At 38.7% G+C, this 141,407-nt stretch overlaps 1 protein-coding gene across 2 annotated transcripts; it reads left to right on the top strand.

The window, feature by feature from the left end:
* Positions 1–19,795: 19,795 nt before the first annotated feature.
* KLHL4 (kelch like family member 4) lies at positions 19,796–96,754 on the top strand. Of its 2 annotated transcripts, XM_038416295.2 has the most exons (11): positions 19,796–20,542; positions 65,467–65,640; positions 66,075–66,211; positions 70,662–70,858; positions 74,995–75,207; positions 79,102–79,288; positions 85,407–85,631; positions 88,041–88,203; positions 91,198–91,410; positions 93,018–93,189; positions 94,808–96,754. In XM_038416295.2, exons 1-11 carry the CDS (start codon positions 20,124–20,126, stop codon positions 94,865–94,867), a joined length of 2,160 nt encoding a protein of 719 aa, XP_038272223.1. In that variant the 5' UTR covers positions 19,796–20,123; the 3' UTR covers positions 94,868–96,754. The 2 variants fall into 2 exon arrangements, with proteins under 2 accessions (XP_038272223.1, XP_043348466.1); XM_043492531.1 differs by lacking the exons at positions 93,018–93,189; positions 94,808–96,754 and adding an exon at positions 90,016–90,128 and having other exon boundaries at positions 19,851–20,542; positions 91,198–91,375.
* Positions 96,755–141,407: the final 44,653 nt, after the last annotated feature.

The following is a 141,407-nucleotide window of genomic DNA, read 5'->3' as shown; positions in this document are numbered from 1 at the left end:
CATCTATCCTCTCCTTTATACACAGTAGCAAAGCATCAAGCTTAGTGGATCACTTATTTATCAGGATAGTTCAAATCTCCTTAACCACAAGGAGTAGGATACTTGCATATTGGGCCGGATTCACCTACTTGCAGCTGGTCTGTGCAAGTCTTCTTTGCTTAAATCTCATGTGTGTATGAGGCTAAAGAAATGTGTGCAAGGGGGTCTCATTTGGCTTAGATTAGGCCAGTATGAGGAAAGGGAGATCATTACATGAATCCCATGTACACTCCCCCCTACACGCATAATGGTCACTATTCCTGCAGATAGGAACAGCCTCCCTAGATGAGATGTACTGCAGCCCCCTGCCTTACCTGTGAATTAAGTCAGTGGATTCTGAATCTGGCTGCATGTCTACACTAACACTTCCATGATCACTACCACTGTTGGAGTTTGCAATGTTGTAGCAAAAGTGTGAAATTTTAAGGGGAAAAAAAGCATGGAGAAGAAGGAGTACTTGTGGCACCTTAGAGACTAACAAATTTATTTGAGCATAAGCTTTCGTGAGCTGTAGCTCACGAAAGCTTATGCTCAAATAAGTTCGTTAGTCTCTAAGGTGCCGTAAGTACTCCTTTTCTTTTTGCGAATACAGACTAACATGGCTGCTACTCTGAAACCTATGAAGAAGAAGGATTTTCAAGCATGACCAATAATTTTAGGTACCCAATTCAAAACAACTTAATGATTATTAGAAAGTGCTGAACTTCTCTCAGTTGCAAACCAGTCTCCAAGATGTGTCAGATTAGATACCCAAAATCATAGGTCATTTTGGAAAATCTTGGTTCTGGAGACCAAAATCTGTGTCACTATTAACAGCTACTGGAATTTAACCACCCATTAACAGCTACTGGAATTTAACCACCCTTTCTGAAGTGGCAATAGGCCCATGAGTGTGAAATCCAAACAAGACTGTTTTGTGGACTTAAAGTACTTGTCAGTTTAAGGAACTGATTTAACATTGTTAAACATTGTTAGGGGGAGGGATAGCTCAGAGATTTGAGCATTGGCCTGCTAAACCCAGGGTTGTAAGCTCAATCCTTGAGGGGGCCATTTAGGGATCTGGGACAAAAATGGGTGATTGGTTCTGCTCTGAGCAGGGCGTTGGACGAAATGACCTTCCAACCCTGATAATCTATGAATGTGGACCAGAAAGATGGATGCTACAAGGGACTTAATGCAGTAGTTCCTTGCATGCAACTATTGTGTTGCTTAGCGACTTCCATGCTACTGCATCAGCCCTGGGCATATTAGGATATTGCAGCTCCATCTATGTAATTGGAACCAGCATATATTTAGTGCCAGTAAGTTATTTTCCCAGGGATCTTTTGAAACATTACAATATGCAGTTATATTGGTAATTTGTGGGTGGTAGTTTTGGTGGTAAAGGTTGGGGAGACTTAACAAGGTTACATCTGCTGTATAATTTAGGTGAGTAATGGCATGTCTCCTTCCTATATGTGAATTTAATTGCAGTGACTGTTTAATGGCATATCTAACATTTGTTGTTGTTTTTTAGCAAATCCTCTGGAAGGCAACTTAGTAAAGTCTTTTTTTCCCTTCCACTTTTTGAATTCTGTATTATGACACTTGATCTTTTATATCAATAAACAATGAAACATCATTCATAACAAAAGGCTTTGTATATATTTTTCTGGAATGGAGCACTTTGAAATATCAAGAAAATCACATTAGGTTTTAAGAAGATGAAAGTGAACAGGTTTAATCAAGTGATGTCTGGCATTACCCAGAATAAATCTAGATAATCTTATTATTATAGCTGTGACATTTGTACACCTGAAATCAGGAAAGATTACTTGGATTAGCCTATTATCATGGTTTAAAGAAATGTGGGCAGAAAAATGTAAAGCTGAAAAATGAAGTTTAAAATAGGATACTGAATCAGAACTACAATTGGTATCATAAGCAATCATTACTTAATTATAACTTTCCACCATTTAACTATACCTTTAACCACTGTCATTCAGGCAAAGTCATGAAACCTAAGAAGACATATTTACTTCGCCTCCACTATACCATATTAACATGTGATGTGGTTATCTTTTTTCCTTACGTTTCTTCCCAATATTTGTCTCTTAACAAGATATTTGTTTATAAATCAAACTATCCCCTCCATTCCCAGCCTCTTCCTTCTGCCTAGCTGACTCACTGAGACCATGACCATTGTTTCGGATATCAAAATTCAGCACCACAGGGTCAATAATGATAATATAGACCTGGAGTTTTGGCATCACTTGATGAATAAGACGTGAAAAGAAAGACAGGTTCCTTAAAAAGGGGAAAGCTCCTGTTTATTCTAAAATATTTTGATAATCAGCAACATTGAGAAAGGTAATATAAAACGTAAATATATGACAGAAGCTTTAAATTGATTAAGCTGCAGCTTTCTGGAAACAATTCGTATTTTTCCAGACTGGCTGTCAGATTCTCATTTTACATCCCTAAATATCAGAAGAAATGTGTCACTGTGCTTACATATGCATGGAAAACAGCAGATTTTTTAATTAAGTTGGCCAAATAAACTGTACATCATGATTTAGACCTTCTAGTCCTGTCATATGTTTTAAATTCATGTGGGGTTGCAATTTGAATCTTTTCATAAGTATTTCAACTGCTTATAGCAAACCCTACCCCTATATGGAGGTGCTCATTGTTGTTCTTGAAAATATCAATCAATAACTGATGGAGAAAATTCATGTTCCAAAATGAATTAAACAATGCTTCTTGAAAATATTTTTGTTACAAATGGACAGGAAAAATTTTTATTTAAAAAATGCTAATTACCTATTTCCAGAAACTGTACAAACATTTCTTTTGGAAAAGTGCTTAAAACATGGGTGGGAACAGGAAGAGTCACTCACTTTCCTTTTGTTGTGAGGAAGTTTATATTAAAAACCCTGCTCTACATCTTCTAATTCAAGAGCAATACTAAACAATTCCAGCTATAATCTTCTTAAACTCTTTTCTGCTTTTATAATATGAATAATAGATTTCTCTCAAAGATTCAATTTGCTTATTCAACTCATTTGAAGCCTCCCTATTTTTCCTATCTTCCACCATGTCCAAACCCAACATAATCTCCTAAATAGATGAAGAATCTTCAGGGACAACATCTATATGCTTGCTTTCTCAACAATATGGTTAATAGATACTTTTTAGATCAAGCTGAAGTGTCTTTTCCAGCATCTGTCAGGACCCTTTGGGATGGGGGAAGGTTCTGAAGACACCCATAACCAGACCCACATGCATGCCTCCCAAGTAGTAGGTAGTGGTGCTTAGCCATGCTGACCCCAAATGTGAAATTTGGTCTCACCAGAATTTCCTCTTTATTAAGTCCCCAGAGTACCAAGAAAATTCAGTTAGCACAAAATTTAATGCTGCTCAAGTGCACTCTGAGGCTTAGTGTCACAGAGTGCTCCACTCACCACTTGTCTGGCACCTTCTCCTGGTCACTCTGGGGATTAGCTACACAAGGTTGATGCCCCTTTCCATGGTTGTACACAATCATCCAATCTCTCTCTCTGATCATCTTCTTGCTCATCCCAGGAATTGTAGCATCCTCTTCATGACTCAGCCCTCCAGCTAGGTCACTGAGGGCTTGTCTTCACTACCAGGGTAAGTCAACCTAAGTTACGCTACTCCAGCTACATGAAAAACGTATCTGAAATCAACATAGCTTAGGTCAACTTAGTGCTTTACTGCACTGTCTCACTAGGAGACACTCTCCGGTTGACTTCCCTAACTTTTCTCAGGGATCTGGACCCGCTAAATCAACACCTGCTGCATCGATTGCAGAAGAATTGATCTCTCTGGTAGTGAAGACCAGCCCTCGGTGTTCCCCGCTTCTGGGGTACAGTCCTTCAATTCTCTGCCACTCCCCCAGTGACCCAGGCAGTCTTTCTATTCACTGCCTCAGATGCCAGTTCTTCAGTGGCTGGTAGGGGAACCCAGGCCTGCCCAATACTGCAGGTTCCAATCCAAGACCCTGCACCCAGCAGTTCTGGGTTTTCCTCTCCAAGCCCTCACTGCTTCTTCCCTGGACTGCTTCCTTCAACTTCTGGTTCCCCTCCTTGCTCTGGGTATACCAGATCCAAACCCTCCTCCCCTTCCCAGGGAGTGGCTGCCCTATCCCAGTAGCAACCCCTATCTATTGCTAGCTTCTTGGCTTTAAAGGCCCAGCCTGTTCCTGCCCAGCTGAACCTGCTTGCAATTAATTCCCTGCTCTCTGGTTCTCTTTCCAGGTGCATCCTGTGGAGTTAATGGGCCTACCTGGCCACCTTAACCCCTTCCAGCCTGGGTGGGGTGGATGCCCCCATCAGAATTAGTCTGCCCTTAAAATGTATACTGGCATAACTATGTCAGTCCGGGGTATTATAAAAAAAAAAAAACGAACATCCCTGACCAACATAGCTATGCCAATGTAGATGCAGCTATGCTGAAAGGAGAGTGCTTCTGGGGAGGTGATATTCCTAGATCAGCTGGAAAACTGCTTCTGCTGGTCTATGCAGTGCCCATACTATGGCTGTGCCAGCATAGGCTCTGTAGTGTACCCATAGCCTGAGATATCACAACAAAGAAAGCCACAAAGCAGTATTAGCGGTAACGGATCTGCTTGATCCAACCATTAAAATAGCAGGAGGAGGAAGTGGTAGTAAAATTTAACCAAACTACTCCCAAACCTAAAAATCATTTTGTGGAGGGGGGAGAAGGCTCAGGCGAGTACTTAGTCATTCAAAATGGATTCACTACTCCATTGTTTATAATGCTATAGTATACATACATATTTTAGAGCTTTGCCAAACTTAGAATGAAATAGATATGCCATACAGCTATAGGGCAGGAAGAAAAAAATATCTTTTCACAAGTTATTGCAAACCTATAATCATATTTTAGTTCCAGGGCCTTTTGCATTCTCAGAATGTTACCAATTTATTTTATGTATAGTCATTTCTATAGGGCTTATTATATTAGTTTTTTTCCCCCCCACTCAGAAAAGGACATAATTCTAATGTGAGCTGCTGGGTGTTACATGTCCAATGACTTTTGAAAATTTGGCCCTAGGTTCCTAGCTAAAATGGTAGTAAGAAAAAAAGATACTTAGATTTTAACAAGGACAAAGAATAGAACAGCATCTCTGGTACAGTTATAGCTAAACATACAACATGTCAGAACATGCAGAATACAATTCCTGTTTCAATTGCCTCTTTTTCTTTTGGCCCTAATTACCTACCACTAAACTCAAGCACTGTTAATAAAATAGTCATCATATTTTTCACTTATATGTAGATTCACACATTTTTAAAGCAATGTAAAAAAAAGATAAATCAATCAACACAGCAATTGTTACAGAAAGCACAGAAAATTTAAAGTAACTTGTTCAGTGATAAACAGCAAGTCATATGCAGAGCTTGGATTAGAAAGCTCAAATAATTATTATATACTTGAACACTACTACACTGTTCATCTTGGAATAAATAAATACATTCATTTCCAAGAGTAAAGAGAAGAGAAATATATGTACCTCCATATTTTGGAGAGGGGACTTGAAATTTGGCAAGAGGTGGCACCATGGTGTCAGGGACATACCTGTTGCCTTCATTCTGAAAATTCAACAAATTTTGGCCAAGTTAGAAGCCTCAGAAAAAACTGCAGTTTGCACGTGTTCAGTAAAGACCTGTTAGAATTTGTGGCTAAGTTCTCTGAAGAGACTGTCTGTACTAGGCATGCTCCAGCCCAGGGCTGCAGGAGCTGAGAAGAACTTTCCCTGAAATTGTTTCATTATGCTGCAAGAGGCTGCTATGGCACTGCACATGTGAACAGAGAGCAGAGATACTGTCTCTCCAATGCTTTTAATATTCCTGCCGTTGGAGCTCAGGCAACTAAGCAGCAGAAGGTGGCCTGAGTAGAATGCAAAGAGATGATGAGTGGAGATGGGGGATAGCAGTAAGAAGACATAGGGCAGGGAGAAGCCTGTGAGAGCCAGGGAATGTGGGGATGGAGGGGACCAGAAGGGGAGAACTGGAATGGGGATGTACAGAAGATAAGAGGAATGGGAACAGGAGCCAAGTGTTTGTGAATGGGAAAAATGAAGAGAGAGGGACAAGGCAAGAGCTAGGATGGGGTGGATAGGAGCAAAAGGAGACAGAGACAGATTGGAGACACAGAGGCAGAAGAGTCTTTAACCACTAAAGAACACTACCCCACAGGACACGGAATTGAAGCTAGGAACCCTGAATCTCTACATTCCTCTGCTGTCAGCAGATAGCTGGGAAACCCAAGAGCAAAGTGTGTGTCTTGTCCCCCCCAATGATTGGTTCACATAGGGAATAACAGCTTACTGTTACCAGTTACTCAGTTCAAACAGTAAAAGTCTACACTATGGATTTAAAGGTCCAAACTTTGCAATGACCCAAGCATCAAATCTTCATGGAGCTATATGATGGAATTTCTGTTTTATCAGCGTGTTTTTAAATTTAATTTAGTAATTTTAAAAGAAAAGACAACTATGTAAAACAAACATTACGTTTATGAAAAAAAGAACTATAGAGTTAGAAAATTCCAAAAATAAGGTCTCAACCCCCTTTTGCATATGTTTTATGATACAGTCTATGGTTACATAAGATTCCCCCCACAGACTGGGCAGCTGTAGTAGCTTTGTGGCTCCACTGGGGATTGGAGGGGGTGGGCTGGAGGGGAAGAACTAACCCTTTGAGAATCAGTATAGTCATCTAGATTGCAGAGCTCTGCTCAAGTTTAATGTGAGGATTAAGACATGAGGCTTGAATTGGAAACTTTTTATGAGCAGCAAACATATCTTCATACCTTACTCTAAAGCACCAAGCACAGGTTTTTGCTATATGCATAAATGATTTTTTTGCTACATGAATAAATATATTTATTATAAGAAAAGGAGTACTTGTGGCACCTTAGAGACTAACAAATTTATTAGAGCATAAGCTTTCGTGAGCTACAGCTCACTTCATCGGATGCATTTGGTGGAAAAAACAGAGGAGAGATTTATATACACACACACAGAGAACATGAAACAATGGGTTTATCATACACACTGTAAGGAGAGTGATCACTTAAGATAAGCCATCACCAACAGCGGGGGGGGAAGGAGGAAAACCTTTCATGGTGACAAGCAGGTAGGCTAATTCCAGCAGTTAACAAGAATATCAGAGGAACAGTGGGGGGTGGGGTGGGAGGGAGAAATACCATGGGGAAATAGTTTTACTTTGTGTAATGACTCATCCATTCCCAGTCTCTATTCAAGCCTAAGTTAATTGTATCCAGTTTGCAAATTAATTCCAATTCAGCAGTCTCTCGTTGGAGTCTGTTTTTGAAGCTTTTTTGTTGAAGTATAGCCACTCTTAGGTCTGTGATCGAGTGACCAGAGAGATTGAAGTGTTCTCCAACTGGTTTTTGAATGTTATAATTCTTGACGTCTGATTGTGTCCATTCATTCTTTTACGTAGAGACTGTCCAGTTTGGCCAATGTACATGGCAGAGGGGCATTGCTGGCACATGATGGCATATATCACATTGGTAGATGCGCAGGTGAACGAGCCTCTGATAGTGTGGCTGATGTGATTAGGCCCTATGATGGTATCCCCTGAATAGATATGTGGACAGAGTTGGCAACGGGCTTTGTTGCAAGGATAGGTTCCTGGGTTAGTGGTTCTGTTGTGTGGTGTGTGGTTGCTGGTGAGTATTTGCTTCAGATTGGGGGGCTGTCTGTAAGCAAGGACTGGTCTGTCTCAAGCGATGGTCACATAAACACCACCCTATATCGGAAACCTACTGACCGCTATTCCTACCTACATGCCTCTAGCTTTCATCCAGATCATACCACTCGATCCATTGTCTACAGCCAAGCGCTACGATATAACCGCATTTGCTCCAACCCCTCAGACAGAGACAAACACCTACAAGATCTCTATCATGCATTCCTACAACTACAGTACCCACCTGCTGAAGTGAAGAAACAGATTGACAGAGCCAGAAGAGTACCCAGAAGTCACCTACTACAGGACAGGCCCAACAAAGAAAACAACAGAACGCCACTAGCCATCACCTTCAGCCCCCAACTAAAACCCCTCCAACGCATCATCAAGGATCTACAACCTATCCTGAAGGACGAGCCATCGCTCTCTCAGATCTTGGGAGACAGACCAGTCCTTGCTTACAGACAGCCCCCCAATCTGAAGCAAATACTCACCAGCAACCACACACCACACAACAGAACCACTAACCCAGGAACCTATCCTTGCAACAAAGCCCGTTGCCAACTCTGTCCACATATCTATTCAGGGGATACCATCATAGGGCCTAATCACATCAGCCACACTATCAGAGGCTCGTTCACCTGCGCATCTACCAATGTGATATATGCCATCATGTGCCAGCAATGCCCCTCTGCCATGTACATTGGCCAAACTGGACAGTCTCTACGTAAAGAATGAATGGACACAAATCAGACGTCAAGAATTATAACATTCAAAAACCAGTTGGAGAACACTTCAATCTCTCTGGTCACTCGATCACAGACCTAAGAGTGGCTATACTTCAACAAAAAGCTTCAAAAACAGACTCCAACGAGAGACTGCTGAATTGGAATTAATTTGCAAACTGGATACAATTAACTTAGGCTTGAATAGAGACTGGGAATGGATGAGTCATTACACAAAGTAAAACTATTTCCCCATGGTATTTCTCCCTCCCACCCCACCCCCCACTGTTCCTCTGATATTCTTGTTAACTGCTGGAATTAGCCTACCTGCTTGTCACCATGAAAGGTTTTCTTCCTTCCCCCCCCTGCTGTTGGTGATGGCTTATCTTAAGTGATCACTCTCCTTACAGTGTGTATGATAAACCCATTGTTTCATGTTCTCTGTGTGTGTGTATATAAATCTCTCCTCTGTTTTTTCCACCAAATGCATCCGATGAAGTGAGCTGTAGCTCACGAAAGCTTATGCTCTAATAAATTTGTTAGTCTCTAAGGTGCCACAAGTACTCCTTTTCTTTTTGCGAATACAGACTAACACGGCTGCTACTCTGAAACCTATATTTATTATGGAGACTTTTTTTAAGTACTTATTGTTTGGCTTTCATTGCACAGTCATCTTGATTTGCATGCATATTTTACAAACAGTAGACATAGGTGCACTCCTTGATCTATGATGTCCTTGATTCTCCCTGCAATTAAGTTGTTTAAGCTGCTGGATTCAAATGTTATGACCATCTTTGGTTTCTGAATTCAAATTTTCAAATGCTGAACATATGAAGTGTACAAAACTAAAATAGATCAACTAGAGCCAAATGAGTAAAAATAGATCAAGAGGGTAACAAATCTTACAAATTTGTGAGAGCAACTAAGTAATTACATTTTATAGAAAATATTCAAACAAGAATTTCTTCACTACTTTTGACAGAGCCAATTTTTTTCATCTTCACTTTCATATCCATCATATTTAAATTGCGGAAGTAGTGATTTATCTGCTGCAGACTTCTTAGGTTAGAAGATTGTCATTGTATACAAGGGGAAAGAACATGAACAGATTTTACCCTTGGAAAATAAATTACAGTATCTGTTTCTTAAAAATTCTAACATTTTTGGTGGCTCAATCACTGGTACTATAACAAGCTGCACAGTTCCAGCTAGTTTACTGGAAAGTTGCATAGGGAAGGAAGAAGAAATAATTACCCCTATTTAAAACCAAATTTAATTAACGGGTTCAATTTTCAAAAACATATCCAATTTATCATTATTTATGCCTGGTTGCAAATTACGTAGTTCCCTTATTAGTTTGCTCCTGCAGTTAATGGGAACGTGTACTTTTCTTGTGAGTTGTATCTGCCTGATCCTTTCTTTTAATCCTGCAAAATTGCAGTTTCTGGAAACAGAAGACAATTATATTTTTAAAATAATGTACCTTTTAGTCTTCAAAACAATTTTATTAGAAGTTGTCAACATTTTATCTAGTGACAGTTAATTAGCAAAAGCTTAGAGGAGTGATTCAGTTAACCTAAGTATCCAAAGAGCTCATATAAAAACTCTTTCGTTTAGTAACTGGGGTGGAAATCTCATGAGAAAAGTCCTTCTCTGAGATTTCCAGTGCTTCTTGTTTTTAGACTGTTAGAAATATTGTGAAAAATAGCCATAATGCAAGAAGAGAGAGTATTTTATATTCCTGCTTCCTGTCCTAATGAATCAGGAAGTAAAGACAGATGCAAAACTATAAACAAGTTTAAAAAAATTAACAGACCTTTACAAATTTCTAAAACTGTTTCAGTTCAGTCATATTTTATTCACTACCATTCATTCACACAGCCTTGCTAACTCCACTCTCCAATTACTTGTCAACAGATTCAGGTAACAAAGTATCCCGCAAAGTCAAATATCAACTTAAAAGTGCAGACAGGTAGTAATGGGATTTCTTGAAAGCTGAAATTGTATCACTTACAGATACAACCCTAATATTGATGGATAAACAGGAATTTGAGGGATAATAAATAACTAAGTGGCTCTTCACATCTGCTTTGCTCTTACTTTTCTACAACAGTTTTGTCTTAAAGAGCTATCAACATTTTATTTTTAAAATACTAATTAATGGCTTGGGTTTTTTGAATTTGATCTTACAGATGGGTCAAATTTTGAATAAGAAAGCCTTTCAAAGCAACTGAAAGTATTATCCATATTCCTTTGTTCTAGAACTTGTCTCAAGTTCTCTTGAGTCGTTAACCTGGAAGTTTAATGTGAGAAAGCATAAGAGTTCATAGGGAAAGTAGAATGGTTGCAGGCTTGGGCAAAGGACACCAAACAATACAGGGAACTGGCTGCAAGAAAGAGTGACTAAAACACTGCAATATCTAATGAGAGTGTGTTAAAACTATAGGCACAAGTACTGAGATAAAGGGGATCAATATACAGCCTGATTGCAGTAACCAATAAATGTGAGAAGGAGTTTGCTGTGTTGGAGCCATCTGGCAGCAGGCCTGCAAAAAAGGGATCAGTTATGCAGTGATGTCAAGAGGCTGGAAAGTGAATTAAATGTGGTACAAGTGGGGCTGGCTATCTTCCCTTTAATGGCAAGGCACCCTGTAACAGCACTGTACAAACTCAGAAGAAAAAAAACAGTCCACAGCCTAAAGAGCTTACAATTTATTAACATGAAGGCATTTATATTTGCAGTTTCCTGGAGCAGTGATAGAAAACTTACATGGTGTTACAATTCCTGCATAGTCCTGCTAAAAATCTTAACATAACTCTTATTATTACAGTACACTTAAAGCTGGGGTTGTATAGACTGATGTTGGAGAAACAAAAAAGACTATCTCTGTCCCTTTTCATGTATAGAATTAAGTCCAATTAAACTATAAAGTTCTGAAAAATTCTGATACATTTTCCCCCAGTCTTCCAATTTCTATTTCTGGCTTGAACCAGATGTGCTGAAAGGCTTGTATCATGGTATTCTGGCTGTAACCAATAGTCAATTTTCCCCAGAATGTAGATTTGAGGAATGGGCTTGCGGGCCAGCCCTCTAAAAACTTTCATGAGACGTAGATCACTTGGTTGTCCCCAGAAGTTAGAAAAGAGGAGTAGGTTGGCCTATCAGCCAGTTACCTTAAGAAATGGATTTTGGAAAAAGAGAGAAACAGACACAGTTACCTCATTAGGAGATGACATTGGAAAAGGATCCCTCTACAAGAAGATATGCCAACACGTTAGGGGAAGGAGGGCATTTTGGGACTAAAGGTATTTGTGTGACTTGGATGGTTGGAGTTAAAAACAGATATGGATTAGCACCTCAATTTTTCAATATTTGTTTCAATTCAAACTATCAGTGAATTTGAGGTTCATGCTTACTATGGTTATGTCTAAACTACAATTAAAAACCTGTGGCTGGCCATTGCCAGCGGGTTTGGGTTCAGGCTGTTTAAATGTGGTGTAGACATTCCCTTCCATGAGGGGGAGTGCCACAGAACTCGTGATCCAGACCAATCTTGAACATCTATATCACAATTAAATAGCCCCTTAGCCCGAACCGCTTGAGCCCAAGTCAGTTGGTATGGTCAGCCACAGGTGTTTAATTGCAGTGTAGATATAACCAGTATAAGTTCTCATCTTTCTACCACTTTATGCCTTTGATACAAAGTTATGACTAGAGCTAGGCGAGCACAGAAATTCTCTATCATGGAGGATTTCGAGGTCTCAAAATTTGCTTTTGTTCTGATTCAGAACAAAATTCTCCACGAAAGGAAATTCTGATTTTTTTTGTTTCTGATCAACTGAAATGTTTTGTTTCCACAAAACTGAATAATTTCTTTTCAACATTTACTTAACATTTATATGATATTATGATATACTATAAAATAAAATTAAAAACAAATCATTTCAAAAGCTAAAAAGCCAAAATGTTTGATTAAAAAAATATCAAGCTACTTATCTACACTATTGGAACTCCTCCCTCCCTTTTTTCTGTGAAATTAAATTTAGGCAAACATCAATAAGCGTTCCCAAAGTATTGATATTTTGACAAAACTGCATTTTCTGATGAAAAACTGTTTCAAAGTTTTTTCCAACCAGCACTAGTTATCACGATTGAATTGGAAAAAATCAATTGTTTTAAACCTATGGTAAACAACTGGTAAACAAAGTGGTGTTGCAAGAGTGGAACAATGGCATATTTAGAGAATTTTGGATAGACAGAAGTTTCTAAAATGTGATTATCTATTTGATGTTTATTATTATATGCATACAAAACTGAGCAATTAGAATTCCAGAATGCTACATTTGTATTTTGTACAACTGTGAATATTACTTCTGAGAACTAGAATTATTTCTAATATGCAAAAGGAATGAATGAGCCAATTCAACTAAAATAGGAAACTACTTAAAACCATTCAAAACTTTAACCTAATGCTTGAACCAAATGGAACTAGAAACTTTTATGAGGGTGGAAATCCTCAATAAACCTGTTAGAAAATGTTCTAACACTCTTACACAGACCATATGGTTTTGCCTGAAATAAATAGTGGGCATATCACAGGAAATCCTATTCTTTTGAGATTTCCAGCCTAAAGAGGTGAAAACAAACATTTTAAATTTTTATGCTTATTTAAATTCAAACAAAAGTTGATATATTTTGTGGTTAGGGCACTCATCTGAGATGTGGGAGACCTAGTTTCAAGTGCCTGCTCAGAGCAACTTTTAGCTGTGGGACAGTGACCATGCTTAGGCAGATTTGAACATAGCTATTGGCAGAAATCTAGGTGCCTACAAGATTAGGCAGCAGGCAAATGGTGAGTTTGAGATAGTCAGTGGTGCCTAAACAGTGGATGTAAAGAGGCAACTAGGTGCCTAAATATCTTTTTGGATCTTGCCCTCAGTGCTTAACTTCCATTGGCTCCTTTGAAAATCCCAAACTAAATTTTTGTAACCCATTTAAGGTCAGAATTCCTAGTCCCTTCATCTTAGAACACAAATATCAAAATTTAGGTCTAATTAATTAGAAGCAAGTGTGTGGCATACTGCTTTAAAATGGAGATGATGTTCCATGCTAAAAGGCCTGGAACATCAGGTCACTTTTACCATACTAGTAAAATGCTTTGAGATTTGACTTGAGATTTTGAATGTTGATATGAAGCTATAAACACAAATAAAATATCATATACAATATTTGTGTGATTAATAATCCATTTATGCCCTGAGGTGTGTTCCACACCTCCAGATAGCATTCTAGGTAAGAAAGACTGTTCAGAAAGTGTCCACTATTAACTTTTTAATATCAGCATGGCACTCTTTACCTCTGTCTGGAAATGTGCTTGAGTTAGCAGAAAATAATGGTAGTTTGTAATTCACGAACTAGAATACATACAGTGCATGCTTAAGCAACATTCAACTACTGTACTTTTTAATCTGCCACGATCACTTCAAATATATTGAATTACTATTGCGGATGGCTTATGATCAGGCATAGAGGAAATACTAACAAAAATGCTGAAGCTTTGTGAAAAGATTTGAAGAAATATGGGTTAATATAGCAGAATTGCTACTAAGCAGAAATGACAGAGCTGCTGCTGTAGCTCAGTGACCTGATTAAGAGGATACAGTGAGATATCATGGTTCTTGTCCATCTTAACAACAGTTGACCATAAATTAGTCTATTAACCTCTTAATATGTAGAGAATATCTCTACTAAACTGGTAGTTAGATTGTTGAAAGGCATATATTCATGTGTTCTCTGTTGCTTCTTTGAAAATAATCGGAAAATGTCACAGTATAGATATTAAGGTTGAAATTCAGAGTTTAGGGTAGTTTTTTTTCTGGTACAAGGGTTAGTAAACATTAAATAAAACCTATTAAAACAGTAACAATGCAAAATAAACACATAAAAGTAAAATAAAATTAGGGTTGCCAGTAACTTTCATATTGTTACTCATGATATTCCCAAAACCAGGAATGATTGAGTATATGCTAAGTGTACACTAAGTTTACACCCATACACCAGGCCTGGAACAAAGGTGGTCACAAACAGCATGCACTCCCTTCTTTCAAGAGTCTCAGAATGCTAGGTTGTCATGGAGTTCTGTGAATCGGATCAGAAACTAACTCAAGAGAGTAAACTCTCCCATGGCTCACACAGATCCCCCTTCCCTTACATAACAAAACTGACACCATTGCACATCATGTCTTCCCAAGACTGAACATCTACTACCATGCAAAGAAAAATAGCTTGGAAGACTACGCCTAACAGCACTACCAGGTAAAATTTGCTGTAAGTAAACACTATGGCTGATAAAAGAAAAGAAAAGTCTATAGTTACAATGTGGATAAACAAAATACATGGCAAAGATCACAGCTCAGATTAGACAGTCCAGAATGGGATGGATGAGTGCTCAGCTTACCCAAGGACTGCCAGTACTTTTAATGTGACCTTGACTAAACACCCAGGGATTCTGGAGCCTGAACAGAGCCCAGGCATTGTCCCCTTATTTTGGGGACTCTAAGCACGCTCTTGGGGTACAGATCATTTATTTAGTACCCCCATTCTCATATTTGGAATCACCTGGTCTACTGCACACTGCTGGGAACAAGCGACAACCTCTCAGGTTCCCTCCATAGTTTAATCACACTTTCTGAGAACTCCAGATGTTCTGGGCCCATGGTTTAGCTCCTCAAAGGATATGAGAAGAGCATAACAGAGACAGACTTTTCACAGGATTCTGAAACCATTACTGTTTACTTAATTGCATTAGAAACAGATACACACAAAAATAAGAAACCCTACAGGAATATCCACACGACTCCAGAGCATTCTTTAGGCTGGGGTCAGCGTCCTTCTGTTGCAGTGTATGACTTGTATTCTGAAAAGAATGGTTACTCAATTTTCATAACTGTTGTTCTTCAAGATGTGATGCATATGCAAATTATACTAGGTGTGAGTGTGTCTCATCCTGACGCCAGCTAAATCAAGGACTGCTTTGATAAATTCTGTTCTCTGGAGGGGTACTAGCATTGATTTATCATTGTTCACTTCTAGGCCTATGCATCGAAACAGGAGGAGTATTTGATGGATACTTTCCTTCTCTCACTGACAAGAGCAATCCCACAGCAGTCAGTTGTCTAGGTTAGGGGTATACCTGGACATCACATCCACAGAGGTATGCTTCCATCACTGCCATGCATTTGTTGAAACCCTTCAGTATAGATGATAGGCTAAAACATGGAACTGTTAACCATAAGTCATCTTCTCCTACTATGAACCTTAAACATTTTCTGTGGGAGGGTGAATAGCACTTGGAAATATACATCCTTCAAGTCAAGGCAGCACACCTGTCTCCAGGATCTAATGAAGGGATAATAGTTGTAGTAAAGATCATGGAGACCTATAACTTCTTGATGTATTTGCTAGGTTCTGAAGATCCAGAATGGGCCTAAGACTCCTTTTGCTTTGTGTATTAGGAAGTATAGGGAGTAGAACCCCTTGTCCAGACACTGAGAAGGCCCTCATTCTATGGCTCCTAAAGAACATGCCTGCCCTCAGAACTGATTTGTGACATGGGTCCCTGAAAAGGGAGTGGGAAGGTGGGGAGTAAGGAGGGGAGCACAAGAATAGGAGGATATATCCTGATTCCACTCTGCTTAGCACCCACTTGTTGGCGGTGATGGACTGCCACACACTTAGGAAATGTGACAACCTGCTCCCACAGGAGGCAGGTTAGAACCCTCTTGGGGCTGGTTGAAAACTGCAGCATAGAAGGCCTATCTGAAACCAACAATAGGCAGACTCAATCCTGGGTGCTGCACAAGAAGGGTCAAGCAGCCTATCACTATTACATCGGGACACTTCGCCCCAAGGGGATATATTTCAGTAGGTTCCTGGTACCAACTTCCAACCGTCTATTGGTACCAGGTGACAAGACTTCCCTTCCTGGGGTTGGTTTCTGCAGTGCAATGGAGGGCCAATGATGGAGCTGGTATAGTACTTGAGGCCAACTATGTCTAGACCAGATCCTCCAATCTCTCTATCTGCTCTTGTCTTGATGGCTCCTACAAGAGCAGTCACCATCTCTAGAGGATGCCCTGGATTCCCTGTAGCTGGAGACTGAGAAACCCATTTCAGACTCTGAGGTGGAGTACAAGTACGCCGCAGGCCAGGGAGATGTGATGCTGGGTGGCATCATCAGAGATCAGGACCAAGATCTATGACTGGACTGCAGTACCAGTGGCAACATAAGGGACTTCCTGGCTATACTGTACTATACTATACTTCCTGGCAGTACTGCACGCTGAGGCAGAGCAGTTTCTGTTGGTATCAGAGTTGACATCATGATAGATGAATGTGGTACTGGACCTGAAGTGACTGGTATCATAATGGACACCTACACGGAAGGCAACATATGCATCATCTGCAACAGCCCTGAGAAGACACTATTGGTCTGATTAATCAACAGTGGGGGTACTGAGAGGCTCAGGAGATCTTTTGCTGCTGCGTAGGCCTCTGGAATGGTCACCCTGTTGTGATCAAGGGGAACAGCTCCAGTGCTGGCTCCAAGGAAAAAGCCAACCTTGATGGTACCAACTTAGGAACTAGAAAGTCAATGGCTCTGCCTTGATTGAGCCAGTAGGGAGTAGTACTGGAGAGTGCCAAGCTAAAGGGAGTGCTCTGCCTTTGATACTGAAATAGCTAGCCTCTGAAGCTGAGGATTCCCACACCAAAGATTTTGACAACATGGAAGCTGTCCCTTTCTTTGGCTTTAGAGGCTCAGAGGGCTTTAAGCAATTATGTCTCTTTGAAGAATGCCTCGGTGAAGGGGATCTCCTCCTAGCTCTTTCTTCTGGTTAGGCTAGGGGAACACTTCTGGACAGAGAGGAACTCCCTGTAATTGGCTGAGGTGGTAACAAGACAATGCCAAGGTGAAGGGAGGCCTCTATAACAATGTACCTGAGTGGTTCTTCTCTCACCTTCTTGTTTCTTGTCTTGAAGCCTTGGCAAATCAGACACCTGTCCCTGACATGATCCTCACTCAAGAACTTCAGGGAGTGAGACCATTCCTCATGAGCCTCTCTGGAGCAAGGTTTGAAGCCAGGGGATGTAGGTACAGGCTCCCTGCATACCAGGCAGAGCCTGGAGTTGCCTAATTTATAAACAGTGGGAGGAAATAGGTAAAGAAAGAAAAAAAGAAGGAAAAGAAAGAAAAGAGGGGTCCTCAAACCTTAACGAGTACCACTAACTAAGCAAAACATTAATTGCACATTCACAGAGGAACAATTGACAGTATATGACAACCACTGACCAGGGGTGGTAAGCAGGAACTGAAGAGTAGGCAGAATGGACCTGCCCTTTTATACCTTCAGTTTGGACCAGGGGGGCAACAAGGCACAGATGTCATCACTCTTAGAGGTATTGCTAAAGAAAATTCTTCAGCACTGAAGTACAAGAGGCACACATACCTAGTCTAATAGAAATATGTAATCACTTGAACAACAAGGAACTTTCTTTCCTCAGCTTACCTTCTCTGACCTGGCCAGTCCACCCCTTCTCCTTTCCTGTCCAAAATTTCCTGTATGGCTCTCAGTCCCAACTCTGAGTCCTTTTAAAACTCCGACTTTGTCCTCTCTGTCTCAGTCTGGTTTGGGAATTTTGCACTTTTGTGCTCCCTGCAAACAAGTTTGGGGAAGTCCCCAGGTCTAGCCAGCCCATTGTAATTCAGGTGTTTCCATTTGAGTAGGTGGTCTTTGAGTCTTAACAACATACATTGTCCCTGATCTGGAAAGGATGTAATACACCCTTGCCAGCAATGGTAGACATACAGACAGAAAGGTATTCCATGATAAAGCAATTTCTTAACAACTCTGCAATACCAACCAGAATTCACAGGTTGACAGATAGATTCCCTGAAGCATCACACCTGCAAATAACTACTTTCCCCTCCCTCATATACGTAAATCATTCTTGTGCTTCTCCTTCATTATTTGACTTCTCCCCCTTCCCTCAAACTTTTTCTTCCCTCTGTCCCCCAATTAATTTCACACTGCTTCAACCCATGATACTATCTAGATTTGGCATGGGTATTGGGAGTACGAATGAAACCTCATCACCAAACACAAATAAAGTCTGATGGTTCTTGAGTCCTATCCTTCATTCATTTTGCTTTGTCCTCCCTCCATAATCCTTGGATTTGAACTATCCCTGACTCTAAGGGCCAGGATGGGAAAGGGAAAGTGGATTTCAGAATTTGAGTGTTGTTGAACAGTGGAATTTTGGAGATTGAGAAAAGAGAAATGTTAGGAAAATGGAGAACAATATAGGTAAGTTGGAGGAGAAAGAGAGCAAAAAAAAATTGGGGATGGGGGAAGTGCTGCATTAAGTTTGGATCAGTACCCACACCTCTCAGGGCTTATTCAAACTGAACCACAGTCTTTTGAGGTTTGACTATCACTAGCAGTTATTTAAAATGGTACTTAAAGAATGGTACACAGACAACTACACATGATATATCTCCAAGTAAGACAAACTGAGTGTCTTTTTCTAATACTATCAGTTTCTGTGTGTCACAAAGTTAAGTATATTACTATCTAATATTTACAGTACACTTCACATAGCTCTGAACATTTAATGCTTATCTAATAAAGAATCTCTAAAATATAATTAATTTTGTTCAAAACATGTTTTGATGCACACTATCAAAAGAATGGTTTAAAAAAATCCCACCCTTTTACAGAGTTTGTACGAGGGCAAGAGGGCGTTTACACAGGCATTTAGCCAGGAAGCACTGTGTTTTTCACAGATATGATCATTTAGGGAGGGTTTCTCCTCCAATTTTTATAAGCTCTTCCTTTTCTCATCCCCACACTTAGTCATAATGATAAGACAATATTTCATACACTACTGCACAATGTATTTTAAATAAGAATGTTCACTTTCTTTTAGGTAAGCACTTCAACGCTTAAGACTATTTATAGATATTTCACATAGTAAAGTGAGGTCTACTGCAATAAATGTTGTAGACCTGTTAAGGAAAATGTGAGCTGCAGGATACTTTCAGAGTGAACCATTAGCAAAATCCACATCATCAGTTCACCATTCATAATTTTGTAGTGAAATACAGTATTGTTTATTAGCAGACTTCATGCAATTCCTCATGGGAAACTAGGTCTTACCACTTTATTTGTATGTGCTTCTCTGCATCTTAAGTTGCTGCCTAAGATCCCTCAGGATCATGTGAGGCTAGGTTATATCTGAGAACGCTGTGCTGTAGTGCTGTTTGTAAGCTTAGCAGCTGGGTAGTGTTATGGTAGCTGCTTTCCTGTGCTAAGCTGATTTACTTGTTTAAGGTCTGACCTCACCATCCTGTCAGTATGGATTCCCACCTATACAGTTAACAGCAGCTTAGCATCGGCTTGAAGTGCTAGCAGTATATTAGTCAGAAAAAAAGAGGGCTACTGGTATTTGTTCCTTTGTCGTCTTTTCTTAAGAAGAGGCACTGAAACACAAGAGATAACAAAGAATCCATTTCCTTTCTCAAAGAATAGGCTTTTGTTCTTTTTTCCTGCAAAAATGTCAGTTTCTGGAAAGAAAGAGTTTGATGTGAAACAGATCCTAAGGCTACGCTGGAGGTGGTTCAGTCACCCCTCTCAAGGTTCCACAGGCACTGGAGGCTGCCTTCAGGAAGGATATGAGCATAGAGGGACACCGGTTCAGAATAGGTTGAAGAGCCACTCTCGGGACAGAAATGGGCTAAAGAAAAACAACAGTCCTGTACACCACAATATACTGGCACCAGTGCCAGGTCCAACCCCTGTGCACCACCGAGCTATTCAAACCTGGCATCAACAAAACCTCATAGAACAGCTGCGAACAAATGAGGATATCCCCAAAGCAAGCACAGAGGAAAATTGTGTCAAAGAAGATTCAAGTAAAAATATACAGGAGTTGCAGATGATCACAGACGACAATACAGATGAATCCACTGAAAGGTAGGAGTTTTAGATGTCTGCACTATATTCCTATCCAAATTATTCCTAAATAATGTCTTTGTTTTTAACTAGAGTTGCCTACTACATTCCTTGAACTTGCACTGTAAAATACAGATGTGACTGATAAAGAATATTTATAAACAAAAAAGTGTTCAAAATGAACGTGAGCCTTGCTATGCATTTTTTATATCTTTTATGCTTCACATTTTTCATTTTTGAGATCTAGTTCCTAATGAATAAGATCTGTCACTGCTTCCTTTGTTACTGCTTATAGCAGCTTCAAAAACATGTTAATTTGTTGCCCTAATTTCTTATGCATAAAAACAATGAAAAACAATCCATCATAAAACACAGCCCTCATTCTGATTTTATCAATAACTGCAACTTTGAGAAATGTAAAATGTTGGAGACGCACCCATTATGTTGTTGCCACCAGTCTGTTAGCATCTTCACTGCCCCTTTTTACTTCCCCCTTGATAAATATAATTAACCTTGAACCATGTGGAAAGGGACCTACTTGGCCTGGCTTTGAAAAGGTTCATTTCAAATCATATTACCTTCACAGCTAATTTGCTACAGTGAGAGACCAAATACTCTCTGCAAGCTCAGGTAATAAAACATTACTTACAGCTATGAGATCTTAATGCAGGAAGCACAGGGTATGAGTTATTTTAAAATGTTAATATTGAGGGCTAAGATATTTATACAAGTCATTTGATTGAGGGTGACATGTAATATGCTTATTCTATTTTTGCTGATTTTTTCTAAGCAGATACCAACATTATGTACAATTCCACACAAAATTAGATCCAATCAAGTGTATATTTTAACATGGCAATTTATTTGTTGTATTTTGTGGATTTGCTATCACTCTACCAGGAAAATTGAGGATCTTTACACAGTAACAAAAATGCAAGACTAATTTACTTAGAGACAGTTTCTGGCAGTAAGACACAGTTGACAGTTTGTATATTTTTAGCACTTATCTGTTCAAATCATGATATCTGCCATATAGGACATCTGTGATTCCTTAAATATGTCTGTACAAAAGAAGATGCATTCTGAAATTTCTTAGCCTGAAATTTCATTTCAAGTAGCATCCTACCAGGCAGTGTTTATTATATAAATTCATCACAAAACAAAATCAAATAAGGAGCAGTGTATATAAACAAATCACTGAAGTTCTCAAATGCAATCAGATCAGATAAAATTAGGTGTATGCAGGTTAAATTGGTCAATCAATTGTAAGAGGAATTAAAGATCTAAAATATAAGGTCAGAACATGCCTTGTTGAGATAATACTAGATATTTGGAACTGTTATGAAAAAACAGTCAACGTTTCCTAAAAATTAAGTCAAAGTATAAATTTGCTGAGAAAGTATGTGAATGAAAACACTGCCAACAAGAAATGTATTGCACCAGAGAAGCGTCCACTGACTATTGTGAAATTACCCGAGCTTCAAATTTTAAAAAACTATATATTTTGACTATGAAGTGAAAAAGAAAAAGAAATGATCAAATTCAATTAGAGAAGTTATTAAGGACCTGTCTCTCAAAACAGTATATTCACAATATTTACCCTTTTGTATATGAACAGTCTATCATAATCTGACAAAATTCTGTGTCCTAACCTTTCAGCCAATGAGGCATTTCAAGAATCTGTAAAAGTACTAAAGTCTACTTCTTGCTTTAAAAAACCTATATAGAAATATACAGCATATATTAGTATGTGCACACAGAGAAAACAAATCTCTCTCTGGACTCTTCTCCTTTTAGTGTCTCTTGAAAAAGTTTTATACTGAGACTATCAATTTTTTACAAATATAAGCCTCTTATGAAATAATGCAGCTATTCAAGCCAGTGCTTTTTCCACATAAATATTAAGAAAAGATTCTGCTTTGTTTTATATTTTTAAAAAGCCTGTTAAACTTGAAAATATAAAACCTAATTGCAAGGGGGTGGGGAAATACTTTGAAAGAAGTTTTAATATATCCAAGCAATCTTACTTTAGCTCCTATATCTCAATTTCCACGATCAACACCCCCCACCAAAAATAAAAAGTTATTTCTATGCCATACAGCACCATAGATAAACCACATACACTAATTTTTATTGTCATTGCAAGAGTAGATGTTAAATAATAGGTGCACTACAGTTCATAACAAATATAAATACAAAGCCTTTACTACGTTACCAATAGCAGTTGTTGCTGCGATAAATTGACAAATACTTTTTCTGCTCTTTAATGCTCTCATTGTTCAGGTACCGACAAAAGCAATCATCTTAAACCACACAGGGCCTGACTTTTCCCCAGAGATGTTAGGAAGCCACGATTTCAACCAGAGTCACTGGGAACTGCCAGTGCTCAGGCCTTCTGAAATATCAGTCCCACTCAGTCTTCTGGATCTGCTTACTACATCTTACTGCACTGTTAAAGCTATGGCAGATTACCACAGCCATACACTCCAAGTTTCTTGTCCATGCCTGAATCCATACAAAAGGTGTTATCAACAGTAGCTCTTGTTCTAGGAGTGCAATGCCTCCACAGAAGTGTCTTGCTGCCATACTCTTTAAGTATGCAATCACATAGCCATGGAATCACTATACTGTAGTAGGTAGCAATCAGAAGGTATACACAATTACTTCAATCCCAGTATTCAAAACACAGAAAGTGTAAGTACCATGCTGCTTCTAACCATCCCTCCACTCCTCTCTAGATTCAGAAGCTCTATTTGTAGCTGGACTCTAAAGAAGAGGGGAGAAGTTCTAAGGGTCACTTTGACCAAACCAGAGACAGTAAGAACTCTATGATAAATGGGAAAGGATAGAAAACCAGGTCAAGACCTTTACCATAAACAGGTTTTTGAAACCGCTTCCATTTGGCAATGTAACTCTTCCTAATGGAAAGGTTTTGAGACTTTAATATGATTGTCTTGATCTCAGAAAAACAAAGACATCTTGTTTTAGAAACACAGCAGCTATGTCATCAGAGGAAAGGACCCGAAATCCAGATGCACCTTTTTGTTGTTCTCTTGGAACAAGAGTTCTTGACTCAGGAGAAAACTCAATGGATCATTTCTGGAGGAGCAAAAAAGCTCCAAGGAACTATTCTGCCATGCCCATATTTGAGAACCAGCTGAGTGGCTCAATTCCAACAAATTTATTTAAAGCCTGGACTCCTTAGCTCTCCCAAGACCATGATTAGTAAAAGGCCCAAAATGTGCTCTCCAACCTGGACTGGAAACATTTGTGTCTGTTGTTATCAGAGGAACAAGCTCAGAGAACCATTCCCGGGTAGTGATCAATGGCTCCATGTCTAGTTGGCAGCCGGTGTCAAGTGGAGTGCCCCAGGGGTCGGTCCTGGGGCCCGTTTTGTTCAATATCTTCATAAATGATCTGGAGGATGGTGTGGATTGCACTCTCAGCAAATTTGCGGATGATACTAAACTGGGAGGAGTGGTAGATACGCTGGAGGGGAGGGATAGGATACAGAAGGACCTAGACAAATTGGAGGATTGGGCCAAAAGAAATCTAATGAGGTTCAATAAGGATAAGTGCAGGGTCCTGCACTTAGGATGGAAGAATCCAATGCACCGCTACAGACTAGGGACCGAATGGCTCGGCAGCAGTTCTGCGGAAAAGGACCTAGGGGTGACAGTGGACGAGAAGCTGGATATGAGTCAGCAGTGTGCCCTTGTTGCCAAGAAGGCCAATGGCATTTTGGGATGTATAAGTAGGGGCATAGCGAGCAGATCGAGGGACGTGATCGTTCCCCTCTATTCGACACTGGTGAGGCCTCATCTGGAGTACTGTGTCCAGTTTTGGGCCCCACACTACAAGAAGGATGTGGATAAATTGGAAAGAGTACAGCGAAGGGCAACAAAAATGATTAGGGGTCTAGAGCACATGACTTATGAGGAGAGGCTGAGGGAGCTGGGATTGTTTAGTCTGCAGAAGAGAAGAATGAGGGGGGATTTGATAGCTGCTTTCAACTACCTGAAAGGGGGTTTCAAAGAGGATGGCTCTAGACTGTTCTCAATGGTAGCAGATGACAGAACGAGGAGTAATGGTCTCAAGTTGCAATGGGGGAGGTTTAGATTGGATATTAGGAAAAACTTTTTCACTAAGAGGGTGGTGAAACACTGGAATGCGTTACCTAGGGAGGTGGTAGAATCTCCTTCCTTAGAGGTTTTTAAGGTCAGGCTTGACAAAGCCCTGGCTAGGATGATTTAACTGGGACTTGGTCCTGCTTTGAGCAGGGGGTTGGACTAGATGACCTTCTGGGGTCCCTTCCAACCCTGATATTCTATGATTCTATGATTCTATGATTCCCTTCAAGATATCTTCCGGCAGACCCGAGTAGAGGTTCTTTGGTCTACTGACAGAGAAACACTATAATGTCCAAGCTATCAGCACTTGGTCTGCATACTGATTTCAGTTATACTTGTAAGAGTTGCATCTGAAAATTTGTAGAAGGGATGATAAAGGTGCAGTCAGTCATCAAGTCTAGCAACGACAGATAAAAATTTCACTGGCCTTCTAGCCTAGATTGGATTATGTCCACTGTATGGATGAGATCTTGGAACCTGTCCTTGGGTGGAATTTAGGGTGGCCCTTATATTAATTAAAACCAGAGTTGATGTCAAGCTAAATCTTATATTTACTCACAGAGATCTTTGAAGAGGGATCAAGTATGTGACAGGCATGAACTACTCCAGTGCAATATTGGGGATTGTGGCCAATCATATAGATATACCTGGAAGATGGGATGATGCAGATAATCTGTAAATGCCACCAAGCACCAGCAGCTTGATTGAAAGTCAGTGAAAGCCTTTTTGGGGACTTCATTAGGCTTTAAATTAATGCCCTGGTGAATATTACTGCTATCTCAGAGGTGCTGGCAGACTGTCATGAACCTGAGGTATTCTTCTGGTAACTATTGCCTGGACTGCTGAAACCACCTCTTATGGAATCTAGATGAAAATTCCCTGCAAAAAAAATTTGATTCAAACCTGAAGATCTGGCCAGGGTGTCTGAATTTTTCATCTTTTCCTAAGGATTCATCTGTCTTCTAGCTGTAAAGGTCTGTGTCTACAAAAGACAGTACAAGGCAGGCAAGCCCCAAAGAGAGATGGCATTGATGATATCAGAGATATCAAAGGAAGTCCCAAGGGAACATTTGGACACACATACAGAATTTCTTTTCCATTCCCTTTTTCTGGAATGGGCTCAAGAGACAGCTTTGTGTCATATAGATAAATATACTTCCAGACCTATATAGATATATTTACTACAGCTGATAATTGGCATTTCTCAACCTCAGGAACCCTAGTTTATTAAATAAGCAAACTCTTTCAAAGTACATGGAGGCACCTGTCTTCAAGCAGACAAATACAATAAAAGGCTATTTTTAGGCCAAGCTGTTTTTGAGACACTATAAACCAAAAACACTTGGGAACTTTCCAAAAAGCTGAGAAAATAATACCTGATTTTTTAAAAGGTTAGCATCTCTAAAATACATGGTAAAAGTTTCCTTATACTTTAAGAATAAAGATCTATTCTGGCATCAGATCCTATATGGAACACTTTAGACAATCTTATTTCAATTTGACAAAATTAGCAGGGAAGGGCATGAACAGATTTTAACAGAAATTTAGTTCTAATGTCAACTATGGACAGAGATAAAATGCAGAAGTGAAAGTCTGATAAATGGAGGCTACTTACATTATAGAAGTCATGTTTTTAAGGGGAAAAATATACATACATACTATACACTAGAGGAGTGACTAGAGAAGGGAAAATGCAAAGGCTGCTTAGATTACACACCAATTGTAAAATAGATTAAAATTAACAAAATAGACTATAGAAGAGTGATCCCTGTAGAAAACAAAAAAATTGAAGCAACAAATAAATTCCAGGTAACATTTTGTAGGCAAATTCCCACATCAAACCAATATATAACCTGAATATTAAATATCTGTTTGCTATATTTTTATGAAAACATTGATATGGAATTCATGCCTGATAGATGTGACTATGTATCCGGATCTGTGGTAGCATACAGTATCTACAAAAGCAGAGATGTATTACTCCAGGAAACACACTACCACATGCGTATTGTTTAACACTATGTTCATCCAGGTTATTGTACAGTATGTGAGAATTAGAATTCACTGTGGTATGTAAGATACCACAGCTATTTCCATTTTTCAGCAGAGATTGAACTGTGGTGTCTTTGATATCACGATGTGTTACCTATGGGTAAATGTGAGCAATGTCCAAGTAAGGAGCTTTTGAAAAATCAGGAGATTTAGATGTACAGTTCCCATTAATATCAGTGGAATTTTTCCCTCTAAATTGTAAGGTGGTTTTGAAAGTCTTAGTAATGGTGTATAGTATGGTGAAGTATATATTCAGTAGGACTCCTTTCTCCATGGAGGCAATGTATTTTCTGTAGTTTCCACTTACAATTTTCAGTTATATCTGGTCATTCATTCTGAAAGATTTTGAGGTTTCTGAGATTCCACTTGAGGAAATGTTGAGAGGATAGTCTCAAGTATCTTATAAGAAAGTAGATTTATTGTTTAAGACTGAAAGCTCATTTAAATGTCAGCTATGTATGCCATCCACACAGAGAAACTTTATTACAAATCCTATCCCTCACTCTCTCTGGTAGACATCTATCTATACAGTAAGCCAGTAGATCCTTCATATACTATCTATTACAGTGGGGATATCTCTCTTGTAGCTACTCATGATGGGGTGAAACCCATCATAGGATGAAAGGGAAAGTTAATTATAGCACAGGTGTAACAGATGTAGCTAATGATATGCATTTCAGCCACAGAGTGTGGGATGGGATGCATTCAGTGATAACTTCATGGACACCTTGGTCCCATTAAAGGGAGGAGAGTTCAGTCTGAAGGCAGAAGCCACAGACAGACTATGTTATGTGTGAAGAAGGCTATCTTAGACCACTTGAGAGCAGAGCCTTTCCCAAAGGACAATGCCAATTAACTTGATGACATGGTGGTTGTGTCCTGGTAGAAACTCATTGGATAAAGTATCTGAGTGAATAATTTTAGAACAGTTTTAATGAGTCTTGCTTGCTGGATCCCAAAGGACAGAGGAGGCTGTATTAGCCACAGAACTGGATTCTCAACTTGGGGAGATACCAGAAAAGGATGAGCAGAAAGCTCAGGGTACACAGATTGGTGACTGCTGATCAGGCCATACGAAAGGTCACACAAGACAAAGAACAGCTGGAGGAATACTATCCAGAGAGTCTGCAGGAAAAAGACCTATGGGTTATGTGGGTGCATGAACTAAAAGAAGAACTAGAACAGGAATTTGGACCAGCACAGTAAGGAGGAGGAGGTGGTGATGGTAACGTGTGATGGGATAAAAACAATCACAGGCTAGAAAGAGATCAATAATTATTAAAGGGAAGCAATAGATTACTTAATTAGTTACATCTCAATCACAGGGTGTGGTCTGGAAGGTATCAGGTGATAACTTAGTGGACACAGAGGCCCCAAAAATGCAGGAAAGTTCCTTCTGATCAGAGAAGCCACAGGGAGCAGACAGGATCCTATGAAAGGCTGAAGTGCCAGAGGCTGTTGGAGGCTGGAAGTTCTAGGAAGCTTCATTCTAGAGCTGGAGAGAGGCAATGGAACCCCAGGAAGGGGTTAAGCACCAGACCCAGAAGAGAGGTTGATTCTCTTCGGGACTTTTGACTGTACTGGGACATCTGTTGCCCCAAAAGGGGGTTAGTTTAGCAACTTCTCAGATAGGGGGCTGAGTGGTGCACAAAGAAAGATGACCTGCACGGGCACCAGAGACAAAAATCCCTGCAACATCACACCCTGACACAAGGGGGCACACTAGAGGTGAGCATGCTAGACAAACACTACATTCTGTTACTTTTTTAAATAAATGTCTGATATTATCAGAAAAATGCGTCAGCTGACATTTTTCAGGTAGGAACACCGTGAAAGAATTATCCATTTGATTGTTGCAATATCCCAACAGGTTGGGAGAATGTAGACTATTAAACAATGGAAAATGAATCAATGAGAGTTCTCTGGTCCTAATTGCCAGTTCAGAGTAATATCATTTTGTCTTAGTTAATGTGGCATTTGCCAGTGGCACAGTCTGTCACATTTCTTATTAATAAAGGACCCTTTTGGGGAAGCTTTCACACTACACACTCATCATGCCCATCTAAGTTTTGCAACAGACATTCAGTGACACATAATGGCATTTTAATTTCTCAGGAGCAAAAGATCAATTCCTATCAAAAAGGATGAGAGTTGATAATTTCTTTGAAAAGAGAACATACAATTTTTTTTTTAAATTGAGCATATTCAGGCTAAAAAAATTCAGGCTCTCTTTACTGAGAATACAACTCTGAGTATTCAACTTAAACTTCTAGAATAGTTAATAATGTTTGAGAATAAATAAAAATAAAAATTAATGAGTTGATTGTATATAGCACCCAGGAATTAAGACAGTATTGTGGCTGTAAAATGTCATTACTTTAGTTATTTGAGCAGGCTACTTAGTAACTGTCTCAATGCAGAATGTGAAAAGAATAAAAATGACAAGGCACTCGCTTTCCAATCTTAACTAGAACATGGACAGACCATGATATATTTAGTAGAACAGGTGAGCAACTACTGTATTCAATATGCCCCATCGGGAGACTAGTTCCCTGCCAAGAGTAAAGAGTCAGACTTGTAAGACAATTTCTTGATGCTTCAGGCAAAATTTAGAACTACTATTGCTAAACTCATCCAGCAGCAATCTTTATTTTTAAATGAAGCCATTAGCTGTTTTATTTTATCCCAGGGTTTCACTGAACTTCTAGTGTTGTAAAGGAAACCTTTCAACACTATTTGACATACTCACTAATGTAATAAAGAACACTAAAAATTTCTGGACAAGAAATAGTTTGCCTCTGATCTTCATCAAGAGCTGAAAACTGATTTTAAAAGTGGTTACTGGATGTTAGGCAAGCTATATGTTATAGTCATGCAAGACAGAGGAAGAGGTTTGGAAAATAGCATAAATAAAACTGAGGGCTTAAGATTCTGAACACAATGCTTTCATTATTTCTAAGAGAAAAAGGAAACTCTAAACTATACCAAAGGTCTAACTATTATATTGGAGAAAAAAATATAGAGCTCTGCAGAAGATGGAAGTTCCTTTTTACAAAGGATTTTAAGATTTCAAAATGTGACTTAATTCGAAACAAACTCTCTCCCCAAATTTAGAAATTCTCTGCAAAGGCGTATTCAGGGGAAAAATCATTTTGGGTTAAACATTTCATATTCACAAAATTGAAGTCATTTCAGAACAAGAAAACAAAATGTTTCATTCTGAAAGTGTGGAAGGGAGCTGCACTGGGAGGTGGGAAATAGGGTCTGTGCGGAGCTAGTTTCCATTCTTGATTTCAGAGCAATGGTAGGGATCGTTGGCATAAAGGGTACCTTAGATGTAGGGCCCTACCAAAATCATGGTCCATTTTGGTCAATTTCATGGTCATAGGATTTTAAAAACCGTAAATTTAGTTATTTCAGATATTTAAATCTGAAATTTCACAGTGTTGTAGCTGCAGGGGTCCTGACCCGAAAAGGAGTTGTGGGCGGCGGGGGAAGTCACAAGGTAATTGTAGGAGGTTGCAGCATTGCCACCTTTACTTCTGTGCTGCTGCTGGCAGCGGTGCTGCCTGCAAAGTTGGATGGCCAGAGAGCAGCAGCTGCTGGCCGGGAGTCCAGCTCTGAAGGCAGCACTGGTGCCAACAACAGTAAGGATGGCATGATATGGTTTTGCCATCCTTACTTCTGCACTGCTGCCTTCAGAGCTGGGCCCTCAACCAGCAGCCCCCATTCTCCGGCTACCCAGCTCCAAAATAAGGGTGACAATACCATGATTCTCTCCCCCCTCCTTTCCCCCCCACAGCCCCCTTTTGGGTCGGGACCCCAGTTTGAGAAATGCTGGTCAGGGTAAAAGTACACAAAAGACCATATTCCATTGGGGGAGACCAGATTTCACTGTCCCCGATGCGTTTTTCACAGCCATGAATTTGGTAGGGCCCTACTTATACACTCTAGTTCCCCTTGCTCTGGCACACATGAAAGGCCATGATCTGGCCCTTCCGCCCCGAGAGCTGTGAAAAAGTTCTTAATATTAAGTTCCCTTACCGAGATATGACATTTTTGCTTAAAATTATGTGCCAATATAAATAAGTAAAGAAAAATGCATGGCTGAAATGTTATAAACTGAGAATAAAAACAAAATTAAAGTAAGTATTAGAAGAAGTGTGTGGTCAGAATTATTGTGGAGGTTTCTGGAAAACTATAGCACCGAATGACAAACCTACTCATTTGGTAGATTTGACACCACGATTTTCAAGCTTCCTTTTTTATGAATTAGTATTTAACTTTTCTAATAGGTTTTCAAAGCTTGCTTCCGAAAATAGACTGTTCCCCTGGGTCTCCAGTGTTGCTGTGCTTGTGTCATACATAACAGGGTATGCTTTCAGAGCGATGCAGTGTGTTTTAGCCACATAACTGCCTTCAGTGTATCTCCATGTACCATATACAAAAGGATGTTCAACCAAAGACGGGCATACTCCTCCAATTGGCTAAGCCTCTCAAAAGAATTTTTACATTGAACAATTTCCTGACCCCATGAGCATGGCTCACTAATTAACAGATTAGTTTTAATAAGATGATATTAAAAATCCTTAATTGGAATTTTGTATATTCCTTTAAGTGAATGTTTTCAATTGCTCAAGAGGAAAAAGGAAATAAAGGAGGAGACTCCACCGGTCTTTATTTCTGATTGATAATTCCATTGACATTAGGAGCATGATACTCATATCATGAGATGGGTAAACTTCAAAGAGAGAGATGTGTACTACTTATGTATTGACTGCCAGTGGGTGTATAAATGCAACAATTAGTATACATGTACAAAAAAAGTGTAAGACTCAAATCTGTTCTTGAATTCAGATCTTCTACACCTCAAGGTAATGTGCTGCCACTTCATTAAAATAGACATGCTAACTTGCATCACTATAAAAAAAATTGTCAAAATGTGTCTGCAATTACTTTAAAATATCCTCCTCAAATCAATAACTCTGGGACCAAACTCTCTAATTCTAAAAAAAGTTATGAGAGGGTAACCTGTGTAATTCTGTACAATACCATTGACCTACAAATATTAACATATCTAACCATTCTTTGCAATCACTGCAGAAAACCAGCTCATCTGAAATATGCTCCTTTTTTTGCTAAAACCACTAAGTGCTATCAAACAAGGTCTGGAAAACCCAAGAAACTTTTATGAAACAAGTGCATCATGTGAGTCTGAGATAAAAGTACATTTTTAACATATGACCGGTTATTTGCAGGCAGCGGTTTTCCACTTTGCATGAATACACACGCAGACAGAACTCAAGGAAATGTTAGTTTCTTGTGAATTTTTCCTCTCTATACAAAAATAACAGGAGTACTTGTGGAACCTTGGAGACTAACAAATTTATTTGAGCATAAGCTTTCATGGGCTACAGCCCACTTCATCGGATGCAATAACCCCATGAGGTGCCACAAGTACTCCTGTTCTTTTTGTGGATACAGACCAACACGGCTGCTACTCTGAATCCTCTCTATACAGTATCTCAGATTATATACACAGAAGCAAATAGTTATCTGTCTCTAATTTAGCTCATATCTCATGCAAATGCTGTCAGCAGATTGGCAGTCATATGTAAGAAAGGATTACATATCATAAATTCTCTTTTGTTGCAAGAATACCTTTGTCTTATGTACAAAAACAGTCTTGGCCTTATTTACTTGCAAATAATTTTCCAATTAGACGTATTTATCATATTTGAAGTGGGAAGTACAGATATGAAGATAAACTTGGTCCTATAAATGTGAAGAAAGTGTATCCCTGATCAATGGAACTACATTGGGAGCATTTAACTCATATTGTCTGAATCACTACCAGGTGTTTGAAGATCCCTTGATAGACCTCTGTCAGATACAGTAGTGAAGGAGTGTGATCTGGAATATAGATGGGAAGGTCTAACTAAATGTCATTTCCTTTTTAGTGTTAAATCAGCTTTAGCTCTAGAGATTAGAATTGCTTGTTAATATTTGTATAACGCTATGCCTTAGTTCATTTAATTGGAAGGTATTTCACATTTGAAATAGGCAGTCATTCACACATGCATGTAAGGTTTCAGAGTACCAGCCGTGTTAGTCTGTATTCGCAAAAAGAAAAGGAGTACTTGTGGCACCTTAGAGACTAACAAATTTATTTGAGCATAAGCTTTCGTGAGCTACAGCTCACTTCATCGGATGCATTTGGTGGAAAATACAGAGGGGAGATTTATATACACACACAGAGAACATGAAACAATGGGTTTTATCATACACACTGTAAGGACAGTGATCACTTAAGATGAGCCATCAGCAGCAGCGGGGGGGGGAGGGGCAAAGGAGGAAAACCTTTCATGGTGACAAGCAAGGTAGGCTATTTCCAGCAGTTAACAAGAACATCTGAGGAACAGTGGGGGGGAGGGATGGGGGGGAGAAATAACGTGGGGAAATAGTTTTACTTTGTGTAATGACTTATCCATTCCCAGTCTCTATTCAAGCCTAAGTTAATTGTATCCAGTTTGCAAATTAATTCCAATTCAGCAGTCTCTCGTTGGAGTCTGTTTTTGAAGTTTTTTTGTTGAAGGATAGCCACCCTCAGGTCTGTAATCGAGTGATCAGAGAGATTGAAGTGTTCTCCAACTGGTTTTTGAATGTTATAATTCTTGACGTCTGATTTGTGTCCATTTATTCTTTTACGTAGAGACTGTCCAGATTGACCAATGTACATGGCAGAGGGGCATTGCTGGCACATGATGGCATATACCACATTGGTAGATGCGCAGGTGAACAAGCCTCTGATAGTGTGGCTGATGTGATTAGGCCCTATGATGGTGTCCCCTGAATAGATATGTGGACAGAGTTGGCAAGGGGCTTTGTTGCAAGGATAGGTTCCTGGGTTAGTGGTTCTGTTGTGTGGTGTGTGGTTGCTGGTGAGTATTTGCTTCAGATTGGGGGGGCTTTCTGTAAGCAAGGACTGGCCTGTCTCCCAAGATCTGTGAGAGTGATGGTTGTAGGATAGGTTGTAGATCCTTGATGATGCGTTGGAGAGGTTTTAGTTGGGGGCTGAAGGTGATGGCTAGTGGCGTTCTGTTATTTTCTTTGTTAGGCCTGTCCTGTAGTAGGTGACTTCTGGGTATTCTTCTGGCTCTGTCAATCTGTTTCTTCACTTCAGCAGGTGGGTATTGTAGTTGTAGGAATGCATGATAGAGATCTTGTAGGTGTTTGTCTCTGTCTGAGGGGTTGGAGCAAATGCAGTTATATCGTAGAGCTTGGCTGTAGACAATGAATCATGTGATATGATCTGGATGAAAGCTAGAGGCATGTAGGTAGGAATAGCGGTCAGTAGGTTTCCGATATAGGGTGGTGTTTATGTGACCATCGCTTATTAGCACTGTAGTGTCCAGGAAGTGGATCTCTTGTGTGGACTGGTCCAGGCTGAGGTTGATGGTGGGATGGACATTGTTGAAATCCTGGTGGAATTCCTCAAGGGCTTCCTTTCCATGGGTCCAGATGATGAAGATGTCATCAATGTAGCACAAGTAGAGTAGGGGCATTAGGGGACGAGAGCTGAGGAAGCGTTGTTCTAAGTCAGCCATAAAAATGTTGGCATACTGTGGGGCCATGCGGATACCCATCGCAGTGCCGCTGATTTGAAGGTATACATTGTCCCCAAATGTGAAATAGTTATGGGTGAGGACAAAGTCACAAAGTTCAGCCACCAGGTTAGCCATGACATTATCGGAGATACTGTTCCTGACGGCTTGTAGTCCATCTTTGTGTGAAATGTTGTTATAGAGGGCTTCTACATCCCTAGTGGCTAGGATGGTGTTTTTAGGAAGATCACCAATGGATTGTAGTTTCCTCAGGAAGTCAGTGGTGTCTCGAAGATAGCTGGGAGTGCTGGTAATGAAGGGCCTGAGGAGGGAGTCGACATAGCCAGACAATCCTGCTGTCAGGGTGCCAATGCCTGAGATGATGGGGCGTCCAGGATTTCCAGGTTTATGGATCTTGGGTAGCAGATAGAATACCCCAGGTCGGGGTTCTGGGGGTTTGTCTGTGCGGATTTGTTCTTGTGCTTTTTCAGGGAGTTTCTTGAGCAAATGCTGTAGTTTCTTTTGGTAACTCTCAGTGGAATCAAAAGGTAATGGCTTGTAGAAAGTGGTGTTGGAGAGCTTCCTAGTAGCCTCTTGTTCATACTCCGACCTATTCATGATGATGACAGTACCTCCTTTGTCAGCCTTTTTGATTATGATGTCAGAGTTGTTTCTGAGGCTGTGGATGGCATTGTATTCTGCACGGCTGAGGTTATGGGGCAAGTGATGCTGCTTTTCCACAATTACAGCTCATGCACGTCGGCGGAAGCACTCTATGTAGAAGTCCAGTCTGCTGCTTCGACCTTCAGGAGGAGTCCACCCAGAATCCTTCTTTTTGTAGTGTTGATAGGAAGGTCTCTGTGGGTCAATATGTTGGTCGGAGGTGTGTTGGAAATATTCCTTGAGTCGGAGATGTCGAAAATAGGATTCTAGGTCACCACAGAACTGTATCATGTTTGTGGGGGTGGAGGGGCAAAAGGAGAGGCCCCGAGATAAGACAGATTCTTCTGCTGGGTTAAGAGTATAGTTGGATAGATTAACAATATTGCTGGGTGGGTTACGGGAACCACTGTTGTGGCCCCTTGTGGCATGTAGTAGTTTAGATAGCTTAGTGTCCTTTTTCTTTTGTAGAGAAGCAAAGTGTGTGTTGTAAATGGCTTGTCTAGTTTTTGTAAAGTCCAGCCACGAGGAAGTTTGTGTGGAAGTTACATGCATGTAACTTCACACATATAGTACCATTTAGTTCAATGGTATTACTTATGTGTATAAAATTATGTGCTTTCATAGTTTTTGCAGCATTGGGTTTTAATATTACCTTCCTATCTGATCTTAGTCTCCAGAGAAAATGAAAAAAACACAAATAGAGAAAATATATTTTTTTAAAAACAGATTGCATAATTGACAATCAGCCTTGATAAAAAAAGAGACAGGAAAAAAACACTAGTTAAAGTAGTACTAGACACATGCACCAAGGCGTAAGTATACCTATTAGATCCCTATGCAGGCTGCCCAGTTTAATAATTCTACTAATTGTATAAAACAATATAGCACGTATGGGCTCTTACACAGCACACACACACACACACAAAACCTTTTAATTGCTGAAGCTTTAAATAGGAGTGAGGAAAATCCCATTTACTACTAATATATGAAAATATGACTATTCCATCCATTCAAAACAATTTCTTTATGATTCAAGTATATTTTCATGTCCCCTTTTAGTTTACCCTCAGCAACAACAGTTGAGTTGTTTTGAAGAGTTGATTATTACAGTTTTTAACATTATTTTTTAAATGTTTTCAAAGTTACACAGATTAAATCTGTGACTGATGAAGAGCAGCACGATATTTTCATTTTTTTAAACAAACTAAATATATGGGATTGTGAAATAAATAGAAAATAGCATGATTGCTAATGCATGTTTTATAATGATAAAAGAGTAATTTCTTAATTTGAAAGTGCAATAAAAAGAGCACTTTAAAATGAATGGACAAGTAAAGTTATTTTATGTTGGAATCAAATGATTCCAAACTATTTAAGGCTTCATGATCAACTTAGACCATTGGTAGATGGTGCTTCATGTTTTAAGAACCACATCATTCCAAGTTATACATGCCTTACCTACATGACTACTTGCACAAATAAGGATATGCTTGATCAAATTACTAGAAATGAGCCCAATCACAGTACTGGTTTAGTCTGACAACTAGTTCCTTTCAAAGAGAAAATTAAAATGACTAATGTATTTAGATTGCTACTGTTTCAGTTGATTTGGGATAACCAAGCCTTTTCCTTGGGTTCAAATTGTATGGGTTCACCCCACAAATTTCATATCAACTTGGATTTCAAATAAATCTTAAGGCTCAAACTGAAAGAGTTGACCTAACTAAGATGTTAAACTATGCATCAGCTCAGGTGCCTTCATAAACAAAAGCTTAATATTAGTGAATCTTTTGATGAATGTCAGCTGTGTTTAGAGCTTGTAACAAAACCTGGTAAGTTTCACATTGCTTCAGGTTTTGATGAGAACATTTCTTACAGCTCATTTAATTTCTGCACATATTTTAGTGGCTCTTGAAAAATCCTCTTTGAAAGTGGAGTATAGTCCTTGACTTCTGTACTACCAGAGTTCTGCAGAAGCCTTGTGAATTAAAATGGCTTCAAAAGCAGTGAAAGAATTTTCAACAATATTTTGATAATTTTCTCAAGTAAAGCATGCTACACAGAGATAATTTTATTGTATTACATAAAAACAGCACTTGTGCATCACCAACAACAACCTTTAAGTCAAAGGGTAAATGTTGCATTCCATGAGGATAACCCAAGACATTTTAAGGGTCCATTGTCCATGAGAAAGCAATAGGCTTGACTGACTAGAAATTATGGATACCACTGGCAATCTCTCCCCTTTCCTTTATCAAAACATTTTAGAAGAGAGGTTTTAGGGAACCCTGAAACTATTAGAAAAGAACTGTCTCTTCCCAATCTCAACTGCTCATTTGTCCCTAAATCTCAGAATTCATTAATATGCCCCATTCTGAAGTTTTCCTTTGATTTTTCTCTTCTCTTTTTGCTGTTCTTGTGCCATAGGTAGAGAACAGAGGATCATAAATTACAAAAATTGTAAGAACAGGTGCTACATCAACATTAGAGGAAAAGTACATGGGATTATAGGCAGTCTAAGCATACATACAAAGGGGCAGAGAGAAGAAATGGTTAGGGTATATTGGACTCCTGAGAAAAAGCAGACTGAAAAAGAAAGAAATGGTTTTAAAGATTTAAAATAGGAAAATTGCAATTGCTGTCTTGTGTTTTTCCTTGTTCATTTTGACATGAAAACATGGCCAATTTTTTTTCTACTTTCAGTTTTCAAGTATGGTTGCATTGTCAATGTAACCATCCCTCTGTGGTTCACAACTGAGAACACTAAATTCAGGAGAAACTGCTGAGAAATAGGGCAGACACCAAAACTGGAGGTTATTGTCCCATGAGATATGCCAAACCAGCAACAAAAGTAAACTTCTGTTTCACCACACTGGCTAACAAGAAGTCATAAAAGCAGTTTCCTTAGGCACTCCAGTCCTTATATTACCACCCAAAACACTAGACTTAGAAATGAATGGTTCTCAAATCTCCTCAAATAAAAGGTGGTTCTGATCCCAAAGGACCAGCCACACACCCAGGTCAATATATAACTCAGATCTTACCCAAAAATCACACTGTTGCCAGTCCTTTAGTACCTAAAATCTAAAGGTTTATTTAAAAAAAAAGAAAAAGAAAGGTAAGAGTTAAAATTGGTTAAAGGAATTAAATACATACAATAATTGCAAAGTTCGTGGTTCATACTTGTAGCAGTGATGGAATAAACTGCTGGCTTGATAAGTCTCTGATTGCTTCCAAATCACTGGAAGGTCCTCAGTCCATTGGTTAAAATACCCCCATTAGTATAAGTTCATAGTCCGGAGGCTTGAACAGAATAGAGGCTGGAGCAGGAAAGAGGCAAAATGGAGGTGTTTCCAGGACCTTTTATAGTTTCTGCCATGTGGAGGGAAACCCATTGTTTCAAACAAAGCCTTCCCGCATGACAACCAATGGAAAGGGATTTCTATGATAATATTCTCCTGTAACATACTGCCAAGGTGATGGGGTTCATTCCTGTGTAAAAGTCACTTCAAACTTATTGGATCCCAGGAACTCTCAGAATGCCCTATGCCCCTGCAGGGGGTTTGCCCTCCACAGCCTTCTGCCAACATAGCTCCAATGGAACCGTGAATCTCTGGCCATGATTTTTCTCTAAAGGGGTAGCCCTAAGAAAAATTAATGTAGTCCCATGCTACAATAACTTTTCTTTGTAACATTGTCAACAGACCTGAATGGCTGACTCAGCTTGTAAGTATTTACTCAGGTGCTCTGGTGAATGACATAAAAATAAAGCTAATTTATTTATCTGTCATTTCTTACATTAGGGAACATGGGCCAGCACCAAAAACAGACGGCCAACCAAAACACATATCTCAGCTTGTTAATGCAGTCTGCATCACCAGAAAATACTAAGACTCAGATCCACAAGGGTACTTAGGTGCCTAAATCTGAGACTTAGGCCTCCGAGTCCCAGCTTTGCTCCACCTATCTCCTACCTAAGCCCCAGAGCAATTCACGAACTGGGGGAAGCTAAACATTCAGCTGCCTCTTGTGCAGGGCCTGATTGAGTAGGCACCCTCAGAGACTGCCTACCAGATCAGATCCTATTCAAAATCTGGCTGGAAGAAGTGGTGGTCACCTTATAAAGTTTAGCCCAGTGGTTAGCACATCCTCCTGGGATGTGGGAGACACAGGCTTAATTCCCCCTCTCTGCCAAAGGGGAAGAAATTATTTGAACAGCCGTCTCCCCACCTCTCAGGAGAGAGCTCTAACTACGGTGCTAAAAGTTACAAGGTGAGCCCCACCAGCACTTCCTCCTCCTCTGGCTTGTTTGTGTGGAGTGAGACAGGCACCCAACTCATTCTCACAAGATGGGCCTTAGGCACCTAAGCCACCTGACTCTGGGAGATGGGGTCCTGTTTGTGGATTGCTTGCAGAGGTGGGCACTTTCCTGCAGCCTGGATTTAGGAGCTTAGTTCCACAGGAGGGGCAGGGTTTAGGACATACCCATCATCAACATCTCCCATTGGCTAGCTTAGGCAGCTCCCTGCCTAGCATACTGGCTTTTGTGGATTGCATTTAAGGTGCCTATCCCTCCTATTCATTGTATAGAGAGCCTAGGAATCTAACTCAGCTTTTGTGAATCGTACTGTTGTTCTTGTGATTTTTCTAGGCACTGCAATGCCTAAGTTCCTTCATGGATCCGTCCATAACTATGTGGGATCTAGATAATTATTAAACATTCTTTTCTCCTTGTTATAGTTTCCTGTTGGCATGACTGAGACTCCCTCCTCTTCCCTTTCATTACTCACCAACACTTAGGCCTATATCCTCCAAGGAATTTAGGCACCTAACTTTCCTAAGGAACTGGACTCTGATTCCCACATTCAAGTGTTTGGCTATGACTACCCAGACACTTTGGAAATGAATTGGGGGAAGGGAAGGGCTGCCCTACCAGAGCGAGAGAAAGGATTTGAACAGGAGTTTCCCACCTCTCAGGAGAGGTGCGCTAACCACTGAGCTACAAGATATTCTGATGGGGGTGGGGGTGGGCTCTTCAATCTCTACTCTTGCAGCTGCTCCACAATGCATAACTAATGAATGAGTGATTGGAGCAGAGAGAGTGGACCCGGGTTTTCCCCCCTCCCTGGTGGGTGCCCTAACCATTGGACTGCAGAGTCATTCTTTCTTTCTCTCTGTGGCACAACAGCTACAGTAGAACCTCAGTTACAAACATTTTGGGAATGGCGGTTGTTCACAACTCTGAAATGTTCGCAACTCTGAACCTTATGGTTCTTTGAAAAGTTTACAGCTTTGAAACTTTACTATGCTGAAGAAAAAATGCTGCTTTATTTTTGTTAGTAGTTTGCATTTAACACAGGACTGTACTGTATTAGCTTTTTTTCTTCGGCCTCTGCTGCTGCCTTAGTTTTGTACTTCCGGTTCCAAATGAGGTGTGGGGTAAACTGGTCAATTCATAACTGTGGTGTTTGTATTTAAATATTTATCCAGAGTGGAACAGACATTAGGCCAGAGAGAGAATGAGAGAGAGTGAGAGTATGTACCTTTGTGGATCCCATGCCTTTTGACTATGTACATTTGGGTCCTACAATCAAAACTGTTATGGTCTATTCCAAGTTTTGTTGTTGACCTCCTCTATAAACTTGAGCAAATAATCCAACTTCTCTGTGCCTCAGTTTACCCATGTTAAAGGTAAGTATCAATTACCTACCTTTCAAGGACAATGTAAAGCTTAATCAGTGTTTGCAAATACCCATCTTTGCATCAAAGATGCTATACAGGAGCAAAGTATTTTTAATAATATTAATTAATAAATTACGTTGATGCAGTATACCACTTTGCTTCACAGGTCATTTTTCCCATGACATTATCTAGCACAAAAATCTCAGCTACACTATATTACCGTTACATTTTCTATTGCAATACAATGATCTAAACAGTAGAAACAGACAGCAGCGATATTGGAGTGTTTTCACCAGAGAAAGGGGGCAGAGACTGTCAAGTTAGAAGTAAAGAGCAGAGGGTGCCAATCTTGCAAAGTGCTGAGTATTTTCAATGCTTGTTGATTTTAATGAAAGTTGTGGAAATTCAGCACCTTTCAGAATTGGGCAATACATACCGGGATGTAAATGAAAACTGATGTGTGAACAACTGAAAGGTAAGAAATCTTAAGAGTGGAAGAACAGCTATTCTCAGATCATTCGTATGGTGTGTGTTGCCAGGGAAACCTTTTTTTTTTTTTTAAACACAATATGAATTTAGCACAGATGCTCAGCAAGCTCCGTGTATGTTATAATTTTACATTGCACTGGAATATTAGGAATTATATATATTATAATTATATTTTCTTAATAGTTATATATTATATATATAAGAATTATATATTCTTAAATATTTATTGTTTTAATATGTATCTGACTAATTATATTTTACCCATGTCCTGTATTTGTGGGGGAATCTATCATGTTTTGTCTCGTTTGCCAGATTCATTGTCATTTCTTTGCTTGCGGGACACAAGCTTAAGAGTAGACTGGGTTCATACAACAGCTAGAAATGATTTGTGTTCTGAGACAACAAAAAAAGCTCCTATTTTTACCTTCAGTAATAATTTAATAAAGTGCATCTAAGACTGTCCTGCCAATCCATAATCTGACAAATTTCATGACGGGCAGTTATGAAGTTGTTGTTAGAGCAGTTAGAATTGTTTTATTTTGTTTGTTAGTGAAATCTATAATATAAAGTTCTTTACCTATAAAGAAAGGAAATGAGATGAGTGCCACTGAAATGAAAATTGTGATGATATATATGAGTAGAACTACATTTATGATGATGGTAAAACTCACCAAATCTTAAGTAGTGCTATGTAATGTAGAAACTGGAGAAATTGTTGTTTATTGGTGGAGCATACCATTATTAAAATATCATTTGCCTGTCCATGTCTTACATCAGCAGGTGGAGAAAGAAAGACACCTCGTTGTGTAGCTGTAAAGTCTCAGAACTACCAGACCAGTTTGAGACTGGATTGGGGAGGAAGAGGGAAATTGATTCTTGCTATGAGGCAATCTAGTTGCTGTAGTGAAAGCACCATTTAGTTATGAAGCAGACATCAGCCATTCCACACGAATTATTCCCATGTCATCAGATTCTCTCTTTTCCGGTGCACCAACAATTCTGACATTGAGAATTTTCTGCTGGTTTCCTAGCTCATCAGCTTCGACAGCTTCTTATCATTCAAAACTGATGTAAATATAATTAAACCATAGCTGTACCAAGAATTTTAAATCTGACACACAAACATACACCTCTTTGCGTTGTACCTTGTCAGAAACATTCAATCTTTTTATCTACTCTACTAAAAAATATCCTGCCATATGTCTACTTCAGTATTTTGTACAGTAAATCCATACATTTGGCAATAGCAATTTTCCCAGTTTCCTACTGTAGTAACCCAGGCAGTTATTGTTGCTCCACCAGGCAAAGTCTCAGCTTGTGATAACAGTCCCTCTAGACAGGGAAGGTTATGGAGGGCAGGGGGAAAAAAACACAACAAAACAACCACCTTAAGACTGCGGAGATTTTTTTTTCTTATTTTTTTTCCATACATTTAACCATGCCTATGTGAATCTTGAAGGAAAACTTATGGCTTTAGATCTCATTTCTGTTAAAATAAACAAATAAAGATGCTCCATATGAAGCTCACATGAGAGTCCTCAAGCAATAGCACTCAGGCACATGCTCTCCTTTTTACTCTTATGAGCAAATCACTATCTAGTTCAATTACTAGTTAACTTTGTTTAAATTAAGGCTTCATTACACTGTTTTAGTTAATGTTACAGTACATTAAAAACTGAATTTAACACAAATGGAAACAAATGTGAAGTAAGGTCTAGAACAACTGTGTAACCTGTTTAATAATTCAAGAGTATTCATTTGTCAGATATAAAGCTCTTATTTGTACTGCACAAAGTACATCTCTCCCAATTTTTTTTTAAGCAAAACACCACATTGATGCTTCATCTGTTCATATATACAGGATGATCTCTTGAATCAAACGTAGTTCTGTATAATTAATAAAACATCCTCCATTGTGTGCCACATGTGAGACAATTAGAGGAAAAAGCCATTATTTCATTCCTGCTGGTTACTACTGTGACATTTCATAAACTAAATTGATGGTGATCATTGATCTGATTTTCCTGTTTGTCATCTTTTAATATAGAAGTCATATCATGTATTTAAAAGAGGTTAAAAATGCTAAAGTATGAATGGAAAAATATTTGTATTGTTTGTTACTTGTTTCTTTTGTAATCAGCCCATCACATTTATCAGGATTTTTTGTGTTTTCCTACATTAGCACATCCTTAAAATAAAACATTCCTGTCCTGAGTGTTATGATACATTGAAAATTTAGTTTTAAGTATAAGAATGGCTGGTACAAAGCAGGAAGGGATTGCCATAGCTTTCAGTGGTTTGTAGAAAACTCACAAGATAAAAAAGAAAGCAATGGGAAAAAAAGGTCCTGACCCAGATAAAAGATAAATATTGTTTCAACTTTGTCTGTCCATGTCTTACATCAGCACTTTACATTGAATTTTCTCCAGTAGACTATGTTCAAAAGCATGTCTGTGTTTAAACAGGGGAAGTGTATAGGAAATTGTGGACTTACCCTAAAAAAGTTACATCAGTTCTGGAATAACAATGTTTTGGTAAAAGTTGGGAGTACAGTTACTTAATATGGCCTACACCAGTGGTTCTCAGCCTGCAGCCCAGTCAGCACACAGCTCTGGCCCATGTGACATCCTCAGGGCCATATAGGTAGTACATATATTGTGTGAATATAGCCCACATAACACAAAAAGCTTCATATGCAGCCCACAATGGTAAATAGGTTGAGAATGACTGGCCTACACTAACAACCAATAGGAACATGGACATTGGCATACAGGTTCAAACCAGTACCAGATGTTTCAGGGAAGGTGAAAGAAAACTTGTGTGCAAAATCATGGAGTAATCTGCCTACAGAGAGCTAGATCATGGTCTTTATACCACAACCTTAAGTATCACATTAGCAACTACAACAGGTTCTCTTTGAATCACTATTTTTACTGTTCAAATGCTCAAATAAAATCGACAAAAGAGGCACTTGTTTTCTTTTGCAGACGTTCTGCTGGTTTGTTCCAGTTATCTTCATGTGGGTGTTTTATAATTCTACTTTTAAATTATAATGTCATTCAATTTATTTATTAATGAAGGAAGACTCACTGATCTGTAATTTCAATTTCATTCTGGTTTCTTTTTTAAAACTAGGTACAATATTTGCTACTCTTCAGTCCTTTGTTATGGAAGTTGATAATGACATATTGCAGGTTTCTGTTAGCAGTTCAGCCACTTAAAAATTAAATTATTTAGAACTCTTTCATTAATAACCAGCCAGCCCCAATAACCAGTTGATCTTTAATTTATTACTTGGTTCCAGCACTACTATTTCTATGTCAATCTCTGACAGAACCGCATCTTAACCTGCCAAAGTAAACCTTTTGAGGGATTTTTGTATAAAAACTGAGGACTTCTCGCAAAAGTCAGATATTCTGGAATAGTTTTAGCTAACACATGTGGAATTTCTGCAGGGATTATTCATTTTGGATTTGTTTGGAAATACTCAGAGTTCTATTTAGGAGAAAATCCCAGTATTAAGAAGAGATGGGCCCCAAATCAAAATGCAAAAGCTGCAATCACAAACTTTGAGAACATTTGAATCTCACGTGATTAACTTAAAAAAATGAATCACGATTAATTGCAGTTTTAATTGCACTGTTAAAGAATAGAATACCAACTGAAATATATTAAATATTTTGGATGTTTTCCTACATTTTCATGCATATTGTATTCTGTGTTGTAACTGAAATCAAAGTGTGTATTATTTTTATTACAAATACTTGTACACTAAAAATGAAAAACAAAAGAAATAGTATTTTTCAATTTACCTCATACAAGTATTGTAGTGCAATCTCTTTGTTGTGAAAGTGCAACTTACAAGTGTAGATTTTTTTTTACATAACTGCACTCAAAAACAAAATAATGTAAAACTTCAGACCCAACAAGTCCACTCAGTCCTCCTCCTTGTTTAGCCAATCGCTAAGCTAAACAAGTTTGTTTACATTTACAGGAGATAATGCTGCCCTCTTCTTATTTATGTCACCAGAAAGTGAGAACAGGCATTTGCATGGCACTTTTGTAGCTGTCATTGCAAGGTATTTAGGTGCCAGATTTGCTAAACATTTGCATGCGCCTTCATACTTTGGCCACCATTCTGATGACACTCGTTAAAAAAATAATGGGATAATTAAATTTGTGACTGAACTCCTAGGGGGAGCATTGTATGTCCCCTGATCTATTTTACCTGCATTCTGCTATGTATTTCATGTTATAGCAGTCTCGGATGATGACTCAGCACGTTATTTATTTAAGAATACTTTCACTGCAGATTTAACAAAACGCAAAGAAGGTACCAATCTGAAATTTCTAAAGATAGCTACAGCACTCGACCCAAGGTTTAAGAATCTGAAGTGCCTTCCAAAATCTGAGTGGGACGAGGCGTGGAACATGCTTTCAGAAGTCTTAAAAGAGCAACACTCCGATGCAGAAACTCCGATGCAGAACCCAAACCACCAAAAAAGAAAATCAACCTTCTGCTGGTGGCATCTGACTCAGATTATGAAAATGAACATGTGTCGGACCGCACTGCTTTGGATTGGTATCACGCAGAACCCGTCATCAGCATGGATGCATATGCCCTGGAATGGTGGTTGAAGCATGAAGAAACATATGAATCTTTAGCGCAGCTGGCATGTAAATATCTTGCGACACTGGCTACAACAGTGCCATGAGAATGCCTGGTCTCACTTTCAGGTGACGTTGTAAACAAGAATTGGGCAGCATTATCTCCTGAAAATGTAAACAAACTTGTTTGTCTGAGTGATTGGCTGAACATGAAGCAGGACTGAGTGGATTTGTAGGCTCTAAAATTTGATATTGTTTTATTTTTGAATGTCTTTTTTTGTACATAATTCTATATTTGTAAGTTCAACTTTCATGATAAAGAGATTACACTACAGCACTTTTATTAGGTGAATTGCAAAATACTATTTCTTTTTTTTTTACAGAGCAAATATTTGTAATAAAAATAATATAAAGTGAGCAGTGTACACTTTGTATTCTGTGTTTTAATTGAAATCAATATATTTGAAAATGTAGAAAACATCCAAAAATATTTAAATAAATGGTATTCTATTATTGTTTAACAGCGCAGTTAATTTTTTTAATTTATTGACAGCCCTACTATTTTTCCATCAAATATATAAATGTTGTCTAGAAAAAAAGTTAGATGGCAGATTTATATTTAAATAAAGACTAAATAATATTTTCAAACTCATGTTAGGTTCTGAATCCCCATTAAATACATAATTTTTTCTCTTTGGGTTTTCAAATTACCAGGAGTTATTAGTTTTGTAAAGCTGATTGGAATAGAGAAGCACAGTGACACAATGGTGAGCACTCTTAAGGGACAAATTATTTTATGTGATACATTTTAGCTGAAACAACCGCTGTTAAGCAATCCACACTACCAATTTCATCTTCTTCAGGGGCCAAAGACAAAAAGTTCATTTTCCTTTCAGCTAATGATTTTTCTTCTTTACAGTAAGCTTAGTTACCATCATACAACAACATATCCTACTTATGGCAAATCTCTCTTCTGATGATACTATAACCTCAACTTGAGCTGGTCAAATAGTAAAAGAAGAGAGCCATAAATATTTTCTTGAATAAATGTAATGAAATCACTCTGACACTATTCATAGATCATATTTATGAATATTCTGTTGACAATCAGTTTAATAATAACAATGTTGCAAATCTTAGTTCAATTTTTAAAACTAAAGAATGACTATTTTAGAAAATTGCTACCCATAAATCATTAGTCATAATTCACCATTCATTATTCTCATATTTTAGAAGTTTCAATCGTCTGTTTAGGGAGCAGAATCAATATGATGTGACCTAGATAACCAGTCACACACCATAAATAAAGAATAGCGAATAGGTTAAGTCAACATTTCACTATCAACCATACTATGAGAATTGTTCATGTACGTTACTTGTCAAATACTTGCAAATAACCTATGTATTTTTAGAAATTGGGACCTATTTACAATAGGAAAAAGGGCTAAATTCATCAGATAATTGCTTCACAACAAATAATTTGCCTACTACATCCTCTTCCCACTAATTACCACGAAGAGAAATCATGAACAATACTTCAGATTGCAATTGGCTCACCTAATTAACAGTACATTAAAAAGTAACTAGCACCAAGTGCAGACTGAGTACTATGATTATTAAAGAGACAAAGTGGGTGATAGTATCTTTTATTGGACCAACTTCTGTTGGTGAGATAGGCAAGCTTTTGAGCTTAGGGTATGTCTACACTGGCAAGTTTCTGCACCACAAGTTATAGTACTTTTATTAAAACGCTGGAATTAAATCATTGTTGTGTGTCCACACTATGCTGCGTGTGACACTGGGGTGCATCCACATTAGCAGCTCTTGCAATGGCAAAGACTGCAGTGCACTGTGGTAGTGCATGTGTCCAGGGCAGCCGAGTTCAAAACAATGAGCAGAGTGGTCACTTGAGGCATTATGGGACAGCTCTGGAGGCCAATTACAGCACAGAAAACAATCAAGTGTCTACACTGTCAATGGAGAGCTGGAGCCTCTGCACAAATAGCCTTACAACACTCGTCAAGGTGGTTTTGTGCAGCACTGCAACTCAGGAGTTTCTCGCACAAAGTGGCTTGGCAGTGTGTATACACCTACAGTTTGAGCGCAAAAAGCTGCCTTACTGTGCAGAAACTTGCCAGTGTAGACAAGCCCTTATACAGAATTCTTCTTCAGGTTTGGGAAACTAACCCAGAGTGTCATTAACTAAATACAAGGTAGAACAGATTGTTTAGCATAAGTAGTTAACACATATTTCAAGGGACCAGTCAAGGTGAAGTGGCCGATTAACACCCCTTCAGTCATATTGAGGAAAGTAAGGGGGGAGGGAAGCAGCTGGCAGTCTGACTGTTAGTGGGTTACAGATTGTTGTAATAAGCCATAAATGTAGTGTCTCTATTCAGTCCATGAATAACGGGCCACTTCACCTTCACCACATCAGACAATAGTGCTAGCATTGCCAGCAATCAAAATGGTGCTTACCTTTCCACGGTGGGAGAAATTTTCATCACCACAAAGGGCCTTTGATAGTCTCACTCTCTCTATCACAGCTTACAATTCAATATATATTTTTATGAAATTACCTTGATTTCATTGCTCCATTAAAATTTTACAATCTAAACCATTTTCAATGGCAGCTCTAAAGGGCAAAGCTTTCAATACACTGTATTTTATGTTGTTCTCCTCCTACCTTCATCCATACCTATTCCTTTTTTTTTTTAGTTTTTCCTCTCACTTTCACCATTTACTTCTAAACTACATCCTTTGGTGCTGACTATAATCTTCTATGTCATCAGGGTGCAATATGAGTGTGGTTGTTACACACATCAACATCACAAGTTATTTCCTGATACCATTGTTTCTATGGAAGCAAAGGTTTTAGTTACCATGGCTATCCCAACCTTCTATGTACATCACTTTGGAGGAAGGGGAAGTTGGGGCAATATTATCTCTTCCCTACCATATTGATTAACTGAAGCTTCTCCTACATAATTCACCTTGTTCTGGTTCCCATATTAATTGTCTATGGTAGTGCTTTATGTAAATATTTTACCAAGGAACCACAACTGAAATTAGATATTTCAGTAGCAGTGATGCTTTAAGCAAGGTTTTCTGCCATTCATATCAACATCATATTAGCTCTTCAGACTTTATTTTATTTATTTATATTTTTCATTGTCCAAATTCAGTTAAGTGAAGTCTTAAAAGCACATTTGACAAAGACCCATTGAAATAGATAACAGGCTATTACCACTGCATTCTTTCCAGATACAGAAAACATTTGTCCATCAACTTTAACACCTAGAATGGTATGCTTCTATAAGTCAGACTATTTAAAATATAATATTAAATACCTGATGTTCTCAGATAAAGACAGCTCTATATAACGTAATCTCAAATTGTAAAGATGATTAATATAATTATTTCATTACCTTGCACTAAGAGGCTAAAAACCTAATTTGTTAAAAAGACAAAAATGATTTCTTGAATAATGAGTACATAGCTCAAAACATAGGGAAAGGATTTTATTGCACTTGTAAAGTAAACTACATAAACAAAAGCTAAAAGAAACCCATCAAATGACTTTTCTGAGAGCGTGAATAAATAATATGCAGTGCATGTTAACATCTGAGCTTAGAATAGGACAGAAGCAGAAAACAAAATATTTGGGTTTGGAGGGGGATGATCGCCATTTGAGACAGGCAGTACTGCCATGGTCATTGGTGTCAAATGAGGACTAGCTATATTATCAAACGTTTTACAGTGTCTGGGAGGTAACCCTCTCTCTGAAACAAGCTTTTCAGTCCATTATAGATCCAGGGTTCTGCAGTGGCTTTCATTAGTTTGGAGGAGGCGGAGTCTGTCTGGTATATGTAGGACAATACGTTTCTCAGTGTCTTTATGGCCTGCATGACTGAGCCAAACTCAGTCAAAAACAAAAAAAAGGCAAAATGAAAACCTCTCTCTGTCCTTCTTTGTTCTTTTTGAGATCAGCTAACCAATCTCAGATTTGTTTTATCTTCTCAGTGAAATAGGCAGCCAGCTCCTCACGGTGGGTGGTATTCAGCTATGGGGATGAGCACAGACTGTACTGATGTAACTGGTTTTCTGTGTAGTGCAGTTATGCTGATTTAGATCCAGCTGGATGGAGAAAGAATGATTTTGGCTTCCTTCACAGCTATAAAGGAATAAAACAGGTTTTGCTCTTTCCTATTGAAATCAGAGATGATGATGCACCACCAGCATTCTAATCTTCTGCCATTGCACTCAGCCAGAGGTTATGGTAGTACAGGAGAGGGTGGGCAAGGTTCTGTGGCCTGCTATCTGCAGGAGATGATCATGATGGTCCCTTCTGGCCTTAATGTCTATTGGTATGTCTACACAGCAAAGAAAAACCCGGATTATGGAATTATTTGTACTATTATCCGTAACACCCACTGACTTGCAATTTCTGAGCAATTGCCAAGTTACTGAAGAGCATTCTTTCAATCATGAGGCCGTTAATAGTTGCAATTACTGTACTTCTATTCACTGCAGCACAGTAATTCAATATAAAAATCAGTTAAAATAGTAAATCATGTGTACCGCCAGAAAAATATATGGCTCTTTCTGATGCCAAAAGAAAGTGATACAGTGAAGCATGTGTTGGAAATGGGAGTTTTTTCTTCTTCTTCTCTGTAGTCTTCTCACAGAGATTTTAAGGTGGCTGAATCAATTTCATTATATATTATATCTATTGATAAGTCACATTCCTGAGTCCAGTGTACTGTAATCAAATTTTGAATTTATGCTCTTATGTTCACAAATAGTAAATAATTATTATAAGGTAGTTGGCTGAACAATCTAGTATAATTAGCCAAGCAGGTAATCAGTGTATATAAATCAGCTCTGCCATTCATGTATGCTGCATGGAGGATCACAATAGACAATGGATGATAACATACCCAAAATATTTTGCAGATTAAACATATTACATTTAATCCATGCTTCTCTTATTATATTGGACAGAGACACATGACTTTTAATGGTTATATTCTTATTCTTCATCACTATTAGAAAAGGGAATTGGTCAGCTGGTGTGTATAGCTTGACGGGTGCTGACAAGATGAGATGGCAAACTGCAAAGATTTCCCACAATATAATTTCCGTAACCTCTGCTAACAATGTATTTATAGCATTTGCTCTCCAGTTCTGCTGTGTATAATAGGCATTTGATATAATGTACAAAAGATCTGAGCACAGATGTGCCCTTTATATAACCACAATACTAATGTAAGGAGACAATCTTTAATTTTCTTGTAAATAGATTTTCTAACATTTCTCAACCTTATTATTCTGTCTACCAATGAAAAGCAAAAAAACCAAACAAAACATTAAAATCAAACAAAGAAAACTTGTACTCTGTCAATAAGAATAAATAAGAGAAGAGAAATCACCTCAAATATAGACAAAATATCTAACTCAAATTTTATTTTTCTGGCTTGATTACTAATTCAACATTCATCCCTACCTTTCCTGGCCACTTCCTGGCCTTTCTTCCCTTTCCTTTATTGATATGGTTGTTTCTTTCCATGCTTCTCTCTCCTCCAATTTTAACTCCTTTTCCCCTCTCCCCCATTGCAAGGTCATCCCCGTCAACTCCTAGCCCCGGCTCACCTCCCAACATCCACTTCTGCTCGCACTCTGCAGTACATAACTGGCAGAAATTCCATGACAGAATGACTTTCTCACTACAAATTCATTTTTTCCTCTTTGGTTCTGCCTTCCTATCTGAACAACTCTATTTCTTCAACTTAACTGAATTCCATGCTAAAATCCCCGCTGCCTTTTCACCACCTTTGACTCACTCCTCAAACACTCCCACACTCCTACCACCACTTATCTGCATGCACAGAATCTTCCTGTTTTCTTCCAATAGAAGGTCATGTAGTATTTTGTCAAATTTCCTCATGCCTCAGCCTTTGCTTTCCTCTCTATAACACTCTCCCTCCTCCTCTTTCACTGTCAGAGAGAGAATTTTCTGATCCGCTCTCCTCCTCTAACTTCTCCACTTGCCCCCATGATCCTACCACATCTGCTCACCTGCTCATCAATTCCCTTACTTTTCTCCTTAACCTCTCACTCTCCTCTGGCTCTTTCCCCTCATGATCCAAATAAGCTTTATTCTCTCGCATCTCAAAACTCACCACTTGCTTCTCCAACTACTGCCCCATCTCCTTTCTCCCATTATCTAAAGCTCAATGAATAAGCAGTCTACAATTGCGTTCTGGAGTTCTCTTCCAATTCCATACTAGACCCTCTCTAATCCAGTTTCTCCCCATTGCATTTAGATTAAACCATTCTCACCAAAAAGTCTCTAAAAACCTCTTTCTAGCAAAATCTCAAAACTGGTTTTCCATCCTCATCCTTCTTGACCAGTTAGCTACCTCCAACACTCATCCATGCTCCTCTTTTTGAAATCTCTTCTTCCCTTGGCTTCCATGACTCTGTCTTCTCCTAGTTGTCCTTTTACCTCCAGTTGCTCATTCAGGATTTTATGTGGAGAATCCTTTTCATCCCCTCCCCCCACCCCAGCTTTCTGTGGAGGTTCCCAAAGGCTCTCTCTTTGGTCCTCATCTCTTCTTCCACTGTACCTTATCTCCAGGTAATCTCATACACAAACACAAATCCAACCATATCTTTATGCTGAGACTCACAGATCTACTTCTCTATTCCTGATCTGTCTCTTTCTGTCCACATTAAAATCTCAGCCCATCTATCTGATACCTCCTCATGAATATCTAGCCATCTGTTCAAGCTCAACAAGTTCTAATCAATTGCTCTTCTAAATCTAAACCTTCCCCCTTAGCTCTCCCTCACTTCTTGATCATTGCAGACACAACCACCACCCTGTCACTTAAGCCCATAATCTGCATGTTATCTTAGACTCAGATCCCTCTCTATGTCCTCACACCCAGGTTATGTCTAAATCTTGCAGATACTTTCTGCTTAGCATCTTTATGGTATGGCCTTTTGCACATTTATAAAGTTTGCAGATGATACCAAGCTGTGGGGGGAGGAGGGGTGCAAGTGCAAGTGCTCTGGAGAATAGGGTTATAATTCAAAATGATCTGGACAAACTGGAGAAATGGTCTGAAGCAGGGCTGGCTCCAGGCACCAGCGTTCCAAGCAGGTGCTTGGGACAGCAGTTTGAAAGGGGAGGCAGTTCCTCCGGCCGTGGTGGCAAACCGGCAGCAGCTTCTCTGTGCTGCCCATCGTGGTGACAAAACGGCGGCAACCCCTTCCCTTTACGGTCGTGACAGCAAATCGGCGGCAGCTTCTTCCTTTTGCTGTCCGCGGCGGCAGTTTCTTTCACTGCTTGGGACAGCCAAAACTGTAGAGCCTGCCCTGGTCTGAAGTCAAGAGGATGAAATTCAATAAGGACAAATGCAAAGTACTCCATTTAGGAAGGAACAATCAGCTGCACACATACAACATGGGAAATGACTGCCTAGGAAGGAGTACTGTGGAAAGGGATCTAGGGGTCATAGTGGACGCAAGCTAAATATGAGTCAACAGTGTAATACTGTTCCAAAAAAGCGAACATCATTCTGGGATGTATTAGCAGGAGCAGTGTAAGCAAGACATGAGAAGTAACTCTTCCACTCTACTCTGTACTCATTAGGCCTCAACTGGAGTATTGTGTCCAGTTCTGGGTGCCACATTTCAGGAAAGATGTGGACAAATTTGAGAAAGTCCAGAGAAGAGCAACAAAAATTATTAAAGGTCTAGAAAAAAGGACTGATGAGGGAAGATTGAAAAAATTAGGTTTGTTTAGTCTGGAAAAAGAGAAGATTGCGAGGGGACATGATAACAGTTTCCAAGTACATGGAAGTTGTTACAAGGAGGAGGGAGAAAAATTGTTCTTCTTAACCTCTGAGGATAGGATAAGAAGCAATGGGCTTAAATATCAGCAAGGGAGGTTTAGGTTGGACATTAGGAAAAACTTTCTAACTGTCAGGGTGGTTAAGCACTGGAATAAATTGCCTACGGAGGCTGTGGAATCTCCATCACTGGAAATTTTTAAGAGCAGGTTACACAAACACTTGTCAAGGATGGTCTAGATAATACTTAGTCCTGCGGTGAGTGCAGGGGACTGGACTAGATGACCTCTCGAGGTCCCCTCCAGTTCTATGTTCCCATGATTCTATGCATACACATAGCTAAAACTCTCATCCAAATGCTCATCAGCCTACTTACTGCAACCTCCTTTTCTCTTCTCTTGACAATTGTAATCTTGCCCCACTAATATCCACTCAGAATGCTGTTTCTAAGATTACTCTCCTAGGCCATGACTTTGACCATGTCACCCTACTCTTTGTATCCCTCAGCTGTCTTCTCTTTCTCTATCACATCAAACATAAGCTGCTTGTCTTCACTTTCAAGGCCCTTCATGGACTATCCCCATTTTACCTATCATCTCTCATTCATTATCCAAACATCGACTCCTGCCCCCAATCGTTCCATGATGCCAACCTCCACCATCCACTTTTTACAATTTTTAAACAAGCACCTTTCTGCTTTCTTCCATGTAGCCCCATACACTTGGGAGGAGCTCTCTGTAAACATACACAAAGTTACATAATTATCCTCCTTCAATATTGTCCTTTGCCATGATGCCTAAAGAAAAACTAGAGAATAGTTAGGCTGCTGGGGTACTGTTATCAATGCCTATCCTGCTGACCAATTTGGTCTCATCATTTCCTTGTGCTCCCCTAGCTATCTTTCTGTATCCAGCTATTGTCTCCTCTCTTATACTTAAATTGCAAGCTTTATGGAGCAGGTACTGTTTTTATTCTGTGTACACATAACACCCAGCACAGTGGGTTTCTGGTCCATAACTAGGGCTCCTAGGTGTTATGGTAATACAAATAATTAATGAAATGATATAATTATTAAATGATAAAATCTGGTTCTCCAGTATGGACATAACTCAAAACAATTACAGCACTGCAGGAGCTAAATGAAATCTGTATGGCTCTATTCATGATGGAGTTGCCAAACTGAACTCATAGGATTCAACTAGAATTATAATGGGAATTACAATAAATTTGAAACACAAGATGGTTGCTAGAACATTGACCTTTATTTCCTAAACCCAGTCATCTGACCTTGATCAGGGTTTTGTTACCATTCCTGTCACACTGTTTCCAGTGGTTAGCATTGCAGGGAGATAATAGATACACAAATGTAGAGAAACTGAAATCATCTGCAGTAGAAAGAGATATCAAGCATCAATCTAGATCCTCTGCTACCTAAATTTTTATATGGCAATGTTAGTTGTAAAAAGGAATATTTAATGCTTGTATCCAATCTGTAAGTGTTTTACTGCTCATATTTCAATGTTTGCCTAGCTACATTTCTAGATGCACTGGTAAAGCAATTTAACTTGCTCACTGCATTAAACAACACATATTAGCTGTTGATTTGCTAACAGAAATGTTTACCTATTTGAGTTTTTTTTATTTAAACAGATTACCATTGTAAATAAAGACAACATTAAATTTCAAATTATATAGCCATCTACTAGTAAATGATACTCTTTCTATATTGGAAGAAATGGGGAGGAAAAACGGGATGAGGTATTCCTCCAGGACTAGAAAGGAGAACAGCTGATACTGATGGTAATAAACCATCTACAATACTAATACACATAGACTATCTCCTTTAATTTCCTATAATATTACACAAATGCAAGTGATACTGAGCTGATTTGGCAATCAGTGAAAATCCGTATCATTATTGCTAAAAGAGATCATTGTATCAAAAAAGTATTTGACAACAAAATGATGGTTTCTAACTTATAAATCTCCCCCACCCCCATAAAGCAATTATTTCCTCAGCTGTTTGTTAAATAAATACACAGCATGCTTTTGGAGAAAATATTACACACTAGCTTTCTAATTAATCATTCTTCTAATGATTTTCTTCTGTGATAATGTCATTTAAATTTTTAAGAGCAATTTCTTCTAGAAGCCCTTCATGGAAGCTAAACCAAATACATAGAAGAGAATAAATGATGAGTGCATACTATAATGATGTTTAAAGTTAGAATTCGGAGGTGAAGTTGAATGTGATATGCATATTTGAAGCTTGAGGCACAAGCAATGGAAGAGGGGCAACCAGTTCTATGTGCCATTAGCAATATAACGTGTATGCCACATCAATGGTGAATAATAAATCCAATAGTGCAACATTTGTTAAATGTGCTGTATTGAAAAGGTGATTGAAAAGCAAGTCTAAAGCATAATTAGGGACAGAATAAAAAAGACAGAAGAAAGCTGAACATGTTGCTGATTAGTACTAGAGGTTGGATTAAAGGGCAAAGGAATGGGAAAGGACAGAATATTTTCCTGCGAGTCATTTCTTAATTTCTGTTAAGCATGACATTGAATGTCACTCTCATGTTATTCTGCTGGACTGTTTTATTTCTCCTTTTGTTTATTACAAATATTTTATGAGAAAAGAGATCGAGATATTAAATATTTTATCTCAGCGTATCAGACTATCTCATACTCAGTGGGAGTATGGGGGTAAGTCTGTGACAGTACGTTTCATAAGGTAATCATTCATTGTTATTGAACTGAGTAGGAGAATTCTATTTTCCTGAATCTGCACACGTTACACTGGGCCATCAGCATAGCTATTATTTTTTTTGTTTCCAGTAGCAGCCATATGGCCAGATTCTGCCACCCTTCTTCATGGGTTGTACCTTAGTCATTTCAATGGGATTTCTCAAGGAATAAAATACTACTCAACATGAATAAAGGTGGCAAAATCTGGCCCACAGCATACTGGATGCTGTACAAATACAAAGATGACATGGTCCCTGCCCCAATAGTTCACATTCAAACGTTTGTATTTTCCTCAAAAATTCTGTGAATAACTCCTCTGTTTTGAATTACCTGTATTTGATTACTGAAGCAGGATACTTGTTGGCATCCGATGAAGTGAGCTGTAGCTCACGAAAGCTTATGCTCTAATAAATTTGTTAGTCTCTAAGGTGCCACAAGTACTCCTTTTCTTTTTGAGGATACTTGTGTAACTCCCTCATTTTCCCATCCTCTATTGTGATTTGTTTCTCTAGGAGGATAGACTCATTTTGGACCGGGTTTAACAAATCAGAAAAGCAGTATATTATTTATACCTTATTCTGAAAAGTCTGAGAAAAAGCATCAGTGCGATTGTTATGTAATGAGTAGAATGTTAAGACACAAGACCGGAACTCACTGAATTCTCTAACACTAAGTAAGAATACAATTTAGTATTAGTACCGCTGGTCTAAAATGTGAAGAGAGTTGTGAAAAAAATTGTTTTGTTTGCATTTGCCTACATTATTCATCAGCATTCTGAAAATTTTTTACTAGCTCTAATTATAATATTGTTTTGCTATAAGCATGTTTAAGAGTTACTTGGCATTGGTAGAGTGACCAGATTTCCTGATTTATAGGGACAGTCCTGATTTTGGGGGCTTTTTCTTATATAGGCACCTATTACCCTCCACCCCCATCCCGATTTTTCATACTTGCTATCTGGTCACCCTACTTGGCAGTCTTGCATCTCACTGTTGACTACCCAAATGCTTGTTATAGTAGTTTGAGTGAACTGAAAGGGATCACAGCACAAGCAGTAATGGTTGCACTTTTATCTGCAGATCCACAGGGCACTCTGCACCACAAAGTGGAGACAATCATTGGCCGCTTTTGAAATTGTTGGTCTTAATGGTTTAAGCAAGATTCCAGGAGGGTCCAAATTATTCCATAATGATCAAACAAAATACCAAAAGAAAACAAAACAAAAAAAACCCGAATCAAGTTGCAGTGTGGCCATTTTTTGCACATATTATGGAGTGTCAAAAATGTACAGCTTCTCCTGTGTGAAAATATAATTTTTGTAAATATAGCTTTTTGTGGGATAGGGCCTAATTAAGTGGAAAGTTGTGTGCAATTCACAGTAACATGAAATCTTTCTTTGGAAGCATTTTTCTATTTTCTCTGAGTTTTTTCCTCCGTCTCAGTGTGTTTTTCCCAAGGTGTGGTGTAAGTGCAGATCCAGAGAAGCTCTAGTCTTGCAGAGATTAGGCAGTTTAGCTACTAAACTCTTCAGAAACTGGATTTTTCAATGTGGGTTTTTAAAGCAATTATGTAGCTCTGTGGTCTACACTGTCTGCTGGAAACACCTACATGTATATACACTCACAAAACCACCAAGTGAAATGATAAGTGGAAATTCATGCACAAGACTATGTTTGCTAAAAATTTTCTTGGAAACATAAGTAGACAATTTTTATTGTATTCTAACTACACAGGTGAATGAAAATGCAAAATGAGGGAAAAGCACATGAAGTAGGTGTCATACCAATTTACAGAAGCAAATTGTCGCACAAGCTGCTAGGCAGTCATGGATTACTGCATGAAACAAAAACATTTTATAGCATCCAATTCCAAAACCAACCATATGTAAAATTATGCAACAGTGTAGCTTTCTACTATATGATTACAAAACAATACCAAATAATCAGGGGTTGGGGCAAATTCAAACAATTTTGATGTTGTTTTCCTCCTGTCTACCTTTCTCCATTTCTGTCGTTGTATGTCAATTAAAATATTTTATATAACCATAACTAGAAGTTTCTCTTGTCTTCAATCACTGTCATCTAATATAACTAGAATGTCTGTAAGAATAGATTTGTCAAAATTTACTCAGATTTTCTCAAAGAAAATCCCAACAAATCATTAAATGACATAAATCCAAGAATATATATGGAATGGTCTATAATGAGGGCATGTTTACCCGACAAATGCTTTGCTGGTATAGCTTAGCACTAAGTCTCTAAGGTGCCACAAGTACCCCTTTTCTTTTTGCGAATACAGACTAACATGGCTGCTACTCTGAAACCTGTTCTTTACTTAGTAATAGTGGTCAGAATAATGTAAAAGTGTAATGGCATACAGGAGTAGGGTTTAGTATGGGGGAGGGGAAGAAGGAATAAGACTGAAGCCACTTAATTTGTGTAACAGCCAGCCAACTCTGTCTGCAGCCTCTCCCTTGGCTTTCTTCTCTGCTCCTCAGTGAGAGACTAGCATTACCCTATTGTCTGTGTCAGATTCCCTCTCTGATGTGTGATTTTATTGTACTCTGTCCAAGTCTGTATAGATCTCTGAAGGACAGGGAAACTATGATGAATGCATTTTTTAAATGATAAGAATAACCAAATATAGCATTTCTATGCATTTTTATCATGACTTCTGCACATCTGGGAAAAAGGGGAAATATTTGTTTTCAGTTTTATTTAAAAACTAGTGTCTGGCAGGTATTCACAGGCTAAGCATTTGAGGATGCAAACTCATTTGCCTCCTTGCTATCCCCCTTCTTTGGGCATATAATACCTTTGATGCTTTTCACTTGTGCAAATCAAGTCAGAAATATTTCCCCCTAATCATAGCCAAGCAGAACACATTTTTGATTCTTTCTGCCAGATGACAGGAGAAGAGCCCAGGCCTTATTTACACTGGTGGTGGTGTGTAGGGTACATGTAGCTACATGCTGCAGTGAAAGGCAAGCTGCGTCCACAATGCAGCGTGTAGCTACACACAGTAGCGAAAAGCTCTGGAAAGGGGGAGGCAGCGGGGAAAGATTCCTGCACTGGAGAGCTGCCAGAGCCTCTCTGTATTGCTGAAGTCTTTCACGGAGGTGTGGAGAGGCTCTGGCAATAGGGAGGCAGTGGGACACTACATTATAGACATGGGATGCACTGCTTGGGTGTAGAGAGCACCATCTAGGGCAGGGGTCAGCAACCTTTTAGAAGTGGTGTGCCGAAGATACACTTTAATTTAAGGTTTCATGTGCCAATATTACATTTTAATGTTTTTTAGAAGGTTTTTCTCGATAAGTCTATATATTATATAACTAAACTATTGTCATATGTAAACAAGGTTTTTCAAAATGTTTAAGAAGCTTCATTTAAAATTAAATTAAATTAAAATACTCATCTTGCACTGCCGGCCTGCTCAGCCCGTTGCCGGCCTGGGGTTCCATTCACCTAGGCCAGCAATGGGCTGAGCGGGGCCTGCGGCCGGGACCCCGGCTGGCAAGGGGCTGGCAGCCAGAACCCCAGACCAGAAGTGGGCTGAGTGGGGCCAGTGGCCGGGACCCCAGACCAGCAGTGGGCTGAGCGGCTCAGCCCGCTGCCGGTCTGGGGTTCTGTCTGCCGGCTCCTGCAAGCCGGGGTTCCATCCGCCAGCCCTGCTCAGCCCGCTGCCGGTGTGGGGTCCCGGCCCTGTCCACATAGAGTAGGTACCGACCTTCTCCCTAGTTCTAGCCATTCTCTTCCTCTCTCTGCACTGAGATGAGGGTGGGAGTGTGCTGAGAACAGGGCTGTGGGTGAAGGAGTAGGCTGGGGGTTGGGGTGCAGAGTCTGGCCAGGAGCTAGAATGAGGGCTCAGGGTTGGGGCAGGAGGTTTGGGTATGGAGCGCTTACCTAGGCAGCTCCCATTTGGTGCGAGGGATGCAGGTGGGAATGTGGGGAGTGTGTGTGCAGGAGCTCCCGTTTGGGGCTCAGGGTGGGAGTGGGGATGTGGGGGGGTGCAAGAGTCAGGGCACGGGGCACGTGAGGAGGGTGCAGGAGTCAGGGCAGGGGGCTGGGTATGTGTGTGGGGTGCCGGAGTCAGGGCTGGGGTTGTGGGGGAGGGGGTGCCGGGGTCAGGGCACGGAGCTGGAGTGTGTGGTGGGTGCTGGGGTGAGGGCAGAGGGCTGGGTGTGTGTGTGTGGGGGTGCAGGGGCCGAGGGGTGTGGGGGAATTCATGGGCTCAGGGCAGATGGTTGGGGTCAAGGGGGTGCTCCCAGCCCCCTGCCATGAGCGGCTCACAGCAGGGGGCTGGAGAGGATATGCCCTGATTCCATCCCCTTCCTCAAGGTCCCCAGAGCAGAGAGCGGGAGCAAAGAGCACGCTGTGACTCCGCTTTCCCTCTCCCCTTCCATAGCAAGGGCCATCAGCTGAACGGCCACAGGAAGGGAGAGAAGGAGGGGCAGGAACCCAGCACGCTGGGGGAAGAAGTGGGGGGAGGAGGAAGCTTGCCTGCCCTGCAAGGAGAGAGCGGTGGGCGGGGGGGCAGAGAAGAGTGGGCCGGGTTGGGCAGGATTTTTAATGTCACGCTGCTGTCTGCCGGGATCGTGCCATTAAAAATTGGCTTGTGTGCCATCTTTGGCATGTGTGCCATCGGTTGCCAACCCCTGATCTAGGGTATATACCCTAGACATTACTTTAAGGTGGGAGTAAAATGTATGAAAGACTGTACTAAAAAGCAGTTAATTATCAATGGTTTGCTGTGAAACAGATTGTGTAGGGTCTCTCGGGGCTCTGTCCTGGGTCTGGTACTATTCAATATTTTCATTTATGACTTGGATAATGCAGTGGAGAATATACTTAATAAAATTTGCAGATGACACCAAGCTGGAAGGGGTTGCAAGCACTTTGGAGGATAGGATTAGAATACAAAATGACCTTGACAAATTGGAGGATTGGTCTGTAATCAAGAAGATGAAATATATTTAATAAACACAAGTGCAAAGTACTATACTTCGGAAGAACAACATCAACTGCACAAGTACAAAATGGGGAATGACTGGGGAAAATATCTGGGCATTAGAGAGTATCACAAACAGACTATGAATCAACAATTTGTTGCAGTTGCAAATAAGACTAATATAATGCTAAGGCTGGGGTGTATTAGCGAAGCTGTTGTATGTAAGACAAGGAAGGTAACTGTCCCACTCTACCTGGCACCGGTGAGGTTTCAGCTGGAGTACTGTGTCCAGTTCTGCGAGCCACACTTCAGGAAAGATGTGGACAAATCAGAGAAAGTCCAGAGGAGAGCAACAAAAATGAAAAAGGTTTAGAAAACATGACCTATGAGGAAAGGTTAAAAAAAACTGGGCATGTTTAATTTTGAGAAAAGAAGACTGAAGAGTAACCTGATAACAGTCTTCAAATATGTTAAGAGCTGTTATAAAGAGGACAGTCACCAATTTTTCTCCATGTCCTATGAGTATAGGTCAAGAAGTAATCAGCTTAATGTGTAGCAAGAATGATTTAGGCTAAATATTTGGGTGGAAAACATTAATTTTAAGGACAGTCAAGTACTGAAATAGGCTTCTAGTGGACGTTGTGGATTCCCAGTCATTGGAAGTTTTCAGGAACAGATTACACAAACGCTTATCAGGAATGGTCTAGGTATAGTTGGTCCTGCCTCAGCACAGGAGGATGGACTAGATGACCTCTCGAGGTCCCTTCCAGCCCCACATTTTTGTGATTTTATTATTTGATTGACATCAGGTAGAGGCCCTTAGTTGGTCAGATTGCGGGTCATTAGTTGTTTTGTCATCATCTTGCTAGAATTTCACTTGTTACTACTTCATGGGAAACCAGCTTAATTTTTATTCAGTTTCACTTCATGTATCAAGTGAAATTTAAACTTGCTTCATTGCATACTAGATAACGTATCATATGGAATTAAAGCTCTATCATCGGCTTTCTAGATCTGGCATGATGCACCTAAACTACAAGATTGTTTGTAACACACAGGTTTGATATCGAATACTTTTTGAATGACTTACAGCACTGGCATTTTGCCTTTGTGCAAAAAAATGAAAAAAAAACTACAGAAAAACCTTGACTGGAATAAATAAGGACTATATCCAATTCCTTAACCAGAAAACAATCAATACTCCCATAATCCCCAAACATGTACAAAAATATATTCAATTGGCTCGTTAGCACTGACCCCCCCCCACTTGATAAGGCAACTCCCATCTTTTCATGTGCTATAGTATATATTCTGCTTACTGTATTTTTCATTCCATGCATCAGGTTTTAGCACACAAAAGCTTATGCCCAAATAAATGTGTTAGTCTCTAAGGTGCAACAAGGACTTCTCGTTGTTTCAATCTAAGTAGTATGTGTATGATAGAATTATTCTGTTTTCATCTTTGGGGTCATAAAAATTGGTCTGCACTCTACACAGCTAGACTGTGAAGGATACAGACATTGTGAACACATGCATAACAGAAGACATTTCTTAGCAACAAGAACTACGTGAAAGCTTCTGGAATTTCTTATTACCTCAACTTATTATTTCCTAAATGTAATAATGGCTTGCACATTCTGTATGGTTAACAAGCAGAATCAGACACACCGGTTCCATTGCACAAACAAACTGAATAATTGCAGTTATAAAGAAGGAAAGAATGAGAAATAAAGTGAAGAAATTCCAAAGATGAATGGGAAAGGAAAATCTAAATTTCATTCCAAACTATTTAATGTGACAAGGACACCTCACTTTAAAGAATAAGAAAAGAGTTCATTCTGTTTGTGGGGGAGAGGGGAGGAAGAGCTAAAGGGCACATGAAAATGCTGCCTCCCTCCAATAGAATCTTTATTTTGCTGTTGTTTTAGGGGCTGCTCTCTTTTAAGTCAATGGAATGCCCGCCATTCATTTAAATAGAAGTTGAATTAGGTGCAAAATTAATGGTCTTAAGTAGACTTTGAAGTTATACTTTCTCAAATATCTGGTATACACTACAGACCTACGTCGGTATAACTACGGTCACTTAGGGGTCTGAAAAACCCATACCCCTGAGTGACAGTTATACTGACCTAACCCTCTCCCTGCCATATAGACAGTGCTATGTCAGTGGGAGAGCGTCTCTCACTGACATAGCAACTGCCTCTCGGGGAGGTGGATTAACTTGGCCCACCGGAGACCTCTCTCCCATTGGCTTAGAGCATCTTCATTAAAGCATTAGAGCGGAGCAGCTGCTGCAGCATTTTAAGTGTGGACTTGCCCTAAGTAAATAGGTTTTACACAGTGGTGAGACAGTGCCAAAATAAAAACACAAAGTGTCCAGATCTACACTAGAAAACTTTGCTGGTATAGTAACGTCGGTGAGGGATGTAATTTTTGAACAACACATCTATAGAGGCAAAATTACAAGTGTAGACACAGTTATACTAATATTAAAATGCTTTTGTCAGTGTAGCTAGTTTCACTAAGAGAACTGGTAGATGCTATATCTGCAACAGAACTCTTGCCCGCATAATGTGCATTTATACTAGGCAGGCATGCTGGTATAACTATATCTGAAAACCTCTTCTACTCCAGACCCAGCCTAATGCACACACACAATGGCATAAACCCTAGAGGACCAAAGTGTTATATTATGAAGACTACCTTTGAAAACAGGGAAAGCAAGAAATTTCTTTAAAATGGAAGCTTTGATTCTACAAATCCAGAACATGTTGCTGAAAGACCTTCACATCATGAAAGTTGCTTGTTTCTTTCACTTGAGTTTTCACATGCACAATGCATGAACCCAAAAGAACTAAGGTTTGCTGCTGCTTCTTGACATCTTCAGGCCCACTGTAAATCCAAATATAACTGTAAAGATAATTTTCCAGTTTAAATGTAACAAGTATCAGGAAAAAAATATAGCAAACTAGATTTCATCAATATGATAAATGGTCAAAGAAATGATTCATCTTAACTCAAAGGAAAAAGTAAATATCCATTAAAAATAATAACAAAAAATTATTTGTAATAACAATAAAAAAATAAAAACAAAACGTCGTTTGGAGAGGTGATGAAAGGAGCTGGGGAAAATAATATGCATATCAGACCATTAAAGTCCATAGGAATGGCCTGCAGATTAGGTACCTGCTTGTTAAAAAATAAAAAATCATGCACTGGGTAATATGGTATTCAGGAAGAGGAGGAGAGGTCCAATCATGAATTCATTGAGACTTTTCACATTACATTTATTGACACTCATGTACTTGCTGATTAATTAATATGCAGTATCAATCAAATGTTTGATGGTCAGTGGTTTTTTGTGTGTTTTTAGGAGTGTAATGTAATTTGTTATTTTCATATTGAAGTCTGGGATTTGCCATGAACCTTTTAGACCATGACACTTCTATCTTTATAGGGTCTACCCATGTAAATATTTACTAGCATGAATAGTTCTCTAATTGATGCCCATGGAACTGCTCTTGGTAGAAATTGGTGGACTTAGTTGTCTTTGCAGGATCAGACCCACAGGAAATAATTCTAAAATCAAGTTTTTTAACTATCAGTATTGCATTCATATTAATAAATTGGTAGACATACTTATGACAGTTGCCTAAAGCACACATCTGAGCAGCAAAAACTACTTAAAATAATTGGAAATACCGAAATTATATTTACTGTATGATTTAATAATATCAGCGCAGTAAATGAGAAGGAAGTAGTATCTGGAAGAAAAAAACAGCCCCACCTAGCCCTGATTCATAATCTCTTTTACTCAAATCTAGAATCCTCTGCCTGACTTCATAGAACTCACTAAAATAGTGTAATATATCCTTAACATTATTTATATTTGCCACATATGAACCCTTTCTTTTTATTTTGTTTTTCTCTCTTAGAAAATGTTTATTATAGTTACAATAGTTTTAAAATAGTTTACAAAAGGTCTGAAGTATAATTAAAAGAAACAAATGGAAAATGAGACATTAAGTCCCCCTCACCAGATCAATATATTTAAAGACTTCCAGTTATACTGCAATTTCCACAGCTCAATTAAAGATGAAGTTAAAAGCATTCTCTTGATAATGCTACAGTAACCTCATTTTCTCTTTCTTTAACAGATTATCAATAGCTAGCTGTTCACCCACTGGAATGAACACCAATGGCTCAGACGAATACTTCCAATCTACAAATCATGCAGAGCAGACATTTCGCAAGATGGAGAACTATCTCCAGCAGAAGCAGCTGTGTGATGTTCTTCTCATTGCTGGAAATCACAAGATTCCAGCTCACAGGTGGAATTTTCCTTATTGTTTACTAGCCTTTATAGCCTGACAGTTCCAAGAGCTCAGATAATGTGGGTTCTCATCTTGTCCCTGATTAGTTATGAATTAATGGTTTCAATAATTAGTACATCAGCTGAAGACAGTTAAATGATATGATCAAAGCTTTAAACTCATTATTGTAAATAGAAAGAAATTCAAGTATGAACCAGTTTTTTTCTATTTTGCTACAGTCAAACTTTAGAGAGATGAGTGAAGCAAACAGCACAAAGATACCCTCTGAAAGAAAAGTTCAGATTTTAATTTACTAGATTACTTTAGATTACTTAATTACCCTTTTAATTTCACTGTTAACCACTGTAAGGATAAAGTCTTTTAAGGCAGACAATATGTTTCTCCTAAACACACAAATTAATTCCATAATAATGGGCTGTTTCCATTTCAAGATTGGTTCTTAGCGCTGTGTCTGATTATTTTGCTGCAATGTTTACGAATGATGTGCGTGAAGCAAAAGAAGAAGAGATCAAAATGGAAGGAGTGGACCCAGATGCACTGAAAGCTTTGGTGCACTATGCCTATACAGGTAATTCCTAATCTATTCTCTAATTCTGTAAAGAAAGGTGAACACTGTCCAGTGTGCAAAATTTTTCACCTCATCCATTTTATATTAGTGCTTAGATACATACCCAATACTGGAAAATATATTTGTGTAGAATGCTATTTACTAAATATGATGACAAAATAAAAATAACCCACAACAACCCTAGCTAGCTCTTATTGTGAGGAAAAATAAGAATATGTCATAGTTACAGGGTAAACTGTGCTTTAGACCCTTTTGTGTCCTTTGAGTGCACCCCTAAGGTGAAAGTTCTGGCTTCATTCATCTCTCTGAAGGGTGGAACAACATGGTTCAACCCCTCTGGGACTGAACCTCTGGGTGGTAAGTTCAATTCAGTTCAGTTACTTCCATCTCAGCTGGGAGAAGCAGACTGCCTGCTGCATTCTTTCCCTCCTTCCATGAGTCTGCATTGGCATTTCCATCTCAGGCAGCTTCTAACAACCAACTCAATCCCAGCATCTTTAAGGTTTCAGAATCCACTTAGATCCTAGGTTTGGCTCTGGGAGGAACAAACCTCACTGGAGTGAGGCAGAGGGTGAGGGGGTATTCCCCTATTACTAACTACCCCCATTGTTTCCTCAAGCGACCCCTTGATATTTTCTCAGACTGTACTTTCTCTTTGCCATTGTTTTATTTCCTGTTTCTCTCCTCCCACATCTCTAAAAAGCCTCCTTTGAGTCACCTCTTTGCAGTCAGGCAGGATAATATCAAATAAGTAAACTGAGGTGCACGTGATATATATAAAAATAGACAACTCCCTCATACTCTACATCTTGTATGACAAATAGCTTATTCTTTTATTGGACCAATGTCTGTTGGTGAAAGAGAGAAGTTTCTAAAGCTGAGGAAGAGCTCTGCGTAACTTGAAAACTTTCTCTTTCTGTCTCTTTCACCAACAGAAACTGATCCAATAAAACATATTATCTCACTCACCTTGTCTCTCTAACATCCTGGGACCAACATGGCTATATCAACGTTGCAAGTACTTATTCCAACAGATATACAAATGTCAAAATATTCTGTTACTCTGTACATGACTAGAACATCTGCTGTTTTTAATTCAGACATAAAGAGGAGGAATAGTAATTTAAATTAATAAAGGTCAGATTCTGCCTGTTGCTTTGCTCATGAAGTTATATGGGAGGAGCATGCTGAGAACCTTTGTGCTTTAGATGGCCCAACAAATTGACCAGTTTCAACTTCAGCAACTTATCTCCTTCAGGGGAGAGGCACAAGCCCATCCTTGGAACTGGACCAAGGGGAATAAGATGTACTCCTTAATGTCATGACTAGCCACAAATTTGAAAAATTAACTACTGATGTTTACTTGAAAAAAATTGGTCTAAGATATTTTATGTTAGTAGCAGAGTATTTTCAGCTTTTTTATTCTACTCTCGCCACTCTTTTCAGTATTGTTTACATTAATTACTAATTTGATTCTGAGACCTTAATCAATAGCCAAACTGACCAAACCAGAAAAGTGTGAATTGTCTTTTTCTTGCTGCTCTGTAATCTGTGGAGAAAAAAAATGTTGTAGAACAGATTTCTGTTCCTCTAGTGTACAATCCAATTAAAAATATCCACAGCATTCAAAGTTATGCAAGCACTGAAAGGCTTCAGATACTAGCTCTTTGGGAGGTTATTCAACTCAGAATAAAGGTCAATCTGCCATAGATGCTAAAGGAGCTCCTTCTCCCATGCCTGAATCCTGAGAAGGGGGGAAAAAACAGTCTCCCAGAATATAGCAGCACACAAATTACCAGAACAACTTCCTTGCACAGTCTATGGTACAGAGATGAACTATCTCCAACTGATCCACCATTCATTCCATTCTCCCTTTCTCATACATGCACTCATTGGTTTGCTTTGAATGAGACAGCTTTCTACAAGCATCAGCCTCCAGAATGGGACATGAAAAACTGACTCGTACCTGTTGAGTGCGTCCAATCTTTCCATGAATCATTTCAAAGAGAGTAAAAAATTATTTCATGGCAAATATAAAGTAAAATTAAATTTTAAAAAGGTTACTGTGCAAGATGGGGCATTTAAAATGTTTTCCAAGTGCTCATTTCATTTACTGTGTTTTGCTATTTACATTAAAGTGCTAAAAATATAGAAGACTGTTTCCACTTTGATTGTCTTAGAACTTGTTGAAATATCAGGTATTATGTAAAGAGATAATTGTCAAAAGAGAAAAGTGCAACCTACAACTATAGATTTTACACTAATATTCAAATAAACCTTACAACAATGATATTATGGAACAAAATTTGTAAGTGTAATTCAAGAAAATGGATGAATGCAATTTTATAAAAGTTTAACACATTTTAGTTGGTAAAATTAAAAGAAAAATGTGATTAATATAAATTAAATGTAAAAGTCTTTTAAAAGTGAGATATGGGAAAAGTTTAATTCATAATTAACATCAGAATTTAAATTAATCATAGGCATAGTATTTTTTTTAAATAAATGCATAGCATATAAGCATGAAATAAACTTTCCATGTTGTTAATATTAGTTGACCCCTTCAATGCTATATTACATTAAACAGAGTCTACCAACCCCCTACCTAGTACAAAATTACCAGTTTTCTGGGGTTTGGGTTAGTGGTTAACTCAAACAAGATGCCGTGAATTTCAGCCTAAGATTTCTCCCCAGACTGGCTGTTTCTAGATTTTCCCTGCAGGTCCTCCTCCATCCCAATCCCTTGATTCCTATTTACAGAGATACACTTTATATCCCGGTTAGCAGTACTGACCCAACCTAAGAATGATCAAACATCCTTCTGTATCTTGACTCAGAATTGTCTGGGTATACCGCAAGGAGGACAGGAGACTTGTTATGGGTTTTAATCAGGCCACAACTTTATTATATAGATGTCTGGGACTACCTGGCAGATAAAGTATACAGTGCAAGCCAATCCATGCTTATTCAAATCAATTCTCCAGGGCTTCCACCAGCCCCCCTTTGTTTCCATCCAGGTCCCCCAGCCGACCCATGGCTTGGACCTTACCATCCACCAGCCTCGTAAGAGGGTTAAGGAGGGCTATGAGAATGGAGGGGGTTTGCTCCCAGCCATACCAATCATAGGAATCCCCAAACCCCCTCCCCTGTTCTGTTCCTTTATCCAGGACCTCCTTTTAAGTCCTTTACCGGGCCATTTATCTGGTCACTGGCTGCCCTCCCTATGGAATACATGCACTGAACATCCACCCAATATTACAAAATAAGTTGCGACAAATTGCCTACCCTTTTTCTATTCACCAGAAAAGGTCCATACTCACACCTACTGTGAGGAAATTGAAAAACCATACTCCACTGAAGCCAATTCTGGTGGTGTGGGAAAAATTCCTTCCCAGCCCCACTTTAAAAAGGGCTACTAGCGTAATGCCCACAGCATGTCCTAAACCAGCCTGACATTCACCTTCACTAGCGAAGGTCGGGTGAGTGCTGGCTTCCTCACTGCTTGGACATAGAGACTTGCGCCACCCAGGTTTCGTACCTTTATACACATTTCTGGGGGGCAGTGGTGAGTCATTGCTGCAAAGCAGCTTTTGCAGCAATTTCTGACCTTCCTCCTCTCTCCTCGTGCCCCAACCACAAAGCAGAGCTGCCTTTCTTTGGGTAAGTCCAGACAAATTCTGCCCCACCTTTAGTTGTTGTGCAGTCATTAGCATGGAATGGTATATCAGAAGTGGGTTGTGGTAGGGGCTGACAATTAGATAAGATCCAGTTGCTGACAAATGCACACAGAAGGGGTGTATGACGACAGCAGGCTCATTTGCAAACTAGACCGAAACAGTGGCTATAAAGGGGTGGTTTCAGAGTAGCAGCCATGTTAGTCTGTATCCACAAAAAGAAAAGGAGTACCTGTGGCACCTTAGAGACTAAAAAATTTGAGCATAAGTTTTCGTGAGCTACAGCTCACTTCATTGGATGCATTCAGTGGAAAAGGGGTGGTGATTCAACCTTAAGGCTTGCCCAGATTTTCCAAAGATTTTTCTCCAATGAGGAAAGACTCATGGGGAAAAAATGCAAATAGACCCCTGGGGTACATCTACATACAAGCTATGGCATACACACTCTGGTACTAGCTCTCATCTGAACTAACATACCAAAAATAGTAGTGTAGCCATGGTAGCACAGGCAGTGGCAGTACAGGTTAGCTGGCCCAAATACAAAACCTTTTGAACCCTGTAGGTATATACTTGTGATGGCAAGCCCATGCTGCTGCCTTTGCTACCATGGCAATACTATTTTTACTGTGCTAGCTCAGATAAAAGCTAGCATAAGTACGCGTATGGGAGCTGGAAATCACACCCATTGTTTGTAGGATAGTTGTAGCCATAGGTACAAGGGAAATGAATGGCTAACCAATTAATGCATAATTTTCTTGATCTAAACCACAATATAGGTGTTTTAGAGTTAAAGGAAGACACTATAGAAAGTTTGCTGGCTGCAGCTTGTCTTCTCCAGCTGTCTCAAGTCATTGAAGTGTGTTGCAACTTTCTCATGAAGCAGCTCCATCCTTCAAACTGTTTAGGGATTCGATCCTTTGGAGACGCACAGGGATGCACGGAACTCTTGAAGGTGGCGCATCTGTACACTATGGTAAGATTATTAATCCAACCATTTTGAAATGACAGTATGAAGACTGTCATGGGCATGAATACTATATTGGATCTGTAAAATCAATGAGGTGTGGAAAGATGGCCAGGGGTTATTGCAGCAGAACTAGTCGAGTGCAGAGATGTATTGATGCTTCAATTTCACAGACTGATGCAGAGGCTGTGCGCTCCATTTGCACACCTGAGATCCAGAGACATTGAGCCTTACTAAGGTACCATGCGTCCAGGAACTCCCAGTGCAGGAGTATCCTGCACAATGCCTAACAAGAAATATGTGCTACAATCCATCCTCAAAAGGAAAATGTAACAGGTTTAATTACTGGGATGAAATTGGGAGCTGATAAAAACATTAGAAAGAAACGTCTGATTTTGCTGTTTATATTTTTGACTTGTTATTTAATAACTTGCTGTTATTAAAAAGAAAAAGTATGAACAGCCATCTTTTTATATCTGAAGATACAATAAAGCTTGGAGAAAGTCCAGAGAAGAGCAACAAAACTGATTAAAGGTCTAGAAAACATGACCTATGAGGGAAGATTGAAAAAATTGGGTTTGTTTAGTCTGGAGCAGAGAAGACTGAGGGAGGGACATGATAACAGTTTCCAAGTACATAAAAGATTGTTACAAGTAGGTTTGAGAAAAATTGTTCTCCTTAACATCGTAAATATTCACATGTATCCGGGAGCTGAGGCTTTCAGAAGAATATAAAATATATCAAGACTCAGGGTAAAGTCTTGAGATTTGGCCACACTGCACAGATATTACTCCCACTCCCCCTTTTTCCTGCTATCCAGATGGAGCAAATCCCACCCTCCAGAACTGGCTCCTGTTCTTGTTTACAAAATGAAGCATGATGCTGGCGAAGTGGGGCAGAGAAGAACACTGCAAGCCCCAGAAGGGGGCCTTATATCGCCCAATCACTAAGTGCTTAGGGGCAAGAAAGGAAACCTGCACCTTCTGGAACCAGTTGAGGAATAAATTTAAAAGAAAATTTGTTTTAAAGTAAATTGAATCTGTCTTACAAAATGTATTGGGGGGAGATCAGATAATACTGCACACACCCTGAACTTCAGGGGAGAGGACTGAATAAAAGATTCTGATTTTGGCCCATCACCAGTTCAAACATGTAAAAATATCCAAATTAAGGGAGCAATTTACAAAGGCATATTGCAGATTGCTTGCAATATGAGCTCTCTCTCTAACAGTAAACAGATTTAAAAAATCAGCCATAAAAAAAGCAAACCTGAGAACTTCTGTTCAATTACTTTAGTTATTGATGCAAAGTATTAACAATTTCCTGCCTGGTATCTCTCTCATGCAGATGAAGCCTGTTCTGATAAACAGCTTGTACTATTTTTGTAACTTAAAGTGGATTTGTCTTCCTGTTCCTATTCCCTGGATATCACAACATTAGAGCAGGATGTGTATTAAGGACCAAAGTGAACATCTCCTTTAAACCCCCAATACTGTTATTTTTATGTCTATTTTAAATACAATAACTCTTTCAAGTTAAATAGTAATAAAGTCTCTAACATTACTATAATGAAGTCTATAACATATTACTGCCTACAAACAAGATGCATGATATTTTCAACTTTGAAAATGTCTCCATCTCCTTGTTCCAGGTTGCATTATATTTTCAAATATGATATACTACTTTAATGTAATTGTAGATATTAATTTATATTTCAAGCACATCCACTGAATGCAAACATACCTGGCTACATGTGTACAACAAATAATATCTTGAATGTATTTTCCTTACTACTGACTTGTAATTAGACTTCCAGCAGTAGTGTTTTTTGGGAAAATAAAAATATTGCTTTGAATGAAAGATTTTAGGACACCAAGATTCATGGCAAAATCCTGCAGTCCATGGAGAACTGTACCTGAGTAAGAACTGCAGGCCTGGGTCCCCAAGTATTTTAGATTTTAGTGGGAGAAATGTATAATCAGGACTGAATTTCCATTGTCTAACAAAAGGTATTGTTAAAAGAGAAAATGTATTTTCTCTTGCTATCTTTTCTGCCGTTAGTAGTACACATATGTGGTCAAGACTTGGCACAGTTTACTGCAAAAGTAATGCTGAGGTAAGAACTTGGTGTGCTTAAGACATTTGCATTCATCAATATCTAACCAACAATAAACTGAACATTCAAACTGATTGTATGCATTCTATTCCAGGTTTATCAGTATAATTTAGCTCTGATTTTCAATCTTAAAATTGTTTTAGAGCAACATATAGTCTTTGTGTAGACACTATGCTGGAGTGTAGGGGCTAGCCAGTGCTGCTTCTTCTTCTGAAACTGGGCATAGGGTAATTTCATCCTTCTTTTACATGTGCTTGACAATAGATTAATGGATTACAGAGAGAAAGTCTCAAGTTAAATCAAAATAGAAAGCTTGTGAATGAAAAGCGTGCGTGCACACACACACAATTTTTAAAAATAAGTCATTTAAATAACCTGGATTTAAATCACTCCATCTTGATTCAGAGCATAAAACTGAGTCAAAAATCCTGGATTCTATTCCTGATTTTGTCACTGACTCACTGTAAACTTTGGACAAATCACTTACAGAATCATTTTCAGAGGTACTTAGTAACCATGCTCCTCATGCAGCTGAAACTCAGGTAATTAATCTCTGTAAAATGGGTGCAACTTTTAGGGGTTTTGAGAGACCTAGAGAGTTGTTTTACTTCTAATCTTGGATGAACTATCTTTAATAATCCCTCTATAAATTAAGAATAAATAATTCAATCTGAGTGTTTAATGCTCAAAAAGTAAGGAATTTATCTCTCTCTGGACCTGGGTGCTCTCTAGGCATATGGCATACAATCTTCTCTATACTATTGTTAATGAACTTCACCACCACTGTGCTTCTGTTCCTGGGCCTCTCTTTGGGCAGAGTGTGACAACTAAGCCAAAGTGTTTGGAAAGTTTGTTCACAACATAGCACAATGTTAAAAAAAATCACTACCCTCTAATTCTGTTTCTTTGATGATGTTACCACCCAAGATTTTTGTCCTGGGGCCTCAGCTTTCTAGTGCCATACTGGTCAGAGATCTCCAAGGTATTAGATTGTTGACACTGAAAGTTGGGTATGAGCTCCTCCCCTGAGTTCCTTCTCACCTCTGCCTCTTTCCCCTCTAAAACCTTCTTAATACACTCCTGAGGGAGCACCCCTAAAATTGCCAACTCACCAGGTTGCCTTTACTTGCCACTGCTGATGTATCACAGGAGGACCCCTGAGCCTGCTAGGTGCTAGTGTGCTAAGGCAGGAAAAAACAGTTCTTCTACCTAGTATTGAAATGCCAAGGCAACTATGATGATGTTTCGAACCTCTCATGCCTCTGATGAGGGAGTGACCAATGGCTTGAGAGAGATGGAGCTGCCTAAAAATAGTTAGTTTCCTCAAAAGAACTGGAGTAGTCATGGGGAAAAAAAATCCAGTGCACGGTTCCAGTGCGGGAGCTCCTTTGATAACCATAAAGGGACCAACTGACAGAAGATTCTAGAGGGAGCTGAGGCAGCAGTAATTGGAATGGAACACATGGCTCAGACCCAACTGCCAGCATCGCTGAGAACAAAGATGTAAGATCCAGAGGAATTCTAACCTATCTTGTTGGTACTGGTGTACTATTATTTATGTATTACAGCAGTGTCCAGAGGCCCAGTTTGGATTGGGGGCTCATTCTCCTTTGCTCTGAAACAGTCCCTGGCCTCTAGATCTATCCTGTTCACACACTATCTCGAAAGAGGCTAAAGCCACAAACTCACTTCAATATCTCATTTAAGTCATAAGTCACTGTCTGGAATTCACAAGTGAAAGGTTGGCATACAAACTCAGTATAAATCCTCTAGATCTTTTCTATGTGGTTTTCAATTGCATTCTACATTTCAAGTTATCTATTACTTTTTAAGCATGGAAAACAATTTGTTAAAGAAATTAATTTTGGCTGTACTTTAAGAAACCATGTTAGATTCAGTAATCTGTAGAACATTTGTCTAGATTCTGTTGGGGAGCAGGCATACAATCTATGAAAAAGATGCATTCTCTATTCATATACTGTATCAGGGTGTCAATAAAATGAGTTCATTGAAATCTATTCCTTTCTAGGAACACTTCACAGAAGTAATAAAGAATCAGGAATTTCTTTTGCTTCCTGCTAGTGAAATTGCAAAACTCCTGTCTAGCGATGACATCAATGTACCAGATGAAGAAGCTATATTCCAGGCTTTAATGATGTGGGTGAGACATGACTTGCAAAGCAGGCAACAAGACCTAGGAATGCTCCTCTCTTACATTAGACTGCCACTACTCCCACCACAGGTATGTGACTGTACAGTAAGAGGTAATAGCTTTAAATCATTACCTGCTCAAAACCTTTCCTCACTGTGATGTACCAGGGTACAATCCAGCTCAGTAGGGGGCTGTGTCACCCCTGCTTTACAATCTTGGCAGCCTTGCAATGCCTTGCTGAAGTAGCCCCCACCTGGGCCACTCAGAAACAGCCTTTCCAGTATTCAAGCCACACCCTGAAGGTCTGTGTGCAATTGCAATCTGCCAGCCACCTTTGGGTTACACTGTGGCACTCTCCACCCTCGTTATTCTGCAGAATGACTCCAACACACACCCCAGTCTCAGATTTTCCCACAGACATGTTTGTCCTACTCAGCCCTCTCTGGGACAGTACACATATTTTAAATCTGTTATTCCTTTAAAGGAATAGTATCCCAGTTTATTAACTCAAATAGTTATTCAGACTCCTCAGTTTAAATACATCAGATTAGTGTGATGCTCTGAACCTTAGGGGAACACCCTGCACCCCCTTGTTCATCCTTATAATATGATTGTGTGGTATCCAATGCAAATTTGTCCTGTCGGGTATCTTTGGAAGGCTCATGATGCACTGAGCATTGTTGTTATAGTAATCTTATAGGTTTGTAATTTCATGTATATAGTTTGAGGCTGAAAATATGTCCTCATGGCTTAAAACAAGCCAGTCAAAACTCTCCAGGAGCAGAGGGGCAGTTCACATCTCATCAGGGCATGTATGGGACAAACCCAGCCCAGCCTCACAGGAACAAAGGACACTGGCCTAGGCAGCAACAAAGGATCTGTTGGACTCTCGAGTGAGTCACCCCCCCTTCCCTTGGTCAGTTTGGGACTACAATAAGGTAATGCTCACCTGAGTCTGAAGGGGTGGGGAGCAAAGCCAAGAAGGAAGAAAGAACATGATAAAAGGGAGAGACATTTGCCATGCAGTCTCTCTTCCACTTCCATCTACAGACACCACCAAGCAACTGAAGCACTGATCAAAGAGGAGACCTTGGCTGAAGAGCAACCAGCCAGCCTGTGGTGAGAAGCATCTAAGTTTGCAAGGGCACTGAAAATGTTAAGATCAGCTTAGAAAGCATTCTGCTTTTATTTCATTTGACCAAATCTGACTTCTTGTGCTTTGATTTATAAACACTTAAAATCTATTTTTGTAGTTAATAATTTTGTTGGTTTATTCTACCTGAAGCAGTGTGTTTGGTTTGAAGCGTGTCAGAGACTCCCCTTGGGATAACAAGCCTGGTACATATCAATTTCTTTGTTAAATTGATGAACTCATATAAGCTTGCAGTATCCAGTGGGCATAACTGGACATTGTAAGATGGAGGTTCCTAAGGTTGTGTCTGGGATTGGAGATATTGGCTAGTGTCATTCAGTTGCACAATCCAAGCAGCAGCTGGCCAAAAGTGCTCACTCACGTAGCTGGGAGCAGCTTACATTCCAGAGGCTGTGAGTGAACAGCCTGGGAGTGGGGATTCTCATAACGGAGCAGGATAAGGCTGGCTCCCAGAGTCAAGGATTGACCTAGCTGATCATCAGTCAAGATAACAGCAGGGGAACATCACAATTAGATAAAGCAGTAAAAAATTTATTAACTGCAAAGAAATTGATTTGAGTATAAGTAATGAGACATAAAAATCAGAAATGGTTACCAGAAAATACAGATATTTATTAATGCCCAACAAACTATATTAGATTCAAGAAAAGTTTCTCCAGCAAATTATACGAAAATTTGCTCCAGCAAATTATTGACCAAACTCTGAGATCAGGATCCCTCACCCAGAATCCAGCACTTGATTCCTTTTTCTCTTCAGGTGCAGTGAATGTGATAGGCAGGGGGAGAAAAAGAGGCCCCTGGGGGTGTTTGTCCCTCCTTTTTATAGATTCAGTCCCCCTCTTGAAAAAAATATTTCAAGTTGGGCACTAAGAGACAAAGAGTCTGTGTGGAACGATGTTCCCTGCTGGCTTTTTCTCACCTGGTTGAGCCTTCTTTGTTTCCCTCCCAGCTTGATGACTCTGTTTATTGCTTAAGTGCAAATTAAGGCAAGTACACATTCCTTTGTCTAGAACATTCGTATTTGCTGATTTCTGTTTTGGCAGGGCTGTGTTGTTTGGAACATGTGTTAACAACAATATACAAGTAAATCTTATAACTTTACATAAAATGTTGCCACAAATATTTTATCAGGATGATACTGACCAGCTAATTATGAGTTTTTAAATGATACTTGAAAGGACATATTTTGTACAAAGATTATTACAATAGTATGTTGGGTGTTAATACAGGGGCATATTCTGTCACACACACACACACACACACACACACGTATTTACAGTTTGGGAAAGAACATATTTCTATACTAAAAAGATTTGATATTTTGATAAACTGTCAAGTAAATATTATTGATTTGCAAAGGTCCAACAAACAAATAAAAAGGATATCATAAGGCCAATATAGTTATTTGTGCTGAAAATCTGCCTATTTTTAAAATACCAGTCTACAGCATGTCTACCTGAAATGCAGTGAGTGCTTTGCTGTATTTTCACATCTAGTAACAGAAACTTGGATATCCTACAAACTTAAATTGCAAATCAGTTCGAAGACTGAATAATTTTGTAAAAACACCCAAAACTTTTATTGTCTTTAATTTTAGCAGCATACCACACAACACAGAAACCAGCAGTATACATTTCATTACATGCATCATTACTCAACCTTTAACATTGAAATGAACACTTTATCAAAGGGAGTCACAGAGACAGCTTTACAATTCTGTAGTGAGTTGACAGCTCATTACAGCTTTGTGATATTTGTGGTATGAGACTGTCAATACTACCCAACATCAAAACAGAATGTAATGTGTTGCAATACATTATATGACATGCACTGTCGGATATCACTTCATAATTATTTTATGGCTTTCTGATTCTCTTTAACATTTTTACTCTATTCATTTCAGCCATGCTAGTTGGTCAGAATCAGAGGTCATTCCTCTTTCCTTCCTAGTTTTTTAAAGGGTATGAGGGGGACCCTAGTCAGTCTGGTATGCATGTCAGAATATGAAATGCTGATTAAACCTAGACTCTAACACTGCATGTGGGTTCCCAAAGTGCATAAGGTTCTACAGTTGCAGGCTGGATATCGATATTACACATATTTCATTTAAAAAAAAAGACATAAGCAGTGGTGAGCTGGAGCCAGTTCACACCAGTTCGTGCAAACCGGTTGTTAAATTTTGAAGCCAGTTTAGAACTGGTTGTTAAAGGGGTGGGGAAGCTCAGGCAGGATGGACAGGATGTGGCCCATGGGACTGTCCTGCCTAAGCTCTTGGCTGGGGAGGCTCCCACGTGAATTTTTACTGACCCGGTGGCACTACGAGCCTTCGGCAGCGGGTCCTTCACTCGCTCCGGGTTTTCAGTGGCATTTCAGCGGTGGGTCCTTCAGTGTCCCCGAAGGCCCGGAGACACTGAAGGACGTGCCTCTGAAGTGCCGCCGAAGACCTGGAGCGAGTGAAGGAACTGGTTATTGAGTTTCTGGCAGCTCATCACTGGACATAGGACTTCTAATTAGTTTCTCTATTAGTAAAGTTGCCTCCTTTATTATATTGGACGAGCTTCTGCTTCTAGTCAAGCCATAGGGAGTTTTGCTATTGACTTCAATGGGAAGAAGATTGTGGCTGTTCATAAGAGTAAATAAAAAACCTTTTCAATATTTTATTTTCTTATATTTACATTATTTTGCATCAGATAATTTATTTGGACTATGACAAACCTCACATGAAAGATGGGCCCCAAGATAATTAGATCTGTGATTTTGTTTCAGATATTAAGCTTTATCCTATCCTTTATTATTTAAATGAGTATAGATCAATCTTTTTGATTTCTCAGTTACTAGCAGATCTTGAAAATAGCCCAATGTTCACACATGACCTTGAGTGTCAGAAACTTCTTATGGAAGCTATGAAGTATCATCTCCTACCGGAAAGAAGGTCCATGCTGCAGAGTCCTCGAACTAAACCTAGGAAGTCTACAGTGGGTTCACTTTATGCTGTGGGAGGCATGGATGCTACTAAAGGCAAGTTTGGAAGTTTTTTCAGTTATTTTAGGAGCACCCAGATAATAACTGACAAAGCAGTTATAGGGTTATTAGAAAGTTTCTAAACACAGAAATTTAGCGATGAAAGAATAAATTATCCTCTCACTCTGTGCTATGCCTTCTAGTAGGAAGACCCACAGTTGTAAGTAATAGATTAACTTCTCAAAGTTTAGACTTCAGGTTCAATTCACAAGAGCACTCAAAAATTTAGAGTTTTATAGTAGAATTTTTCTGAAAAAATGATGAGAAGAAAATTACAGTATTACCTACATGTGGTCAGTTTGGAAATACTGTTTAACAATCTTTTATATATTTTGTTTTAGAACTTTGAGCTCCAGTCTCAACCAAATCCTGAAAGGCGAGAGGGAAAATATAGAGCAGTAAAAAAAAAACAAAAAAAACCCCACTCAATATTATTGGACCATTTTAAGAGTATCATTTATTATCGCTTCTAAACAAAGCTAATCGCATCTTTAAAGCAAGAGAACCTTTCGTTAGATTCTTGGGTTTTTTTCCACTCTTGCAACAAAACATAACATTTTTCAGTAATGCAAAGAAAATTCTTACAGCTTGTCCCTGAAGACTAATTGTTACAGTGGTGTTCTACATTTTGAGACCAATTGTCTGGCCACGGCAGAAGAAAAACATGAGAGAATGGATGGTGGTTTAATTATGCCACAACTTTATTCACTTCAAATATCTGGGAATACCCATCAATAAATTGTACAGTGCAGGGCATCATCATTTGCTTAATCATTTCTACATAACCCCCAGCCAGGTCCCAGCCATCCCATTTTTGGGACTCCACTGCCTTCCCCTTATAAGAGGATTAAGAGGGCTAGAGCAGGAAGAAAGTTGGTTCCCTGGTGTAACAGATGTAGGTGAATTTCCCTTCCTCAGCTCCCATAAGGGCTGATTTCCTTTACATCCTTGTCCAATCCATTTTATCCAATAACTAACTATAGCCTTTCCATAACAGGAACCTTCACTGGACATATGCCATAATTTTACTTACTAAATTGCAACATTACAACCTAACCCCCTTGGCCCCATCCTAATGGGTCCCAAACCTGCTGTGGAGAAGGTGAAAAAGCCCATCCTGACAGTGAGGGAAAAAATCCATCATAACCCCTGAGAGAAAAGGGCAACTAGTTTGATATTCACAATGGATCATGAAGGGACCCTGTTCCTTTTTTCTAGATTCTATGGGGCAGAGGGGGAAGTGCTCTCAGCCTGATTTAATTGAAGCAGAGCTTTCTCTGGACTGCATGAAATATAAATACCACCACCACCTTCCACTTCCCCCAATCTGTTCCACCTGTTTCCTGCTCCTCGTTGCTCTGCACAAGTAAACTTTCCCCCCTTTCCTCTACCTCTGCTACCAGTTGTGGAAGGATCCCTTCAAGATGCAACAAACCCTTTTCTTCCAACCAGCTGGACAAGAACCCAAAGCATACAGTGTGGTGAGCACATTCTCACACCTGAAGTCATGTTCAGTCACAATGGCATGTACACAACCAAAAAATCAAGGAAATATCACTTAGCAGTTTCTTTTCACGGTCCGCATCCTATTCTTTAACGATTTACTAAGAATTATACATAGAATTGTCATTCAACAGCATTCTGTGACTAAGCCTTTTCAAATTACTAAAAAGAGACTGAAAGTACAAGTTCATATGGACTGTAATACTTTTATGTATGTCAGTTTAAAAATGGAATAGTTCATACATTAAGGAACATACTAATTAATGTTCTGCAGGAACCTTACACTCACACCTACAGTATGTGAGCCTGGAAATACAATTATTCCAAAATATCATAGGGTTATGTCACAGAGTTCCCGCTCTTCAGAAAATAAGAAGCAAGATAGGATGTTATAATTAGGTTCAAGACTAGTGATTTGCTCCTTTATTACATTTTGTTGTATGTAATGAATAATAATAGCATTTCAAGACAGTTGCCCATTCCACTTTTAGGTTTTAAAAATATTACGTATACTGAGTTCCTTTAAAAATTACAGCTCACCTCCTAAACATCAAATATCCATAACAGCCAGTGTTATGAAGAGCAAGAAAAATGGTTAGCATGATTGATTTGTGTTTCCTGAAGATTCTGAAATAATTGCAACTCTACAATCTTTTAAAGGTAAACACACGTAACGGCACCTATCACTAGATAAAGGAAAGAAACTGAGGCTCTTTCCTGAAGTCAGTTTCATCAAACTAAATTATATTGTTGTAAATCATCTGCTACCAAGAACTGTAAGCTTAAAGATAATTAGGGGGTTTTTTTCACCATCAAAAGAAAAAAAAGCCAATTTGTTTTCCAAGCAAGGACTATAAAAAGAAAGGACTTTTTTTATGAACATGCGTACTTCCCATCAGTGACTCTTTTTACTCATTCTCTTGGAAAGAGTCCATTTGTTTGAACTTTCACCTTTTGATGGTTAGGAAGTCAGTATTTCCTCACTTCCCCACTTTCCCATGACCGCTCTGACTCACATCTTGAGCCTGCATTGGATTTGTAAGATAAAATCAATCAACACCTAACTATTGTACTCTAGTACAACAACATGGGGAATGGGAGTAAATTATCATCTCTACCAATAATGCAGTTCTGTGAGGAGAACAAAAAAACCCCACTCCCACCAAAAAAACAAACAAACAAAGAAACAAAAAAAAACACCAAAAAACCCTACAACCACCTATGGTACCATTTGTAGTAATTAGAGGATATTGTGAAACAGCTCAAAGGAAGATCAAAACTAGGCTTATTTGCTGAAATTTTCAGAGGTGCCTAGGTTCCCAAATCCCATTGAATTTGAATGGGTGCTGGATGCCTAACTCCTGTAAGCTTCTCTGAAGATTACAGCTGGTATGCAGAGATACACAGTTACCAGATGTGCCCATTACTTTGGGGTATGCTCATTTATTAGGGTTACTCTTCTGGGGTGAGGGGGGTCTTATGTCACTTGTGTTTTCATATGAAGCTCTAGTCCTTCCTTCTGCAAGTCCCCTCCCAGTGGAGCTATCTTGCAGGCCCTAGGTTCCCCAGGACTGAATTTCTCCAGCCCTAGAACCAGATGAACGAACAAACACACACACCAACAGAGCAAGTCTGAGCGGACTGGGTCAATCAGCACTCTCAAGCTGACCCCCTTATATGTCCCTGTACTCAATGGGTTGGGTCAAGCAGCATTTTCAAGCTGTCATCCTTATATGCCCCTGGTCTCAATAGGCTGGGCCAAGCAGCACTTTCAGCTGCCACTCTTATGTGCCACAGGTTTAACACATCCCTATCCCCACTTTCATGTCACAATTGTACCGGTAGTAACTCACTTGATGTGCAAACCCCACAGTATTTTGGGCGCTGCAGGGATCTTTAGCTTAGGTAGAAGAAGCATTGCTGCAGAGTAAATGGGGGAAGCTAAAAACACAAAAGAGTAAAGTTGAGAGAGAGAGTCAACCGGCTTAGCCATAAAAGTTATTTATTCAATAATAGTGATAACTACACAAGGAGAATCTAAACCAACATAGCAGTTACATTATTAAAGGTTAATACTGAGGTAGAAAAGAAGAGAGAGAGAGAGAGAGAGAGAGATCTCACCCACTCCATGAGGCTTGAACTGTTCGGGGTTCCCAGGTGATAGTGGTAGCTCAGGGTCCTGAGTGCTGGAGAAAGGCAGAGCCCCCAGCATGATCAGTCAGGAGATGGAGTCCCAGTGAAACTGATGCAAAGTTTGGGGCCATGCATCAGAACACTTACTTGGGCATAGGTAGGCGTTTTTGTAGAGAAACAACAATGGTTCAAGGAGAACACTAGCTTTGTTTATGGGTAAACTGATGACTCAAGGGTTTTCTTTAGGCTAGACTATAGGAGCTGATCACTCTTGGCTATGGGTGGTGTTTTCTTCCAGGGAGCTCACAGTGCAACTTGGCTGCTTCAGTATTTTGGAAATCAATCAAGGATTCATTACTAGAATTGGCCTGATAACTGCTGAGCTGGGTGTGTGCACATGTAGGTTCATTAACATCTGGAACAGAGATCCCCCATGATGCAGTTCTTCCCTGTTTTTCTGGTCCCAGAGTTCAGTGTGGTTCTCTGTTCTCCATTCTGTTTGCAAATGGAGATGTCTCCCTGTCCCATCTTTCAAGCAGATGAGGCTAGGGGAGTTGTCTCTGTTCTTCAATCTGTTCGCTAATAGAGATATCTTAATCTTGTCACCCTTGTCAGGAGAGGTCTAGACATGTCTCCCAATGCGCTCTGCAAGCCTTTTCTCTGATCAGTTTTGGTTCAGTCAGAGACTTGTGGGGTGGTGTCATGAGTCAAACAGGCTAGATACTGCACCCTGGTTTCCCAAAAACAGCTTACTGATGTCACCGTACAGAGTTAATGTAATTTCACCTATTTTTAAAATTAGTGGGTTGAATGTTTCTTTAAATCTTTTGAAATAATCAGACTGGAGGACTTTGGGAAAGCTCATGCATTAGGAGAGCAGAGCAAATGGGGAGGGGTCAAAGAAATGAGTAGCAAATAGGCAAACAAAATGAAGAGAGCATTGAAAGAGGTAGTGAAATGGATATACAAATTCAGAATAAAAGGAGAGAATAGGGAAGAGGAAGAAAGTTTAAAACTAGGAAAAGGGACAAGATCAGCAGGGAGGGTGGGGGAGGCCAAAATATAAAAAGACAACTCATTTTAAAATGTTATTTTACACTTCTTGATCTCTTTAGTTCCATTGCCCCATTATTCCTCCAATGTATTTGGATCAGTATATCCAAACAGGGTCTGGTAGGCAGCGATGCTTAGTCAGAGCAGTAGGGATTAGTCAGATTAATTTCAAGAGTCACTGGATTTTGAAAAGCATGCAACAGCCACCAGAAGGAGATAAAAAGAGAACATTAGATATTGTTCTGGTTATTTCAATATACTTAAACCCAGTGTGGAGTCACTCTTGACTGGATTTGTGAGAGTACTATGCAGTACATTCTAAATCTTCTTTCCAGTTTCTTCCTGCTGTTGTGTTAGTGCCATAAACCATACTTTAATTGCTAATTACAGGGCTTGTGGTACTTGCCTTCACTTCTATCAAAATTAGTAGATTTTATTCACAGTAGGGAACAGGCAGAAAATCAATTTGTTTTTCCATATGGTTGCCTTCAGGACCACGTGAATGAAACCACCCAATCATGCTAGAAGGAATCTTCGGACTTATAGGTATGATTAAAAATCGCTGCCTGTCTACCTCAGTTATTGGGCAGTCACCTCCCCGATGTGTTAAATCAACAATTATGGAAGCAACTACTGAATGACTGACAGGAGCCATTGCTTTGAAAAGTGTAAATTTTGAGTGGCATGGAGTCAGGGTCCTAATAATCGAGGTAGAAAGGACCCTTTCACTAAAAGCATTACAAAAAACACAGCAATGTAAAAAGAAAAGTGAAAATACAGATCATGTATTATTGCAGATATGGGATTATTTCAAGCCCATGAGGTGGTTGGAATTCATGGTAACCAGACAATTTTACCTTGTCTGTTTTTAATAAAGTAAAAAGTATATCAAATGTGGTTTTGGATACACATGCAGGACTCGTATACATTCATAAATATATTAAAGGGAAGATATTTAAACATGGCATCTGCAATTTTTCTTATGATTGCAACAATTTAAATATGAATATTGCTAGGCACCACAGTGCTCCCAGATACCATACTCATAAGGAAATGAAGAGAAGAGAACCTTACAGTACCTGAATAACTCATGAATTTAACAACTTTGCGAAATTAACTATAGCCAAAACATTTGTTTACATCTAATTCTGCAATCTCTAGTGCTTGATTTACTTTTATATGCTGACGATGCTATACCAATGAATTTAATGGAGCTGTCTCAGTAAGTCCCCAATTTTCAACCTAAAAACTAGATCTCAATAAGAGTCAATGCACAGCACTGTCAAAGCCTTCAAATTTAGTAATGGTATCCATGACGGGGGATGCATTGGGGGGTGGAGAGGGTGTTGGAATAGAAACTACTGAATGTTAAACACCAAGGACCATCTGATGTGGTTTAAAGTTCTGATAATTATGCTTTTAACAGGTACCACTACAATTGAGAAATATGACCTTAGGACAAACAGTTGGATACAAATTGGTACCATGAATGGTAGACGATTGCAGTTTGGAGTAGCAGTAATAGACAACAAGCTCTATATTGTGGGAGGAAGAGATGGCCTGAAAACCTCTAATACAGTTGAATGTTTCAGTCCAACTACCAAAGTTTGGACTATAATGCCTCCTATGTCAACTCACAGACACGGCTTAGGTAAGAGTTAGAGTTACTGTACAATATATATTGCACCACATTTACAGATTAATACTACTGATTTTAAGAATGATAAATGTAAAAGCTAAAGTGTTGCCATATTTTTTAAAAATATTTACCGATATAAAGCAAAGTTTATACAGGATATTTTTCAAATCCAGCTACTTTCCCACTGCTATAAAATCCTGCCTTGTTATTATCCTAACAAACTTGCACTGGCCTTTCAGTGCTAATTTTGCTCTGAACATTTGCAAAAATATATACAAAGATAAAAGTAACAAATTAGTAGGAAATTCTAAAATCTCATTGACTATCTAAGGGATCTGTTTGCAATACACGATGGACCTTGCAGATGCCATTGACTTCAATTAGCATTGGGAGTGCTCAGCATGTCTGAAAATAAGGACCTATAACACTGGTAAATATATTTAATTAAATATAAGTATACAAAGACTAATATATTTATAAACATCTACATCCTATAATCAACACACTTTACAACACTCAATGAATTTGTCCTTTCAATTCTATTTAGAAAAATATTCTTCTACTTTACCAATTATCCCACTGAGAGAAAGCTCATACAACTTAATGTGCCTTTGGACTATATCCCTCTATACATCTTTAATAACTATGTGAAATCAAGAGTAAACATACAATTGTGTGTTCCCATTACAGAACAACAAAAACAGTGACAAATTTAAGGCTGGGTGGCTTAATATAAGCAGATTTTAAAAGGCTGAAAATCTTCTTTGGGATAAATTGTAGCATGTGAATTGAGAGGGACACAATTCTAGAAACAAGTATTTCATGAAAATCTTCAAGCTGTTCACAAAGATAATCATTACAGTAAACACAATAAGAATAATAATTTAAAAAGTCAAATGACTGATTAAATTAGATTCATAACCATTCAGTCACCCCAGTCTCATGGCACGTAATACCTTTCCACCAAGTACTCTGTACTGACATCACAGCTTAGTGCTCTTTCAGGTCTGTCAACTTTGCAACTATTTACTTCGATAAGACAAGTAGGAGCTATATATGTATATCTATCTTACATAAATAGGTGAAATCCTAGCCACAATTAAATCAATGACAGTTTTACTACTGACTTCAATGGGGAGGATTCACCCAATATATAGACTATAACTTTAAACCCCGAATGTTTAAAAGTTACGTTCCTAAATCAGCCTGATTTTCAAAGCTGTCTTGAACCTATAGCTCCTATTAGCTTCAATTAGATTTTGTGTCTTTGAAAATCAGGCCATTTATATTTAGGTCTCTAAATATGGATTTAGAAGCCTAACTATAGGCATCCAGATTCCAACAAAACCAATAAAAACTAAACATAATATAAAGTACACTAAACAATATGAAGGGCCATCCATCCCTAAAAGGAAATGAGAAAACTCAAATGACAGGTTTCAGAGTAGCAGCCGTGTTAGTCTGTATTCGCAAAAAGAAAAGGAGTACTTGTGGCACCTTAGAGACTAACAAATTTATTAGAGCATAAGCTTTCGTGAGCTACACCTCACTTCATCGGATGCATTTGGTGGAAAAAACAGAGGGGAGATTGATATACACACACAGAGAACATGAAACAATGGGTTTATCATACACACTGTAAGGAGAGTGATCACTTAAAATAAGCCGTCACCAGCAGCGGGGGGGGGGGGGGGGAAAGGAGGAAAAGCTTTCATGGTGACAAGCAAGGTATAGCTTGTCACCATGAAAGGTTTTCCTCCTTCCCCCCCCCCCCGCTGCTGGTGACGGCTTATTTTAAGTGATCACTCTCCTTACAGTGTGTATGATAAACCCATTGTTTCATGTTCTCTGTGTGTGTATATCAATCTCCCCTCTGTTTTTTCCACCAAATGCATCCGATGAAGTGAGCTGTAGCTCACGAAAGCTTATGCTCTAATAAATTCGTTAGTCTCTAAGGTGCCACAAGTACTCCTTTTCTTTTTGAGAAAACTCAAAGGCTCCATAGTAGCTGAATGAACTTGTTTCTGTACCTAAATGCATAGTGCCAATGAGCTTATGTGCAACTTCTAAACATATTAATAAATACTACAACTACTACTACTAACCTGAAGGGTTCAGTACAAATGGAAATGGCCAAACCCTGGAGCAGGGAGTGACCATGTTAAAACTGCTTCCCTGTTTATCTTTGAGTGAAAAATCAGTGTTTTTCCAGCAAAAATACTGTATTCACATTAAGTGTCTGTGACTTACATTCTGCTCAGTGTCATGCAGATTTTATATAGATTTATATGAGATGATTTTTCTGTAAAGACATTTTTAGAGAAATGAAAAGCCTTATCTATAGCAGGCAATGAATATTAGTTACTGAAATGTTCTGATGTCAGACCTATCTAATTTTGTCCCTAATTCTATTTTTCAAAGGCGTAGCAATGCTTGAAGGACCAATGTATGCTGTTGGTGGTCATGATGGATGGAGCTATCTTAATACAGTAGAAAGATGGGACCCCCAGGCACGGCAATGGAATTATGTTGCTAGCATGTCAACTCCTAGAAGCACAGTGGGGGTTGCAGCATTAAATAGCAAGTATGTAAACAGACAAGCTGAAGGACTGGGGGTGGGTTGGAGGGTTGTTTACTTACTTTTGCTCAGCTATGTATGTGTGACCATTTACTTCCAGTATTTAATAACTTCTTCTCTGAAGAGAATTTAAGATTGTAGAATAGCAAAAAGATACATCATCCCAGACCAAATAACCTCAAAAAATTATTGTGGTAAATATCCTTTCAAATTTTCCCTTCATAAATTGTATCTTTATGGTATTTTAGCTATTCATAGTTATGCTAATTTGAAATGATACCACAGGTTTGAAATAATTCATCTCCCCAGAGGCATATTTTTTAATCTTTTCAGGGTTTATATAGTCTTTCTTCCATCTAATCTAGACAAATTGAGTTCCAGGCAGTTTATTGTTCCTGGATCTTTCTGATGAGAATTTAAAATGGATGTTCTGTGTATGTTTCAGAGACACTACAGATCCCCAGGAACTTTGCACAAAAGTAGACATTCTATCCATGCATCTTTGGCTAAAAATTGCCCCTCCTCTCAGTGTTGTGTAGTGAGGCACACCTTATTTTCTTCTATTTTCCAATTAAATAAGGGGCTGCAGCATTTCAGCTATTGGTGGAGCAATTCCTAAATTGGTATACGGTTGGATCAATTTTATCCTCCATTCCCCACACACCGATCAGGAAGGAAATTGGAAAACCAGGTAAAATGGCACAGCTGCTTTTGGAAGCCTCTAGATATGATGTTTTGTGGGGCATGGATGAGCATGACAAGGTCCCCTGGCTCACACCCCTCTGCATCTGATGCTGCCAAATCCATTTATATAAAACTTTCAAATTCAAGCAAATTATAACCCAAAATATGCAATGGCAGAATGAAGCTGGCAAATGACCTTAAGAAAAGAGTTTCATGTATATGTTTACTCAAAACATTTAGAAAAGCAGAACTAGCTATTCAAGCTCATTTTATCACAGAGGAAATGGCTTCCAGACATCCTTAGTATAAATTTTACAAGAAACTCCTCTTTGTGTCTTCTACATTGATATGCAGGAAATCCCTTTGCTAAAGAGGAAATCCAGCCCCACGCTGTCTCAGGCCTCAAGCACTCCTGAAACAGGCTGCCTGGCTCCAACCTGACCTAAATTATGTCTGTTAGTTTTGTGAGGTAATCTACTGCACAGGAGGGGATACGATGAGATCATGTGTCATTCATTTAGCTCCTACTACTGCCCTCCAACTTGGTGAAAGGCTTCCATGTAGACTTTTAAAGACTTTCTTCCTTGTTTACCCAGGATCTATTTTTTTAAAAAAGCAATGTTACTGAAATTAGAATATTTATCCATCAATTATTAACTACCAGAAAACATTTTAATTGAGTTTCAGTACATACAATGTGTTTTGCCCAAGGAAACACCTAGGAACAATACCAGTTTGTAGTGGTATTTGGTCTTTCTCCCTCAGAGAAACGGAGAGGTACATCTTATATTTAATTTTTAAAACATTCCCATCACATTGCACCTGGGTATATATTCTTACATTAAGAAAAAATATCATTCAGCTATATATCTCCTCAGCCAAACAACTGTGCAGGGAAGTGAGTTTTATCCATTGCCCTGAATTCAAAAACTCGAGCTTCGTAGGGTCCAACCCATGAAGAGTGTGCCAGAGTCAAAGAAACTGCCACGAGCATAGAAATGTTAAAATTTAGGGGCTGAGAGTAAGAAGTTTGGTTTGAACATTTCCTAACCAGCTCTAGTGGGAATATATCATCTGATTTCACCTGTAAAGATGGTTTTCATGGAGATAGATGATTATTTCTCTGGTGTGTAGGAGAAAAATCATGCAAGGTTTGAAAGATCAACGTGACCTTGAAGAACTACATCTAAAAGAGAATAGGACTCTTATGCAGTCTTTCAAGAACACATTCAATTTTCCCCATTCAGGTACCATTAAACACACTGCTTCCTTCTGCACTGGATATAATGTCTAAGCAATCTGCAAGTAGAAATTGTACAAATCTAATCTGGAACCGAAAGAGGCATGGATAACAGATAAGGTTCATATCGGAAATAAATTCTCACACTAATCACCATCAAGCCACTGCAGCTGCCTGGGAGCAATCCCCAAGAAACATTGGGAAATCCAGAAGGGTCCCAGGATTTATAAAAGTTATTGACAAAAGGCTGAAAAATATCCTGAGTCACGGAGCAAGCACCATCCCCACTATATTGTCTCTGCTCCCAACCAGTCAGCATCATGTGTGTTTTACCTGGATTGAATTTCGGTCAGGTCATTTTAATCAAGGTCCTAATGTTAGCCAGGCATTGGAAAAAACAAAAAAGACACCATACTAATGAAAGGAAAATGCCTTTTTAATACTAATGGCAAGACAGTGCAAACTACATCACTGTGTCCTCCAGTAGCTTCACACAAGTTTAATAGAAAGGATGATATAGCAGGTCCCTGCTGAAATCTACCTTGAGGTCTTTCAGACACAGGGAATGATGTGTCAAATAATTTAACTGACATAAGATTCAGTTTAATAAAGTTTTAAATTATTAATGGAATAACAACATTGTTTAACAATACTTTGTTTAACAAGTCAACCATGCTACAAAAATAAACATTTGTAGCATCTGTAGGAAAACAGTATTATTTTTAAGATTACCTGTTTCCTGTTTTGTCTCTTCAGATTATGTTTAATGATAATCACTCATTATATAAGTGAAAAGGCTCTTTAATCTTATTTTTCTTTTCTATCCTACTTTTAATACTTAATAGTGAGACATGCAAAAATATGGTACCATTCTTTCCCTTTGAGATTAGAATCATATTCTCCATATTCCATTATGGAAAAAGAACCCTCGTGCATAGTTAGTTCCAAATTTCAGTCTGAGATTAGCCTCTCTTAAAATGCTTTAAAATAAACAAATAAGGTATCTATTAAAATGAATGAGTGAAGACAGAACATATGTTTACAGCACTGGTTTATCCTTATGTGGATTATTGTAGATTATATGCTGTTGGTGGACGGGACGGTAGCTCCTGCTTAAAATCCATGGAATGCTTTGATCCTCATACTAACAAATGGAGTATGTGTGCTTCAATGTCTAAGAGGCGAGGCGGTGTTGGTGTTGCAACGTACAATGGATTTTTATATGCAGTGGGAGGTCATGACGCACCTGCATCCAATCACTGTTCTAGACTTTCTGATTGTGTGGAAAGGTAAGGATTTTTATTTATTTTTTAAAAATCTCTGGAAACAAATTTACTTACAGTACAACAATGGAAATCTCTTATCTTGGAACATTATATTTGCAAAATATATTACAAAAATAAAATTATAAAAATGCTAAGGGTCTGCTGAATTTAAATAGATTTTTTTGAAGGCTGGGGTTCATATAGAACACAAATAAACAGAACCTGAAAGTTTGGGTTTCCGTACCCAGCAGCACCAGAATCCTGCAAGGTTTTATCAGCCCTATTGATGTGTTACTTCTAGAAGGTAAATTGAATGAATTATGTTTTCACTAAACCCCTAGGTTGCATATATAAACTATCATGGATAATGGAGAACTTGTTCATCCCTTTACAAAGCTGTTTCAGAAGCACATTAAGCTTGACCACATTTGGCATATTCCCTCCCTAAATTACTGTTCTTCAAAGGTGAGCTTCATCCCTATCCAGATACCCAACACGAGGCCTATGGACCATTTAAGTCCCACTAAAACCCTCAAAGCCATGAGCTAAGTATGAACAGCAACAAGATATTACAAGATAGTTGCTGGGTTTGTATGCATTTATTGAAGAAAAGCTTTCATATTAATCCTTTTATGCAAAGATTTTTAAATGAACCTTATTGAAACATATTTCCATATGAGATGCTACCAGCAGAGGTACAGAGTCTCAGAAAAATGCAGACACTGGACACATCTTTTTAAGAACAATAACATTGTTATGTGCTATCCGCCACACCATCCCAGTTTGCAATATGAAGAAGGAGAAGAGTATGCTCATACACTGCTTAAACAGTGACTTATCTGGATATTTAATTAGCAGTATTGGCAGTATGTACATAGAGAACTGTTGGGTGTCTCCTGCAGTGCGGTGCTTTGAGAAAGGCAAGGGAAACACTGGTGAACATGCAAAACACCAGAGGGGATAGACAGAATGGTTAAATTCTGCTTTCAGTTATAGTGATGTAAATCTGGAATAATTTAACTCCAGAGGAATTTAGATTTATACCAGTGTTTCCTGAAGCGATTGTATAGGCAGAAGCAAACTGAAAACTCATGTTAAATTTACTATATATATTTTGAGTTGTCGACTTTTATAAAGATAAATATTTTAATCAAAATAAATATTACCTACATGAGAAATGTTTCCGTTTTCAATGAAGTTTACTTTAAATGTTAACTCTGGCTTGAAATAGTGGCTGCATATTTTATGAGCAAAGGGGAAGAAGAATACATTGAAATCTTCAGCAATTTACCTGATTAAGCTACTGTCACAATATTATTGCTGCACACTTCACATTATATGGCATGAAATAATTGTATCTAAGATGATAGGAGAATAGACAGGCTATATCCTGTAAAATGAGAAAAGATTTTGTGTGTGTGTGCTTGAAGAGTCCTCTAGTGGCTAAATAAAATATTAAACCATTTTACTTCTGTCTCTCTCTGCTGTTAACTGTAATTGTCCATGAATTGGTTCATTTTCTTCTGTACTATAGTTCATCTAATCTGAGTTGTTTAGAATTTAAAAATGCTATAATCATTATCTTACCTGTGACCAATTATTTTTCTAATCACGGTCATAAAATATCCTAGATATGATCCTAAAACTGACACCTGGACAACAGTGGCACCTTTAAGCATACCACGTGATGCTGTTGGCGTCTGTCCTCTTGGGGACAGATTATATGCAATAGGAGGCTATGATGGACACAGTTACCTGGACACTGTGGAGTCATATGATGCACAAAATAATGAATGGACAGAGGTAATGTCATATAAATAAATTAAAAACTTGACACTATACTAATTATTACAGGGATAGTAGGGGGAGTACATTAAAAACAAATAATTTATACATGCTGTACATTGGGACATATAAAATCAAGGTAATACTTTGCATATGTATAAAATATTGGTAGTGCCTCATATCTGACATCAAGTTAATTCCTAAACAAAAACTATATTAAGATGGAATTAACACTGACAGCATATGTTAATAATTTACAGTAACACACTTTAAGCTTCAATAATTTTCCAAAATGTCCTCAACCGTGGGCTCTGATCACACATATAATGCCAAGGCCAGGATATGCTCTGTTGAACGTAAGACTATTACTGAGCTGTATTTGATCAAATGTTAAACACCACAATCCCTGCTTCCCAAGCTACTGGATGCACAGCCATTTTCAGAGTCTGATGAGCGGAACACCTTAAGTAGATAGTATATTGTTGTTTGATTGCAGTTACAGTTGACCATTTAGCTGTATTGTACCACTACATATTGTGTACTGTAGCTATGCAACTTTATACAATTCTAATGTGCTGTGATAATCTACAAGATTTTGGAACATACAAGAAAAAGGTAAAAATTTGATAACGCGAATAAAAAGGCAGCTCTAATCAACGAAGACTATCACACACAGTGAAAGTAGAAGTGAAAGGTCAAAGCAAATACTTTCACTTTATAATGAACCTACCGATTCTTTCGGTTCTCTCTTTCTGCCTAAAAATAAAGTTTCACATAGATTGATCCCGTTCTGTGGAATTTTACATGTTGATCAAAATACTGAAATTTGCATAGATTTAGTATTGCCTTGACTAATGTTTGTCACCACCGCCCTCTACTGGCAGGTATTTTAAGATCAACTCAACTTTATGGTTTACAGACAAGCGGCTCTCAACCTTTCCAGACTATCCCTTTCAGAAGTCTGATTTGTCTTGTGTACCCCCTAGTTTCACCTCACTTAAAAACTACTTGCTTACAAAAATCAGACATAAAAATACAAAAGTGTCACAGTAAGCAATTTTTCAGTAATAGCATGCTATCTTATTTTTACCATATAGTTATGTAAGTATAATGTTTACATTCCAATTGATTTATTTCATTTCAGTGTTTACTATATAGAGCAGTATAAACAAGTCATTATCTGTATGAAATCTGAGTTTGTACTGAATTTATGTAGCCTGTTGTAAAACTAAGCAAATATCTAGATGAGTTGATTACCCCCTGGAAAACCTCTGTGTACCCTCAAGGGTACACATACCATTGGTTGAGAACCAGTGTTCTGGACCACCTCCTAGTATTTATAGTTGTTGGAGATTCTCCTGTAGGTAGCATGTCCCATGCTTCGTGAACACAAGAAACTGAGTTTTCTCTCCACTAACTGAAAAAACCCATATGGCCATGAAATCATGACAGCGTTCATTAAAATTCTGCTAACAGCAAACATTGCATTTTTTTTAAAATCACTCTTTTGCACAGTTCTATTTAAACATATTTAATTATTTTACATACTAGAAAAAAAAGCCTGCTTTCCTTTGAATCCGTGAGTGACAGATTACATGAAGTTAACTAAACAGAGAAATGTGTTTCCTCCTTTTAGGAAGTCCCTGTCAATATTGGAAGAGCTGGAGCTTGTGTTGTTGTGGTGAAATTGCCATGATGGATGTCCCTGGTGTGAAATAAACCCTGAGTACAGTTCCATAAAAACCATGTGACAGGAGGAGAAGAAACAAGTTCCAGAACATACTACAAACTACCTACATTCTCACAGCTCTCCACTGGAGAAAGACTCAGATCTGAGCCATTATGTGGTTTGAGCACAAAACTGAAGTTTATCTCCATTGCACAGACAGATTTTTACAAAAGATTAATCATATGCAAATATCAATATTTTGTTACACCTGATACACAGTAATACAATAATAATGTTTAAATGGTTCAAGTCTTTTATAAAACTTTACTTGTTGTTGTTAATAATATACAACAGCAGCTAAAGTGATAGATGTGTGTCACTTAATAAGACTTAATAGACATTTTCTTGTCCATATCAGCAGCAGTGTTTATATATTTAGAAAACAAAAAAATTGTATTTAAGTAAGTGAAAAGCAGACACTGGATAAAATAAATCTTCAATGATACATAACTGTGCAAAGGGCAGTTTGAGAACTAACACTGGCAACTGAAAATCACAGTAAAAGTTCCTTTAAAGTAAGTTTACATTTAATGACATCTAATTTCACAAATGAGAATATTTAGTGGATTTTTAAAAAGTATATAGAAGCAAATTATATCAGAAAATTGTGGAACTGATTCTATGCCAAATTACAAAACCTAGTTACTAATAATAAGTGTGATACTGTCTAACCTTTTATTATTAAACACAATGACAGAATAATCATTTTTAGCAATACAGATGATTAAATTCTTTAACATTTTAAAATATCTGCCCGAGTCTGAAGAAATCATTCTTTTATTAAGTTTCTGCCACTGAAATGAAATCTCATTTATAAAAAAAAGATTGCTAATGTAACTTGCAGTATCTAAAAATTGGTAATTTGATAATGTATTGATATGCACTAGTAGCATCCTGATCACACAGTCAGTTTATTGCCCACTAACCATCTGTCAATATATTTTAAAGAAATTTGGCTTTTCTGGAATAATCAGCATGCATTAGACTTATCACTGGTAAAATGTTAGTGTAATTACATTCATCAAATATAGCTTACATAATGGAAAAATGTATATCATATTGATATGACAATCTATGACCTCAGCTGAAGAGTGCCGGCTTCCTCACATATACAGTATAAAATATTGTAGTCAAAGAACGTGTACTGTGTAACATTATGTACCATTAAAATAAGCATGTTTACATTTTATCTGAAATCATCTAGAATGCTAAGAATGAAGATAAACTTCACTGAATCAAAGGATCACTTGAAAAACAGCACATAATATTCAACTGCATTACATCTCTTTCATGTGCCAATTTATATGAAGGATTTTTTTTTCATTTCTGATAATTTTGTGTGCTGGAATTATACATTAGGGAATGTTATCATATATGTAAAATGTTCTATACTGTAAAACATGATATTTGGGTAGTTTCTATGTTAGCCTTTAAAACTCATCATTTCATTCTGAGAAAAATTCAGGGTAAAATAGTAACAAATGTGCTTTATGAATATGTAGACAACTTTGGGGATGGAATGTTGCATTTTCAGAACTCTTCAATATGCTGTTTTAACAGGCTTTATACTATATATTGTGTAGAAAAGTTCTAAGACTTAGCAACCATGGGATTATTTATAAAAATAAAATGTTTTTAAACTTGCAAATCAATTCACACAAATTATGTTTATAGTATGGCATGCTGAATTAAAATAAAATTTTACTTTCTCTGCTAAGAAAGTCTCTAGGCAATTTTAAACAGTATTTCAAGAATTGTGTGATTCCTAACTTGTATGTATTTCCAACAGTATTAGTGACGAAGAGACATTTTCTTCCTAAAGTAGTTTTATATAAAAGACCCAGTGTTGCTCATAGTAGCAAGTCTCTCTCCTTTCTTGGTGATGTTGCATCAATATAGGTCATGTGTTCCTTCGAATAGCTGAGAAATGACATTTTTAAGAGGAATAGAAAATCTTACCTAGTCCTCAGCACACTAGACCCATCTCTCCATCAGAGATCTGTGCTGTTCATCTTGCTCTTCTCTTGGGATAATCTCACTCTCTTGACATAACTGGTTCAGATAATAAAGCAAGATCTACTCCCCTGCCCTCAATGTACAAATCCTTTTAGCATCTTACCTCTCTATTCTGTGTGACCTCTAAGAAGGTAATTACAATGCTAATGCAGTCACATGAGAATCCCCTTTCTATGGATGCAGAAAGACTCAAGTGCTCCCAATCCTTCTACTGAAAGACCAGATAGTTCACTGCAAAGTGCCGAGGGTTGCTATTTGACAAGTTTACTTAGAGGGACCACTGTACAGTGCAGTCCATGAAGCACATGGAATCTCACTTACTAATTACCAGTTTTGAACAGACTTCAAGTCTTTGGGTTTCTAAATCCAACTCACTTTGGAGTTATTTATTACTTAATCATCTGGCTAGTATCCAAGCAACAAAAGAGAAATCTGTATTTTTCCACATTTTATGTTTTGTTACTATTCATGGAGTATTTATTTTACATGTATATTACATAGCTTTACATATAAAAAAACAAAAACAACAACAACCAAGGACAAACTCTCTCCACAACTTAAAAATTAAGTCAAATGTGGGACACACAACAAGGGCTCAGGTGCAAGAAGGGAGGGTAGGAGACATTGATGAAATCACTACTTTTCGCAAAATAAATGGGTCTTAGATGGAGAGGAAGGTTTCTACAAGGAATGGGAAGATGTTCCAAGAATATAGAATGGGGTGAAAGAAGGCACAAAGCAGCAAATTGGAGGATCTAAAAAAGTCCTTAGAGAGAAGTGGGGATGAATACAGGAATATAGGGTCAATGCCAAACCCCATTTTTTTTCTGGAAATTAAGGCAGAAGTGAAGATGAGAATAATTATAAAGACCTTTGAAAAGGGAAATAAGAAAGGTTAATGTAGAAGACCGGAGAAGCCATTGAGAGAATTCAAATGACAAATGAATGACAAATTCAAATTCAGATGATAATCCTATGATAATAATCATAATCCTAGGAATAAAATAGTAAGAATTTATCAAGGGCAATTCCCCAGCCTTTCTGCATATTCTTTCCCCTCCTCCTCCAATCCCCAGTTTTGTTAGGAACTACATAACCATTGAGTAGTGCACTCTTTTTCATTCTTCCTCATTTCAAGATACCACTGTTCCAGCTATTAATACACTGTATATTTAGAAAGAAAAAAAACAAAAAGTGGGATAGTATTGAGATACTGATATATCTTTAATTAAACTAACTAAAGTAAGCCAGTTAAGAGGGGGTTGAAAAAGGTACTAGACAGACACTCTCCATGAAGCAAAGTTTTAGGGATACAACAATTTTTCCTTATTCTAAGAAAATTCCTATTTAGCATTAGAAGAAAATAACTCTCTTTCTGTGGTGCTTTACCATTGTCGAAAGACATGGTGTCATGTGGTTGACTTTGTTTTTGAATCAGCATAAATAAGAGGGAGGAAAAATGTAGTGTTCAACTCACATCAAGCCTTTCACAATTTCACAGACCCAAGGCAACCTACTACTGTGAGCCAAAGCCATTGGATCTCGCAAAACTTGAAGCTAGGAAAGAGTTTGATGAGATGGCTTCCTTGAAGGAAAACTAGACCAGATGCTGTTGAAAGAGGGGACATCTGACACGCATATAACCTGCAGTGTTCCAGTTGTAGAGCTTTCTCAAGTGAAGGAAGGACTGGATAGGATGGAGAAGAACAGAGAGAGAATGGTATGTCCTACAGTGCAGAAAAATTAGCATATCTGCTTATATCTAAATAAACTCTCAATGCAGACACAGAGAGGGAAAAGTAAATTTTTCCCAAAGGAGAAAACTCTAATTTGTTATTCTAATACTAAATGCAGCTAGTGGATTCTAGCAAGTTCCATTCTATTCTAACAGTATCTATTGACCAAAATCCCCATCATGGATTTTATAATTTTTCTAATTCTACAGCTGCATTAGATGCCAGCTGCAATAGTCCTACTAGGTCATTATTCCAGTGTCACAAAGGATAATGTATCATTCCAGATGGCATTCAGGCTCCAAGACCTTCTCTCCCCATGCCCATCCATAGGAAAGCCCTGCTTGCCAGTTCAGTTTAAACTGGGACAAAATAATGTGGGGACTAAGGATGAGCCTGGTTGTAGAGAAAAGAGCATAAGGGTGAGGATGGGTGGGAGGAGATGGGGAATTTTGGTCGGTATTCATTGACAAAAAGCACAATGGAGAAATAAACATGATAAGTGAGGGGAAATAACTCATTTAAAATATATCTTTAAAATCTGATTTTGAAAAAAGTTTTTTTGTGAAAGGGATACTAAACAAGGTGAGGCTCACCAGGACAAGTTTATTAATAGGACCCATTATTAATTCTTGAAAATCCTCAAAAAATTCTAATATTACTCAAAGTGCACATGTTGTGTTCCTCTTCCAAAACAAAGTGGTGGAATTCCTGTTCTAACTGAAAATCTTAACACAATCTTAACTATGAGAGTTGCCGCAAGTGCCTTTACATATAACATGCTCTGTCTCTTGATAACATGAAAGCACTACAAAGGAACTAAATGAATGCCACTGGCCACTGGCCGGTAAATTTTATAATGGAAACATGAATTCTCCCTCTTCCCAAGTCACATATTATTGGCATAGACATGTACTGTAATCAAACAGAATCCAATTTCCCTGGGTCTACTCCTTCAAATCTCCAGCATGCTCAGACAGTAAACAGTAAAAATGGATTTTTAAAAATGCCTCTTCAAGATAAAGAAAATGCTAACCTCTTTAAAAACAAGAAGGATTGAGAGACGATTGAAATGAATGTTTAAGAATGAATCATGGTTACATCTGTATCCTGATTTATTTTTTAGGATAATTTTTTTTTTAGAGTGATGGGATGAAAGAGGCTACTGTAAATCTAGATCTAGAAGTCTTGACAATCAAAAAAGGCAGTGAGGTCAAGCCTGGATTCCAATATTAAAATGGTATAATTAAAATTATAAAAGTATATAAAGAGATGGAATGGATTGAAGATTAATCACCATTTTCTCTCAGATTGAAGATATTTGCCTTCTGTTGTTCTACAATATTTGTAACTAACAATATTTGATAAATGCTGGAGAATGAAGGACGATAATCAAGGAAAGCATAAGCTATAGGGACTATTGAGAAGAGGTTGTACTGAGATCTCAAATCCAGAAAAAGGAAGACAGAAATGAGAAAAATGTAAAATGGGGAGCGTGAAGAAGACTATAAACCATCCTAAGGTGAGAGAAGAACATAAGTATCCCCTACAATGAGGCTTCTTCACTTCAGATTTCCCATTATAAAAGCACGAGTGGAATCTACAATGATGGCAGAAGTGACGACTGGCTTTCATCATTTACAAACTACTATATGACAGCAGCCCATACAATGCTCATACCTGCTACTCCATCTGCAAACTCTATTTCTGGAGTAAGGTTCTAGAGAAAAGTGATCTTCTCTTACCTCTCTGACCCAGTACTGCATTATCCCCCTTCAACCTGATTGCCACTACTGGAGTGATTGCTACTTGTGCTGTCCCTCCTTCTTTGTCCAAATCACTGAGCTTCTTTCCTCTCTAAGGCTTGTCTTGAAAATTCCCTTTTCTCTTTGGATTTTGAGTGACTCTCTTTGTAAAGCATTTTGTGATAATGCATATTAAGAATGCTATATAAAATTCAGTGTACAATATGTGTAATATACCATTTCTCAAAAAGACAGTATCTCCCCTATGTCAGGCCTTCCATTGGCAGAGCAGCAGTAACACTGGTCACAGAATCAGAGTAATTAGAGATGTAAGAGAACTATTGGTTCAACTAGTTCACTCCCCCACTATGTTGTATAAGATTGTTTCTCTGTTGTTTAGATACTCATTATGGGCTTGGCAAAGGAATCTAAATAGAACAGATAGTTCTCTACAGAATGTGATGGATTGGCTGAACACAGATGGTTTATCTGCTGCTTCTCTTTTCTTCTTATGATTAGTTGCTGAAAGTTGGGAAGAATGGGTAACAGAGATAGGACGTCTAGGGCCCTGATAGGAGCGTGTCTTGAGACTCACCATGACTTAAAGTCATAGAGTGTTAGCAGCTAGAGGGTCTGCAACTACATTTATAGTCTCAAAGGCTTTGTCCAGTGTAACATTAAGAAAGGAAGAACGTTCCAGATGCTCATTAACTTCAGCCCTCTCAAAAAGGGCAAAGATGCTTCTACAAAGAGGTAGTGTGAATGTTATTTATTAATAGGTTAGAACTAGGTGGGGAGAGGAAATCAATAAATCTAAATTCTTCCCCCCTTCTCACTGCATTATGGTGCAGATTTTTATTATGTGATCACAAACTATTTTGTTTCCACATAACCTCTGGCTCCCTAGGTGTCACGATGGACAATTCTATGTGAGGCCTAGGTTCAATATTGTTTTTTAACCCCATCTTTCAATGTGTGGGCCTCATACTTTATTTATTGCTCATCATCCAAGCCCTGCACTAAATACAGAATTATAAGTTTTCTCATGGACCTTTCTAGGCCCTCATCACCCTCATAACTGTGTGCCAAACAAAAATAGCACCCCTCTGAAGAAGGGAAAGAATATCCATATTTTACTGATAGGGAACTGAGTCGAGGAGAGATCGAGGCTAACGTGCATATGTGATCGCTAATTTTTGATGCTACACAGATTCACACTGCAGGTGCATGTGAAGTTTGGTATTTGAATCTCCCCTCCCTCAGTCTAGGAATTCTACTCCCTAGGAGATACAATACACAACACTTGATATTTTATGTAATGTCCTTAATATGCAGCATCACAAAATGTTTAACAAAGAGTCATTCATAATCCAAAAAGAAAAGTGATTTTAAATTATACTTTAAACAGTGAAAATAAAACAGTGATGTGGCTGGAGAGGGAGCAGTAGCTTAAGAACCTCCTCTAAATCAAATGCTAAACATGTTAAACAGTACCAGATATTTTAGAATTACAGAAATTAGATACCGAATCAACCATTTGTATGGTCTAGGCCATTACTACATCAGTTGTTCCTATACTGAATACATAACACAATGATGAGCTTGGTATAAGATTATAGATGGACTAGATAGTTCTTAACTGTATCATCTCAAGTTTTGTTCAGCCTAACTTAAATAAGGGGAAATTCCATCACTTGATTACTTCAACAATACCAAAGGAGCAAAGATTACTTCATTCAAGTATTACATATTAATTAGAAGATTGGGTTAAATAAAAGGTTAGAACTGTAAGACATTTTTTGGGAGGTTTCCCAATCTCAGGCACTGACAATACATGGATGAAAGTTAAATAGCATAAACAGACTTGGCTGAATACTATATTCCTTGAATTTTTCTGCTTTTCATTAGGTATTTTATTCAACACATATTTTGTGGTGTTCAGCCAAATCTTCTTGGGTGAGCAGTATTTGTAGAAGAAATTATTTAACCATTTCAAAATTCAAATAATTGATTCAACGACTATTTTTCTGCTATTTATCCAGTCATAGCAAATAACAGAGCCTGTTTGTTGACCTAAAGCATTAGTTTATCTTTGAACTCAGCTCATGGAATGATTTTAACAGGAGTTAAAAAATGCTTTGCTTTTGTGTTCTCACATGTAGCTGTCAGCACCTAAAAATGCTAGCTGCCACTGTCGTGCTTGTAGGTCTTTAGTTACACCTGAATGGGTAGAATCATTTTGTTCTGGTCATATTATTTTCTGTTCTAAAATACTGTTGGTATCAAGTGAAATTGTATGTGTCTGAGACTCATTCTCCAAAATAATAGTGGGATATTTCTTCCTCAGTGGTCATATTCTCACCCCACTATAAACCCATACTCAAGACTATGGGATTGGATAAGCAGGTTATTGGTTTTGAGCCTGCAGACTGGTTACTAAAGATGCTCACAATAGATCCCATTTATTTTCCTTCTACACTCTATCTCAGCTGTTAGTTCCCTGAGAAGATTTGTACCCATTTTAAGATGGCCAACAATGGCTTGAGCAAATTGAGAAGCTTTTTCACTGACCATGGTCCCTTTCCTTGGACTTTAAAGAAATGTCAGGTAAAAGAATATAAGACTTTCTGCAGCAGTTCAGTCCATTTCTGGTCCCTAATATTAATGTGAATGCTTCTCGGGGAGTTAAAATAGAAAGTGACAGAAGTTCATAAAATGTCCCAGTGACTGCCAATGAGTCCAACAATCTATACAAGTATAATGAGGATGCTTTTTTAAAAATAAAATGTTTGCTTACCATGAAGGAAAAAAGGAGGAAGGGTACGAGAGACAAGATTCATTTCTGCACTGCTCTCAGAATGTGCTCATATACTGCATTGATCGCAAAGCGAATGAATGAATGGAGAATAAACCTTACTTTTCACATACAAGTTCTAGAGGTTTTCTGAATAACAGATATTTAAGCTCAATATGTCACAAACGTTAGGGATGGGCCCAAACTAAAATCCTGCAACTTTGTCATGTTTGGATTCGATCCAAACTTTGCAGTTTAAAATGTCTGTAAGAATATATTAACTAGATGATCTTTAGCTTAGTCATACATTTTGCAATATGAAGTTTGCTCAGAAGATGGTGCTATATGATAAGGTTATTATGAAATCTCCTTTTACCATGAAAATATAGTATTGTAATATGTTATTTTAAAGTGTGAATAAAATGGACAAACTATCTTCCCCATTTTATAATAATCTACTATAGTCTAATGCCTTCTTGTCAAAGCCATCTCCTCCATTTCTCTATATTTGGCATAGGTATGTTGTTGAATTTTTATAAACAACTTTGGACACCTAGAATTCCCTAGAACCCAGAACAACCAAAAAACAGCACGAAAGCTACAGCATGCCTTCTCTCTGTACATAAACCTTTCACGACAGTTTAAATATTAAAGAGTATATTAAACTTGTAATCATTTCTCCTGTTCACTCCTTCCTTCCTCTAGGAGTCCCTTCAGACTGCCCAATGAAGAGATAGCTCCACCTGTTCCTCCTTTGACCTCTCCCCTAATTTTCTCCCAAAACCTGAAAACCCCATTTTCCCTACCTCTGACTACACTGCCCCAGCTATCACCGACTCTCCAATCCTCAAAGGTTTTGTGGAAGAAAACAAGTTCTCACTCTGCGTTTGTTAGCAACAAGCCAGAGACAGTTTATTATGAGCAATTGCAAGGGAAGACTGCAGTCGGACAGGGGATCCCCTGACCTTAGACGGATCTTCTCCCTACAAGCAGTGTAAGATAAGGATTTATACTTTCCCATTACAAACATCAATGGCTAACGGTTATCCTTTGTTTATACAAATTCCCTCCAGATGCTACCTTATCTCAAGGTTTCTGCTTAAGTTAGCATTCCATCCTTATCAACTAAAAGCAATGGTACCAGCATTTCTTACAACTCTTGTGTTGTTAGGGTTAGGGTTTTCTTTTGCTCAATTCCTCAATTAGTAAAGACATCTACCCTGAGACTCACCTAATTTTCTTACTTTTCTGCTTCCACAGTTTTTTCCTCTAACTCAACCAATGCCATGCCCCAACCCAGATGCCCTGACTCTCTCATCCTCCCACTTCGAATTTTTAATATACCTACAGCTGCTGTTTGACATTCCTTTCCTGTAAAAATTTGCAAGATGTGATGCCAACAATCAGTCCTAGCAGCAATAATAGAAGCTCCGGACATTCAAAATAGAATTCCACCAGTAGATATCAAAATAGATGAAATCAAATCTTCTAGATAAGAAAAGTACTTTCATCTAGCTGCTGAACAACTCTTGATTGTAGCTGGAAATGGTATGTACTGCCTGAGGCATTGCTGATAAAAAGTAGTACTACTCACATCCAGACTTGGAAAAAAATTTCCCCAGATAAAGCAAAAAACTCAGTCCAATCATGTTTATTAACCAGTTCCTTTTGTGAAACAGGGTGCACTACAACAGTTGTGTAACCAAACACATTTAAAAAAAAAAAGTAAATGGCCATAGCTTCCCACTCCCAAAGGCTACATTGTGTATACAAAATTAACGTTTTGTTAGAATAGGAAAAGATTGGAAAGGTTGAGTCAGGAACTGACCCAGAAAGTGAAGAGAAGGAACAAAGAAGAAGCTAGAGAGATTGGCTCAAAAATAAGTTGAGGAGGGCTTTCAAAATACATTTAATCTGTTAAATTAAATTTAAAACCGTCTTATTTGATTATTTACTGCACCAACAAAGCATGATAATCTTTAATGAAGGAAAGCAGAAAGCAACAGCGATTTGAGACAACTCAGAACATTCCTTTCCTTTTAGAACAAATGATATTCCACACTAAAAGCAGCACGAGCCCATGGTTTTTTGTTAGTACAGCTACTTTACTTCCAAACCAGGAAATAAAAGTCATACTAATTCTAATAATCTGACATATATGCAGGTTACTGGATTTTATATTCAAACATTCATAGTTATAATATAGCAGCATCTTATATTTCATTCAGCATATGATACCCCAAAGGGCCCAACCTGACTCTTTGTAAAAGAAAGGATCCTTTTTTTTATTCTGTACATCAAGCTCAGCCTTTGAGAACCTCACTTTATATATACTTTGTCTGCTATCTTCATTGTATTTATTGTGTTTTGTTCACAGCCAATTTCATTTTTCCCCAGTACCTTTCCATCCTAAAATACTTAAAATTCTCCCAGGATTGTCAGGTTTGTTCATCCCTCAAGAAGCAGATATGTGAGTTCTGCTACACTGGCACCTTGTCATAAACATATTGTATCTAGAGATGAAAGAAAACTTGTGCAACAGTTATTTAAAAAATGGTGTTGGGGACTTGATTAGATAATAGTCACTATCTTGAAAGGTTTATATCCACACATGATTTATTCGGAACCTTTTATGCTTCCTGGAGAATATGTTCTTGAAACACCTTTATAGTTCACTTGTTTTGATGTAGTACTTTCCTCTCAAAACGACTTATGGGTAAGCCCACCTCTCTTTCATCGCACCCAATTATATGTCCAGAACATCCCAAAGTACTTACCAAAATGATATTCATGTGAATATGTAAGCATTTGGAGAAGCCACTGTATGCTCAGCAATTGCTCACATCCAGCTTTGGATTTAAGAATTATTTTATGGAAAAAGAAAAAGTTGATCCGGAATCTTGTTATTTTCTATTCATGTATTAATGCAGTAATAGGCTCTTTACATTCCTCATTTGAAAGAAGACACTTCTAAGGATATGATCCTGCCAGGTTCTCAGTATCTTGTAGAACTGAGCCCTTTCAATGAATGCCTACAAACCACAATTTTTTGGCATTGAGAGTACTACTAAGTCATTCTAACCTATAGGGTTGCTATTGAAAATGTTTCCACAGAAAACTACTGAATAAATTAAGAGTGAAAAATCAGCCAATAATAAAATCTTGTATTCTTTCCATTTCAATTCTTTCAAACTCCTATTCCCCGAGTGCAGGTTTTGGGACATTGCTTCAGCTGCATCAAGCCCTGCACTTGAATATGACTGAAGAGATATTGCATCTGATTCACCATATCCTATCATCAATGTGAAATAACTACCAAATGCAGCTTTCCAAAAATAGAGGATAAAAGCCTCTTTCTGAAAGATTTCTTTTTTTAAAAAATGCCTTGCTATGTGCTACCAGGATGTCAGGTCCATGATGGGAGTCTTAAGAGCTAATTAGAAAGTACAATTAGGAGATCTGTAAAAATACTTGCTGTCTAAAAATTAAAACTTGTTACTTTCTCAAGGTTATAGTTAAGTTTTTGTCAATACCTCCATTATTTTATTTAGCAATTTATAAATTCAAGGTACAAAATTCCCTGTGGGATGAAATTTGTTGTATAATACTGTACTTTGCTTACTTGGTATACAGATCATATTTTTTTAATTTACCCTATTTCATAAAAACCATTAGCTCACTTCCATAGAACAGCTGCTTTTTTTAAACAAAACCTCTGACTGGTATCTATTCCATTATGTATATTATGTATCTTTTCTACAAATAAGGGTCCACCACAACTAGACAACATATGTCCACACAATTTTTATGCTACGATTAAGTAATAAACCATAAGTGAATTTACTTAATTTCTGTGCAGTTATTCTGACTCTAAAATATCTAGAGGATGATTAGCTGTGATAGCACCATGACTCAATGTGATGCTGAGGCCAAAGTTCTGCTACAAATGTACTAATTTCCCTACAGACTTGGGGACAACATGACACGCACAAGGGCAGATTTTGGCCATTTAGCACAACTACTACAGAGCCCAAATCAGCAATTTTTACTTGTGTAAGTAGTCCTGTGGTTTCAATGGAACTATTAATCTGAATAATGATTATGCAGTGGTAGGGATTGCTACCCACCTCTATAGAAGATAGCTGGCAGAAGTAGTGTAATATCTTCAACCATTAGTTCTGTAATTGCTTAATCCAGGCCAAGATGTAAACAGTTGATATGGTAACTTTATGTAGCACAGGCTGCGTTTCTTCAGTCTGTGAGCTAAACCTGGACTGACTCTGTAAGCAGCTTTACACTGAAAGCATTCAAATTATGCCAGGTTTCACACGAATTTAGGAAAACATGACACCTTTGATTATTTAGTTTCAGTATCAAATGAACTCCAAACAAAATCAACAAAAACAAACCCTCGAATATGAGGTGCCTCAGACTGAAACCAAAGAAAATAAAAAGCAAAACCACCACTTTTTGAAAAGCTCAATTACTACCAGCTATATCAGGCTTTTAGGTTGTGGGGTACTGTTCATTTTTTAAAAATGGCCCATAAATGGGACCATGGAACAAAACAAAAACAAATTACTCCAATCTTTCTTACAGTATGGACAGTTGCATTAGAATTAGTATTTCATCACTAGCTAATAACAGCAATTGAATTGTTTGGATTATTTGTGGAAGAGGTACGGGAAGGAAAGATCCACGGACACCTTTCTTCTTTGTAGGGTAGAAAGGCTGAACTCCCATTCCTACACCTCAATCTAATTCATAACAACTCTCCAGCTGGGTGGGAGAAATACTGGCCGAGACCTTTAAGCACTAATATATTTCTTATATTAACATTTTGACATCATCAATCTTTGGTTTATAGGCTGAATAAATAAGAGTTTACTTCACAAGACATCAGTTCTGCACCAAATTGTCACTTACCTACCTCTCTATAAAAACGTTGGAACAAAGTTGTCTTCTACAGAAACGAAGCGCTTATAATGCACAATTAGCGCTATTCGCTACCCATAGGGGATCTGGATATATGAAGTTCTCTCAGTATTGCACTCCACAGTTGTGAAGTTGATATGGACAGAAAAGAATGTCTACAGCTCGGGGTATTTTATAGTCGAGGGTTCAGGGTTTGGATTAGTGCTGAAATGTCACAAAATTTCATTCTCAAATACTTGAAGTCCTACATAATTACTTGAGCTCACAAAATTTCTGCCATTTTACATGAGGAATGTGAAGAGATCAGCTGTTCTTATGAGATTTCTGACACCTTGGGCCACACCAAACATACATCCACAAAACATTCCCCTTCTGACTTTTAATGTATCCTAGAACTAAAAATCATATGGAATGGTTGGAACTGGGGCTTCACGTATTCCCCTACTCTGAGGTTCAAGTGATCCTAGGTGCAGTTTTCCTGGCTTGACCTTTCTAATTCTCAGTAACTTGAGAATTGATCTAGACCAGGGGTCTCAAAGTCAATTTACCTTAGGGCCAGTGCCAGACTTCAAATCCTCCCAGCTGGCCAATAAGGTCACCGAAGATGGTGTTCACACCACTTCCCTGCCGGTTTCCCACCCTTTTCCCTCGCTCCCTTGGCCTCATGCCACCCCGGCTGACTCTGCCCCTCGACTAGCAACGCTGCCTCCATGGCTGACTCTGCTCAGCAACTAGTGATGGTATCTCTTTTCCTCTCCCCCAGCCAATGGGTGCTGCAGGGGGTGGCATCTATAGCCAGCAGTGTGGCTGCATGGGTCTCTCCTCTGCAGCTCAGCCGGCAACAGCAGGGATAGGGAACCACTTGCAGGGAGCGGAGCTGCCCGAGGTGAATGACACATTGCCGAGTGCAACCCCTGGGAGGGTCCCAGGAGCAGCAGGATGGAGCAACATTGCGGGGAGCGGCATGTGAATCTCTCCTGCCTGCTCCCCTCCCACATGAGGGCCGGATGAGGGAACTTTTAAAAAAGTTTCCATGGGCCGCAGTGGGGAGGTTCTTGGGTTGCAGATGGCCCACGGGCCGGGACTTTGAGACCCTGATCTAGACGGTAGGTCTGTGTTCTCCTCCAACTCAGGTAGTCTTAGTAAGATGCCTACTGTCATTTCTTCATTTGTTTTTATTCCTGGTATTCCTATCCAAAGGAATTCACAACTTCTTCTGGGATGGAGGAAATGTGCCCTCTACAAAATCCAGCATATTTAGCAATGAGAAAAGGGACTCCTGAAACCAAAGCAAATAGTAGATCTTGGCCAAAGTTTGAACCTACAGGCAACCATTTCTTGATTCTGTGCGGTTACTTCACATGCCCCTCAATTTCTGATCCATACTTATATTTATCTTTATCAGGCAGCACTAATTACTCCAGAGGGAATTCTGGAACAAACAAATTAAAATTCTGCACCAAAAAAAAATAAAATAAAAATTATGCACTCAATATTTTAAAATTCTGGTTAATTCTGCAAATTACATTTGTCAATAAATAAATGTAGCTCCAGCATGGCAGTGGGGAAGCACAAGCCAATGGTTGCACTGAGGTGGAAGATCATCCTGAAGCCCCCACGTTTCCCGGTACAGGGACTTGGCAGTGAGGCTGCACCCAACCCTGACAAAGTGCAAGCACTGCATCTGCCCCAGAAATACCGGGCCCTGTCCCACTGCACCTGGCACACAAGGTATGGGTCGGCAGCCTCAGTCCAGCAGGATCCAAGTGTGGAGTGGCTTAGTGTGGGGGGATCCAGGTGTGGGGTTAGAGGCTTCTATGTGGGGCAATTTGGGTGTGGGTGGCTCAGTGGGACATCTGGATGCACAGGGAATCATTGGGGGATGCAGGGGCAATGGGACTTGGAAGGGTATCCAGGTGAAGGGGTTGGAGCTCAGCAGGGGGGACTGGGTGTGGGGAGATGAGATGGGTCTGGGTGTGGGGGGCTCAGTGTGGGGGTCCAGGTGCTGGGGGAGTGAGGCTTGATGGAGTGGGGGTCCAGGTGCAGCTAGTTGGGGATCATAAGGGTGGGGGTCCAGGTGAAGCTGATTGGGGCTAAGTGGGCTTGGAGATCTGGGGGTCTGGGTGTCGGAGGCTCATAGGGGGGTGTTGTAGGGTTTGTGAGGGTGAGGGTTCAATGGGTCTGCTTAACGGGGGAGCCCCAGCTCCTGCCCAGGGGATGCCACAAGTCAGGCTCCTGCTTCCCCCTGTGATTCCTCTATCCCCTTTTCTTCCCCATCTCATCCCCCTCCCTCACTGCCCAATGCCCCACCCCCCCTACATTTCCCTCCACCTGCCCTATTCCAGCCCCTTTCTTCCCCCAACCCCTTCACGGCCCCTTCTCTCATTTCCCCCAGCCCCACCACGGGCACTCACTCTTGCACAGAAAACAGGAAGGCTCCCAGCACACAGAAGGGGAGCTTGACCGGCACTTGGACCCAGGAGGCGGCATTCAGCTGCAGAGTCAGCGGAGCAGAGATGCATCCTCCTTCAGTTGGGCAGCTCTGTGCTTGCAGAAATGTGGGGAGGAAGTGGCACATAACATCATGTGCCCCCTCATGCCCAGTCTCTGTTTGGGGGGGCAATCCCCCCCAAAAAAACTGCACCCATAGTCATAGTCATTCTTGACCTCCTCAAACACACACACACACACACACACACACACACACACGGCTTCCCTGATGTTTTCAGTAGGGAAGCACAGGAATTCTGCGGTGAGGTGTGTTTTCGGTGGGCGTATAGTCCTGCAGAATTCCCCCAGGAGTAACTAACTCTGCTGCTCTGCACTCATCAACCAGCTGTAGGAAAGACACTTTACGCCACGATATCAAACCCTGCTCAGGGCCTGCTTAGGAAAAAGCTATTAAAATCAATCGTTTTTTGCACATCTGGTCTGATTTCTTGCAATAACCAATTAAATGTATTAATCTCTAAAGACCTTTGGGGCAGAGAGAGTTGTTCTGTTTGTTTTTGAGTGCATTTTACCACTCATTAAAGACATTAAAATTTAGTAGTCTTATTACCAGGATATAATTGGATTTATCCAAATTAAATTCTGCAGAAAGTACCACTAATTAAATCTATTTGCCACTGAAACTCAGATGCTCGGGCCATGCCACCACAGGGTTGCAAGAAGGGAATAGTTTCTTTGAGGCATGGACGGAAATTTTGTCAGGGTGTAATAGCCAGGTCAGCATTCCTTGTTTTCTAATGTGTGAGGACTGCGTCAGAGAAGTGGTTTTGCCTTGTGTCAGGATACCTAACATGGCACTCCTCAACTGCCACTTGAGAATGACTCTCTCAAGCATTGCTGCCCCTAGTATCAGGCAAAGAAAAAGATTGAATGCATCACTGAGGTCCTATCAAATGCTGTTGATTTTAGGGGGTATGTAGAGAGGTTTTTGGAGAAAGGCCACCAAAATCTTGCTTCTAAAATTAACCTGAAGCATGACTGCCAACTCTGAGGTACAAAAAAATTAGGACAGGATGATGTTGAGTCCATAAAGCTGGATCCCTTGCAGCATGCACTGTGCACCCTTATAGCACCAAGCACATGACCTCAAAAAGGGATGATCCTGGGAAAGCCTGGACAGTTGGCAACCCTAACCTGATGACAGATGGAGTAGGGCAGAGCAATGATATCCCAATATCTGCAGAAGACTGTGGGAAAACTAAATGTACCAGAAATTTTTAAAATTTCAATTAGGGGTAGAGTGTAAATTAAAACTGATTGGGAATTTTCCATAGTAATATTGCTAGAAAACTCCATTTCCACAAAATCAAAATTTTCCACAAGAAAATTTTGCCAAAAAATATTGATTTTCTACAAAATATTTAGTTTCACATTGGTTCAACCCAAATCAAAACATTTTGATTTTTTGATCTAACTCAAAATATTTTTTTGAATCAGTCCAACATAGAACAGCCTCCTCCTATTGTCACACATTGCTTCATGGGAGCTGCAGTTCAGGTTCCTGATGCTCCATTGTGACCAATGGACCAGAATCTCTGGCTGGATTACATCTCCTATGATGCACCATGCCACTCAGTCAGCTGGTAGATTGCATTGTATCATGAGAGTCACATGGTTGCAGATGCATCATGGAAGATGTCATCCAGATGTCAGCCAGAGCTCAGCCCATAGGATAGAACAGACAACTGGCTACCCAAACAGAACTCTGTTGCATATCGCCCCCCCCACAGTACTCTTAAGAGAAAGGCTGTAAATATAACCCCAAAATTTTGTATTTGGTCTTTGATTCAGAAGTATTTTTATGATCCTGGCAAAATGTAAGGAGCAGAAGTGAAAGGACATGGAAATATTTATGTTTTCCCATATTCTAATAACATATGCTATTCACAACTCCAATTAATATAATTATAGCAGGATGCCAGAAACATTATATAATAGTTGTTAATCATCTTAATATTCTGTCAACATAATTTGTTATAAACTTCTTTTCTTTACAATAAAGTTTCTTCCAATTAGAAATCATTCTTTAAAACAGATTTAGGGTTTTGCTGTTCTTCTTGGACATGCCATAAATCTTGGTGTCATATACGAACTACACTTTAACATAAACAACAGTTTAAGAGTTGTTACAGTGAATTGTTTCCACAGGATTTCTTTTAAGTTTAAAATTAACTAAATTTCTTGGGTTCATAATGCTTGTTTTGAGGATAACTTCTCTAATGTACTGAAGTGTAGTCTCAAACTTAACTCCATATTAAACCTAATTTTTGTCTGGGAATGAGCTGGAAGTTATTTGTACATGTATATAAAATGTCTTTTGTTTGAGTTCCCCCGAGAAGTCTTCCACTCAGTTCCCAAAGAACTCATTTGACTCCAGTCTCATCGCTCAGGTTCATTTATTGGCATACAGTCAAACTACACTTGAGTTGATCAGGCATAAGTATGGGGGGCTCAGTACAGTGTATACCACACATCCAAAGTTACACAGAAAACCTTTTGCTTCATATAGATCTATACATTACATTACTTTTACTATACTGATCCATTTACCTCCTTAATCCCATCTTCCAATAAAAAGAGGTCTCAGTCATGTCCAATTACTCACATCAAGCCAGGTCTACAAAAAATGAGACAGCTCTAATTGTTTTTAGCTGTAGAACAATACAGATGTGTATCCAACTGTCCAAAGCATAGGTTCTGCTTTTTAGCACTATGCACATACGCTAAAAGTCCTAAATCTCTTCCTGCCATTGTGGCTCATTAGTCTCCTGGAGGTTTCATACTTAAACATTTTTGAGAGGTAACTATAAAGGATAGAGGGGAAGGGTAAGCATAAGGGCTAGTAATTAAGAATTGAAGGCAAAAAACATGGCTGACACCAAAACCACAGATTAGTTAGGCTGCACAGAAAACTACAGACTGAGACACGACAACCAAAAGGAAATAAAATAAAGTTGACCAAGCACCTATAACAGCTATAGAACTGTACTGATCAGTCTTCACATGATGCCTCTTCTGCCATTTGCCATAAGGTAATACAACAATCAAGATAATTGATTTTTATATATTTACAAAGTCCTTCTAGATAATCTCTACGCCACACATGGTTTAGGCAAAAGGGATATTAGACTTATTTTCTTTAAGCACCAAAAGAAACTCAACTCTATAAGAGGAGGAGGAGAGAAGCAAATAATGTGTATGACTGTGAGATGAGGATGAATGAAAGGAGAAAGGGGAGGAACTAATGAAGCAAAATGAAATGGACTGAGACACACTTACTTTGAGTGATAAATTACCTGTATAGTAACATTTCATTTAATGCATGCCAAATTTTACTCCCTTTGCAGTCAATGCTGGTAAGGATTTCATTTTCCAATTACTGTCCCAGCATTTTTTATACTGACTCTCAAATTCTCTTTCATAACTTTATTTAAATTCTTCTTCCTCCATTGAACTGTAGTCTGAAATTTTGACCTGCACATACACTTGAATCTTGAGAAATTGTTAATTAGCTGCTATGACAGAGCTTTTCCCTGTTATTCTTTATCCAAATCGTTTCTTTCAGTTTTCTGTTAAGACATTGTCACAGTGCAGGGCTTCTCCTCAGTTTTCTAAGGGGTCACTGCCACACCCACAGTCTCTTTTAGGCAAGTTTGTTGTCTAAACTTCTACAGAGTTCCTCAGCTTACTCTTTACATTTTAGGCTCTTACTACCTGCCAACCCAGGGGACTCGGGCAGTCCTGCTTCCTGTAGCATCTTAGCTCTCCTGCTTTCCCTTTCTCTCAGTCAGTTCTGACTCCCTGGGTCTCTTCCTGACTCTTTTAGACCCTGGTGCAATCCCACCCCTTAACAGGCTCAGTTAGGAATACCTGTTCTGGCACAAGTAAGCTGTATCTACTTCAGTCACAGGGACCAGCCAACCTATAATAGACACATTCTTTAAATGTATGATTGAATTCTGCCCTTGGGCAGGGGTCTATCTCCCTCTGAAGTAAATGTAGATGTAAGCCACCTGACTCTGAAAGTAGAATTTGTGATTTGATGTCAAAAAACCACCAGCATTCTTTACACATCAAGAGTCCAGAACTGTATGACAGTACTATGCTCAGTTAAAAGAAAAAATCCATTTATAAACAAATTTGTCTATGGAAGACGAATCTGACTTCTAGGTTGCATTAATGTGAATGGATAATTTCAAATTTTCTCTATCCATTGATTGTTCGTTGAAGATTTTTTGCAATATCGTACTATTGTTGTGCTGGAGATGAAGGTAATGGTGAAGGAATGTAAGAAAGGACAGCAGACCCCCAGTGGTTTGCCCTAAGCTTTAATCCACTGATATGCAGTCTCACTTCTCAAATATTTCAGTGGCCTTGACAGTGAACATCCGAACTGTGACTAGAGGTATCTGAAAGTATCATTACCCAAGAAACCAAAGGATGAAAAAATCAGACCCATAAAACATTGTCCCTTTAGAGAGAATTTAAAGCTCTTCTCTGGGTAGCATCAACAACACAGATACTGTAATCTATGTTGGGGACATAGTATCTTGCCAACCAGCATTGGAGAGGTCTCATGCTCAGCCACACTTAATGGAGGCCACCTAGATCCACCAGACAGAAGAATATCACTGACTGACATGAATCCTCCAGTAAGAGTTCTACAGCTGTCAGGTCATAAGACCTGTCCTTTGGCAGAAACTTTTCCTAGCACCAAATCCAGGACTTCCTGAATAAAGTCATGTCTGGGGTGGGAATAGTGAGAGATTTCTCTCAGTTGGTGAGAAGGCCCATCCATGGAAACAGACTGCAGAATGTCTGCATGGCTTTTGCTGGAACTCCTTGGGACAAAGCTCTGAGCTACCACACACCTAAGTAAGAAGAGACATGCATGTCCTGTCTGCAGAGTTGGGCTAGCACAGCTGACAGGCACTTTATGAAGACTTAAAGGTACTTCAGAAAGTCTGAAAGGAAGGACCTTATACAGACAGTGTGCCAACTGATGGCAAATTTCAGGTATTTTCAATGAGAGGGGTTAATACTGATGTGAGAACAAATGGGGCTGAAAACAAAAGCCCCAAACTAGCCTTAAAGCGATTGAAAAGGCATAATGAAGGTCATGGTAAACATACAGAATCTGAATCTTCAGATGAAGGAGTTCCAGATGAAGATCCAGAATAGGTCAAAGACTGCCAGTTTTCTTCAGAAATCAAGAAATATCTGGAGTAAAACCCTTTTCCTTGAAAAGTCAGTGGAACGTGTTCTTTCATACGCCACTCCTGAATGGGCCAAGCCTCTGTCAAAGAAGGATCTCTGAACAGGGATGGAGAAAATGATTTTGGAGGTGGCTTGGAGTGAAATTGAATCACATAATTTAGTTGGTTCTGGGTATAGTAGGCTGATGACACACAGCTCTATGCCTCCATTTCGTGATTCTCCGATGGTATGGTTGCTCATTTATTGAGGTGAGATCAGTATTTAAATGAGGGCTTATTTACAAAGACAACCTATATAAGACAACAGTGATGCTGGACGATGTAGGAGAAGAGACAATGGAAATGACAGTCTTTCAATTGAGGGGACATCACTTCCTTTTCTTATGGAGGTTGTAAATAAGGAGTCTTATTAGCGGTTTTAGCTTGAGTTGCATCTCCAGATGATCTGACAGAGCACAAATTTGTTGACTTTGAGGGCACTCTGCCTTCTTACTAAGGCTTTCTTCCTGAGAGTATATGTTGGGGGAGGGTTAGTTCTGTTTCTTTTTTGAGGAAGGATCTAGCACTTCATTAATATTGATATTGTGGATTAATCAGTAATCCTTTCCAGAACAGAGTAGTGCAGGCCAGGTTTTAGGGAAACCTGGTGTGATAAGTAGACAGTATGGGTTGTGTTAATTTGGAACCAAGGGAGAACTACCATGTCGTGCCTCTGTTCAGTGGCATAAATAACCCTTTTTAAATTCAGTACAACTAAGTTTTATTTCTTCTCGGCCACAAGGGACACCACACACAGATATGTCAGCATAGACTGAATGGTATATTTTTAAGTGGGTGCACAGAGATTGCAATGGAAACACTTTATGACTAAAAAAATTAAGAAATAGTGATATTGCAACATGGGAGATTTATGTTTATGCATTTTGACATAGAAAAGTCCACAACAAACAAGTTCTCTGCTTGATAGAATAAGGGGAAAGAGGAACAAATTGCAGCATTTGAACAGCATGAGAAATTGAGGGTTGTATCTTATTAAACATTTGACCTCTCCTTAAAATGAGTCCAGAGAAATGTTTTAAATGAGTATAAAGAATACTCAAATGGTGCTCATTAATGGTGCTGCATATTGCTAATTATCATCAACACCTGTGTGCTCTAAATAAATTTGTTAGTCTCTAAGGTGCCACATGTACTCCTTTTCTTTTTGTGTGCTCTAAGAGGCCAAACTTTTAAGTTTTGTAATTGGAATATCAAAGACATGGCATCTCACATGTATTTTGGATTTAATAGCAAGAAACTTTATTCACAGATTAGAAAACTAATGAAAAAATATATGGCTCTTGCTAAGGAGATTATCCTTATATATTAATTTTATAAAATTTTCTGTCATTTACTAAAAAAGACTAATGGGTGATTGATTTAGTTAGTTAAAAATAAAAATCTATAAAACCTTAATTACTTGTTAGGACACAGTATCAAGATGCTCAAATGAGAACTTCAAAGAAGGCAAGACTTTTCCCCTCTGTGTTTATTTACCTATAATGACTTGCAATAGCTGAAGACTGACATGTCAAAGGTCATGTCTGCTTAACTTGAATCTAAATTGGTTTTCAGGGTTTTTTTATTACATTTTTCTGAATTAAACTGCTTTTCAGGTGACATGTTAACAGGGGAATTAATACCTACACCAATTGGCTAGGATTACAATCACAGTACTTGTATAGTCCGTGCTCTTTCTGCTGCTAGTATGAATTCCTGTGACAAAGTAGCACTATCTGGGTCCCCTTCTCTTGGCCATGACTCTCCAACACCCCTTCAAGTGTTATATCAAGGAGGGAAGGCAGAGGCTGTAGTGTTGTGGGATGATAGCTCTCTTATGACTGTATAATATGATATGTACAAGACTTTCCACAACTTGGATTCCTCCATGTGGCAGCATTAGGAGGGAAATCCTTTGTCCCCTTCCTGCCATTGCCCTCTATCTGAAGATACAAGGGTATGAGCACCCACTCCTGTAGCATGGCACTGTGAGGATTAGAGAGGGCTGAAGATGCTTCCTTTGTCTCAATAATAATAAAAGGGGAGGAAAATACTACCTTAAATGTGAATTGAACGCATGCCACAGTACTCCCTGACACACTGCTCACTGTATTTACCAAGACCTGAGCTGAAGGTTTTAGAGTTTTCTTAATCAGCTTTTCACACTATCTTATAAATAAAATAAAGTTACACACTTCAAACTATTTAAATATGTACATTCACTTTTAAGTCTCAGAACAGCAGGCCTGTTTTAAGATATTCCCAGGAAACAAAAAAAATCTTCACTGAGACTCATTGTAGGTTACAAACACAGAATTGTTTGAGCAAGAAAGCCTTACTAGAAGATTATAAACATTTTTGCAAAACAGAAAATTCTAAGGGAAAATATTTAATGCTCTTACCTTATTTATTTCATGAATACTCCAATTCAATAAGTGGGCCAGATCCTCAGCTGGTGTATATCAACAAGCTGTCTTAAAGGTAAGGTACATCAATCTACACCAGTGAGGATCTGGCCCAATGGGCGTATTTGTGGAAAAAAGTACTACTCCTTGTAAGCATAGCAGAATCTGGCTGCAAGTCAAAAGGATGCTTAAAAAGATAATCTTTGAAAGTCTAGGAATTCAAAGTTAAGGTTCCACAGTCAGTCTCAACTCTGCCCCCATACACTATGTATTTATTTTTAAAACCCTCAAACAACAGACCTTGACTCTTACTCAATGTCTCTTATTTACCCAGGAGATTGGCATCAAGATGGGGATTTATATGTGGAATACTACGATTCAATAAGACAGTTGAGTATGTGGAATAAGACAGGCTTTTATACTTATCTTTCCTATAATTCCACTGCCAAATGGCAGATAATGGTGAGTGCTTGGAATTGCATGTGGAAATACTGCAGTCTCATGACAATGGGAATGGAGGGTGAAGAGATGGAAATCATCGATCTGTACATGGAAGATAAGAGACAAAGTGACCGGCATAATGCCAAAAATAGGTGTGTTGCTGTTCAGGAAGGAGGATACCAAGTAACATGAGGAAATCAAAAATGCAGTACATCGTACAAGCAATTTGTCAGCATAGCTACTGTGGAACCCAAGCCAGATTTTTCAAGTTGCTCTGCAAAGTGGGGTCACCCAAGGAAGGCAGAAGATTGCTGTTGTCCCTGTGGGTGAATCCTCCCACAGGGGCAACTATCACCAAAGAAGTACAAACTGTACATTAAATGCAATATGTTCAGAAAGCCAAAATTCTAAGTCAGCTGTTAATATCAGCTCGAAGGTATATCCAGTTTTTAAATGACTTTATAACATAGGATGTCAGCAGGTAAAATGGATATACATACTTAATTACTCTCATGGCTATAATTTCTTTGCATAAAGTTGTGTGCATTAGAGGATATAATGGTTTGCACCTATTTAAAAGGAGTATGGAGCTCTGTACGCACAGAAATTTAAATGGAAATCCATTACATACAAGGGCATACTTGATCTGGGCTGCCTGCAAGCAGCACAGTGTTAAGTCATAATTAAAGCAGGGAAGAGAAAGGTAATTACATTTCCCAGAACATTTTAATATTTCAAAATTTGGTTTCATTCTGATTCAGAACAATCCCCCAAATTTTCCAGGATTCGGAATGGTGTACAGACCCTGGAAGCTCTGGGAGTCTGGACTGCCAAACAGTTGCATGTTTGGAAGCTGCTGCTTTCCAGGCTTTCAGTTCCCCAGCAGTCCACAAGGTGGGCCGCCAAGGAGCCAGAATTTTTCCAATGAATCTGAGTCACAATGATGGGTCAGCATGTCACAGTGTTACATGTAGTAAAATTACACAGCAATAGTGTGTGACAATTCAGGAATGCTACAGTGACACCTTGCAATATCATTGTGTAGATGTGCTAAAAATGAACCCCATGACAATATACAAGTTAGTTTGAGCACTCAATCCCCCCTACAGTCAATGGGATCCAACGTTTGATGTTGCATGAAATAGAACAGTTGAACTCAGATCCCCATCTTTCATTATCTTATCCTTTAGTTAACCTACCCCTATTTTTGATATGTTGGGGAGAAGGGGGGTTGCTCATAAAAGGTGCTATGATATTTTTGTTAAGTAATCTCACTGTTTGTCCTTCATTACCTAAAATTCTAGTAGAGTTCCAAGTTTCCATCCACGTTTGCCCTTTTTTGAGTTCTTATGCCACAGGTATTACGTGTGGCCTTGAAGCAGATTATTGAAGCATTAAAAAGTGTTTTATTTATAATATATGTTCTGTTCCTTTCTCTGTGCACATTATACAAAGATATAATTGCAACTTAATAGGCTTTTTATGAATAGGGATGTACAATTTTTTAACTTAGACTGATATTACTTGAAAAAGGTAAATTAAGCATTTTAAAGTATAAAGATGGTAAGAAAATGGAGAGTTAATTCAAGGCTGGGAAGAGTTATGCTACTCAGAGGAATCTGAGAAGTACTCATTTGCATTTCTGTAATCAGTTATAGGGGTTATGAGGTGTCGATTATGTTCCATGTGTGACCTTTTTAGTTTCCAGGTAATGTACCTCAATTAATCGTCTGTGGCATCGTAAAGAACCCTTTTCACTACAGCATGACTATGAAAAGCAATAAAATTCTTCCTCTGCAGCTGAAGTATGAAATGCACAACTGACCTTAGCACTTAGCAGTAGCTCACTGATGCTAATGCAGACCTTCCATTGGCATAAATTACAATGCAGTCAAGATTTGACTAGCTCAACTAATGCTTTCCTACTAGACACAGCAGATTTTTGTAAAATCACAGAAATGACCATGCTTTGAAATTTCTGTTTCAGTCCATCAGTTCAGCTGTGCACTAGGAACCAATTAAGAATTCTGCCGCTAGTGATGCCGAATGAGTTACCACTCTGGTTACCAACATAGCTACCAGAGTGGAAGTTGTTATGAAATGTAAAACAATTATTCAGTAAAACAAGCACCTTTTGGGGTTAGATGCATCTGCCAAAAATCTTGGTGTTTAAAGTCTCCTGCAAATACAGAGTGGGAAAACAAATACTGAGTAGGTGTCACATGAGAGAAATCTTGCAACTTGACTTCACATGCCTTTCATTTTAAGAGCTCTAAGTTATGTGATAATGGAGATTAGTGCTTGGTGAATGGCGAGATCGGTTTTTGCAAATTCATTCTAAATCACACTTTGACTCAAACATGTCCTCAATCTTCTTCACTATTCTGTAAACATTTATGAGCACAAATGGACATTTCAAAATGTTCCTGGAAGACTAATTTTGGGCCTCTCGCTGAATTTTGTTTTGTGCAGAAGCAGGATTATTATAGCAGCATTTTAGGTTTTTCATTTCTGAGATTAATGAAAGATGGTAGATGGCACTGCAGAGAGGGAGCAACAGAGGAGGAATTGAGAATAAAGGTGATGGAGAAGGGTCCAGAGTAGTTGGAGGTGGACTCACTCAGCACTGGAGTGATAGAAACGATAGGAAACAAGGCCCAAAAAGCGTCTGTGAACAAGTAAACTAACATGCCAATGAACACAGGCTGTGTTGTTGCTGTCAAGCACTACTGGGGAAGCTGGTTCTCCTTTGCATCAGCAGGGGAAGTGATGGCAGGACAGAACACCTGCCAGGGCCCAAGTGCAGCACACTCTGATGTGCTGGAGGTGGTTCTCAACCCCCTTGCAGAAATTATTCTACCATATAGAAGAAAGCAATGGAATTAATTCCTTGCCTTTTATAGAATTCATCTCTCTAGATGCTGTGTAATCATCCCTGGACCCCATAAAAATACTTTGGGGAAGTTATTTATTTTTGCTTTAGGAATAGATTAAATAGAGCCCAATATAACATCTTAAAATATTTCCCTCCCCCACCAGATCTCCCTACAAGGTTTTCACTCCGCCAGCCTTCAAAATTACATTAGCTGAATGTCATGCTACATGGTCACTATATTCAGTATATTTTACAAAAATTCAAGTATCGTTCCAGAATCTGACAAATAATATTAGTTTGCCAAGCGTTTATTGGCTCTTATGAGTTTTTTTTTTTTTGCTTAAGTGAATAGATTCCCCGGTCCCTTTCTTCTTTGCAAACATACCTACATCCTTTGGATATAAGAACCCCCCCGCCCCCCGCCCAGTATAAATAAACAAATTATTATGTCAGCTCCTTGTCCAATTACTTTAACATTTTAGCAGTGGAAACACACTTTCAACCTTAAATCTTTTTTTTTTTAATTTGGAATACATGATAGACCCCTGTATTCGTTTTTTTAATATGATAGAGTTTAAGCTTCAGGCAAATATAAGTGTTTTGGTCTGTTACTTTTCAAGCATATTCAGATTTTAAACAATTAGAAAATTGTGACCCCCTATAATTCTTGTGTTTTGAGAAAGAGCAAACAACACTTCTTTATTTACTTTCTCCATACTAGTCATGATTTTGTAGACCTCTATCATACCCTTCCTTAATCGTCTCATTTCCAAGATGAAAGGTCCTAATCTTATTAATCTCGCCTCATACGGAAGCTGTTCCATACCCTTAAACATTTTTGTTGCCCTTTTCTGAACCTTTTCCAATTCCAATATATCTTTTTTGAGATGGGGCAACCACATATGCACACAGTATTCAAGATGTGGGCGTACCATGGATTTATATTGAGGCAATATGATATTTTCTGTCTTATTACCTATCCATTTCTTAATGATTCCCAACACTCTGTTAGCTTTTTTGACTGATGCTGCACATTAAGTGGATGTTTTCAGAGAACTATCCACAATGACTCCAAGATCTCTTTCTTGAGTAATAACAGATAATTTAGACCCCATCATTTTATATGTATAGCTGGGATTATGTTTTCCTCTGTGCATTACTTTCCATTTATCAACACAATTTCATCTGCCATTTTGTTGCCCTGTTACCCAGTTTTGTGAGATCCCTTTGTAACTCTTCACAGTCCATTTTGGACTGAAATATCTTGAGTCGTTTTGTATCATCTGCAAATTTTCCCACCTCACTGTTCAGCATATTCATAAATGATGTGGAAAAAGGGGAGAACAGGACTGGTCCCAGTACAAACCCCCGGGGGCACATCATTATTTACCGCTCTCCATTCTGAGAGCAGACAGTTTATTACTATCCTTTGGTTCCTATCTTTTAACCAGTTACCAATCCATGAGAGGACCTTCCCTCTTACCCCATGACAGCTACTTGATTAAGAGCCTTTGGTGAGGGACCTTGTCAAAGGCTTTCTGAAAATCCAAGTACACAATATCCTCTGTATCCCTCTTGTCCACGTGCTTGTTGACCCCCTGAAAAAAATTCTAGTAAATTGGTGATTTTGTTGTAAAATACTTTAATTTTATCTTTTTGGTGAGAGTTCTGGCATGTAAAAAAAGCATTATGCAAGTCTGCAAATTACAATGTTTAACTAAACTTATAGCTCAAGCTACTAAGAACAGTTTGAGAAACAATACTTCACCAATAGGGGCCTGATTCTGCAACCACTTACAGCAGACCCATGGAAACTGAAGTGTAAAGCATCAGAGGGCAAGGTTCAAGTTTTGCATCTACTTCTGTCATTAGCACTCTCAAATGTTTAACCTAAACTTATTTGGCATTCCATTTATGAATTTTACCACTTAGTTCTGTTCTTTGAAAAATTATCAGAGAGAGATTTCATTTTCAAACAGTGTATTAGCATGCATTAGGAATTATCGTATGGTATTTTAGAGAACTCTGGTTATTTTATGGATAAAATAATTCAATTTTTGCTAACAATATTTCCCAATGATCCTAAAAAATGGGATTTCATAATAGTATGCCAAAATTATATTAGTACAGTATGAAGTAGTTCAATAGTAAGTACTATACATTTATATGAAACATATCGATTAAATGAAAATCATACATAGGAAGCCAAATCTCAGCAAAATTTGCACATTAACTTATTTTTATAAATTTAAAACAGCACTCCTGTTGTGAAAGTTTATTTTTCCAAATGATATATCCAATCTGATCAATTCCGATGAAGTGAGCTGTAGCTCACGAAAGCTTATGCTCAAATAAATGTTAGTCTCTAAGGTGCCACAAGTACTCCTTTTCTTTTTGTGAATACAGACTAACACGGCTGCTACTCTGAAAAATTTCCAGGATAGATGTCATGACCCACTGGTCTCAGATTTGCAGGGTTTATCGGAACAGTCATGTTCCAACCCTCCATCTGGCAGCCTGCTAATGCTTGCTTACCTGAGACCCATGAAGCCCAGCTCCAGTTTGAGCTTTCCCCCTGCCGTCTTATTGGCAAAGTCCTAGAACAGCTGATTGGCCTGCTGGCCCTACTTAAGCCAGCAGCAGGAACAAGAAGCTGTCAGAACTGGGATCCACCCTGTTTTGGACTGTGTGCCTTGTGCTTCTTGCTCCTGTTACCTGGCTTAATTTCCTGGCATCCTGACCTGGCAGAACTCCTGGCATCTGATTCGGGGTTCTGACCTCCAGGTATCCTGATCCAGCTTACTTCTGTCTTGTAACTTCAAACTCTGTTTATGACTACTAGCTCTGGCAACCTATGACCTGCCTGGCTGTGACAACACATTTCTGGGAAACCACAGAGAATCCAAAAATAAACTCTGAGGCCCCTTGAAATATTGACAACACATTTTTTCCCAGAGTAAAGATCAATAGTTAATGAAAAAAGTAAGCTTACTGAGATACTAGTGACAAGCGTGATATAAAGACTTAGATGACAGATTATTTATCCCCTGAGTTTAGCGCCACAAGACTGTAGAACAAAATCATAATATATGTACAGAAATACCTATATGAGCTTTGTTTTCCCAGAAAATTTACAGGCAAAGGCCTATACTGTCGTTGGGCTGAAATCTAAGTGCTAAGCTTTTCATAGGAGTCTCTGAACTGTGTTCAGAAAATTAACATACACACACATAGTTTGGCATCTGACACAGTAAACAGATAATTGGGCACATACACATCATACGATCACTGTAAATTCTTTTTCTTTTTTGGTAAACAGGTGCACACAAAAGTTCTGGGAGTGCTATTTAGATGTTTTTTTCTGAAAATGTGGTCATTAGGGCCAAATTCTGACCTGTTTAAAAACACAGATAGAAGGAGGAAGTAAAAGATAATTTTTCAGAAGTGCTTAAATGACTTAAGTCACTTAGTCACTTCTGAAAATTTTACCTTAGATCTTGAGCCCTGTCCGATGTCTTACCCACAAAGTTTTCCCTTCTCCCAAATGGAAATAGCATAATGCCTTAGTTAGAATTATATGAAATGGGGGAAAAAAATAAAGCTGTAATTGTTTTTGTCTTTCCTCCTACATTCTGACAGTGTTCGTCTGTCAAGTTATACTATTTTTTTGGAATTGTATTAATGGAAATATAACAACAGCTCCTTCATACTATCAGTGATAGTAGATGGGGAGAATTTTGATATCTGGGGAGAATTTGGGTTACTGCAACTTGTCAATTAAATCAAGACCCAATGGCCATAGAAGAACATTTAGATTTATCAAATCCAAAACCCTGTGGCATTTATTACCAAACTTTGTGAAGCACTGATTTGCCATGCTAATTTACTATTACTACACCATGCAACCAACACTGGGCCTGATCCTTCTCTTACCTAGGATAAACTGAGAAAATTCTGTTAATGGAAGTAGAATCAAACCTATTTCTACAATCAAGTGTATTTCTTACTATATGAAGCTGCATATAGCAACACGTGTTTTGTTGCTGCATATATTAACGTATTTCGTAGATACATACACAACAAATAGCACAAGTGAAAGTGATTTTTCTTGCCCATGGGAAGTTATTTTTAGATCAATCTGAAAAAAATACTCAAGAACACTATTGGAAAAGAGATATTGGTGTACTTGTGTATCTGTCAGTCTGTATGTCCATCCATCCAATATTGATAAGTGGCTCACTTTGAGCAGCTCAGGTAACCTATAAAATAACTTTTCCTTCTAATGTTGCATGTGACATTGAAAAATGTCCATTAAATAGGGGAATCAGTGCAGGTACAGTAAATGATGTGTAAAATTGAGTAGCAAGTTCTTTACTTTTTCTCCATATTTATTGTCACCAACTATTCTTGGAATGCAGGAGGTTGATAGAGCATTCAGTGGCGGATTCCATCCATGTGTAGCTTATTTTCATTAAACAGTATAGTTTTGTGTCAAAGGAATTTATGTTCAGTTCTGACAAATTATACTATATATGTCTTAGATGTAATAAAAATGTTTTTGATCATCCAAGTTTTTGAGAGTCATTTATTCATTCTGCTTTCCCTGTTCAGCACATGCCCTTCAGTTCTTCTATAATGGCGCTTTAAACTGTTCTTTCAGCAGAAAAATATAGGAGCAATTTCTCTAACCAGCAATTATGGCAACCCTGGATCTTGAAATACTAGTCATTAAAAGGAAATGAAAAAAGTTATAGTTATAATGAAGATTATTTAAACATTTAATCACATCTGATTACAATAATTCTATAGGTTGCATTATAACTATAATGTTCTCAAGTGAAAAAATTTACAACTAAATCATGGTTTGACTGCCTTTTGCTTTTAAGTGCATCTCTTAATGCTGTAGCTATTCCCCCCCACCCCTTACTTCCATGTCCAAGTTTTCCTTCCCGAAGATGAGGGCTCAACATACACGCAAGTCAGTGTTCTTTGCCCACGTTTCTTTTGCAAGGTGATTTCTCTAACTCACACAGTTAGCTAAAGACATAGAAACCTGAAGTGCTTACAGAGCAAGTCTCAAGATAAAACACACTGGGTTTCAAAACATTTGCAAAAGATGTAGTGGGTCACATCCCCACTCAGAAAGGTATTCTGCTTTCCCAGCATTTGGGATGGAGTGTCATAAATATGGCATAATGCCTATCCCAGAGGACAGAATTCAAACTCTAATTAGGAAAAGGGAAATCCATTTTCTATGGTCTATATATTGGACAGTCCTAGTCCCATGCTTGGATCCAGGAGCCTACCTGTACTATCACAAACTTTCTTTGGTCTCCACCAGCCTTGTTTAACAAACGGTAAAGTGACTCTCTCCGCAACCCTGAATTTCCCAATAAACGTGTGTTCTGTAATGTCCAGCCCTATCCTGGAACAATCAGAGAAATGCCCAGATTCATTGCTCCTTTAAAGAGTCAATATCCAACAGTTTGTTACTTTAACCGGAGTTACAAAACAGTTCACTTGAAATGCAATACTAGATTAGATTAAAAATAAAATAAATTTATATAATTCAAAAGAGATAGATTTTAAGTAAGTACAAGTCAAAAATGTCTACAAAATAATAAATATAAAAAACCCTTTAGTACCTAAAACTTAACAAGTTAGACTTGGTTCAGGGTAAAATACTCACCAGGTTTCCATCAAGATAAATTCTGTCCCAGGAGCTCCGTCAGCTATCTCCCAAAGTCAAAGGGCTGGTGTCTTTGTCTTCTTAGGTGAAAGGTAGATAATTTGGGATTATGTACCCCTCTCTTTTATAGACCATTGAATCTTTGAAATGGATTCTTCTGAAGGATATTTCAGATAAAAGTTTATTTCCATCTGTGAGATAGGACACAGAGTCTGTCTTAGTTTAGTGAGTCAAGCGTATGTGCCAATTATTTTATAGGGGTTCCCTTGACAGTTCAAACAATTCTAAAGTTAAAGTTACTTTATTATTAAAAGATGTCAATTTAATGCAAACCCTAACTAACACACACATTTTAAAGAGATACTCAAGGCCAAGCTTTTTTATTCTCCCCGGCCGCCTCCAAATTTAATTATACAAATGATGATTTAAAGCTATTTTAGTTTCCATGGAATTTCACCAGTACTGTACATTCTTTATGTAATCTTTTTAACCAAATATTCAAACAGTGGCAGAAAGATTTAATTTATAAGCCAATTCAATGCTTCCTTCTCTTTTGTCTAAGACAGATGTCAGGATTTTTTTTTTTTTTGGTAAACAACAAAAATGTGTGTGATTTCTAAGCTGATCTCTTTGAAATACTCAAGATTTCTCTCAACTATATTTTGCTATAGGTAAGCATAATTTCCTCTTACCAATAAAGCTTATTATATTAACTGCCTTGTATATCTAACCCCAACAATCTCAATGACTTTTAAAGTTAGCATTATTTCTAAATAGGTAAAATTAAACTTGTTAAAAACATGCATTATACAGTTAAGTTATTTTATTAGTATTAACTCAGGTATGTACTTCCCAAGAAGCATTTAGTTGAATATAACCAATTCATCTCTTGGGTAAAGTAAATCTATGTAAGGTATATTCTGTAGGTCATGTTCACAATTTCAGTGAATGGCTACTTGAGATAGATTGAAAGCTATTTTTAATAGAAAAATACTATTAAAATAGCTTTCAATGTATCTCAAGTAGCCATTAATTTCAGGTGTTATGACAGCTGTATTCTTGTTCTCTTTTTGGATTTTGAAATTCAGGACTTTAGAGGAATGAATTAATGGGTGCTTTCAGAGGCTACCAATTCTTTCTTTCAGTCCTTTTTGTCAGGGTATGTTAGCTTAATTGAGCAAAGTGCTGAATACACACCTATTTATCTAGATTCCTCTTCTTGGCAAAATTAATGTGGGGGTGATCCAGGCTCCTGTAGAAGATTTGAAACATCTAACAAAAAATACAAATTTGGGCTCTTCTCCCCATCCAAGAGAAAATGATGCAACTCCTTTGAGACATTTTTGCAATTGTACACTGTTGCTTAGAAGCCAGAACAAAGTTCATACACTGTCACATAAATATCTTATAGACCAGTTTTTGTAAGGCCTGTTTGGCCGTATCAGTTTGTAAAAGACATCATAGCATGGCAACTATTCAGCATGCACTGGTTAACCTCTAGTCAGCAACCTATATCTACAGGCTGTTTCCCTTGGGGATCCCTGTGGTGAGGTCCTTGGCCATCTTACCATGACTCCATGTTATTTCCCAGTTTACAATTTCTTTGGTAGTACCTTGTTCTGTCTCCTGAAATATCCATAGTGAAATTAGGATAGAGTCTATCTATAGAATCTCCTCATGTCCCTTCCACTGTCCTTCACATTCTGCACTTGTTTAGTAGTTAATTATGCAGCAACTTAAAGCAATTTGTCTCATTTTCTTGGTTCATCCCTATTAATGTTGATGATAATGAAACAGTAAGACAAGACAGCTGTAGATACTTGTACACTAGTATTAAGCTATTCCCATCCCTTTTGTTGTAAGTACTTTCTATGTTAAGCTGTCTCTGTTCCAATCTCAGTCAGCCACAAATGCCTTGTAGCTCTGAATGGCTCAAAAGCTCGTCTCTCTCACTAACAGAAGTTGGTCCAATAAAAGATATTCTTACACACCTTGTCTCTCTTGCCATTTAATCATAAATCATTTTTGTAAGTTTCATGGTAAGAGATTTTCATTTTACATTGGCTTCTTAAGAATCAACTAAATGTATCATATTCTTTAAAGACCAAACAAATATCTTGTTATACTTGGTACTGATTAGAGATATATATTTCTTATCAATTGTATTTCTAAATAAATATACAACATGGTCCAAACTATTTGCAGCATTCTTTATAATCATTGTTTCCTTGGCAAGGAAACTTCCTCAGACTATGGGGTCTGTTACAAAATGCTTTAGAAAGCTTTATTTCTCAAGCTGCTTAAGTTTTAACCAATACTTTTAGTTTTCTAGACATACAGTTTTAACAGTTGTCAAGGTTCCTTCCCCACTCTGAACTCTACGGTTCAGACGTGGGGACCAGCATGAAAAACCCCCTAAGCTTATTTTTACCGGCTTAGGTTAAAACTTCCCCAAGGTACAAACTATTTTACCTTTTGTCCCTGGACTTTGATGCTGCCACCACCAAGCGTCTAACAAATATAACAGGGAAAGAGCTCACTTGGAAACATCTTTCCCCCCACAATCCCCCCAAGCCCTACACCGCCTTTCCTGGGAAAGGCTTGATAAAAATCCTCACCAATTTGCATAGGTGAACACAGATCCAAACCCTTGGATCTTAAGAACAATGAAAAAGCAATCAGGTCTTAAAAGAAAAATTTTAATTAAAGAAAAAGTAAAAGAATCACCTCTATAAAATCAGGATGGTACATACCTACAGGGTAATCAGATTCAAAACATAGAGAATCCCTCTAGGCTAAACCTTAAGTTACAAAAAGACACAAAAACAGGAATATCCATTCCATTCAGTACAACTTATTTTATCAGCCATTTAAACAAAACAGAATCTAACGCATATTTAACTAGATTGCTTACTGACTTTTTACAGGAATTCTGACCTGCATTCCTGCTCTGGTCCTGGCAAAAGCAACACACAGACAGAGAGAACCCTTTGTTTCCCCTTGCTCCAGCTTTGAAAGTATCTTGTCTCCTCATTAGTCATTTTGGTCAGGTGCCAGTGAGGTTATCTTAGCTTCTTAACCCTTTACAGGTGAAAGGGTTTTTTCCTCTGGCCAGGAGGGATTTAAAGGTGTTTACCCTTCCCTTTATATTTATGACAACAGTATATTAAATGTTAGCTTGAGCTTGTATATAAATCGCTCATGAACATCTATGAATAAAGCATATTATGTATAAGAAAAAGATCAAGAATAAATTACTTCATGACAATTTTACAAGTGTCTGATTATTTTCCCACCTAGCTAACTGTTACCCAATCTAAAACTACTCTTAGAAATAGAGATATTGTCAGCTGTTTGACACATGAGAAATTCAGGCCTCAAGTCCCAGCATAAAATGTGCTTGCACCACTGTGTTGTAATCTGAGAACCCTACTGCTGAAAGTTAATCTAGCATATGAACAAATGGTTGGAGCTCTGCAAATAAGAATACATCGCACTGCATGTGCGCCTGTGTTTACAAGACACTGCAGTTACCACTAGTATAATCGCTTTAATAGCTTGTCTTTACTGATTAAACTGTCACTTTCTTTGGAACTCCCTGCAGTGCAGTGGTGCACACTTGCCTAAGAGCATTCTGTCCCCACAATACCATAGCCACAAGATTCAGCTAGCGGGGAGCCATGCTGAAGACCAGCTGCTACTGCTTTACCTGCTTCCTCTTAAAGGGTTGTGAGGGCAGAAGCAGCACCCCATGCACCGACCTGCTCCTTTTCCATATGGTAGAAACCCGGTGCTGTACCACTTCTGTTTGCAATTTTACATGGGGAAAAATAAGCAAAAGGTATACTTTGAAACATGAAAATGCAAAAGAGAACTAATAATACATAAATGCAAAGTGCTCAAAGTTTTAGGAGTGTGGAACTGTCCCAATGAAATTGTGTACATTATTTACCAGAATTTCATAAAAGGATGTTTATTACTTTCCCTCTATGGATGAGCAGTATCCTAGGAAACGTAACCTTCATATCCCTAGAACAATTCTGACAGCTTTGATTTCCTCTTACAAATTAGATCACTCCTGAGCATTCAGCCAGTAACATCATCAAAAACAGATCCAGCTGACTTTCTGTAGGAGAAATTATGACTCCCTAAACTTGATAATCTTCAGCTTCATCCTATTCAACCAACTTCATATTTAACATTTTAGTTTAATTGTTTAAGCACTTTTAAGTTTTGCTAATCCAGTTTGAAAGTTAATCTTGTTATTGAAAAAACATTTTATTATTGATCTTCAATTATATGCCATTCTTTCATCCATCCATCTAGATCAGCCATTCATTTGACTTGCTCTTCAAGATTCATTAGTGAGTATATTGAAAAATAGTGCTAAGATCTTAATTTTTTATTTTTGATATAATGACAAAGTTGCAACAGTTGGTGACCTTTTATAAAATATGCTCAGGTTAAATCTACGGATCAATTTTAAATCAGTTGATGCATTTCTTTTTGGCAGAGGGGAGAGACAAAATTCAGGGACACTGCTTTCAACACGAAGTTGTGACTGGATCTTGTTACAGAAAATTACTGTACATGGGGCAGGAGGCTATGTGCCTTTGAAAATACTGGATCCTACTGCACAATTGATGAACTTTTGGATAATAACCACACCATACTTCCCTTCCCATCATCATGCTTTCTTGTCTTCCCAAGCACAAATTACCCACCAACCTCTGACCCAATTACAGCAACACTGACATAAATGACACCCATCACACTGACACGTGCAGAGTCACTGGAATGACAAATGAACAGCAATTCAAGTTATAAGGCATAACATAGCTATAGACCTTGCTCACCTTCAGCCTATTATCTTAGCCACACAGGAAGGAAGACAAGATGCAAAGGATGTAGTTTAATTACTCTGCAACTGTATTAATTCATTTGGGAAATACATTGCAATAAATTGTACAGTGTGGGTCATTATCTTTCCTTAAATCGTTTCCATATATTTGGACAGGGCTGTCACCAGCTCCTCCACTCCTCCAAACCTGTCCAGCTGCCCTCCCCTTGGATGAAGGATAAGGGGCTGGAGAAAGAGCATTGTCCTCTGATTGCACCAGTTGTTAGGTGCCCCAACCCTAGCGTTGGGAACTTTCTAATCAAACAAAACTGAACACCCCTGTCCCGCCCCTTCTCCAAGGCCCCGTCCCCGACTTGCACCATCCTCCCTCCCTCCCTCCCTCTCGCTTTCCCCCCCCACTCACTTTCACCAGGCTGGGGCAGAGGTTGGATGCTGAGGGGGGGTGGGGTGAGTGCTCCTGCTGGAAGTGCAGGCTCTTGGGTGGCTCCGGGCTGAGGCAGGGAGTTGAAGTGTGTGTGTGTGTGGGGGGGGAGGTAAGGGCTCAGGCTGGGGATGTGGATAAGGGGTTTGGGGTACAGGAGGGGGGGTTCAAGGCTGGGCAGGGGGTTGGAGTGGTAGGATGCAGGGCTCCAGAAGGGAGGTTGGGTGCAGGAGGAGACTCTGGGCTTGGGCTGTGGGAGGAGGTTTGCAGTGTGGGGTCCTGTCGGTGCTTACCACAACTCCCATGAAGTGGCTGCCAGGTCCCTGCAGCCCCTAATCACATGGGCATACAGGGACATCTGCAGACTGCACTGACGCCTGCAAGCACCGCCCCTGCAGCTCCCATTGGTCGTGATTCCTGGCCAATGGGAGCTGTGGAGCCAGCACTCGGGTAGGGGTAGTGCACAGAGTCTCTCTGGCCACCCATGCGCCTAGGGATTGCAAGTACCTCTTGTCTGCTTCCAGGAGCCATGTGGAACCAGGGCAGGTAGGGAGCCTGCCTTAGCCCTGGGCCCCCACTGCACCACCAACTGAACTTTTAATGGCCCGATCATCAGTGCCGACCAGAGCAGTCAGAGTCCATTTTCCACCAGGTGCTGTGGTCAAAAACCGGATGCCTGACAACTCTACCCAACCCCTCTCCCTCAGCTTCCTTAGGGGATGCCTTCTCCTAAGTCCATTGCTAATTCCAAGCATCAGGGAATCAGATCCTATATGGAACAAGATCCCGTATTTTCACTGGATACCTTCCACATGGAGATGCTAAGTAATTAGCTTGGCTGACCCCTCTGCACCCCCAGTCACGTTCCCAAATAGTGACTAATTCACTCCCTAATCTTGGCCAAAAGGGGACAGGATGTGTAAATACCTCCCCTCACATAGGTACACTAGCCCACCTGATTTCTTTCTCGTCAGCCTCTGGCTCAAGGGATATGCTCCCTGCCCTATCCTCTGAACCCAAAGGAGGAGGGGAACCCTTAGAAGAGCCACAACTCCTTTTCTTCCCACTGGCCAAACAAAGCTTCCCACTATTCACACTTCTGTGGGAAGCATAGTTTGACTTCCTATTGTCAAAGTGCAGAACTGTTACAGGATTGGGCATGGTTATGCAATATTTTGAATATTCACAATGGGATGAGCTTCTCTTGAGGCATGTGATTGCTGCAATGCCTATCAGTCATTTAATCACATGGCAGAAGAACATCTCCCCCCCCCTCAGAAAAAAAACTGCATGAGGCTGTAGGGAGAAAAGAAAACTGTATGACGTTGTCTAAGAGTTTTCTTCTGGCCTCTGAAATCCACAAGTCTGTCCATCGTAAGGAAGAATATTGGACCACTGTAGTCATAAAACCCCTGCTAATTATAGGCACATTCATTTTCAAACTTTTAATTAGTGATATGCAAATCTCAAGAGATTCAAGCGTTCAGTTTGGATAAGCACCACCCTATTCTGATGCTTATCTATATTGTTTTGAGGATAGATATATTTTAGGGACAAGAACTGCACTTTTCACTTGACATTCAGCTACAAAAATATGAAACTATGAAAAGAAAAAGGGTAGACAAAATTAATTGGCTGTGTCCACTACCACTGTGCCCCCTTGAAGCCATCACTGTAGACATTGCTATGGGAGACTACCACAGTGATAACAGACCTGTGTGCTGCTATCTATCATTGTGGAAATTGCTAGGGCACAGACTGAAGTATAGACCCTAAGCACGAGAACAAGAAACCTTGTGAATACTAGTGAATGGATTCGCAGTCTCATTTCTGTTTTTGCCTACAAGGAAAGTAAAGAAAGTAAGAAAGACCTCCATTTTTCATGGATGACTGATTAATTGAATGGGCTTTTTTGGAAAGACAAAGTGGTACAATATAAATAGATATATAAACTCAGGCACATGGTCATTGCTGAACATATGCATTTACAGTAGTCTGATGTTTATGTGGCTGTTATTACTTCAACTGATTTTCACAAAGTACTACTGACAAATTTAACCTTCTCTCCTAATTTTATTCGTATATGTGGGGAGAGAGAAGGAAATTCTCTCAGGTGGATTTTGATTTGAACTCACCACAAATAAAGAAGCAGGTTTCATAAATCAAACTTGTCTCTATTCCTAGTACTTTTAAAAAATAAAGGTGAGATCTATAGAAATGGTCCTAATTATTATGACAATTTTTTTCAAAAACAGAAGCCTATAATTAGGCTTCGAAGTCCATATTTAGGTGCGTAAGGGGATTTTCAAAATCTCATATCTGATTTAGGAGCACAAGTCTTACCACTGGCAGACAGTGAAAGACTTCAAGCAATGTTAAAACTTTCCTACCACAATGAGATATAGAAGATGAGCACCGACTTTCATTTAATCTGAAAGAGATTATTTCTCCATTCCCCATCCTCCCACACACACACTGATCTTCTGGTCTTACACCAGTGTAATTCTATTGTGTTAAATGGATGTAACAAGGCACAAAATAAGGCTCTAAATCTGTTCTTAAAATCAGCAGCACAGATCAGAAACAGATATCTATCAGGAAAAGATCATATGAAAAGCTTGACGCTTCTAGAAAAATCAGTCTTTTGTAAGTTTTCAGTAAGCATTACGCAAGATACTGAAACCAACTCAACACTATCATTTTCAGCTGTCCAGTAGATGGTGGAATAAGCTAATAAATAGGACATTTACTAAAATATGAATGTCTCTCTCTCTCTGATACAATGCAATGGTAATAATGCATTTGGATTTTCTAAGTGCTTTGTCCATAACCTAGCATTTTAGTTTGGTGGCTTTTATTTGTTTTTATTGTTTGGGTTTTTTTTAATTTTGGTTCCCTCTCATCCTATCCTCAATTGCTGTGTTTGCATAGCATATTAAACCTTTTCAAGATTTCCACTTTAAAATAAAAAACAGTATGAACCTAGTATTTAAGTATTATTTCAACACTCAGCTTTTTTGTAGAGTCTTCAATGTCACTATTTCCAATGCTATTCTGTTGAACCAATTTGAAGTTTTTGTTTTCAAATTATTAGGTTTTTTTGACATGGTTTAGGTAAGTATTATTCCCTATCAAGACAAAAACAATGAAAATCCATAAGAAAAAATATGGCTAGACTAAGGAAACAGATCTAAGTTTCAAACACTGAAATGTCTTGAGGTGCATAGTTTGCTAAAAAAAAAAGAGAGAATGTTTATTTTGTGTTGAATTGCTATGTGCCTAATCAGAGTAAGCCTTTGCCTCTTCCTCACACTAAGACTAGATGAAAAATGTTGAGCTGAATATAAACCTTTGCACGCCGGAAAAACATTCAGTTAAAAAAAATTAAGTATGTGGTTCTGAACTTCCTAGTTCCATCCAAGACTGGAAGTGGATGGATAACAATATCACAAGAAATTCTCCTTCCAACCTGACCAATACCAGGATGTACTGGAAATATGATAAAGCTGCAGACAGATTTCCAGTCAGCTAACATTTGGAAACTAAGATTTCCCTCTCCAAATGGAACTTCAAAGCTTTTTCAGACTGGAAGTCAGTAACACGTATAGGATTTATTTATTTATTTATCTGAAAAGATGATAGAACATTTCTTATTTATTTAAAATGGCCAAATACTTAATTCTGTATTTAGTTTTAAAAAATTCAGGTGCAGCCATCATTTGCCAAAATTTCAAACTACACATAACTTCAATGGCTAAATTTTAAAGCAGTGAATGTCACTTTGTAGGCTGACAAGGTAAGTGAGGTAATATCTTTTCTTGGACCAACTTCTGTTGGTGAGGGAATGTCTACACTTACTCTGGATCGAGGTTGCAGCGATCGAGCCACCGGGTTTAGTGTAGATATGCTAAATCAATTGTAGATTGTTCTCCCATTGACTCTAATACTCCACCAGAATGAGACATGTAAGGTAAGTTGACAGGAGAGTTTCTCCTGTCAATCCAGCACCGTGTAGACACTGCAGTAAGTTGACCTAAGCTACCTCGACTCACATAGCTGGAATGGCGTAACTTAGGTCGACTTAACCCCATAGACCTGGGGTAGACCTGCCCTGAGAGAGACAAGATTTCAAGCTACACATAGCTCTTCTTCAAGTCTGGGAAACATACTCAGCGTCACAGCTAAATACAAGGTGGAACAGATTGTTTAGCATAAGTAGTTAAATATTTCAATGGACCATTCAAGGTGAAGTGGTCCATTAACACCTCTCCAGTCACATGGGGGTGGGGGAAAGCTTTTTAGGCTGCACACTTCTTGTATGAGTAAGACAAGCTGGATTCTATATCTTACTTTACCCCATCCCATTCCAAAGTAGTTTGGTACCTTTATCTGTTTTTGTTGTTGTTGTGTATCTTAGAACACACATAAAAAGGATCTCAGGGAGCTTCTGATGCAAAAGACAAGAGTTTGACAATTTCATTTCTGCGTTTAGCATTAGAGATTCCTTTCAGACAACCTCCTTAAAAGAGTGGAAATGCCATTCCCACCATGTCATGGCCCCAATTCTGCATCAGAATCAACTGGTGCAGACCTCTGCATTCAGACTTCCAATCTGGAATTCAAGTTACAAGGTAGCTATGATAAGGTTACCTTAAGTACTGAGTAGAGAGCAAAAAAGAGTTTCTAACGTCACCTGTCAGTACCTTGAACCCTCACAATCAAGTTGCTTCAGGCTAGGACATAATACGGTACTTGTTGCCGCAGTGAATGACATCCTCCCATTACATAGACAAAGTATATCCATATTCATGATCCCAGACAGCTCTGCAGCATTTGATACTGTTGGTCATCAAATACCCATGTCCCAGTCCAAGAAACAGTGAGGTAAACTGAAGTGACTTAGGGTTCTTCCTCTCAGACTTTTAACAGATGTGAAGCAGTTGATAGATTTGGCAAAAAACATACATAGACTGAAGTGTAAGCAGTACTCCTTTGAACACCCAGCTCTACATTTCCTTTTCATCAAAAGAAAATACCATCAATTTTCAGCTGTTTCCTTGATTAGCACAAAAATTAGCACAAAATCTGAATCCAAGCAAGACTAATGTGATGATGCTATGAAGCACTTACCCTCAATATTAGTGGTCAAAGAGGAGGCATCTGCCCTTTGCTTTTTATGTCTGTCTGCTGCCTTGCATTATTTTTGGACTCCTCCATGCTACTAAATGACCAAGCAGCCATGGTACCGAGAAGCACCCACTTTCACCTGAGACTGACAGAAGACTGCATAACATCCTATGCTTCTGACATCCAGACTTAATTACTACAACTCATATACAGGAAAGAAGAAGCCACAGACACTGAAAAAGCACCAACTGGTACAAAACTGAGGACTCTTTCTGCTGAGCAACAAAGTCATTTTGAACACACTACCTCCAGTGCTTGCTCTCTAACACAGTTCAATTCAACGTCTCTTTCCCTCAGTCCATAATCAAAGTGTCCCCAGGTGTTTGAAAGATTGCTTTTCTTCCACACCCATAATTTCCTAACAGGAATGGCCCTAAGCATTTTCCTGGCTATGGTGGAAAATGTTTTTTGGTGTCCCACCACCATGCAGAAACAGCCAAGCAAAAAAGATGAACAAAAAAAATAGCTGAGGATTACAGTAATATGATGCCTCGGGACAACCAGGGTGCCCACCCTGCTAGCCCAGTCCAAGAATCAGCTCTGTACCCTAACTTCACTTGCTTTCCACAGGAGGAATATAAGTGTCAACCCATAGGAGGATGTTAATGAGTAAGAGAGAGAGAAGTTCCCGTGAAACTAAATTCCAAACCAAAGTGCATACTTAGTTTTCACTCGGTAACTTCTCCTTATATTCACAGACATACAATATACTCATCCACAAACACAAATGTAAACAAACAGAAAACCTTAGGAGCTAATCAATATATTTTTCCTTCAGGCTGGGAACGAAGAAATGGAGAGTGTGTGCTGCTGTTATCTCTATTTTTAAATAGTTGAAGTGCTCCAATACTGTGATTGAGACCCACTAAGTGCTTAGATAGACAACCACGGTATATGTATTTTAACAAGTGTCATTGAATATAAATAACTGTCAAAAAATTTTAAAGATGTGATACAGCATGGCCAGAAGGCAGCAGGAGAGTGATATAAGAGAGATATGTAAGTCCGAGGATGAGGAGAAGCCTTATTCCCTGTAGAGGGAAGAAAGGTTTCTATAGATTAATTAAAAGCACCTGAAGCCAATTAGAGCACCTGAAGCTAGTCACCTGATAAAAACCCCCTGTTTCAATCAGCCATGGGAAAGAGCTGGAGCAGAGAGCAGTTTGAAGAAGTGCTGTGGCTGGTTAGAAGACCAAGACCAAGACCAAGACCAAGACCAAGACCAAGACCAAGACCAAGACCAAGACCAAGACCAAGACCAAGACCTTAGGTAAAGAGACACCTGGGTTGTGCAGAGAGAGAGAGAGAGAGAGAGAGAGAGAGGGCAGGAAGGCCCATGAGCTGGAGAGGGAAGTAGCCCAGGGGAAGGAAGCACTAGTTCATGTGGTTTACCACTATCCCTAGGGCCCCTGGGCTGGGACCTGGAGTAGAGGGTGGGTCCCTCCCTCTCCACTACCCTTCTCTGAGTTACTAGTGGGACAGTAAATACCCTAGTTCAGGGGCAGAAAACTGCACCCTGAACCCTCCTGCAAGAAGAGGAAGTGCAGGACCCATCATAATTGTACTGGCAATTTGCCACAAAGATTATAAAGAATCTGGAAATAAGAGTTTATTGGGATATAGAGTTCAATAGAAATAGGTTTCCCAAAACAAGAATTCTTCTAGTCTTAATATTGGCAAAGAAGTTATTTTTTTCAAGTGCATTTATTTTGTACATTGCTTGTGTCACCATTCTGTATTTAGATCCAAGGTTAGTTTCTATTGAAAAGCAAGACTGTGCTAAAAATTAAATCTAAATTATTCTGCATATGGCTAGATATATAATTTAAGGTCCAGACCCTGCTGTAATTAGTGAGGCAAAACTCCCACTGAAGTCACTGGGAGATTTGCTTGATTAAAGATTGAGTAACAACTCTAGGATTGGACCTACATTTCAAATTTTTTTTAAAAGTGAACAATTTAAGTCTATTAAAATCAACATTTAATCATTATACTATATATTTGTTATAGATTTGACTAAAATTAAAAATGTACAGATATTTATTTTCGGAAAAAATATTTGCCATACCTTCAATAAGGCAAAGATTTCAATATTCAGAATCAGCTCTCCCACTGATAAAATATTCAACCTCAAGTTTAACAGAAGGCTCCAAATATCCAAAACAATGGAGGCTCTACCATGATTCTGTATAATTATTATTGCTCGTGATAACTAAATGAAGTTAGCTTCAGTGCCAGAAGCATAAAAATCTCCATTATAACAGCTGTGGACTGATTAAATAATACAACTGGGGCTTCCTGGTGCCTTCTCCCATAAGAATACAACTTCCTCTTCATCATTAGAAAACATTTTTAATTCAATGACAGTTTGTAATTTATATTCTTAAAATATTGTGCTTCAGTATTCCAAACAATTATTTATTGCCACCTAATAACTGTCTACAGCATGTTAAACAACTAAAAATCTCAGCAGCACACATTCATATCATAAAAATGCTCCTTGGTTAAACAATGAGCTACAGTCTATTTTAAAATATTGACATTTTCTGGAAGTTAAGTTAGATCAAATAAAGTCATTTAAAGTTTTTTTTAAAATCAAAATGAACTCCGTTTATGAGTAAGTAGGTCTGCTGTAACTAAAAATATCAATTTTTTCAAGCATAGTTGAGTACATCTTAAACAGTTTTTAGTAGAGATTTTTTGAATTTGACCTCTGAATTTGTGCTTAATAGCTCACATATTAGTTTCTATGTGTGCAAATCCTGAGGCACAAATCCAGATGCTGAATTAAGGAGCTTAAAAGTAATACATTGGTCCTCAGATCGTGTCTTGTCAGGGAATTTCAGTTGCACAGTAATCCCTTCTTCCTAAACCAATCAAAATTCAGCATGTAAAATGACAATTGCACTGGAGGAAGTAGCAGTTGACAGAAGCTACTTATACAGTACATATACAATTCAAATGAAATATGATGACATTGAAGAATGTGGAGTTTTGATCTTCATTTGATCTCACTTGATTCAAAGTACATCAAAACTCATAACGTTTGGCATTGGAGGCAGTCAGTGCCATTGAGGATGTTGAAGGCTGAGTTTTATTGGCCACCCAGGAAGGGGTTTGATAGTTGAGATATATTCCTCTTATTTACTGCTCTTCTTTCCTCCAAGATTGTCATTATCTCCTTGGGAATATGCCTGTGAAGACACTTTTGAGCTCTGAGAAAGGATGGTAGAGAATGTCCAGGGAAATTGAGTCAATTAGATCTGGCATTTGGTTCATCCTAATCCTACAAATTCAGGACCTTTGGTCTTGAAGTCAACTAGCCCCTTTATTCAAGAATCCTCAGACCTTTGAGTTAATTTCTTATAGTATAAGTGATGATTTCTTATAGTCTATTTCTTGCCAATGGTTCATCAAACCTCATTTCCAAACAGGGAATAGTGGCCTCAAGACCTGTCAACAGCTTCTGTGTTTCTCTAACCAGCAAACATTCTCCTTTTATCTGAGATTTGCTTATTCATCCCCCTCCCCCTCCCACACACACGTCTCCAAAATCTCTTTCAAGATGAGGGAGTTCATAATTTCCATTACTTTGGTATTTTGTATCTAATTCAGTTAGATTCATTATGTTTTCCCATG

The sequence above is a fragment of the Dermochelys coriacea genome, chromosome 9 (genome assembly GCF_009764565.3).
Source record: "Dermochelys coriacea isolate rDerCor1 chromosome 9, rDerCor1.pri.v4, whole genome shotgun sequence".
NCBI classification, from domain to species: Eukaryota; Metazoa; Chordata; order Testudines; family Dermochelyidae; genus Dermochelys; species Dermochelys coriacea.
The sequence above is the reverse complement of the archived record's forward strand: the minus strand, read 5'-3'. Positions and strand labels throughout refer to the sequence as shown.

What these genes read in the sequence shown, in the direction of transcription:
- KLHL4 (XM_038416295.2), top strand. Translation starts at nt 20,124, where the DNA reads ATGTCAGTTTCTGGAAAGAAAGAGTTTGATGTGAAACAGATCCTAAGG. An exon ending in GTTGCAGCATTAAATAGCAA is followed by an intron (nt 88,204 to 91,197) that starts GTATGTAAACAG and finishes GGATTATTGTAG; the next exon opens with ATTATATGCTGTTGGTGGAC. An exon ending in AAAATAATGAATGGACAGAG is followed by an intron (nt 93,190 to 94,807) that starts GTAATGTCATAT and finishes TCCTCCTTTTAG; the next exon opens with GAAGTCCCTGTCAATATTGG.